The sequence below is a fragment of the Pelecanus crispus genome, chromosome 4, assembly GCF_030463565.1.
Source record: "Pelecanus crispus isolate bPelCri1 chromosome 4, bPelCri1.pri, whole genome shotgun sequence".
In the NCBI taxonomy this organism is placed as follows: domain Eukaryota; kingdom Metazoa; phylum Chordata; class Aves; order Pelecaniformes; family Pelecanidae; genus Pelecanus; species Pelecanus crispus.
Genome location: NC_134646.1, coordinates 16,595,453 through 16,739,631, shown reverse-complemented (window position 1 = coordinate 16,739,631; position 144,179 = coordinate 16,595,453). Strand labels below are relative to the sequence as shown.

At 41.1% G+C, this 144,179-nt stretch overlaps 2 protein-coding genes across 2 annotated transcripts; one reads left to right on the top strand and one right to left on the bottom strand.

The window, feature by feature from the left end:
• Positions 1–29,063: 29,063 nt before the first annotated feature.
• Positions 29,064–109,815, top strand: ZNF827 (zinc finger protein 827). The gene is made up of 15 exons (XM_075709438.1): positions 29,064–29,106; positions 31,306–31,386; positions 31,489–32,499; positions 37,300–37,472; positions 47,603–48,086; positions 60,224–60,457; positions 75,037–75,285; positions 75,992–76,049; positions 80,593–80,696; positions 99,172–99,309; positions 100,846–101,017; positions 102,500–102,666; positions 105,679–105,870; positions 105,964–106,141; positions 109,008–109,815. Exons 1-15 carry the CDS (start codon positions 29,064–29,066, stop codon positions 109,813–109,815), a joined length of 4,092 nt encoding a protein of 1,363 aa, XP_075565553.1.
• Positions 109,816–135,788: 25,973 nt separating this feature from the next.
• On the bottom strand, positions 135,789–142,107 carry MMAA (metabolism of cobalamin associated A). The gene is made up of 6 exons (XM_009493680.2): positions 141,665–142,107; positions 140,431–140,553; positions 138,857–139,027; positions 138,457–138,542; positions 137,706–137,855; positions 135,789–136,137 (listed from the first exon to the last, which is right to left on the bottom strand). The coding sequence occupies exons 1-6, from the start codon at positions 142,083–142,085 to the stop codon at positions 135,850–135,852; spliced, it is 1,239 nt and encodes a 412-aa protein (XP_009491955.2). The 5' UTR covers positions 142,086–142,107; the 3' UTR covers positions 135,789–135,849.
• Between the last annotated feature and the right edge of the window lie 2,072 nt (positions 142,108–144,179).

Sequence of the window (144,179 nt, the reverse complement as noted above, 5' to 3'; positions counted from 1 at the left end):
TTAGGATGGGGTAAAGTTATTGGTTTCAATGCATTTAAATGGAAAATGGTGCAAAAAGATCAGGATTGGAGCAGATACTTATCCTTTTTTATTTCCACATTTGTAGCTGTAATAGCCCTGAGCTAAGTATTCCAGTCCCCAGTTGACTAAACAAATTCTTCTAATCAGTTCAGAAGTTGCTTAGTATTTTATGTTGTAAAATATTAATTTATTTCTTCTATATTTAATCTGTACTGGATAAGATGTTGCTGGCTCAGATTTGGGGGAGAGACTCTGCATTTCAAGTGTCTGTAGACTTAAGTGTAATAGTTGTAGGCTCAAGTGAGTTTTTTTGCAATATGCACTTACAGAAAAGGGGTGTGAAGAGGTGGTAGAGTGAATTACAGAACTGAAAAGCCAACTGCACTTATGGTAAGGTAAGGTAAGAATCACGAGACCTCCTTGCTAAATCTGAAGAAACGTCCCATAGTATTTGAGTAGTAACAAAAAGATGTGGACACTAATGTAATCCCTCTCCGGACCTATAAACACTGTATTTCTGGCCTGCAAAATCTAGGATTATATACCAGCACGGGTTTAAGGCCAGCAGCTTTAAGTATTGAATTTTTTTAATCGAAATTAGGAGCTATATCACCTTTCCTAGGTAGTGTGCTGTACTAACAGCTGTAAAATATAAACACTATGGTTCTTCCAAAGAAGTATTAACGTGTTAAATTTGCATTTCAACTGGAAGCATTGTGTTGAAGTTGTTATAAAATGATTATGGCTAGTTTGTTTGCCAGGATTTAGACAAGATTCTGAGAAAACCAGTCGTGGTTTAGCTGAGAGATGCAGGATATATTGCACTCCTCCTTGATGCCTTTCCACTCTGAGGCTGCAAGATTGTAGTGGAATTCATGAGAATCTTGGTCTCGAAGAATATTCCCAATTCAGTACGTTCTCTGTTCACAAGCATGGCATAGGCAGCTAAAGAGTTGGGAGAGCACTGCCAATGATTTCAAAGGTTGCAAAAAGAGGTCTTGTCTGAGTTGCTGTGATAGTTCACTGACTGTGGCCCTTTCATTTTGCTTTCATTTTAAGAAGGAAGAGGTTAAAAACCTTGGGGAACTAGAACTTGGTTGCCTTTTGCAAAAGCTAAAGCCTGCCTGTCATTTAGGGTCCACTGGTTATGCAACTCCACCTCCCACTTTGTAATTGTTTGTTATCTGTCCCAAGGTAATAATCATCAGATAGTAATGACTTCTGATCATTGTTTATTGGCCTTTGTGAAACTGGTTGGTGGCCTCACCAGTCACTAACTTGTCATTATTTATTATTATTACAAATCCATTACTTAATGTTATTTGTTTACAGAGCATTTGCAAACACAGATGATGGTATCCATGAGCTGTTATCCTATGGATTTGTTCATCCCCTGGTGTTTGCCTCTTAAAAGCTTTAGAGCAAAGAGAAGTTTGAAATAAAATCTTGTTTGCAGGATTGATTCATAGTTGCTGCTGAGTGTAGAAATATTGGTATCAATTAAAATAAAAAAAGAGGAGGAGTTTAGGCCATTGAGGGTATCCCTCCAAGAGGCGTGGGAGAGAGAGGGTAATTTCGATGAAAAACAGCGTGCCTCGTATTACATATTGAAGATACAGAGGCTATATCTTCTGTGTTCAATAGGAAATTAATCTAAAGATAGGAGAACCATTAAAGAGAGCCTGTGGAGCCTGAATAGCTCTCCTGTGCACGCTCAGGGACACACAGCAGACCTGACCATCATTTTGGTAGGCTGTACTTTAAGCAGAGGTGGCCTAACACCATAGTCTGGCTTGGGGCCCAAGAACTGGTTAAAATGGCCCCATTTTTCCACTCAGTATGCTCTTTTAAAAAATCTGAGCCTGGGAACAGAACTCTTTAAAGTTTCAAAGAATAAAGCAAGGATGTCAGCTAATTTTTAAGTTTCTGTTTAGCAACCTTTTTCAAGTATTTGTTACATTGCATAAGAGATAGTTTGGATGCTAGACACCCTGCAAAGGTTTTAAGAATGTTACATCATTTATTACCGTGTAAAATCTTATTTACTCAATTTGTTTAATTTTTCTCATGTGTAAGTGAAGAAAATATTTACTTTTTTCAAAAGTGGTTTCTGAGGCTGAACTTAATTCATATGTGTAACTAGGTTTGGTGTTTGGAAGGTGCCATACAATCATTACTTATTAATAGCAGGACCTGCAGAAGCAATGCATTATTTATATTATGTTATCTGTGGAAGACTTGCAACTATTTTCTGGTGTTTGGACTAGAAATGTTCAAAAGTATGGTCAGCTGACTTCATTCTTTTTCCTACTATACCACCAAACATACAATGGAAGATTATTCTTAAAATGGCATCATGCCCTTAGTCATCTTCCTGAAACGAATATTTAAAAGAATGTATAGTTAGGACTGATGTGTCTTTGATTTGAATGTGATGGCTGGATACAATCTATTGACTAGGACAAGATGTGGAGTAACGCAATTAGGCAAGATAGATACGAAGAACTAAGTTGTTCCCATATAGAGTATTTCCAGGTGTGGTATTAGAAACTCTTCAAAGCTAGAGCATATAAAGTTTCTCCCTGATAATTCATTCAACCACTGGGATTTCTTTCACTACAGAACAGGCTTAAGGCTTGGCCCACTAAACTCTTAGGCAAACTGTTGGGATGACTGTTGAAGCCAAGGTCACCCTCAGAGACATATAGTGTGGCTCTATTGCTTGCCAGTCCCCATGGCCCTTTCAGAGAGCTGTGTTCCTGTAGTGTCTTTGCTGCAGCCACCTCAACTCCCCTAAAGGGGGTTTCAAATGATGGAGGGGGAAAAAAAAAACACTCAGCATATTGTAAATTAATGTTGACAATGTCAACATTAATTTATGCCAGAAGTGCATGAAGAATAGAGGGTGGAAAGAGTGATGATGCAGAACGCAGTATTTCCTACATCCCATACTCCTCGAGCACCTGAAGAAGGGCTGCCACAGCAGCGGTGGATCATAGCACAGAGCCATACTCTTTCCCTTTCTGAAATGGCTACTCTGCGGCCTCCTGTGCAGATAGGATCGTTCGGATGGACAGAAAGCCACTGCTCACAAAGCTGGCTTAGTTCAACACAATTGCTGTTAGAGTGTATTTAAAAAATAATTAAGGGTTTAGCGCTGCAGCTCTTATTAGTGGACAAAGTTCTGTTGCTAGTCCCAGGCATATAAAAATTGAGGTTTGTGAGCAATAGTAAAGAATGCCTCTGATATTTTTGGTTATCTTTACTAATGCTATACAAATCTCCAAAACCAGCACAATCTGGAGAACTGAGGGAAGAGACAGGACCTAAACATTCTGAGGGAATTCTGACTCTAGTACTCCTGATCATGAGTAAGTGTAAGGTAGCTGTTTGGATTTATCTCCACCCGCAAAAATCTCCAGCCCTGTTTCTGTCAGTTATACACTTTGGGTTTTACTTCTGGTTTAAAAATAAGTAAATCTCTCCATGGACGTGAAGTATTTTAGTTGCATGGTGAGATGATAAACCAGCTGAAATCAGAAGTCTGTTTTGTCTCAGGAGAAGCGTGCTCCGTACATATGGTTTTAAAACTCAGAATTGCACGTGCATGCTAGTGAACCTGAGATTCTCATATATATAATCTTTTAAATCTCATTTAGGTTTTCTTCCCTGTAGAAAAGATAATCGTGGCTGTAAAATGGGTGTAATATTATTTGAAACTATTCTAACTTGAGGTGATTAAGCGTTTAAGTTGACTGTTTAACAGATTTAGGCTGCAAATCTGCTGGTTTGTGTTTTCCTAGACAGTTGTTTATTTTTGAAAAAAATAAAAAAGTATTTTGAAGTTAGGATAAAAAATGTGATAAAATGATGAGTCAGGTTGTCAAAAGCAAAAAAAAATTGTTAGGTATATATGCTAGAATAATGCATTTTTTAACTTTTGCAACATCTGACTCATGATTTTGATTATGTATTCTGCCAAGTTCAAAGTTTCCTTACACAAAGAGAGTGCTATATGAAACAACCGTGCTTCAAACAATTTTACTTCAATTGTAGTAACAGGTTTTAGAGTTTAAATCATTAACAACCTCTCTGTGAACTTTTATCCAAATGACTGCAAGTCACAAAGAGAGCACTTCTCTTTCACGAAGTACCTTTTGTGCTTTAGTGAGACCCAATCCCTCTTCTATTTTTTTTTCCCCCACCTTCATGTCTGTCTTTGAAGAAAGCTGTGTGATTTGTGAAGTAATGAAAGTATGTATCAGTTAATGAAAACTGCTATCCTGGCTTCATAATGCACGCTGGAATTGCTTCAGGATAAAGCTTCATATACCTGCATTACGGCAGGAAAAAAAGTAAATTTCAGAAGTCCAGACTGCTGCGTGCACTGTAGGAGTATCATGTAGCAGTTAAATCAACCATTAGGGGTGACCTAATCTTGATTTCCTCCCCCCCGCCCCAAACACACACACACACACTTCTCAAGGAGTTGTGATGTTCATGCTGCTTGCATTCTTTCCACTTTTTAAAACCTGCACTAGAAATTGTCAGAACCTGATACTGGAGCAGCGTCTCCACATACTAACTTGCCCACCTTCCTTTCTTGCTTGGCTTGTACACTTGATTTGGCACGGAGGGAGGCGTATCTACGCACCCTCTCCCCCCCATACTGAAGCTCAGTTCCAATAAGCCCCTCCGGCCCCCGTGCTTTGTGAAGGAATAGCTGAACACATCCAAGAAAAATTCTATGGGATTAGCTTTGCACTAGTACGATTTTTCTTTGCTAACACAGGAAGACAAAGCGTCTTAATTTAAAAAAAAAAAAAAAAAAAAGGTGGGTGTTATTATTTTGCTTCCGACCAGAAATGAGGGAATTAGAGTGCGAATGGTCGAGACCCACAAACACCCCCCCCGCGGCTTTTTTTTTTTTTTTTTTAAAAAAAAAAAAAAAAGAGCGAATTAGGAGCGGGTGCAGGACCGGGGCAGCGCATCCTCCGCCCGAAGCCCGCTGCCGCGCAGCGCCGCGCCGCGCCCGGAGCGCAGCGGGGGAGCGGGGGCACCGGCCCCTTCGCGCTGCCCGGCCGCGCGTGTGTGTGTGTGTGCGTGTGCCCGCCCGCCGGGCTCCGTGTCTGTGTGTGTGTGTGTGTGTGTGTGTGTCCGTGTCCGTGTGTCCCTGCCTGCCTCTCGCTGCCTGCCCGCCCGCCTGCCGCCCGCGGGCGAGCCGTGAGCGCCGCCGCCGCCGCTGCCCTTTGATCCCGGCGTTAGTGTTAGTTAGGGGCCGGGAGGCGCGCGGGGCGCAGCCCTCGGCACCGCCGCGCCAGCCCTCGCCCCGGCACGGCGCCCGCTCGCCCGCCGGGAACACATCCCCGGCCGCTGAGGGATACTGCGACCGGGGACAAGCCAGGTGCACGACCGGGTTGGGGGGGGGGGGGCGGGGGGGAGGAAAAAGAAAGAGAGAGGGGGAGAGGGAGCCCTTCGCGGTGGCTCCGGGAAAACCGGCTTCAGCCCCCTTTCCCCCGGCGAAGAGGGGGGAAAACCCGCCCCGCTTAGCAGCTTCCCCGGGGGCCCCGGCTTTGTGCCGGTCTGTGCCCCCCCCTCCCGGTCTTATTTGATCTCCCGTTAAACCAAGGAGGAGAATGTGAAAAAAGGGGGAAAATGCCCAGGAGGAAGCAGGAGCAGCCCAAGCGCCTCTCTTCACGTAAGTGCCCCCTCTTTTTGCCATTTTCTCCTTCCTCCTCTCCCCGTCTCCTTCCCCTCTGCAGCCGCCTCCGTCGTTTCGTGCATTAGTTTAGGGTTACAGAGGTGAAACTGACAAAGACACAGCCTGGGTTATTCCTCTTTTAGGTCTGAGCTAAGGCAGCCATGTTGGTGATGAACAGCCTTGTGCCCTTTTAATTTTTCCTCTCTCTCTCCTTTCCCCCCTTCTTTCTTCGCGTCTCTCGCCCTTTCCTCCCTCTCCCTCCCCTCGCCCGTGATTGTGCATTTGTGCTGGGGGGGGGGGGGGGGGGGGCGGTGTGGGTTTCTCTTTGGGGCCGGAGGGGAGGGGGGGGGTCTGTTTTATTGGGGTGGGGAGGGGGGCTAGCACCGGAGGGGAGGGCGGCGAGAGGGGAAGCGGCTGCTGGCGTCTTGTGCGGAACCAGCCGAGAGGTCCGTCCCCGGCTAAAGGTTGCGGCGGGGCTGGGCGGCCCGGGAGCGGGGGGGCGGCTGGCAGCGGCCGCCGAGGGGGCCGGCGGCGGCGGCGGGGGCACCCCGCACCGACCCCACGGCCACCCCGCGGGGGGCCCGGGCCGCCGGCGGCGGCGGGGGAGGGGGCGGCGGGGAGGCAGACCGTGGCAGGCGAGGTCCCTGCAGAGCAGGGAGAGGCGGCGGCGGGCTCGGGGCTCCTCCTGGCCGCAGTGAAATGAAGGGTCAGGCGAGACTCGGGCTTCGGCGGCGCTGCCCCAGACGAGAGCAGCAGAGCACAGGGCTAAAGTGCATCCCGATCCTCCGCCTGCGGGCACCCCGTGCGCACGCACACATGCACACACGCACACACGCACACGCACACCCTGACACAGCTCACCCTGCCCTGCTCCTTCTCGCTCCCTCCCCCCTCCCTGCCCATTTTCTCCCCTCTTTGCAAAACAGTTAACTTTTCTCCCGCTCGCTCTCCCCCCCGCCCCCCTCCTTGTATTAAGCGCTCGGCAGCTATAGAGAGGGAGGCGGAGGGGAGGGGAAGGCACCTAAAAATACCCTGCCCCTGCTTGGCCCCGGGGTTGGTTTAAGGAGAGCGGGGGGTGGATGGAGGGGTCATTTGTCAGTCCCCGGCACATGTGCTCGGAGCGTGCCTGCAGCCCCTCTGCGCCGGGCTCGGGGCAGGGCGAGAGCTGAGCCGCCGGTGCCGGAGCCGGGCTCGGTCACCGGGAGTTCACCGGAGCGGCCCCTGCCCCTGCCCGGGGGCCGCCGCTGCGGGCGGAGCGCGGCCCGCCCCCCCCCCCCCCCGCTATGCGGGCGAAGGGGCTGGGGCAGCGCTCGCCCTCCGCCCTTCCAGCACCGGCACACGGGCCGGGGCTAGGGCTGTCGGCGCGGGGGGGACGGGCTGGGGGCCGGGGGGCGGCACTTGCAGCCCCGCAAATATTTCTGTCTCCTTTGCCTTTAGCGCCGGAGTCCAGGGCTTGAGTTGCGGTGGGGTTTGCTGGGGCTGGGGGCGAGTGTTTTCTTTTTTTTTTTCCTCCTTTCCCCTCCGCTCGCCGCTTGCCCCCGCGCAGCCCTTCCGCGCTCCGCCCGCTAGAGGAGCCGAGCCGGCAGCCCCGGCGCTGATCCCCCGCGCAGCGCGGCGGCCGGGGCGGCGGGGGCGGGGGGCGGCGGGAGCGCGGCGCCCGCCTCTGCAGCGCCCCGGCCCCGGCGCGGCGGGCGGGGGCAGGGGCCAAGCCCGGGCGCGCAGGGCCTTGCGTGGCCGTGGAGGGGCGTTTCGGGGGAGCGGGGAGGGGGGCGAGCGCCGCCGCCCCGCTTTGGCAGAAGCCCCGCGGGGAGCGGGGAGGCGAAAAGGGGCTCCCGGGGCGGGAGGAGGCGGCGGGGCGGGCGCTGCGGCCGGCCCGGCGGCTGACCTTGCCCTCGCCCCCGCCCCGGTGCGGCTGCCCTCCGCCTGCCTCCCGGGCTGACATCAAACCTGGGCTCCATTTTAGCTCGCTCGGGCGTGCCGCTCCCGTGCGCGGCGGCGGGGGCTCGGCGGCGGGGGCTCGGCTCCGGCGCCCGGCTCTCGTCTGCCCCTGCCTCCGGGTTGCGCCTGAGGCTCCCCTCGGCCCCGACCTCCCGACCGCCCGCGCCGGGGGAAGTCACGGCTTTTTCTGGGCCGAGGAACAATTGCCTTCATTGTGCAAATCGAGTTGTGCGTGTATTATTTGTTGTTGGGTTTGTTGTGGTGGTTTTTTCTTTTTTTTTTCTTTTTTTTTTCTTTTTTTTTCTTTTTTTTTTCTTTTTTTTTCCTTTTTTTTCCCTTTTTTTTAAAAATGCACGGCCTAATTTGCAGTTCTTTCGGATTTTTTTTTTAGCTTAATTCATGAGAGTTTTTTTTCCCTGATATGTGAAACACACGCATGCTACATGTCCTGCACGAATGCTACTTTTTAATGGGACTTATTTATTTTAATTTCTTTTACAACTAGATTGCATTGGATTAAAAGCCATTATTTGATAATAATAACATATTAGATAATTCAGGAAGACTTGCAGGAATGCTGTTCTAGCCTGCAGTCCTGCAGATCCAGAAAATACCTTGGAATCCATCGCATTCAGTGTGCAAATGCTGTAAATAGTGATATTTTTTTTTTTTTAAGCAACATGTTGCTTTAATGGGTACGTGGTGTAAAATACATTTTTATTCTACAATTTCTGCTGGGTTTAGTAATACATTTCTTAGAGGAACAGTGTGTGTAATTCATTTTGAAGTATTAATGACGGCAGAAGAATGTAAAGTGCACCATGCGCATCTAGAAAGACGATGGCTAATACTGTGTTCAACCTTAACTCAGCCCCATTGTGGGTATCATGCTATGCTTCACTCAGTTATGTTACAGGTTGCTTGCTGGTACGTGAATGCTCTCCAGTGCACCTAAATGATGTAGCATCTTACGGAACCTCTCTGTGATATTTGGGTTCTGTTGCAATTCTTTGGGATATAAACAGTAAGATGTTGATACACAGAATAATTTCCCAGAGTTACAATGTAACTGAGCCAATGTAACTTAGTCTGGCAAGTCCAGTGGACTCTAGTATAGCTTAGGTAGGAAGCTGTGTTCTCAGGATCTCTAGGCCTTAATTAATTTCTTATAAATTGTTATGTACCCTGAAAGGCACCTGAAGAACACTGTCACACTGCTTGAAGTGACAGTATACAGCTGCTGCTGACCAGGACCCTGATTTAATACTTCTGTCCATTGACTGCATTGGACAGCCCTCGTGTATATTTAGAGGTAATTTCACAAGAGAAGACTGCGCTGCTAGAACGCCTGCTATGGTGAAGAAGTTCTCTGTACAAGAGTTTGCTAGAGATGTATCGGACTGTTGCAAGAATTTAATTTAGTTTCAAGAGAGTTGCTAGGTACTGACGCTTCAGTTGTTGGAGGAAAAAAAGGATTGATATTATTAGATGCGATAATGCTGTGTTTTGGTGGCATCTGCTTGAAAGGGCAGAGTTAAGGTTGAGCTTCCAGTCATTGGAGTTGTTCACAACATAATTTAGTTTGGAAGGGTTCTTTGGAGGTTGTCTGGCCTAACCCCCTGCTCAAAGCAGGACGAACCTCAGGGTTCAATCAGGTGGATGGGCCCTTTGAGACCCTGATATTAACATGTATTGTAAGTGGAGTTTCCATGTGTAAGGAAGTCAGGTTTTGGGAACTGTTTAGTCGCAGGTGCCAGCAGAACGTCTGCACTCACTCTGTGAAATACAAGAGAAAGTGTGTCCTCTTTAATTTAAGATACAAGTGAATGAGGAAAGGACTTCAGGAATTCCTGGATAGACAATGGCTTATTCATACCCAAACTAAATACTACAGCAGTGTAGACTCAGTTTATAATGACAGAGTTAGGTCCATAAGTTAAAAATTTTCCCAGTGCACGTGTGTCTTATGATTACTTTTGGATGCGACTAACTCAGACAAGTCAATTCATTTTCACTGGAATGTTTAAAGGAATATTGCTCTTTCCTTAGTGTGTGTGTGTTAGGGTTGGGGTTTTTTTCTCTTTCTCCTTCAGCCACTTCAGCACTTAATTTTTTTTTTTCTCATCTATTCAGTTAGCATCAGAATCTTTAAAAATGTATGTATAAATACATCTTTACTCTGTTTTTCTTCTCCTTGTTGCCTTACTTTCCATTCTACCTCACACTATTCTTTTCTGAGAATTCCTGAAAGTCTGTTTCCTCTGAACTGCACAAATGTGAGTTGGAAGAGTTCAGCCTGGAAAGTAAAAGTTTTGGGAAGTTTTGACGCACTCAAGTAAATGTTTAAGATCTAGACCACTACATTGCCTGAAGTGTAGCAATCGATACTCCTTGGGGTTTGAGTCTGTCTCAGAGGCTTGTAAGCAATGCAGTTTGTGAATGAATGCCACGATACCATTTATGCAAAGCTTGCATTTGTTATAGAGTATCAGGCAGAATTAGATGGCTACATTGAGAAGTTTGGACTATTACTACTTTCTGAAGAATGTGTTTAATGTAGGACAAACTGCAATGGTATTTTCTGTTGGATTTATTTTGTTAAAGAAGGAGATGCAGAATTGATACAATATTAGTTGCAATATCAAAAGCTAGACATGTGGTAATGAGGGGGCATAACTCTTCTTGCTTTCATGGTCAGGTATAGTGTTAGATATTCCAGACACTGTGTTGACATGTTCAGGTGTTTCTATACAGTAAAAAAAAACCTTAAACTCTGCGAAGCTTTTTATTATATTGTTTTTTATTGCTGGATTATATCATCAGAGTGTAAAGAAAATACTGTCAAACAAGTAAATTAACAGTGATTTATTGCTTCCTTCTTTTTTATTTTTGCAGCTTGCTTCATTTGATACTTTCTGATAGCAAGAGAGGATGTGTTGGATGGGTTTTTCAAAAGACTTCCCAATGTCAGAAAAGCCTTTACTATCATCCGGCATTTGAGAGTTGCCTCCAAGACAAAAGGCTTTTGCCAGGAAACAGGAGTCTTTCCCTTTTAATAGAGTTTATTACCTTACTAGCAGACATTGCATGTACAAGGGGAAGCTTTTAACATATTTTCTATTTACTATTTTTAACCTTTTACCGCTGCAGGGATCATGATATAGCTCATTGTTGACAACAGGATCCATGTAGGGAAAATTATTATTCTTAGTACGATTAGGTTAATAATTTCATTGCTCTCATCGTGGTTTTCCTGGTGGTACTGTAATGCACCTCTCAAATGAACAGCAGCCTTTTGGTGGATGGAGTAGCATCCACATTACTCCACCTGAAAACACTGTTCTTATTTCGTCCCCCCTTGTGACAGCGAAGTCGTCATAGACTTCTCGGAAATACCTTCTCCCTTTATGGGGATTCTTCCTGACATGTAAAGTCTCTGTTTCTTTACATTTGTATGCTAATTTTTTTTTTTTTATTATTATATAAACTAAGACACTTGTATAAAATCATTCAATGATCAATGTCTAAAGCCATTCAATGGTAGACTATGTCTTAGTGTTGTCTGATAGTACAAAATATGAATAAATCACACTGGAGTACAAATTGGACTACCAAAGAGTCAGTGTTGTGCTCATTAAGCTATTTAAGTCTTTAGGATCTTATGAATTAGATTTTAGTGGGGGCAGGGGTGCAAAAGATTACAGAACAAAACCACAAACTTTTTAGTTGGCCAAACAGGAAAACCTGCAGGTAGAGCAGTGGAACGGGAAATTTAAGAACATGCAGACAGAATGCATTTTTACTTTTAAATTTTAAAACGGATGAAGAAAGAGTGTGACTTAATCTTTGTAACAGAGTGATTGTTGTCTTTTTCATATGTAAGAAGGCAGGAGTAGGAGGAATTAAGTTTAGGAAAAAAAGAAGAAGAGCCAGGAGGAGCTGGCTGTTCAAAGTGAAGTATTAGTAATTTCCTATAATTTAATCAGACCAGATCCCAGAGCAAGATAATGAGAGCATGACCTACAAAAGAGGACTTTTTGGAAGTTAAAAGGGTTTCTAACATGAAGCTTCACAAGACATGTGATTTGTCATGAAGCACCATATAGAGGACTTTTTTCCTTTCACATTGCAAAGAAATCATAATATAGACATTAGTTCAGATGGTTAGGGAGAGCTATTATGGCTTATGCCTGGAATCCTTCTACTGTTACAGCTGTTAAACTACTCCAGAGTCATGCTTGAAGAGTGTATCTTCTAAATAGTATTTTGTCCTGGTTTCTAGTATACCATTTTTTTGTTGCCTAGTTTGCCAGTCATGGTACATGATTTGTATCATTTGGGTTTTTGTATACAAAACCCTTCAGGATGTACGGAGGCTAAAGTATCATGTGTTTTACAAAAACAATAATATGCAAAAAATCTGGACTACAAAGTAGCTAGCAGTATGTAATAGAATCCAGTTTTCAAGGGGGTAGGGGGAATTCTCTTCCTCTCTCCTTCTGCCTTCCAAAGTAAAACTTTTTATTCCTGTAAAAAAAAAAAAAAAAGTTTTCAATGAAGAATAATAAATTATATGGGCTGGTAGGGGCATGAAGAATAATAGATGATATTGGGCTGAAGGGAAAAAAAAAAAACAACCCCTCAAAAAGGTGGATAATATCCCTTTCCCCAAAGATTTTTTTTTAATGTAATTAAATAATAAAACTCAGACTTGACCCATACTTCAGTTGAAAGAATGCATGCTGCAGGGTACAGTCAGGATTCATTCTGCACATATACACTGCATTGTGGCTACTTTAATGGAGGATTCAGCAACATGTATCCATAAGCTCGCAAGAGCTTGTCTTTTAGTTTTTCTGTTTTACAGACTGATTTAGGGTGACAATTATGGAAGCATTATGCTCCCAAAGACAATTTATCTTTTCCTCACATACCTTCAGTAGCATTTACAGGCTGTGGGATCCTCTTTGGTCTAGACTCCAGAATATTTTGAATGCTCAGTCTGAAACTCTCAGCTTAGTAGTTAGCTTTGTTCCTTAAAGTTTCTCCTGCCTTTCAAGGGATTTCCTGCTTGTGGTGTACTTACAATGAGTAGTAGAATCCCAAGTTAAGCCTAGCACTAAGACAAGCCTGTTCTGTTTTGCAGGCTAAGAATTCATTCAGAATCCAAGTCCGATTAATTTGGAATCATGAAAGATTTATGGGGGATTTTTCTGAGAAACAAGTAGTAAGGAGAGAAAAACTGGGCTGCATAAATAGTCCTTTCCCTCATTCTTTTTGGTAGTTAGGCAGTAGGGATGGTAGCTGGGGGGAAAGAATGACTAGTGCTGATAGTACAGTAGACCGAGAGAGAGAAGTTTTTATGCAAGACTGGTGATTTAGCTGCTGTTGAGAATAAATTGTGTTAAAAATGAAAGGGATACCAAGTGGTAGAGGTCTTGTAATGGATGGTTTAATCAGCAGTTTCAGGAAGCAAAATTAGCTTCCAAACATCTGCAGTGTTTGTTTCTTTTGTTTGGGACGCTCTCTCACTAGGGTAGAAATGAAATTTTTGAAGCAACTCAAAGCAAGCTACTGTCATCATCCCTTTGAATTCTGCGTGGTCCTACCTCTAGGGATTCCCTTCCTCAAGAAGGGTTTAATAGCTCTGCTGGCCCTCAACTGGAGTTTGCTCTTTGGATGTGTTTTTTCCTCTATGTGGGGCTTTCTATGTAGTACAAAGAATTCTTCCCTGCAGGGTCTTAAGTTTTATCTGAAAGTTTCTGTAAGGGGGATTTGACACAAACTTACTTTAAAATTACAGCTTCCTATTTTAAGTGAATGTTTTGGGCATGTCCTGGATCTTGGTGCCTGTTAGAATTTGTAAGATGCTGTATTAGGGCAAAAATGAGAATTCTGGTGAGTTCTTAGAAATAAATGGCAAGTAACTTTTAGGAGAATGCATTAAAAGAATTGGTGGATTTAACAAGTGTGTATTTAGCTCAATGAGTGATCCCCATGTGTGACTTCATTAATGATCACAAATTCTTTGCAAGCTACTTCTAGACTTCACTTTGACATGTGTAGTAGTACATATAATTGCTCATTTAAAAAAAAAAAATCTCAAAAATTAAAATAAGAACAGATCTTCCAAGGCTAGATGCTCATGCAGTGAAAAGTAGGTAAGGAACAGAGAGGGTGGCGGGCAAGTGCGTTTAGATAGCAGCTGGTGGTGTAGCTGTTTGTCTTTGCTTGCTTTCCTGAAGCACAGCCAGAGTTTCTTTCCTTATAGACCACTGTGCCAAATCTAGACCTGGCAACTAGTGACTGAAGACCCATTTCTTTATCTGTGTTTGGAGCAGAACTTCCCCTTATCTACCTCTGTATTTCTAGCACTTTGAGCCCATGAAGAGCCCTTCTCAGGCACCAGTGTAAGCATAACAGCCTAGGGCTGCTCTAATTTCTGCTGCCCCCAGGCTCTCACCCTGCTCCTTGTTCTGGAAGGGAAGGGCTGACATAATCCTTTTGTCAATTCTGCTTTGCCAAAAGGGAGTTCTTTGCACAGCGAATAACTCTGAAGGGGACTCTTCTGCCCACCTTGAGGTACTTTTACATTGCCCATAAGTTCTAAATAGACTTCACCATAATTGTTTATATTGTCTTCCTGCACAGTGCTGTGCCACATTGAGATAACAGAGCAAGCTCTAAATAAGCTACCTTGTGTACGGGAGGCAGTTATCACAGCAGTCTACCCAGGTTAATTCAGCTATAATACTTGTGGGTATACTCAAGCTGGCTCAGATATCACTACATAGCACTGCGTTATTTAGTATAGACATACTCTCATGAGAATCAGAGTTGTTGTCTTTGAAGTCATTTACTGGCCTGCATAAAAAGTGTTGGTAAAGCCCACGGAGTTTTCAGCCAAGAAATGCACTTCGAAAAAATACAATCAAATCCCACTGCCATTGGCACGCTTGTTTGTTTGTTCAGCAGAAAAGCCAGAAATGGAATGGACATGAACAGGAAACTTCCCCTTCGCTTCTAGCTATTCCTCTGCATCTGAATTTTAGGTGGATTTTTAGGCAGAACGTAGAAGCGGGTTGCTGCCATTTATGCTGGGTCTGTGCCCTAAGTAGCCACAGCATTACTTTCTTGTACCAGGAGCTTGGCACAGAATCCTAAATCTCTTTAAAATAAGATAAGGTTTGAGGAATGTCCACTTTTTATTCAGTGCTTGCACATTAATTATGTGACCTCTGACTTTGCTTAAGGTTGAAAGCTGCAGCAGCGCCTTAGTGTGTTTAGGAGTGAGGGGTGCCTATTCCACGTGGAAAGGTCTGCTTCTGTGTTTTTGCCTACCATTACGAGTAGCTTCCTAATCCTCTCTTATTTGGCTTTGCTTGTTAACCCCGAGCAATCCTCTCAGGGACAGAGAAAGCAGCTGTCTTCGGTAGCAAACACAGCGTGACAAAACAAACACTTCTTGAAGCTTCCCTTAGATACGTTACCATAATATCATCCTTGTGGGAGGAATTAGAAACACAGAGAATATAATTTGCCATATTTTAATCTGACTTTGGGAGAGAGGGAAAAATTAAATTATAGGGAACTAGATTCCTGTGACACTTATCGGAAGGAATAATTTCAGTGTCTGAAACCTAAACCTTTTGTTTCTGAACCAGTTGGAAAGCTAATGTGCATGAAGCACCTCAGGTGAGTAATGGGGCAGAGTAAAATGGTAAATCAGGAGTACGTTATTTACCAAATATGGAGCAGGAAAAGCTGTATATAGCAAAAATAAACAGAAACTAGTCAAAACCAAAGGAGATCTTTGTTAAAGCAGGTATGCTGGCCTGATGTCACCTGCTGTGGTTGAATATTGCTATATGTAGGGTTTGTGAGCTCCTCCCTGCACTTTGTGACCCCTTGATAGAGGTTGTAAACACAATAGGTATAATTAAAGGCACTGTAGCAGCTTGATCTGAAGCTTCCCATGTTTAGTTTATTGCAGCCTACATATTAAGGTGACATAGGGATTTCTAGTTCATTTTTTTGTTTCTTTTACTTTAATTATCACTGGAACAACCTTCATAAATGTGTTCTAATGCAACAAATCCATCTATTTTAAAAGTCTTTTTCTAAGAGTTAGTGTTTTGAGTGGTTAGTATGGGGTTTTCTCTTTCTGTATTTTAATAAAAGGGAAAGAAAGTTCACAGTATTTGCTGTCACTACCTTTCCAACTTCAATATTTACAATAATTTAAGATGACTTCACTGAGTTCCACTTAACATTATTTTTAAATTAGGACTTAATATTTATTATCAGCAATGGGCCAGCTTCGCAGCCTTCCTCTGATCTGCTGCTAGGGTGATGCAAATGTTATGGAAGTTGCCTTGGCCTTCTCAGATGGGGATTATCATTGCATGGGGATGTTCCTAGGAGAGAAATAATACTGTTGTTTCATACATCTTCATATCACCACAACTTAGAATAGACTGTGAATCAGAGATGAAGCCACAGCTGGAATGTACTCAGATCTACTTATTCCTAGTTAACAGCCATTTCCAGCTGCTGTTGATAAGCCAGTCTCCAGGCTGAGTGGAGTTAGGTTAGGTTAGAAAACACAAGGGAGAATCGGAGCGCTGTAAAGGCTCATGCTGTGTTCCTCCTTTGCCAAATACTCACATGTCACACAGGAGAGAACCTGGCCCTATGCGTAAACTGAACAGAAGTGTCTGGATTATTGAATATGTAGTGATAGCGATTCTTCCAAATCGAGCGGAATGAACTGCTTTTGCCAGAATGCCACTGGGGCTGTTGCGAAGTTGAGATGTCTTATTCGTGCTCGGAGAAGGAAATAATGAGCTGACCAAAAAAGTCAAAGTAAGCATAGGTCAGAATGTACAACAGTACACCATATCATCAAGGCAGGCAAATGTAACCACTTCTTTGACAGTTTTTCAAACTCTAGTATGTCCTTTATATGAAGAGCAGCCAGCCAGCCTCCTGCAGCAATAAAGAGACTGAGAGAGAGGCTGTGTTCTTCTTCCTTCCTTAGAAGACAGCTGGGTTAACTTTGTGCTCAGGAGATGAAAACCTCCCTTTGGCAAGGAAGAATTTTTCTCTTGCTATTTTACTGGTGCTGTAAGTTATAACTGTGTTCCTTGGAACAGTTTTTGTGTCCAAGAGTTCTAGACTGCAATGATAGAGCTGTTGGGGTTGTATGATGTTTGTGGGGATGTTTGGAGGCTCAGCAGGACAGTTCACAGACATGAAATCTCCAGCTCTTTTGAGTTCTTGTTTTTCCTTTTTTCCTGTGGCTCAACAGGAAGTTCTCTTCAGAGATTCTTTGCACCTATTGGGAGAGCTTCACAGGCAGCTTTTTTTTCAGCTTGAATCCTTGTGTGGTGCTACTACACTGATGAAGACTAGTTTTCTTCCTTTTTCTCTTTCTCCAAAACCACCTGTCATATAATAACTGCTTTTATCACTGATAATGCTTCTCTTTTTTCATCCTTTGCCAGTCAATATTTATGGTAAATTTTCTAGACCAGCTGGAGAAGATTGGTCAGGAAAGGTAGGAAAGTAGAGAAATGCCAATTTTTCATTTTGGTAATATCACTACTTTATCAGTGTCGCTCCCTGAAGACTACTGGCAGTTTCAGAAGTTAATAGAATGAGAAGTTATTTGGAACTGGTTCAAGAGAAGGCACAGCATGCCTTTAATCCATTGGAGAGAAGAGGAAAAGTGAAGGTTGCCATTTGTATTATCCCCGACATTGTTGGCCAGGCTTGGGAAATTAGAGCCAGTAGTCACAGAGAAAGCAGATCAGAAATACCATGTTCTTCTGTAGGACTTCTGATTACTCTTTCAGCTGAGTGTCTGCTGGACTTCTGTTTTCTACAGTAGTGATTAGACGTGAGAAAATGCTCTCAAGTATTTCCTTGTGCATGAGACAGACAAGGAAATATTGTTTCCTTCTCCTTTATTGTTTTTGTATAGTGCATAGGAGTACAAACCAGGGAGTCAGCCTGCTGTCCTAGGCACGTGTGACCCAACAAAAAGATAGTTTCAGCCTGAGAGTGAGCCTGCATTCTAATTAGATGTCCTGTAGGAAAGATGCACTGGGCAGTTTCTCAGGGAAACCAAGGTAACAATGGTTGAGGTCGTGCATCTGTAGAGCAGTTGTGCCTTGGAGGAACAGAGGTAAGTGGGAAGAAGTTGGAAAACATGCTCCTTGAAATGACTAGATATGTTCTGGAAGTTGCGGAATGTTTTTACAGCGCTGCTGAAACCTTCTAAAGAGCTTTCCTCAACTATTGGAGCTATGCTGGGCTTACATTAGTCTGTCCCTGTACAAACCCTGGTGGGAGTTCTCCGCTTCTCAATTCCAAAATTTGACTATGCCTTTGAAGAGATACAGGAAATCAGATCTATTGCACAGTCCTTTCTATGTAGTAACTTCTGTGTGTAGAGGAAGAAGGATGATATATCATTATCCTTTTGGTTTCAGCTTCTGTGTCATTAGTCAGGTATTTTCTGTTCTCCTTTTCTAGAAATCTCTTGCTATTACCAGTGAGAGAGGAAGTACGGAAAGGGAAATTTTACCTGAGATCATGCGCATCTACCTTGCCTTAGATTTAATATTCTGTTTTGAGCCCAAACCAGCTCACTGGCAAGGATGGTGGCCTTCTGTGGTTTTCCCATACTCTCCTGGCACCTGCAAGGATTGGCCTGTTCTTTAGATTCTCACCAGGGGCACTAAAGCATCTCTGCCTTGAAGATTAAGTCAGCAACTGCAGTGCTTCAGTAGTGTTTGCTTGTCTTTACCTTCCTCTGTATGTTAATGATTTCTTCCTGTTTTATAGGGGCACGGGGAGTATGTGGCTTGGGGACGAAGGTGGTTTGGACCTCACAGGAGGAGCGGAGGGGAGACGGGGAACTTCATGCCCTGTCTATATGCTCAACCACGTGGGGGTATCAATGGAAAGACAGCAGGTGCTCTTGCGGTGGCATTCAGGTGGGCTGAGAGAGCACTGAGGGTCATGCACAGAGCAAGAATAAACGTGAGAAGAGAGTGGCCTCAAATAATGACAGCAAGGGAGCTTTATTTTCTGGAGCTATCACTTTGGTGTTTAGAAACCTTTTTTAAATAAGCCTGTTGTAATCTTCTTTATAGTAATTAAGGATTTGCTAGTAATTTAAATAGTTGGTTTTGGCAATGTACAGATTGTCTTCTCATAGGTACTGGTACTGTAAGGATGAAAACATTTACACAAGAATAAAAGTCAAGGAAGCAGGTAATTGACCGATTTATCAACCTTAGCAGACAATTTTTTCTGATACATCATGGTAGCTATGGTAAATTTACTCTGGATTGCTTAAGGGCACGATCCTATATGGTGTGTACAACACACAAGGGCAACTCCTTGAAATGAATGGGTGAAGGAGCAGGTAATCAGCCAGTGTGGTTTTGGTGCCTCGATTAGCCTTTTGGTCAATGGTTTGTCCCCTAGGAAAGTTTGGAAATGCCCTGCACAGCACAGCTCAAGGCACAGGTGATTTATGTCTTTTTCCTGGAGCTTTTAGGTCAATTTTAGTCTTTCAGGTAACATGAAAACTTTTTGTAAACTTATGGCCATTCCCAGGCTGTAATGCTAAATTGCAGTTGTGATCAGGGAGTTATTTGTTTTTGTTGCATACAAACAATTTGCAATGAAGTGGCATGTTTTAACACTTTTCTCACTTTAGTCAGCCCCTTTGCCAGCTGAATTGACACTTGCAACTTCTTATCCACTTCCTTTCCAACCCTAAGGGTGACTAAAATCATGTGGCTGTGGTGACCCTGTCAGTTTTAAATGACTAGCCACACTAAAATGAGTTGCACATATCGAGGGTAAATCAGTGTTACAATAATCTATAGCATAAACAGATCACTTGGCTGCTGTAAATTGTGAGGAATGTGAGGATTCTTATGCCTACTTTTTACTGTTGGGGTTGTGACTGTGCTGAGGCTTGCAGTGCATTTCAGGCATTGAAGATGCATTTTGTCGCAGTAAAGAGTTGAGACAGCTATCACTGCAGCCAGTTCTGGGGAGGTGGGAGGTCAGGTGCAGGCCTTAATTAAGATGTATTGTTAGCTGATGAAGGCACTGAGTAAGAGCAGGCAGTTTATAGCTGTAGCTCAAAACCAGAGAACATAGGTATCCAAATTAGAGTGGACCACCAATTTTATTTGTTACCAAGTTAAATGAAGATTAGAAAGGAAAGCTTTCATGCCTTTTTTGGCACACAGATCATACAAAATGTGATATAAGAAACTGTACTATTCATTCTTAATGCCTTACTTCAGTTTTGCTATGGAGGCTTCTTCTCTTGGGAACTGCTTGCTACATAAAAGTGATGCCATTAAGGGTGTTTCTCCCAATTTTCTTCCGGTGTTTGCCAAAGCTTTGTGGATACCACTAGCAGCCAAGAAGAATATAATCACTTTAAAATGCCTTGAGCCGTCCAGTCAGCAGATAGATTCTCTAAACCATGTCTTATGCTTAGTCTTTGTCTTGGAGACTGATCATCACAGCACCAAAAAGTATTGTAGGGTATGCAGAAAGAAATTCTGCTGGTCTTACTTGAGCTGTTCAAGGCAGAGGCTTACCTCTCTGAAAACGGATAAATCTTTCTCTCTGAGCCTTTTATTCCAGGTCATACGTCAAGTTTTTGTTTAGTTCCATGATCATTCACATGTGCCCACCTCCTTTTTTGAAATCCATTGCCTTTTAAGGGATGAAAGGTATACAGAACTGAGGTTGTTATTCTGCTTTTTTCTTTTAGATATCTTAATAACATAGTATGATCTTTCCATTTTCTCAAGCAGAATTGTCCAAGTGAATGGATCTTGTCTTCCGTAACGCCTAAACAGAACTGTATGATGCTGTCATTTAGAGTGCTGTTACTTCACTGCTTAAGCTCATAGTGATTGTCTAGTCTGACCATGGTTTTCCTTCTTCCTAGCTCTTTTTCTTTTGTAAGTCAGGGATAATTGCAGCCCGAGATCTTGTAAAAAAAAAAAAATTTTGTATTTTGATGTCTTCTACCTCAAATATACAATAGAAGACTATGACCTAGAATCAAACTACTACAAAGCAAGTAGCCACTTGGAAATGAGTAATTAAGCCTCTGGTTTGCAAATAGACTATGTTTAAGATAAGGCAGTTTTGTGTTTCTGCTTAGAATTTCCTAATAGAGACACTAGTTCTGTGTTCTGTAAGCACTTTTCAAAGAAGATTTCATTAATGACCTGCCAAAGGAATTGAATCTCTTCTCATTCGTGGAGTTAATTGTCATTCAAGGATGACTTTAAAATATTATGTCTTCCTATATTGACCATTTGGCATTCATGTGATTATCTCCCACAATAATTTGATGTAGAGTGGAAACGAAGGTCCCTCATTTAGAGATCTTCTGGTTGTAGCTAGCTTTTCCAAATTGCTTTCTAGAATTGTTTGGTGCTTCATTTCTAATGAAGGCCCGTGGTGGGAAATCTTAAAATATTTCCCCTCCCTTATAAAGTAGGCTGAGATGATATATATGCTATGGATAACAGAATATATCTATATGCTAAGGATAACAGAAGTCTTGAGAATAATGTTTAACTCTTCTTTTGGAGGTGCCAGCATCCCTATTACCTTTTGGTATTTGATACTTTCTCACTGCAACAGCTTATAGCCATGGACATCTATCTAGAGCAAAACAAATGAACAAGCAAAGTGAATTTTGGCTAACTAGGAATAATTTTAAGGAGTTGCAGAATTTCTAATCACTGCACTGAACTTAACATGTAAGTGAGCCCACAGTGGTAAATGTGTGCTGATGCAAATAATACACTACCACTCCAGGTGCAGGGAATCTCTCTGGGTAGACTTGTACATGGACAACTTGAACCATCAAAGATTGTTAAAGCTGATTCCCATTTCAAATAGAGCTGTGGGAATAACAGTTGATCTCCCACATATTTAGTTTGTCCTCAAATTTATAATACTCTATCATAGAATCATAGAATGCTTTGGGTTGGGAGGGACCTTTAGAGGTCATCTAGCCCAACCCCCCTGCAGTGAGCAGGGACAGCTTTAACTACATCAGGTTGCTCAGAGCCCCATCCAACCTGACCTTGAATGTTGCCAGGGATGGGGCCTCCACTACCTCTCTGGGCAACCTGTTCCAGTGCTTGACCGCCCTCATTGTAAAAAATTTCTTTTCAGTCTTAATCTGATATCGTAACTGGTTTTAAAAGACCCAGGGAAGCCTGAAATTCCTGATAAGGGGCTTGAATCTGGCTCAGAAGTCACTGCCTAAAAAAGTGTTCAGTTTTATAGCAAATGGTTTATCATATTCTCTGTTTTCATCAGGCAAAAGAGGTGCATTCCTTTGATATGTTAATGCACAGACTTCAGGTTTTCAGTTGGTCATATTCCTCTAGTGTATAAATCAGCCTGATCACTATCTTGTGCTTTATGAAAGGTGGGCCCGAACTCAGCTATAGGTTATTATAGGGTGTTCACGAGGGCCTGTGGAAGAAACTTTCAATAAGGCTGGCTGTGGTATTTTGCTCAGTCTCCATAAAAGTGTTACAAGAAGAACATCAGTACCATAAAGCATGTTTTGTAAGGAACATGATTTTCTATTGTTATACTGACACTTTATGTGCTTTATGAATCTGTCTTGGGGCTACTAGCCAGCCTTCGCAGTGTAAGTTGACTGCAGAAATATTTGTTTCTTCTGAAAACCTCAATCATAAAAATCAGCTGTCTTTGTCTACCTTCTCTCCAGGAGTTCTAGGTATTGGTCAAGTCAGCTGATGAAAGCTTTTTGTGTAGGATGCTCTTTTGTGGTGTACCGCTTGAGAAATGGTCTTGAAAAATATTCCCCTCCTCTAAGGCTGTGCGTGTTCCATTCCGTTTTATGCACACACCTCTAGTACTTCAGCTCACTGAGCCTCAAATAGTGGCAAAATCCAGCTAGAACAAAGTAATTTTAAATTGTAGAGAGACAAATATTATACATATGTTATTATACACATATACTATATATATGTACAAATATATATAATATGGTTATACATATATATTATACTATAAGACATAGTGCTCTGCCCACCTACTTTTCAGGGTTGCTGATTACTGGGCCTCACTGTTAAGATATTATTTCTGGGTCTTGAGGACTTTTCTTCTCCCAGGAAGACACTGTCAACCAATTCCAGAGAAGAGGGTTTTTTAATTAGTATCAGAAGAGTCTATGGTGGCCAACCCAGCTGCAGATGTCCCAGCTAAGGCTTCTAAAGCAGCCTGCTTGATATTGACTGCTGTGGCCATCTTGACTGCATGGGCCAGCTCTTCCATGAGAGGTGTAATACATTGCTGAGGTTTGGAATGGGAGGGAGAATCCTCTGGTGTTTTTCATTGACAAGATGTGATATGCTTTGCACCCCAAAAGACCTCAGGAGATAGGTGGCTCAGATTGTTGACTCCTTCTCCTGCTTCCCCATTCCTGCCTCCTTCGCATCAGTTTTGTTCTGATTTCTTGGCAGAGTGAGAAGTTTTCTGCCAGATTAACAAGTTGAAATTAGCTCACCAAGAAGTCAAACAAACAGCAGAGCAATTGTAAGGGAGGGCACAGAACCACCACCTCTGTTGGTCTTCAGCTTTTGTCACCTTAACAGTGTTTTCTAACTGCACTCTAAGGCAATGCCTGTTCATTTGGTGCCTAAAATCTCTGAGTCCCAGTGGAAGCAACACTCCTCAAACATTGATCCTACAGCTACTGACTATAACCTCTTGCCTGGAACGGAAGAACAGTTGATCTTTCTTGGAGGCAGGACATCAAACATCCATCATACTAGGAGTTATCTTTTGAAGAACTTTTCTGGGGGGAGATCAGACTTGTCACTATCAGGTCGTATCTTGTGGTCTGTCAACAGCCCTGAGAACCTTTATCAAGTAGTGACAGCTGACCTCAGGAGAAACTATGTATTTCTGTCCTCTTCCATGGATACTTAGTAAAAGAAGGATCTTTTTTGGCACATAATGAAACCCACTTGACGCATTTATTCTGGGGCTTGTGGCTGAAAATGAAAGGCCACTGTCTCTGTTTCCCATCTACCACAAAATTCTTCTCCTTCGAGGGAAAGGAAATAAAGGCAATTTTATGTTGTCTGTGACAAGCTTTTTCAGTAATCCATCCTGCTTCCCATCTTCCTCGGAAGAGTCCATCACACCTGGATTTTGCCTTTGAGAGGAAACTGAGGTGCTGTACGTGCATTTTGACCTTCTATGATTGTCTAGCAGTTGGCAAACATGAATGCATGGTACTTCTGCACATTCACATTTGTTTGTGCATGTAGGCAAAGCATCCTTAAGAGTTCCAGTTACTGCAAGGTAATTAACTTTCTCTAATCTTGTTTGTCTTGGAGCCCTTTTTTTAAAAAGCAGCACTAGAGAAATTGCTAGGTAAATATTCTGGGGTTTTCTGTAAGTGGATATTTTCAAAGTCACCTAAAGTTAGTGATTAAAGTAGAGGATATATGCCTTGTCTTTAAAAGCTGTGCCTTTCTTTTCCCCTCTCCTCCTTCCCTCCAGTTAGGAAAATCATTATTTTAGAAGATGTGGAGATGAAATACAGAGTCCTACCTAGGGCTTCTTTTCCTGTCTAATTGTGTGAGTATTTTCACACATCTTAAACACAGGGGAGAAGGACAGAACAGAAGAGCTATGGCTTTTTGGCAGTTCCTTCTTGCAGCTGTGCTGCTCTCTCTAGGTCAGCCTGCGGTAGAGAAATTTGGTTCAAGCACCAGCAACACTGCTAAACCATTTTGTGATGAGGTCAAGAGTTGAATAATCATCCCATTGATGAATGAGTGAGCCAGAAATTCCATTCAAAGAGGACAGTGACTTCCTGTGCTGCTTACCTATTATAGGTCATAGAAATCATGAAGGGAAAATGGGGGACCGAGGGCACGCTAGCACATGACTGTTTGTGTGACTGTGACTTTTAAGCTTTATTTGCTGCTGTTGATATAATAAAAGGAATTAAGGCAGGCCTTTGTGTCTTTATTAAAATCATGATTTTCTTGCAAGCATCCCTGTGGGAAAATCAACATAGCTGCTGCTCTGGATATATAGTCTAATCAGCGTGGCTGTAAGTGCTTTTTGGAGGTGGAGCCTGTGGGGTGTCAGTGCACAGTGTGCCCAGCTTCTCCGAGGTAGTCCTACAGCACACACATCCACATGGTCTGGTGGGTGTGGGAACCCACAAAGGTTGTTCAGCCCAGAGAAATGACATTCACTCTTTTTTGCTTGAAATGCTTAAAAACTAGCCTGAATACAGAAAGAGTAGACTGTAGGCAGTTAGACTGAGCGATTTACATAGGATACCACGGAACAGACTTCCCAGAGATGACTGCCATTTTTAGGCCTGTGCATGCTGCTTTCTGTAGTACCTGGCTGTGAAATCACCAAGGGTTTATGTGAAGCTGACACCCAGAGACAATGTGAATTAGAAAGTGATGTGATATTAGCAAGTGATCTCTTGTAATTATTTTTCACCATTGCTTAAAATGATACACTTACACAGTGTACGTAGTTTACCTAAAGGTTTCTACTGAGTCCTTAGCTCCTTCATTCTTTTCTCCTCTGTATTATCTGGTCTGCATTAAATTCTGATGTGACACTGTTGTGGCTAAGAGTTCTCACCGAATGTGCTGTTTGCAGTTAGGACTTCAAGTTCTTCTTCTCTAATTTCATCCTGAAGCTTCTCCAGTATGGCTTCTGCTTTCCTTGTTCCACTAAAACTGTTCTGCCCAGGGTGGCTAGTAAGCAGCCTCTGGCAAGTTTCAAGGCTTCCATGCCAGTGGTACTTACTGGGTTTGGCTGAAGGAAGTGAGCATCCTTCTGTGTCCCAGTTCTGAAGGGCGTAAGTTAGCTGACTGTCACAGAGCTAAGGTAGAGACATTGTGGGCCTGTGTTCTCTTCTTGAACGTGCAGCCATCATGTGATGGGAAACTCCTCTTATTTGGATATGAGCCTGATAGTAACAGTCATGATGGAACCTGGGTTACAGCACCTGTAAAGAGAGGGTATTCTGAAATAGACTGCCAGGAGAGCAAATTTTGGCCGGTGGCCAAATCCCTAATCCTCGTTTGAGGGTTCTAAGAAAACAGACAGGAGGGAGTAGGACATGGGAAGCCATCCTGGAGGCCACATATGAGCACACCAGTTTACTGGCTGTCTCACTTCTTCCTTGCCCACGACTAAATGCCTTTACAGTTGTGCATGCCTTCTTGGTTGTCAGCTGCTGCTTTTCTTCATTCACTCCCCTTTTCTTTCTATTCTTGATAAAAGTCACATGAGGCTAAGTTCTAGGTTGCTTAGGTGTTGTCTCTGCCTTATTTTTGATGCATCTGCCTATTTACTTGGCCTTAAACTGGTTGCTCATCTGAGTCAGAACTCCTTATGGATGGCTTACTGCTTCATTTAAGTTTAATGCATCCTTTTAAATTCTTTAGATATCTTTGCAGAGCTCCTCAGTTTCATGGTGTAAACCTATCACTTAATCATAGCTCTTCCAGTAGGCCTAGGTATAGTGTTTAGTATAAGATAATACAGAGAATGGTTTATAATAAGTGCTAGAGATGAAGTAAGATAAGCTGTTGGGGCATCAAATTAGGAAGATGACCTGGGTGACAAATAGCCACCAAATGCAATTGTAACTTTATGTAGATTAACACAAACTTGAATGATCATCTCTGAAATCCTTATACAGACCAAGATATTTGATATCAAGATAATAAAAATGAGGTTTGGCTCTCCTATCCCTTTAAATCCTGGTCCTGTAGATTCCCAGATTTTTCCTGAAATGTTACTGCTGAAGTTAGGGCACTCTTACCTAATTTAATTTCATCAGCAATTTTTCTGTGTGTATTTCTTTGAAATTATTTGACTTCTATCTACTTTTATATTTGTTTTAATTTTCGCTCTGTAATCCCATAATTACAATTTCCATATGTTTCATATCACTGTAGCATATGGATTTGCAATGTTAATTCTGTATTGAAGTTCTTTAATTTACTCATTGCACTGAATAATTAAAGTGAAATTTTGTCCCTCTTAGCATGAAAATTCAGTCTCTTTGGGGTGGGTTCCTTAGCTGTAGCCTCTTCTCAGATAATCTCTGGTGGTCCAAATGGTGTTCTTTCAATCATGTTTTCACTGCTGATGTCTGTTGCTCAGTGCCACAACTTGGAGGCTGTTCCCTTTTCTGTGTGCTGCACAGACTGTTTCTAGATCTAGCCTGCTACGTTCATATTTCTCCACTCCAAGTCCTGCAAAGGGGACCTATGGATCATCTCACACTTGCCACTTTCAGGAATGGCATGTGTACATTACGTTGGGTACAGTTAAAGTTTCCAGTATGTGAATTGGGTGGCTCAGTATATAAATCAACAAACCTGCTTGTCTTTTTCAGTTTTCAGATAGAAGTATTTTGGGCAAGTTAATATTTACATTTCTATTGATATCAGGGTCAAATTCTAATCACCACTCTAAGTAAAAGGGCAGATGCTCATGAAGTGAAATAACATACTTTGAGATCAATACGATTTGTCTGTCAAACTGATCTCTTGAAGACGAAACAGAACTTCTCCGTATTTCAAAACAAGCAGATGAGTGGGCGAGTGAGGGAAACTGGCACTTCTTCAAACAGTGCTTCTGCACACATTTGTGGCTTTGCCAGAGATTGTTTGATATTGGGCTACATCAGTGGCAGCAGTTGGCCAGCAGTACTTTGGTGCCTTTTGTCATCGCTGACAGGAGTGGGAAGTACCTGTGTGAGGCTCCTGGGTGCTGTGTGATGGGGTAGTCCTGAAGCATGCAGGACACCTGTAACTTCCACTAGCCTCTGCCAGTGGCAAATGGTTTGGGAAGCAGTTCTCTTTCCAGAACTGCCATGGAAATCAGGAAGAGAGAATCATTGACAGGTCTTGACTCTTGAATCATGTTGAGAAGAGGCAATCTGATGAGCAGTTACTTGGTAAAAGTTGGTGAGATTCCCAGCCAGGTCTTCTACCAAATGAAGTCAGTGAGAATTTGCCTCTAACTCTGAAGTTACCTCTTCTGGCTTTGCAACTTCAATGTTGTTTCTTACCCATGTTTAGCATTTCAGGCTGCAATAGAAATGAAATGCCGGGAGCTTAACGTTCATAAGTAATTCTGTAATAACAAACTATGGTATGTTTATGGTGGAGAGAAGAAATTTAAATGTGGTATTACATTTCTATTCCTAGCTTTCAAGGACTTCTCACTGGAGGTCCTTAGCTGTGTTGCGAGAGAAGGGAAAAACACGTCATGCAGATCTGCTGCCACAGATGTGAAGTTTCTTGACAGACACATGGAGGTTGGCTCCTGTTTCAGACAAACCTGGTCTAGGTGTCCCGTGAACCCTCTGAGTTCTGAGGGAAGGTTTTATTTAGTGTGAAATCATAGGAAAGTTGGTGGATTGGGCTGATTTCTCCTGGAGTTCTCAAGCTTGTTCAAACTCACAGGCTCACAAGTCAATGTGAATTACAATCCTGCCCCAAAGGCCTTGAATGGCAACTTTGCTTAGAAATGAAATTGCCAGGCTTCACTGTTATGCTTCTAAACCAGTTCACTGCTGTTTAAAAGGAGGCTTGACTGAGCTCATGATAAGACACTGATGCTGGCTTTTCCAGTATTAACCTCACAGCCTTAAAATACAGTGGACTTGATACTGCAGCAACTGAGGGAATTACTGAGAGGAGGAAAATTAGAACTGTGTCAGCAGTTAGAGGACTGGTTTCTGGGTACAGAAAGAAACTGCACTGATGGGGAAAAAAAAATCCAGCTGGCTTTTGAGATAGAGATGCTGCAAAGGAAATTCACCCTGTGTTATGGAGACCGCTTGGAGATTTGAGAGTGCTGGAGTGGTTACAGGTAGATTAGCAACAGGAGGGGGAGCTCTCACTGCACTACCCACAGAGGAGGGAAATTCTGGACTTGGTAGCAAGCCTTTAAATGAAGGACTACTGCACTCCTGCTGCTCCCTGTCAATAAAATGTTGGAGGCTGCTCTTCATACAGGCAAGACCAATGGAGAATGTGCATGTCTGGAAAAAGAAAGGCAATCCATGTCCTGTTCCTATCTCTTCTGCTATTGCTACCTTTTTTTTTTTTTTGGTTCCAGGTATAAAGTTTTACTGTCAAAGCAAGCTGTATTGCAGCTGTGCCATAGCAGATGCAGTTCCTTTACCCCCATCCTTACCATCAGCTTCAAATACCAGTGTCCTCTTCCTCATCTACTGAGAGTGCTCCCTGAGATGTCAGCTTTAGAGAGGATGGATAGATAGTGAAAATACATGTGGGACATTACTTTTATGGTTAGAGCAAAAACTGGTGCAGGTGAGAAAGAATAATTCATTTCCAGTGCAAGTTGGATGAACAAGATTGAGAGGTTTTTAAAACAGTGTTATTTAACTGGTATTTTAAAGGCTGGTTGCGACTAGGAAACATATCAACATTAGGAAATTGAAGTACACAGCAAGGAACAGAGAAATTTGGGGGTTTAGTAAGCTGGAGATTTCTCTAAAACAGAAACCCACTTCCTCTTATAACCTCTTACATTTACCTGTCTCTCAAACTGTAATTTTTAGATGACTTTCTGAGTGAAGGGAAATGCAATTCTCCCTCCCTATTTATGGATGGGGAGCAGAGACACAGAGAGAGTCGGGTTTGCAGGGGAGAGGAAGGGTTGTTTTAACACAGACAGAAGTAAGCAGATACATGGATGTAAGTGGTAGGATGCAGGCTAGCTCTGGCTCAGAAGCTGTGTAGTGGTGTCAACTCTAGGCTGTGTCCCAGAGGATGTGCCCTGCTCTTGGTGTATCAGTTCAGGCAAAGAGCCAGTAAGATGCTTTTTTGGCTTCCAATCCAGAACTTGCTTGCATGTGGGATGAGTGGATGCATCTCTCATCTGAGTGCACCCAACTGTACAGACATGCCTCAAGTTACTTTTTAATGTTCACAGGATGAAAAGGGAATGCATTCAGCTCTCCTTTAACCTGCATAAGTGCTGGCTCAACTGATTAGCATCTATCTTCTTTATTTGAATGTGCATGGTATTGGCCTTTATGCACATGTTATTGTTAATCTTGCTGTCTCTGTGATGTTAACTTGGATAATATCAAAATAATTTTAGGTAAGTGCTTTGGGTTTTGCTTGGCTTTTGTTTGTTTTGAATAGGAAAGATGCTAGCCCTCTTCTGCTTGAATTACTAATCTAAGGTAACTGAGTGGTTTTATTGTGGGCTCTTAAAACACTGGTGAATTTTTTTCCAAAGGGTTGTGAGTAAAAGGAACTTACTGTGAGAGACTATTCCTCATATTCTGTATAACACACACAAAAAAAAAATCTTTGCTTTCAGAGTATATGTTGGTATCTCTACGCTCATGATACATTTGGCTGGGTTTTTCCTCCTTAAATTCATTGGGTCAAAGCAATAATATAAATCTTAAGTTTTTATTCATCAACTTCTCTTCAAGTTTTGTAATTTGCTGGAATTAAATAGGGAATCTGGGAATAATATATGATCATAGATACAGTACATATCATGCAGGCTTATTTCCAGAAAGTCAGTGGAGGGTTATATTAAATCCTTTTGTTTTGCTGTAGTATGATTACAAAGATTCTTTTGTAGCTTGGGACGTTGAGTCTTAAAGCGAGAAACGTGAGAGGTATCTGGCAAGAGAAGATAACGTGAATTTAATTCTAGCATTGCTGTTGTTCTTAACTACATTCTGATTGGCCAGCAAGATCTGCAGAAAAAGTCTTGGTCATGTCTGTATGACTTTGAATACCTATCAGGAAGAAGAGCAATCCAGGGTCACAGTGCTTTAAATACTGTCAGTTAGGTCTCAGGAGAGACTGAGATGTGTTGCAGTTACCGGAGAGGAGAAAATGTAACTAACTGCAGAGAGACCCACACCTTTTTTTTTTTTTTTCTTTTTTTTTTCTTTTTTTTTTTTTTTCCTCTTTTCAGCTGAACTAAGTTCAGTTTAGGATGGTCTTTAAAACTTTAACATTAATGAAAAGTGACAAGCAAATGACAAGCAAGTTGTGCCTGTATAAGAAGAAATAAACCCAAAGATTAGTTTTGTGTGTATGATAGTCCTTTCCCAAATAGTTGGAGAGATGACAGCTTTAGCCTGCACTCATGTATTAGTCATTTCAGCTATTCAGGAATGAGTTGTGTATTATTGGTACAAATTTTATTTTATTTTAGATAGGGGTCACTGCAGGATTGGGCTGAGATTTAAAGTCACTGGAAGAAACTACTTTGAGTAGCTACACACCTGATTGGCTTTTGAAGGCGTGCCTGTGCTAGCTGTACAGAGGCACAAGTATCCAGTAATTTCTGGGCCTGTTAAATCCCTGCTTTATACCACAGGGTTCATAATATTTTGCAGGATGTACAGACTATACCAATAATGAAATATTTGCAATGTATGAATATATATTTGTATATTTGCATTGTTGCAGTTTTTGCTGGTTTAGTTATGCTGACCAAAAGATGACAGGCTTGTCATGATTTTGTCTTCAAAGACTTACTCATTTTCAAAAAACTTTTTCCTGGTCACTCAATCCAGGCTGATGCCAAGTCCATGCACTTTAGGGGGATGTTAGGTGACTATTCAGGAGGGTCATGCAGAGGCCAGGCATACTTCATGCTGAGAAGCTATTTTATGCTGATTTGGGAATAATACTGTTGTTCTTGGTTCCACACAGATGGTACCAGACAGGAAGAAGTGGAAGGTGAACTCAGTGAAGAAGAACGCTGGTTTGGAAATTCTTCAGAAACTCATTCAGAAGCGTCATATGGAGAAGTCCAGGAGAACTTTAAGTTGTCTCTTGAGGACAGAATCCAAGAGCAGTCCACTTCCCCAGATACTTCTTTGGGAAGTGCAACTCCTAGCAGCAACACAGCGGAGCTGGGATCCATTGAAAATGAGGCACTAAGAGACACATTACAGAGCAAAGAGCACCTTTCTCCTGATGTGTCATCTCTGTGTGAAGAAGAACCTCCGGGTCCAAATAAGCCACTGAGTAGTAACCTGAGGCGGCTGCTGGAGGCTGGCTCCCTCAAGCTGGATGCTGCTGTTACAGTAAATGGCAGAGTTGAGTCCCCCGTAAATCTTGGCTCAAATCTCTCCTTCTCTCCACCTGCTCATCATGCCCAGCAGCTAAGTGTTCTTGCCAGAAAGCTTGCTGAGAAACAGGAACAAAGTGACCAATACAATGCAAGTAGTCACTTTATATGGAATCAAGGTAAGTGGCTGCCAAACTCAACCACCACCTGTGGTTTGTCCCCTGATTCAGCTATCCTGAAACTGAAAGCTGCAGCCAATGCCGTTCTGCAGGACAAATCTCTTTCAAGGACTGAAGACACTATAAGATTCGAATCCTTTTCCTCACCTTTTAGTTCTCAGTCAGCCAGCTCCACGTTAGCAGCTTTATCTAAGAAAGTGAGTGAAAGAAGCATGACTCCTGGGCAGGAGCACCCGCCTCCGGCTAGTTCTTTCCTTTCTCTGGCTTCCATGACCTCTTCAGCTGCCCTTCTCAAGGAGGTTGCTGCAAGGGCTGCAGGCACCCTGTTGGCTGAGAAGAAGAAAACGCTGGTTGCTGAGGATCCCCTGCAGCTTTCAGAGATGAAGCAAGAGAAAGCAACTCCACCACAGTCTTTGGAATTACTGTTACTGCCAGTCCCTAAGGGAAGAGCATCCAAACCAACTAGTACAGGTATGGATACGGTTTGAGCCACGAAGTAGAATATATTTGGTTTGCTATAGGCTTGTATAACATCTCTTCAACGGGTCTGGATTTGGTTTGATTCCATGTATTATGAGAATAAGAAACAGGTACTTTAGGTAAACAATACAAAAGCTTTTTAAAATACCACTTGAAGACCAAACTGTCACAAATGTTTCCATATTCAAAAGATATGAATGTACAGTTCAGTACTTGTTTGGTTTTTTTTTAATTCCATACAATGGTATTTCCCCCTCTTACCAAGTTCAGAATATGTCCACAAAAAATATTTAATGGAGACGATCAAAGAATCCCTGTTAGGGAGCTCACAGTATCTGTGAGCATGTACAAAACTAGTGCTTTTGAAATATTGGACAAGGGAGAATTCTCCCTCCTGCTGTCTCTGTCACAAATGGACTTTTGTACAATCGCTTACTACCCTGTCCTAATTTACCAGAGTATATTATTATGTTGCCACTTTTCATTAAAATTTTTTGCAGCAGTTTGGTATCTTACAATCCTTTGTCATTTTTAAAAAAAAAAAATAGTGAACTGCATTTCTCTAATTTGCTCAACAAGAACCATTTTACACTTCTGACTTCCCTCCACCAGTTCCAGCTGTCGGCAGCCAAGGAATCAGGCTTATAGGGAATAAGAAGAAACAGTCTTGGTAACAAAAGCTTTCAAGAACTGGCAAGGCATGCAGGGAAATTTAAATGATCCATCTTCAAAATAAAAAAAATAAGGTTTCTTTCATCTCTGTCCATATAAAAGTTCGGATCATGGATTCGTATTTCTAGTAGAACATACAGCTTCAGGTGTCGTCAGTGTTCTCCCTGGAGTGGCGTTCTGCTGCAGAGGGGAAGGAAGCATGTCAGCTACTTTCACAAGATGCACAAAGTGGTTCAGTATATTAGAGCTTTATCAGGCTGAGTTTTTCAGGAATACTAGCTTGACTGTACAGGTGTAGCAAGCCAGTGTACAGACATGAAGCCTGACATGGGAGTTGTATAATTGCACTGTCATCTTTCTGAACTAGCCTTTTTGTTTAGGGATATTATGAGATCTGATCTGTCTCTGTGCAGCTTTTGGTAAAAACTCATAGTGCAGAAGCTACTGGATGGACAGCAATGCTCGTTCCTCCCTTGGAAGAGGAGGGGGAGAGATGCCATGAGGTGCAGTCGGTACCATTTTTTTTGCTCTGAGTTACATGTGTTCTACAAATGCTTTGCTGGTGTGTTTTGCCAAGGCAATTAAAGTGGCAAACTATTCTTGGCATGCGTCTGGCCTAAGGTTTTCATTAGTTTAGATGAAGTCCTTTTTGGAGTAACATAAGCTCAACCAAGAAAAGGTCCTTTCGTGTGGGAATAGGAGTACCCACACTGGCTACACCAGTGTGACTGTGGGCATTAATTTAATGTAATTTTCCCCATGAAGACTGGCCTTCGTGTAAGAAAGGCAGCAATGTATAGAAAAGGGGTGCAGTTAAAATTTATTTGAAGTTATTAGTTTATTTCCTGCTGGCAAAAAAGCTGTTCACATCATAAGTTTTTACTGGGGAAAAGTAAATGCTTGTAGTAAAATCCAGGTTCTCTAACCAGCAAACTGTGGGATTTGTCTGTGCAGCTTATACTAGGGGAGTGCTCTGTACCAGCAGGCAAGTGTGCTGGTAGTACTGGCACTTTATAAACTAGCTCTGATGCAGCAAATTCCTAGCAACCATTCTCGTTGCTGAAGGCCCAAGCATACTGTGCTGCTAAAAGATAACAATGGGGGCTGATTGCCTCAGGTCCTTGGTAACCAAGGAGCAACTATTCATTTTTTATAATATATGGGACTAGTATCCCAAGAGGAAGGGTGTTTCCTTTCAGTTCGTACACGCTGGGCCAATGCCAGTTGGCATCCAAGCAAACTTTATAGTTCAATGTTCATAACAAAAGTTCTTTAAGTCCATTTTCTGATATGCTGTTAAGTTTTTCCTTTCTAAATAATTAACTGACTGAAAATAAAAAGCAAGCTGTTGGTTAGCATATCTGGATGTTGATTATGGACAGCCAGACTCCTTGATTCCTTCAGCCATAGAGGAATGCAGCTTGCAAAAAGAGGTCACTGTTCAGTGACCTTTGATTGAAGACTTCACTTCTGTAAAAGTTGAGTAGGGCAGCTCAGTGTGTATATTTGCCATGAAAATAAATGTCGTGTGTTCCTGATTCCTTTTGCACCTACAACCTTATGGCACTAAAAGCAGAAAATAGTATTTAATTTTATAATGTTTTATCTTTTTGTGTGTGTCTGCTCCTTGAGACATGGGGGTTTTTTGTCTTGTTCCTATGGAGAGATATCTTTTCTCAGTAGGCATAGCTTGAGAGGTGTTTTTTTTCCCCTCTCATACTTTGAACGTTTAAGGCACTGGTGAGTTTGCTTTGTTGTTAAAAATCTGATTCACTTACCCACCAGCAACATCTAGCTTTGGTTATGAGATCAATACTCAGCGAGATTAATTAGATGTCGACAAGTAAGGAACAGCAAAGATGGAGGCTATTTAAAGGGGAATATGTTAATAACAAGAGTATGCCTGCTGCTCTTTTGTCCACCATGTTGAGCTATTCGCTCAGAATTATTACAGGCAAGAAGCTGGAGCCATGGCTAATTGGAACATAGTCACCTCTGAAACTGCACATCAGGTTTGGTGGACCTAATCATTGCTTGCATAGGTCATAGTAAAGTGCTACAGAGAAGACTGTTTTCTATAACTGCGTTAATATTGCCAGTTTTATAAAATGCTCATGTATTTGTGATGAAATTTAAAAGGAAGCCTGGACTCTCTGTGAAAGTTCTGATGTTGTTTTTGAAAGAGTGTCAGTGGCAGACCCTTCCTTTACTGACTGAATGCTTGTCCGGTGTAACTTTTTGCCTGCAATGCTTGCAATTTTGTTCCTGAAGCTTCTTCGGGAAGCACTGGCTGATTCTCTCCTCACTGGAGTCACTCCCTCCAACGAATTGACACCGTGTGACATGAAATAGACATCAATATAAATGAAGGAAAGCTGAAGCCTATGATTTTTTTTTTCTTATGCTGAGGTTTATGTAGTATAGTAAAGAGCTAACATGGTTCAGCTTTGGAGAGCATTGACACAATTCCTGTGTGCCATTAATTGTCACTGTTACTGATGTAAGTCACATGCATTCAGTCCAGTTCTTTGCATATTTTGTAATGTGCTAAATTACAATTGATCTATCTTGTTTGCAGATTTATTTTTAATGGGGTGGAAAACAGGTAATAGCTTGTTACACATTTCTCTTCTGGATCCTTTGTGATGATAACCAGAAGCTGGAGAAAAGATATTATAGAAGGAAGAGAAAAGATGGGTAAAAATGCTACCAGTATATTTTTTTCTGTGGTTTGTCTTTCTGCTGCCTTTTGTGAAGAAGAAAGTAAAGATATTTAAAAACTGAAATACAAGCAATTATAGGATTGGCTTTGGCTTACTCTTTAGAGGTGCAGAGAGGGGAACAATTTGATAGTATGTTGAGCGTGATAGAATATTTCACAGGGAGAATTTCTGAACTTGCAGAAGTGCATGCTTTGACAATATGTCCTTTTTTGTACTTACATAATAACTACCTAATCAGTTGAATTATGGTGTTTTTGTTTCCTACCTAATAGTAAGAATTATATTGTAGGATATGACAAATCTTTCTGGAGGTTTTTATCATTTAGTTCCTCATCAAGGGAATTTGATGTTTGCTATATCCTTATTAGTAGGAAATAACTGATACTAATGAGATTAAATATTCTGAGAGAAATTCCAAATAGCAGGATGCATATTGCTGAGCTCTGGATATTTGAAAATAGTTTGTCTTTTACAGCGAGGAAAAAGGCTTCCAGTTCCACAGTAATACTAGGCCTTTCTTTATAATAAGCAGAGGAAATCATGGTGAGAGGATGAATGGATGGTTGTGTAAAGTCAGCAGCAGGAATTTCTCTTTCCTTCAACCTTGTGATGGTTCCACAGTCAGTAGACTAACCATATTTGCCTGATAAATGCCACCCAATCCTTTTCTTATCTTAGGTGAATTGGGCAGTAAAGCAGAGTGCAAACATTTAGGAAGGGAGTAGATTTAAAGCCCTAGCAACTAAAGGAGCAGAAGGAAACCCATGACCCAAAGACCCCTGATGGCTGAAGTTGCAGCAGCATCTGCTCAAGCCATAACTAAACAAGTTCAACAGCAGGGGTTCTGAAGTCATTCACTTCTGGAGTTAAATATATCTGATATGCAATACCAGCATGCTTTTCCATTCAGTTGTGGATTGTTCTATGCTTTATATCCCGCTCCCCTGCTGGCTGACGATCAGATATGGAAATGGATCATTTTTTAGCAGTTAAGTGTATTTTCCATACCCTACTACAGCTGGCCTTTGACAGGAAATGAAGCTGCAAAGTGATGATTATGAGAGACATCCATCTCAGTTCAGTTAAATTATAAGGAACATTAGGACCAGGTGAGATAGAGTAGCATCCCCTACTGATTAGCCAAAGGATGTTTGGGACATTAACCTTTAAAAATTATGGTGACCTTTCTTAGAGGGAGAATAAGTAGATTAAGGGGAAAAGGGATATGTAGGGGGAGGATCTGAAATTTCTGATACATGCTGTTGTTTAACTGATGTGTCTCTTTGCAGATGAAATTCTAGCATTGAAAAATTGTATCTTGAGTATGTTTATAAGGGGAAAGTATTTGACAAGTGGCTGTAAAGGATCCTCTCTTTTTCTTCCCCCTTCTTCTAAGCCTCAGAAGAAGAAGGAGGAAAACCTTTCCAGTGTCCAATCTGTGGTTTGGTTATCAAGAGGAAGAGTTACTGGAAACGGCACATGGTGATTCATACAGGTTTGAAAAGTCATCAGTGTCCACTCTGTCCGTTTCGCTGTGCGCGCAAGGACAATCTCAAATCACACATGAAGGTAAGGGAAGTGTTTACTGCCAATCAAAACACTTGAATCATCAATCAAACCTATTTCGTTTGCATTTGCAGGAACAAAATTTCCCTAGCTGTACTACTAATGACGCCTTTATTTAAATAAAGAGACCATAAAAAGAGAAAGAAGTAACTTTTTTCCCTTTGCTTGCCTTTCCGTTTTGTGCAATGTGGAAACTGGTTTGGGTTATGTCAACTTGGTGTGGCACAAGCTGTCTGTGACCGATTTAGTTCTGGACCTGGAACCACCAGAAGCAGGGATGTTAGCCGAGATGTGACACCACGCAAACACAGCAGTGCTGCTTTTCAGGATGCCAGCTAGTATCTGTATATGCCATTGTATCACACTAAGTGGGCATACCAACTTGGCCAGCACTAGCAGGGGATCTCCCCATTACTTTCTGTAGGCAGGCCTGCAGTTTTTACTTTTTTCTCGCTGTAGTTTTTAACTGCAGGCATTTCAGGAATGAAGGGTCCAAAATGAAATGAACGACAGATTATACTGTAATGTTTTGTTTTCAAATGTTTCCATTAAGTTTAAAGTGTGCTTTTAACTCAGCCTAAGTTTTAGGCTCAAAAGGAAGATGACCTTTTGAAGGAAGCAACATCTGTGTTGATATGGAAAAATATAAAGATGTAAAGAAACTTTCTGTCTGCTTAGCTGAAGTACTACATGGTTGCAACTACAAAGTGCCTGGTCTTGCAAGCTGTAGAACATGCTCGGTGACATAAAAGTGGTACCTGTCCCATTAGCCTGTGGATGAAGAAGCTGAAGTGCAGAAAGATCCCCTATTAATGCAGCTGAGTTTTATAACAACAGTGAAATGTTTTGTTATAGTTAGTATTTTGTCTGGTTTAGACAAATGTGTGTAACAGAGTACCAGGCTGGTGTGGAGGGGGACAGAAATGCCTGTTCAGCTTTTGTATATGCTATTGCAGAATCTGAGATCACTAGACAGGAGTCTAATCTTGCTTATACCCAAGTAACTATTCACTTCAGTGTAAATGATTTACATGATTCCACTGACCAGTACAGCAGATCTTGCTGTATCTCAGGTCCTTTCTAGGTCTGAAGTCATCCCCTTGAATTCTGAAGGCTCATCCTTAACTCTTCTACTGTGGATCAATGCACTATTCCCAGGCATCCTTGGTGTATGATGCTAATCCTTACCAGGTGCAAGTAGGTTTGGTGTTTATGGCTTTTTCTTTTAGGACTTGGCATTCCATGTTGACTAGAGGGCTCAGATGGCTGTCCAGAGTAGAAGATGAGTAGAAGAAATGGGAACACAGCATGATAAGAAAGGTTTTTTCTTTTCAGCTGTTGACAGCCTGCACAGAAGCATGCATCACCTAAAAGCTTGCTATTCCTTGGCAAAGACCTGTTGTCCCCTGCTTTGTAAAGGATATCCCTATGACTCCCTGCAGAAATTCTTGTTCTCTGCTTTTTTTGCCTTTTTGAAATTATTATTTGCAGGTTGAGGGCCTATCCCTTCCTTTTTGGCATTGTGATTTCCATAAGTGGTCACAGGTGGTATGTTGGAGAAAATTAGGGACTTTTTCACTGTCTCTGTGTGCTATCAAATTGATGGTTATCTGAAGCCCTTGTGCTCTTTTCTGCTCCCTGCCTAACATAAACCCCTTCATTAACTGAGCCCATGTCATCTTAAAACAGACCCCTTGTTCAAACATGTAACATGTAGTGTTATTTATTTGGTAATATAGTAATTATTACTATAATCATTAAGGCCAGAGTCAGGCCCAGAGCTGCTTGACACAATGTAAGAGTTTACAGCCTCCTTTAGCCTTACTGTGGAGATAAGATCTGAAGTCACCTCAGTCAATGCGGTCCAGTTGTACAGGTCATGATGGACCCAGTGGTCTTTGCTGGTAAAACTGCTCCCTATTTAAGATGAAGGCAATTGTCTTAAAAGACTAGATGGCCTGATTTGGTCTTTTGTCCTTGTTATAGTCTTATGGATGGATGTAAAGAATCACAAGTACAAAAGTCTGAAAGATAACGTTTTACCTTAATTTCAGTGTGTTTCGTACACTTTTCTCAATTGAGTAGGCCATTTGTAAAAATATTTTATATTGCATCAAAATTGAGGCAGGTGAATGAGGTAGGGGCATGTTAGTCATGTGTCCAGCAGTGTCAGACATAATTTGAATCCTCTTTGGTGAAAGTATAAATTGATAACAAGGTTAAAAATAAAAAATATCAGATTTCTTTTCTCATTATAAAAAAGTGCTGCTTTTAAATCTGTATGTAAATAAGTATGAGATTATAATAACTGACACATACATAAGCCAACAGTGTTCAAAATGGGATGAATACACATCAGAAATGGTACAGCACATCTGGGAGCTACTTAGGATGCAGCATTCTGGTTATGCCAGTCGGATGTTTCAGTTATCTTCGTTGTCCTAGGATCCTTTGGGAGCTACCTGGCCTTATCTCTTTTCTGGCAGGCAACCCACGAAGATAGAGCTGCCTCTAGCTCTCCGTCCCTCTCTCCCTCCCCACGAGTCAACTGTGGCTGCAGGTGAAGACACATTTTTCAAAACCAAAAAGGCTGCTCAAAATTAGGGTACTAGGCTGGTGTTTGTCATTCATTATAAGCCAATTTTTATTCTAGGATGCTATCACAAGCCAAGTTTTTTTCCTTTATGCTGCTTTTCAGTTTTCAGGTTTCATGTTCTATTGATAAGGATGATGGGCAAAACCTGTTGAGGTGTTTTGTCTAGCTGCAGTCCTCAAAATCTAATAGTGTTGTCTTTGTTTCCTCCTAGGCAGCATAGCCCTGAGCTGAAGCGCGTCCTCTTTTTTTCTAGGTTCTTGTAGGCATTTTCCATTGAAACTGGTCTTTTAGAGATTTAATTTCCATGAGTGGTTTGTGTGTGTGTCTCCATATGGGCCTTCCTCATTGTGTGTATCTTTAGGTTAACAAATAATAACTATATAATATAAACACTGTAATTTTATGGTAATTATGTCAGACTGATTGGCCCAGAATACAATGTTGCCAACATTTTTGGTGTCTTGTCCCCTGCTAGAGAAAATCTTAAGAGAGAGCTGGATTGATTCCAGCCCTGACCGTATTCAGATCTACACATGCTACCCACCATGTTGATGAAGCGTTCTTCCAGAAGGGCACTTTGCCAGGACCAACTCACAACTGGAGGCAAGGAAGTGAAAGGCAAGAAGGGAAGCAGAAGGAAAGTTTCCACACGCACACACAATGAACAAGGGAGGCTGAATAGACTGCCTTTTAAGGCACACAGTCTTATCTGTAATTGTTATATGACATCTAGATTCCACAGTGATAGGCACCTTAGAAAAATCCTAAAATAGACACAGTACAGAATTTTATTAGTCTGTTTTGGAGACAAATTATAGTACATGCATTACCACAAGTTTTGGCCCTTATTTTCAGGAATCTGGGTGTAGCATTACAGGACTTGATTCTGGTATCATAGCATGGTTTCCAGGGGTGCTGAGAATACTGAAAATGAAGCTGGGCAAAATGAATGGGTGACTGAGAGAGGTGTCTTGTCCAAGCAGGCATCAAGGGTTGTGCTTGAGTCCTTCTCTCTGTTTATCTAAACATATATTCAATTGGAATATGTTGTTTTCTTCTTGAGAGAGAGAGTATCTTAGGTACTACTTCTGCAGAAAGCAATGGAAAAGGGTGGTGTAATTCAGCAAGATGTATTCAGGCTTTTCTGTTTTTCCTAGTGGGGAAGTAGGGATTAAATTTACCTCAGAGCAATACCACAAGCATCAGTCAGACTTTGGCCAATTGGTGTCTTTGGATCATGCACATATCTTCCTCAGCAATTGGTGGACGGGTAGGCTGTGAGATCATACAGATATGTTCCAAGAAAGCAACAGGATATTAGCCTGAGCACTTGGAAGGGGGAATGAGGAAGAGGAGCATATGGCCAAAAATAATATCTATAAATGTTCCTTGGGCTGCTATACAGACATAAGGCAGAAATGGGTGAGCCAGCCCTTCTAGCAGTGGAAAAGAAGGTTGGCATTGTGAACATGTGCTGAAGCATAGCGGTATCACAGAAAATGAGGAAAGGGAAGATTGAGCTTAACAGAAAAGTTAGATGCAATGGCAGGCAGTTCATGTGATGCTCAACCATGGAATCTTCCTGCTTCTGTTGCTTATGAAGAGGGACCATGTAGTGAGATCTCAGATTAATATTCCTGTGTAATATGAAGAGGGTTATAATGAGCTTCCTGATTAGGGAGAGGCTATTAATTACATGATGGTGAGAGTAAGGAAAGGTCCTGAAGAATGTAGCCAGGTGCTACCCCTTAGTGATTTGCTTTTCCCTCTTTCCTCCTCAGCTAGGGTCAGACAACTGAATAAGCTTTCCTAATCCATTTTGATGAAGTATAAGACAGGTTATTTTAAAGCATCTTCACCATATTGGGCGAAGGAGGTTGACTGTGTTTTATGGGAGGGTTTTTTGTTTAGTTTGGTTTAAGCTAACCTTAAAGAGCCCTGGGAGGCGCCTGCGATTCCATTACCTCCCCTTAGCCGAGGGGAGGTAATGCAAACTTGCACAGCTTCTCAACAAGTGAAATCTGTGCCCCGAGTCTCAGACATGTGCCACAAGTGACTTCAAATAGCTGCCTTTTAATGTTGTCACTTTTTGCATAGGAGACAAGGATAATACAGGAAATGCATTAATACCTTAAATCTTAAAAGAAAAAAAGAAAAAAAAATTTTTTTTTTTAACACATAGTCCAGTCCAACCCTGGAGAAAGTTTGTTTGTTTGTTTGTTTTTTTCCCCTTTGCTTTCAAGCAAAGCAAGGAAAGAATTTCAAAAAGAAAATACTATATAAATAATATATGTGTCCTGAGGGGAAGGATCATACCAAAACTAGCACCGTAGCATTAAACTTTTGAAAGTCCATTATGTTAAAAATGAGTGGGTACGCAGGTATGGCTAAACAGCCAGGTTGTAGTAGTTGTTGATTGTAGCAGTTGCTTATACAGATGCCCCTTGTGGAAATGTTAATCCACTTGAAAGTTGGTGAGAAAAATAAAACCTATAGTAGGCAAAGAAAAAAGTGGTAATTAGGTCACAAAAAGTAAGTGAAGACTGAGTAGCCAGAAGCAAACATAGCAGTGAATGGATTCAGCATCCCAACCCCCTTATGTTCTGATTTTGCTAAGGGATGAAGGTTCTCAGAAAAAAACATTTCCTTTTATTCTGAGTGTTTAAAAAATAATAACCAAAAAAACCTGGTAAGTCCTACAAAAAAAAGGTGTATGCCGATCCATCCCTTCCTGTGCCTCATAACTAGAAGGGAGAGTCTGTGCAAAGCATTACCCCAACTTTAAGGAAAGGGAAAAGAAAAGATCTACCTCACTAGTACTACAAAATTGCAGGACATGCCTGTGTCACTGTTTCCCTCACCCCTACTCCCCATTGTACCCTGTTAGGTGGGATCACCTGTATTTGTAACTGTAGTACATCTGCATGGGCCAGTGTGTACTTCCCATGACTTAAATTGGCTGGTAAATCAGCAGGGATGTTGCTTTTAAGTATGAAAAGATGATTTAAGAAACTGCTTATGATACCAGAAAAGTTAGTATGTCAACAAAAAATGTAACAGAAAAAAATACAATGATACAAATGACGTGATATGATAGGGACACGTGGTTTCTGTAAAAGAAAATCATGTGTTCTTCTACTAAGATGTTTTGAGCATGTCAGGAAATCACAGACTTAAGAATCAGATGAAATTTATTTGGTCTTTAAAAAAGCCTTTGGCAAAGCTTCTCACTGAGAAGCTGCCAAATAAATTAAGCAATGTGATGTACTATGGCAAATTAGAAATTCACCAAGAGACAGTAAAACAAAGGGTAGGAAGGAATTAGCAATTTTAAGCATGACAAAAGGCTAACAGAAGGGTGTTCCATTACTAAAGAGTGGAATTGTGCATATTTTAGCAAATGTGATCTGCACAAAATCATGACTGTGGGTAAGAGAATTGTAGACGATACAACCTTATGTGCATGAATCAAGATTAGAAAAGGCAAATCTTGAAAGGGAATAAAGAGAGGCTGGCTGACAGATAAACAAGAGGGCAAATGAAGTTATTGTTGACAAATACAAGGTACTGCATCTTGGAAACAAGAGCCTAATCATGCACCTGGCTGTCTGATATAATGAACTGTAACTACTCAGAGAAAATATCTGAGTATCATTGTAGACAGTTCAATGAAAACCTTTTCTTGGCATGTGCAGCAGTTGTTAAAAAGTACAGTAGATATTTCAATGTCTCTAGAATAAAACAGAAATAACACTAAAAATATTACAATGCTATTATTAACATATGGTATGCTGCCACTTACGATATTCATTTCTGGTCACTGCATCAAAAAGAAGTATCAGAAATAGAAGGGATTTGAAAAGCTGGCAATGAAAATGATTAGTGGGATGGCAAGAACTCCCTTTGAAGAAAGAAGCTGAAAAGAATGGGGCTGCTAGGTATAGAAAGGAGGAGGTGTGATCAAAATAATGCATGTGCTAGAGAAGGTAAATTGAACTGCTGCTTTTTTTTTTTTTTCCTCTTGTAATGTGAGAGTGAGGAGGCAGCAAGAGAAACTGAAAGAAACAAACAAACAAAAAATTTGACCAATAGATAATTTGTACCCAAGCCCTCAAACTAGGCCTAAAGTTTATAAAGAATGTATACTGTTGAAAATTATTTTGTACATCATCTCAAGCACAAACTGAAAAAACTGGAGAACGACAAAATACCATTTGAGACTGGGAAGACTGTAGGGTTAAAATAAAGATGATACAAGTACTTTGCACAGTCAAGGAGAATATCCATGGTTAAATGAAATAAACTCAGAAGGTAGAAGTCCTTAAACGTTTCTGACATAAGTCAGTAGTTTTATGGGATTTTGAAAGAACCATTCTCTATGAGCAGGTTGTGCACTGTGGCTTGTTGCAGCGTAATTCAGAGAGATCCAAATCTGGCAGCAGCTGGGCTCAGAGTGGGACTTTGGAGAAAACCTGTCAGCTGCCCTCTTGTCTCCTCCTGCCTGTGGTTCTTGCAGCAACAGCCTAGTTGAGTTTAAAGAGGACATCTGATGGCTTGGGTAGCATTAACACAGTGTAAGAGCCATTCCCTGTCTCATGGAGAGAGAAGGCAGCTTTTTGGACTGCAACACTGTGTGACCTTGGTCTCCCCTGTGGCTTTCTCTGTAGCTCTACAGGGTTTCTTGTTTCTTGTTCTGCAGCAAGTAGTTGCTGCCTTGACTTTTCCCTCTGAATAGCATAGAATGGCAATTCTTTGCTCTTTTAGCTGCTGTCAAATGAGAAAATAAGGAATAGTTTTTCCTTTAAAAGGACTTTATTTCTTAGCTTCTATTTCTAATAGTGTTCAATTTTTTAAATAAATATTATTATTTATTTTTGAGAATTAAAAAAAAAAAAGTCTTGTGATGGGCGTGGACCCAGGACATTGGGAGCTAAATATTGGGCTTGATGTTTCATATGTTGTTTTTGTAGATCTAGAATTCTTCCTTTCAAAACTCTAAATATTTGGGTTTGAATTCTGTCATTCCTTGGCTGCAAGTTAAAAACGTACTTTATTTTATGAGAAATCCATTGGTGATGCTGCTATTGCCTTTGGGCAGGAGAAAATCCAAAGCAGATGAATCAGTCCCCCCTATTCTCAACCATTCTCAAAAGATATTGCAGGGGTGGCAAGCCATGCTCCTGGGAAGAGAAGGTGGGCTCCCACACACTTTGCCACCCGACTGCAGCAGTGACAGTCTTCAGAAGGCATCGTATTGATGATTGTGATAAGGGGCCTCTGGAAGAAGTGGTTAAATATGTAGGCAAGGAAATGTTGATTGAAGGGGATCCTGGAGAGAAACCCTGGCACACAGAATCTCAGTGGGTGTAAGAGATAAAGTTGCCATGGTGAGAGTGCTTGCTACCATTAATACATCTCAGTGCTCTTCGTGAAGAAGAGTGCTTACATACTGCTGTGCTCAGACCATCCTGTTTCTAGTAGGGTAGACAAGCAATCTGGTTGGCATTTCTGTTGTAACCTGTTAATATTTAGAATTTATTGTGCTGCTATTATTCTGCGAGGTTGTTGCTTTAAAACTGTCTTAGGTTAGCATTAGCTTCTAATTTTTTTGTTGTCAGGTGCAATTTTAAGACTCCAGTATTTGTCTGTAAATGTCATGCTTTTACGATACTGAGAGTGTCATTCTGTAAAGTAGCTGGCCAAGAGAAATTCTCTCTTGCTATCTGGTTTTTTTTTAGTACCTAATCTCCAGAGCCCTTGATGAACTACTGAATGAAAAGTTATACAGCGCTAATGAAATGTGTCTTCGCTGAATGCAAAAAGGGCTAAAAGAGGGATGTCTCCCAGCTTCATATTTTAGCAGACCTGAATTCAGGTCCTGTGTATGTAGAGCTGGAAATGCTGGATATGAACTTGTGACTGAATTCCTCTTACTATATAGAAAATGAATCGGGCCAAATCTGCAACCATGGGAAACTCCAACCTGAATTTTGACAGAGCTGTGTTTGGGAAATACTACTGTTACCCCAGACAGAGCTCTGCAGCGTCTGCACCAGGACTCTTGGGATCTCAATCTCAGCTCTGCTGGAAACTGGAAAGCGGTGAAAGCCTTAGCTAAAGCTAGGTTTTGCAGGCTCCCTGGTGTAGAGCTGAGCTTTGATTAGAGCTGGAGCTCTCGGGGCTTTTGGACTCCCAGGCTACAGCAGTGAGCCTTGGATGCCTGGCACAGCTGGCTGCTTCTGAGCCAAGCCCAGGGAGCAGGGGGTAGAGTGCACTCAGCAGGGTAGGGGAGTCTCGCCTTGTTTGCCAAGAGTTCATCAAATCTCTCCATGTTTCAGGTGAAATATTTTGCATTCAAAAAATTGCTATTTTCCAACAAAAATCTGTCTCACTGAAATGTTTCCAACCAACTTGAGTCACAAGTGAAAACGGTTGTGTGGATCTCAGTCTGGTGCCAGTTTGTCCTGATCATATGTTCATCAATTAGTAAGGAAAAAATGTATGTATTTGCCAGTCTTTCTGCGGGGAGTAGCCCAGGGTGCTACTGTCAGGATTTAAAATTCATTTGTGAAACTACAGGGAAAAAACTTCTGAATATACCTGCCACTATTATGCTGGGCTCAATTATTCCTTCCCTTTCATGAGTACTGTGTTAAACAAGAAATTGTATAATTATATGGATATAGTTTATATTAATGAGTGTGTCTGTTCAAATAATATGTAAACCATTACATATGGATGGATGGATAGAGTTCTCTTTAAAAGGTAATCAGGATTGGGCCTGAGGATACTAGGCATTGTAGTCATACTGGAGCATGCAGTCTCTATGAGAAAGAGCCTGCAGTGAAAATATGAGGACAGTAAGATTAACTGTGATCATTAATTGACTGATAAAATAGAATAAATGGCAGGCACCATCTCTCATGTTTGTATTTTATCATAACAGAGCTGTTTATTTTCTGGTAGAATTAATTTGCAGCTGTTTCAATAGTGCCTTGGTATTACCAGGTACTGTGTTTTTACTCTAATGATACATGAACTGATGATGGACATTGCTATGCAGGTTGGTGTTTTGCTGGGTTGCTCTGAACAATTGTTATTTATGAGGTTGCACACAATGGTCATGCTTAGCAGAACGTGCAATAGATGGGGGGCGGGGTGTTTGTTTGTATTTTAATCAAGAAAGCTACTAGTTATAGCTTGGAAGTCTTTTTATGCACTGATAGGTTATCAGGATCCAGTTGTAAGGAATGTTTGATCCAAAGCAGACTTCATCACTTCCATGCTGCAGAAACAGATGTTCCTGATTTTTTTTTTACAGTTGAGTCTGATGTTTATGTTCTTTGACTTATGTGTGAAAGAATCCTACTGTTCTTAGTGCCTGACCTCTTTCCAAGTGCTCAGAATGAAGAGTTCACCCATTAGTTAACTTCTCTTTTTTTTAAAAATGGTGTGAGAAGTGTAGAGTTGAGATTTCTATAATGCTAGTAAACTGTTTTGCTTAATACATGCTTTTATCTTTCACCTCTTGAACCAGGTTCATCAGCACCAAGACAGGGGTGAGACCTTTCAATGCCAGCTATGCCCTTTTACCTCCTCCCGCCACTTCAGCCTGAAACTCCATATGCGTTGCCATCAACATTTCCTCAGGACAGAATCCAAAGTGAAGGAGGAAATGCCAGAAACTGAGGTGAAGGGGTCACCACAGCTAAATAGTGACTCCTGCCCGGGACCACAGAGGGAAGGAGGTGGACCTGACCTTACGGGATCAGCATCTGTATCTAAAACACCTGATGTGGCTGGGCAGCCTAGTGGAGGTATTCCACCTTTACTAGTGAAAGAGGAGCCCAAAGATGACAATGGCATCTCAGCTGCACCTTTTGCTCTTAGCACTGTTGACAGAGCCCCCAACAACACAAAGCTGAAAGACTCCTCTGACTTTGTGGCCAATACAGCATCAGCACTATTCAGCCAAGACATCTCTGTCAAGATGGCATCAGATTTTCTTATGAAGCTGTCAGGTAATTGAGCAGCAAGTGGCAGCATCAGCTGCTTCTTTATGGGCTGAGAAACGCTTTGCCTTGGGTTTCCTAAGTCATGGAATTGCAGGGAGAAAAACATTGCAACTTCTTAACTTATAATTTCTTGTTTCTTTTGATAAGGAGAGGTGCATGATAGCGGGAAGAGGGGAAACGCTGAGAGAAGAGAGGGATTTTGCTGTTTAATTGCTGGGATTGGGAGTGAGAACTTTTTATCCAGGCTTTTGTGTTCATTGACAATTACCTTGGCAAATATAATTTGGTGTGTTTTTCAGGCATGCTGAATACCTGTAGTTCTGGTTTGAAATCACCGAGGGTCACAAGCGCCCAGCATGTTAGAAAGTTCAGCTCTTAAGTTCTCTGCCTTTACCCATCTGTTAAATAGGACCAATAAAGTATTGGTCACCTTCCTTTCAGAGTAATATTTGAGGTCTAACTAGTAAATACATGCGAAGTATGAATGTTACTGCATTTCTTGATTATTGACAGTTTAAAAAAGGTAGTTGTAGAGATTCTAGAACAGCTTTTAAATTTTTTTACTGTTTTAATTGAAATCCATACTAATGCAAGGCATGTGTTTATTGTGTTTTCTTCCACTGTCACTTTATTGATGTAAAAATTATATTCATACGTGAGACTGAAGTGGAGGATGTGTTTAGGGTGAATCTATTATATTTTATGTGCTTTTTTATTGATTTGGCTGAACACTTCAGAATTGTGGACATGCTGGAGGGGGATGTTCTATACTAAATGTTTTCAAAATTGGCCTTCAATTTTTAAAGATAAAGAAGTCAGGAAAAGTGTCACTGAAGAAACTTCTGTTTCACAAGGAGATGGCAGTCCCTATGGCCAGTTTTAGACTTTGGAGATAGAAGATACCCTTTTCAATAGAAAGTAATTGGTCACATTTTTCCTTTAAATGGAATGTAAGTTTCATTTTAGCAAATTCTATTGTCAGGTGAACTAAGGAATTAGTTCTGTCCTAATGCCATTGCTTTGGTGAAACTGCAGCCATTTATTCTGGAAGGGCTTGCTGTCCTCATCTGCCCAGACCTTTATACCTCTGGGATCGCAGTTCTGTGGGGAATCAAGGAGAATGGGTAAACACAAGAAATCAACCCTGAGGCTTCATGGAGCCAACCAGGAAAACGGAAGAGAGCTAAGGACAAGCAGGAGGTTAAATGGGCTGGCACAAATGGTTTGCTGTGTGGGTTAGAAGAAGCCACAGAAACCTCCCCTTTAAAAAAAAACACAATCTGCTGATATAATTTATTATTGACCAACAAAAAATGAGCGAGGATGAGTCTGTTTTGATTTGCGTGAACATTTTTTTTAATTGTACATTTTTTTAATTGAGTTTCAAATTTGGACTCTATATGAAATTAATTTTTTTATGTTGTCTGACAGCTGTCCCATATATGTTGTCATTCTGATGTCTATCTTAAATTTGGATTGCTGCGCACTAAGTGGCTCTACACATCAGCGGTACTGACCTGTAGATGGTAGTGCTCATGATGGCTGCATGTAGCAAGAATGAGAGCAGAAAGCAGGAGCGGGGGGAAGCCTGAAAGCTGAGAAAACATACAACATTTTGATGTGTTGTTTTTCATGTAGCAGTTGATGGGGAGCTGTTTACAGTTTGGCAGACAGTCATGTTTTCAATGTCTGATCTGTTGGCAATCAGAAAAGGGATACAAATGTACATTATTCCTGCAAAAGGCCTATGCAGTTATTTTATGGTGACTTACTAAAGGTCTTGAAACCTGACTTGTATGCACTGTTACCTAGCAACATGTTATAAAGTCACTGGGGGAGCGAGATATATCTGTAATTTTGTATGTGTGCATATTTGGATGGAAATATACTGCCAGTCACCAAGTTTACTACACAAGAAGAGCAATGTTAAAGGAAAGGAATTTCTTTTCTCCTGAGATTTATATTGTGTTATATACATTTAGCTCATGCTTTCCTCCATACAGTGTGCATAAATTTAGAGTAGAAGTAATTCTCTTTTAGCAAGTTGGCTAAGTATTAGGTGCATTTTTTTTGACTGCTTGCTGTGCTGAACCAAGTTCCTTTGAGTGATTCCTTTATTATGACACTCTGTTGTTAGGCCCATCAGAACTTCAATTATTGGCCCTACCTTTTCAATGATATAAATCTTTTGACATCTCAAATTGTATATGCCAATTGTAACAGCCAACTCAGATTTGTCGAGACCAAATTATGTCAAAACGATCTAATTTTCTTCTCTGACAGGCCTTGTGGCTAAGAAAGAAGCAGTAGATAGATATATAGACTTTTAGAATTTGGCATTTATTCTTACTGAATATTGATGGTTTAAATGAACATCTATTTTTGTTTGCCAATGTTTATTGCTCCTCTTCTTCTTGGTTGGTGTCAGTTTGTATGCTCCAGTTTCATGGGGGACCTCAGGGCCTGTTGGTTTTCATTTCTGTGCAGGTTCATCCTCTTCTTTTTCCAAGCGTGTGACTCAGAGGAGTGCCTGTCTCCCTTCAGACCTAAGAGTTGCAGTTTCCAGAAGTTTAACTGGTGCACCTAGGGCGAAAGACAGTACAATATTGGTGTTTATTAACTACTATGAATTTTAAAATTGAATCTTAATAAGCATGTATATAATCGTGACTCTCAGTATTATTTCTGATTGTGCAATGCAGTACCTTTCTAGTTTAGATTAAGTGGATATCAGATGGTTGGAAAACAGTACATTGAAAGTAGTTCACAGTCAGAAGAGTTGCAGTCAAGAGAGTTCTGTAAAAAATGTGCAACTGTTCAACAGACAGTTGCACAAATACAAACGCAGGAACAGCTAGCTAGGTAACAGTTCTGTGGGAAAGGAACAGGAGTTAACAATGTCATACTGGTGCTAAAAAGGCGGTCATTGTACTGGGATGTGCACAGAGAGAAACAGCCTCAAAGAAGGGGGAAAGGGGAAGACAGTCCTGCCCTTCTCAGCCTTGCTTCTCAGTCCAAGGTTGTGGCACTATAGTTTATGAAGAGTGCGGACAGTTGGAAGGACTTCAAAGGAGAGCAGCAGAAATGAGTGGAGGTTTAGAAAACATGTCCAGTGAGGATGGATAAAAGGGAGTGAGGTTGTGAAGCCTATAGAGAAGACTAGGAGAGTCATTAATAAGCGTTTAATGCATTAAAAAGTTTGTTGCAGGGAAAAGGAAATGATCTGTTGGTGATTCATTGTAATTGGGACAAAAAATAACAGGTTAACTGTAGGGTTTAAGTCTGCATTAGGAAAATCTTTCCAAAAGTTGAGGTAGTTAAACCTCTATGAAAATTTGGCTGGAGAGATTGTGGTATCTCTACCACTGGAGAATTTTAAAAACACGTTAGATAACTACCTGTCAGATGTGGTTGATCACATAGGATGGACTAGATCTGTGTATCTCAGCCAGTGAACCATAGGACATCAGAAGCAGTTGCAAGAAATTCAGCTGAACAAAAACAAGCAACAAGCTGTAGAGAGGCAAAGTGGGGAAAAAATTTACAGACGTTCACAGTTAGACCTGATTTCAAGTGGGCCAGAAATGAATTGTGACGACACTGCTCGAAATGGCCTCTGATTTTTTTTTCAGAAAAGCTTAGGGGAGCTTTAGATTTAAAGAGGTTGAGAAATACTGGTGTGGATGACTTTTTGAGATCCCTTCAGCCCTAATTCTGTGCCATTGCTTGCCAGAAAGGTTTTTAGTTACACGTTTTATGAAATAAGACATAACTCAAATCACCAAATGTAAATCTAAAAATAAGAACAAATCTTGAAATTTTTTCCAGATTCTATTCTCTAGGTCCTAGTTTAAGGTAGGAGATGCTTTTAAATTCACAAGAAATTTAAAAGGGTTCTCTGAAATTTTATTTAAATTTGGAAAGGATTATTGTTTGTAAAGACAATTAGCAGATAACATATAAACAGAAGAATATTTAAGTATGGGCATGTTTTTACCTTCAAATCATTCCCCTCTTATTTCAGTAGGGCTGCTTCTGTGCTTTAAGTTGCCCAAGTACTCTGCTGGATCAGTGCTTTGCTAGAATGTTTTCTTCCCCCACTCATTAATTGCACATTGAAACTTTGTAACTGCTTTCATATCTTAATTTGCAGAGTATTTGCTTTTCCTGTTTCAAAGGTTTCAGTGGCAGACGTTATACAACACATCTCTTTAAACACTGATGTCCTTCCACCCACTTCTAAGGCTTGTTTTCTTTTGTAATAAAAAACTGCTTTCACAGTGATCCAAATTACAATGTCCGGTGTACTGTACTGAAGTTATTACTTTGCCTATGTTATGTGCTGCAGTTACTTTTCATAACATTCAAAAATAAATGAATCCCATCAAAATGAATGGGATTCTTGCACTATTGATCTCAAAGGAATTCTGCGTGGAAGCAGTAATTGTAAAGCATACTTCATGGCTGGCCTCTCTCCCACACCTCTCTGTGTTCACCAAGTGCATTACTCTGGAAAGCATGTCTCTTCATCTTGTGATGGTGTGTATTATCAAGTGTGCCCTGCTTCTGCAGTTCTTTTTATGTTCCCCAAGTTACTCGCATGGAAAAACTTTAAAACAGAGAGAAGGAAGGAGAAATAACATGCTGAGGGTTTGGAGCTAGCCTTGTTAAACAAATGAGAAACTATGTTTTCTCCCAGTTTAAATCATATCTGCTGTCACTGTTGCGTGAGGAGTCAAATCTTTATTTTGGAAAACAGTGCCACCGTGGGATTTTGGTGACTGTCCAAAGTACTTGGACTTTGCATTGTCATTTTATTAGCTGATTCCATTAATGGAATAATGAAATAGTAAATCATCAGACAGCTGCATAAAAAATATTAGTGCATAAGCTAAAATCACTTTAGATTATTTGTTCTGTTTGGCTCTTGAAAATTACTGCATTCCTTAAAGGTAACACAAGTAATTTGAAATGTTTTAGCATTTGCCGTTGACAGTACTGAACTGACTGGCTTGAACTCTTCAAATGGCTATTTTTAATAAAATAAAAGCATGTCCAATTAAATTGTCATAATTGATGTATTTGTGTAGCAAGTTCCAAAGAAAAGACCATGCTGCCTATATTTAGGATTCATAGTTTATGCCAGAATGTAAAATTTCAATTAGAATATGTAAGCACACAGGGCTGGCAATTACTGAGCCATATCCTTAATTTAAAAATACTGTGAATTCCATAATGCTGCTGTCAGTGTAAATACCCCTGATGTCATCAAAATCTCTCTTTGAAGTGTCTCTCCAGATTCACATTTTCATAATTTCCATATAGACCTTTAATTTAAAATAAAACTGAAAAAGGGCAATAGCACAGCCAATTAAAACTTGGGCAAATAAAAGTTTGTACTAATCTTTGCCACTGATACATTGCCACCCTTATAATCGCTTTTCAGCAATTGCTAGTCTTACATCCACAATTTCCTGACATCCTTAAAATCATACCCATCATGTTTTACACCTTGAAGGAATGTGTAGAATTTAGCAAGATAAAGCCGTGTAGACTCTGTTCTAATTCAGTCATTTAAAATGCAGGGTAACAAACCACTTTTTTGTGTACTCAGCCCAATACAGCTTAAAAGAAGACATGAATATGAGTCTGGACCAGCTCTGTGCTTACAATTTAGTTTTAATATCTACACAAACTCTTATACTTGGAGTATAAGACTAGACTAGACTGGCTCTTTTGCTTCCCTGATTACACCATCACTCTGGGCAGAAGTCCTAGCTCGTGAGCCTTTCTGTCACATCTATCCAAAATGGGAATTGAAGACATTGTTAGCTCAATCATCACCAATTGTTTGTTTTGGGTTTTGTTTTCTTAAACAAGTATAAAGGTCAGTTTGGTGGTGTTCCTCTCCTTCTCTGTTTCTGTTCCTTTGTAGAGAGAAGAAATTTCCATACTGCCAACAATTCTCTCCTATTGGCAACAAATTTCCCTTTGCTCCTTTCACTCTCCTCCCCCTCTTTTCTCCAGCTTCCCCAGTATTTTGCCTATTCTGATGTTATTTTGTTTTTCACGTGGAAAGGAGAAGGTGGTCTTGGCAGATATTACAACCTTGTTTAGTAGGTGGGGCTTTGGCTGTATGACATTTTGGGGTGTGGAGGGACGTGTGGTCCTACAGGTGCCTTAGCAATTTGCCTAATTCCTCCATTCCACTTCGACCTAGAACATTGTGAAATTTTGAGGGGACAGTAGGAGGACTGGTCATTCTCCAGGGCTGTGTCTCATTTTGAGCTTGAGTACAGCTCCTTAAATGCAAAGCAGCTCTAGAGAAGATCCGGGATATTTAACTGGCCTTTTCTTAACCTCTGCTAACACATTTTTAACATACTTAAGCAAGATGGTTTGGAAGACCTCATATTTTAAGTGGTCCCTGGAAGCCTAGGGGTGCCAAGTCTTGGCCTCATCATACTTCTAATCAGTGTCTATTCTGCCATTCCACCGCTTTGATAAAAAGAAATGTTTTAATGCTGAGCGCCCTTGAGTCAAAAGTAGCTTTTTCATTGATAGTTCCCATCCTCTTCCTTGGAGCCCCATAGGTTAGTTTATTTGGCTGAGGGCAGAATAGAGGGCCTTGGTAATGAGATGTAATCGAGTTAGCACTCCCAGGAGGGTTAGATAACATGAGGTGCTCTGGCATAGATTAATACTCCAGGACAGAAGGCTCTAAAAAGAAATGAGAGACCAGCTAGACTGTCCTGCCAGAAGAACGGTATTTCTCCTTTTGGGCCACTTACAGTATTAGACAGCCTCTATGTTTAATAAGTTGAACATAATTTATCAGCCCAATTGGATTTTAGTCTGGAGATTCTCCAACAGGTTCCAATTGCATAGATTTTTCTTGCAAAGCAATTAGCTCACCAGTGGCTTCTCCTGCAGTGTTTGTACCTCTTACTCAGTTCTTGAATGTCATAAAATATAAGCCATAGCCTCCATGCAGAATGCCAACACCTACCTGCACATTTCAATTACTAGAGCAAAAATAGTAGAAAACTCAAGTCATACCCTTTATTGACCACAGCTGCCTTCAGGACAATGATGCCCAGTGTTGGAGAAATGTGTCTTCCAAATACTGCGGAACTGATCTGTCAAAGGTCCTTTGTTTCTTTTAACTACCACAGCTCACAACTTACCACCTGGAATGGAAGGCTCCCTGTGTCTTTCAGATGCTCTAGCTCCAATAGGACCTGGATAAAACACTGTCCTTTCTTCCTCAGGTAGAAGTCATGCCACGGTTCTCTTGCCGTGGTGGCTCTGAGGGGAATAATAAAGGGAGGTTTTCCTGCAAGATCTCAAGGAGACCAGTTCGATTTGCAGTGCCTTTTGGAATGTGTCCTCACTTTCCCTTTTTCCCTCAGACATGACTGGCCTGCGCTCTCTCATCTTTATAGCTGTATTCAGGCATCACTTGTAAAGTAATATGATGGTGCAGCGGTGTATTGTGGCATTTTCATCACAGTTTCTTTCGACCCAGACTCTGTAGATGCTTTTTCTTGTGGCCTCTTTTGTGACAGCATTTTTTTTTGTGGATTTTTTTTTAACATTCTCATGTTCTTTGCTCAGTCAGATGGAACAGAGACCAACTCCTTGCTGATTGTGACTTGTAACATTGAGCTTGGCTTGAAGTAATCAGCCCATTTTTCCTCTTCAATTATAAACATTTTGAACATTTAGAAATCCTCGTAAGTGGACTGATAGAGTTAGCAGCTTCTATCAGAGTGTTTCAAATTAGTGGCAGATGCCCAAAGCTTTTCTTGTGGCATTGGGCAGTTTGAGGAAAGTGTTATAACTTTCATCACCTACTTCTGCCAAATGGATCAAATGATTCCAGTTTCCAGGAAGATAAAAATCAGCAGTCTGGAATCTTCTTTGATTTGGTTTTTTTTCTGGATATGGAATGGAGTGAATGAAGAATTATCAACCCTACTTGAGAGACTGCTGCCTGTTGGTTTCATTTGTGAGGTGGGTTTGGTTTTTTCCCCACCACTGTATTTCAAAATTAAATTGCTGGATTTTTTGGATTCAGTCTGCAGGCAACACATTGTTCAGTCTGTTCAGTCTGTTCTTTTTGCAGTTCAGGATGAATGTAAGTTAAATACAGATTAAGTATATATATGTGTATCTATTTTTGTATGTAGATAGAAGATGCTATTCCTTCTGGGGAGTAATAATTTTGTAGTTCAAATATACTTAATAGACTTCAACATCATCTTTTTAATCCTTGTCTAGTACTAATTTTTAAAAGATTCCTCAATGGTAGGGTCAACTTTGATTTCCCTTATTTGCAATGATTTTTCTTACATCTGTTTATTGCTCTCCCTAATATGACTAGCTGAAGCATTATAGTTGCTATTTCCCATGTGTTAGCAATTCTGCCCATAATTGTAGATCCAAGATGGGACAGAAGCAAGAGTGGTGGGGATTTTTGTTTGTTTGGGGGTGGTTTATTTTTTGTTTTGGTTTTTGGCGTTTTTTCCCCCCTCTAATTTTAATGTACGGATCTGATAGACTGGACATCCTCCCCCTTTTTTTATTTGTCCTTCTATTTAGGCTTTATTTACGTTGGAATCTGCTTTAGTATATTCCAAGAAAGAGTAAAAGCCCCATTGATTGAAACAATTGGGTCTGATTAATCAGACCCAATAGCTGTCTGATTTTGGTTTTGTTTTCTGGGGAAAGAAAAATGAGGTAAATAACTCTTCTATTTTTGTGATTTGTCTATAATTAAAATGTTTGATTTTTGGAAAGTGTGGTCAGTTCAAGGAATGTGCTGTCACTTAATTAAAGAAATAAAAGCCTACTTCTTTCCTAATTTATTAATTCTACCTTCTGTCCAAAGCAAAGCAGTTAGAGTAGGCAGAACTGGCAACATAGGTAAGAACAACAGTCTGGGTTTCTTTTCCCCTTCATGTAATACTGCAAAATGCATATCTTCAGGACTTCCTCTGGATTATGGTACCCTGACCATGTTTTATATTTCTCATAGGTGATGTCTTGTAGACACACAGGGACAAACTGAGTATACAGAACTCATGAAGAGCTTGTTCAGATTATGGCTGGTGCTGGGCTGGTAGATTTGTGGTCAACATAGTTGACCTGGGTCAACATTGTTATCCTGGGTGGCAGCTCAGAAGTGTGAGGGAGCAGTGGCTTATAGCAGCATGCGCTGTCACAGCAGGAGAGCTAATGTGTGAGGTAGGGAGAGGATGCAAAAGTGAGATGTAGGAAAGGAGGGAAACTTGATGGGTGTCCTGTTCAAGTCATTCTGGGTGTGTCACTATCATGAAACTATTTAAACTCTGATGTGACCTACCTTGAATTTTTGGTTCTCTGAGCTATTAGAACTTGGCTTCATCTCAGCAGAGTTTGAGAATACCCTGGGATGAAGAGGTACCACTTGTCACCTGCCCTTGGATTGGGTCAAATTGGCTGCTGAGTTGTGGCTTGGTGATGAGAGGGTTTAATAAATGTGAATTTCTTCCAAAAGCGCCTCCTTTGATCCTTCTTCTTGTGGTAGGGGAATCCATAAGGCATCTCCACTGCATACTATAGCACCTGACTCTGAAAAAGTTCCTAGTTCAAAGCTGTGATACTATATGAATTCTGTCACAGTGATTCTATTTGTATATGGATGTTTTTACATTGTTATTAACCTGGCTTATAATGGACCACAGTGTATGGTTGCAAACTTATACTGGTCTATGAATGTGAGTTTAATATCACCTCTGTATTTTAAATGGTAAAAGTGTATGCTGACCTGGTCTATAGTGCGTCTTCTACCCAGGTTCTCTGACAGTTCAGGCAGAATACTCTCTATGAGTTGCACTCAGCTCCTGGTGGAGGTATTTTCCATATCAGTAGGAGCTAGAGTGGCATGTTTTAAAAGAGAAGGAATGCAGAAGGTCGTGACTGAGCTAGACAGATGTAGGCCTGGATAAAGAATATAGATGGATTTTTTTTTTTGTAAATACCTTAGTAAAGTTAAGATTGGTTTGAGAGCCTTAACCTGATGGTTTTGATGAATTGAAGCATGCTCTAATGTTTCATATTTCTGCTTTTTTTTTTTTAAAAAGGGAAAAGCAATTCCTAATAGTGGTAAAAGTGCTTATAGGTCATATTAAAAATTACACATATAAAGTAATTTAATTTCTGAAGTAACGAATAGCACCAGTGTGTGTACATGCGGCTTATGTGTATGCTGTTTATACCACTTGCTTTCATCTTGTTCTTTGGTAATGGCTTGCCAACCAATAAGAAAGAAGAAAAATCCAGCAGCCCTGCAATATAAACCAAAAAGATGTGTTGTGTTACAGAGTAATGTAGTGGCTTTAAAAAAAACCCAAACAAACCCAAATGCAAAAAAACCCACAAAACAATGGATTGAGTGAAAATGAATGGAGCTCAAATTAGCAAACAGAAGCGTCTATTTGCGATAAAGATGGCAATTGTACCCCATGTTTTAGGGTTGAGGTCTCTGGGAGATGGTGAGCACTTCACAGTGGGATGCAGGAATTCAGATTCACTAGGAGTCAGATTTTGGGGGAACTGCTGAGAGGGAGAGTATCTGAGGAAATAAGCCAGCAAAGTGGGGAGCTATGGAGTAGGTAAGAAGCAGTGCAGTGGAGGAGAAAGTAGACCAAAGGTTTAAGCAGGTGAATGTTGCCAGCTTTTGTTGGGTTGATTTGAATTGTTAGTACCCTGGCCCTTCAGTTGGCTATTACCATCCCTGTGATATGCCAGTTCCTTGGCTTTTCTTGTTCATGTAATGGGTTTGTAAAACAAACAGCTTTCCGCAGCAGGCAATGCGCGTTGGCTTCTAATGCCCTGCTACAGCCTGTAAAAGGGGTGGTGGGGTACATCCTTCTTATGTGGTCCGAGTGAGATTTGACAGAGCTCATCTGCAAGAGTCATGAGGGTAGGCTGGGGATTGTCATGCAGGAGGAAAATATGTAGGAGAGGTGGTGAGGTAAATGGTGAGAGAGCTTAGAAAGATAACAAAATAGGGATGATGCTCTATCTTTCATATCTGTGGAGACAAAGATTTAGAGATGTGAGAAAGATGTAAACTCATCAAAGTTTGGGGCACTGAAAAAGTCATCTGCTGTGTGTTACTGGGAATTTAAAGTGAAATTTTGACCAAGAAAAAGCCACTAAGAGACAGGGAAGGAAGTATTTCTTAGTGGTCAAACACAAAGAATTATAAGAAGAGCTGCTGAAAAACAGCACTACTTCTTTAGCCTCCTGTTTGTCATGCAGTCTGCCTCTGAATTTATGTTGCTTGGGTTTGGAAGTATTATTTAAGAGGTGTTCTTGGTTTTATCCCTTCAACCAAATGCAGTGTGAAGGATCTACCACTGTCAAGGGGTATCAGAAAGACCATTCAAGAACAGCATTGTTAAGTGGGTGGATTTTAAGCAGCGCCAAGGTTGCTGTACCCTTCTCTGAGGCTGTGCAGCTGCTTACATGGAGTATTTGAAAGGATTATTTTAAACTTGCTCTCTTCCTTTTTTATGGATGTAGAACCTGGAACAGTGCCCTAATAGCATCTTCCAGTGCAGAACTGTATTCTGAAAATCTCTCAGTTCTCTTTCTTAACAAATACCAACTTTTAGGGCCTAAGAATTTGCTGTTTTTTCCCCTTTTACTCCCCTCTCAGGTTTCCTATCTTTCTACTCTTCATCTCTTGCCTCTTTTCCATGCTCTAAGAACTCAATATGTAGTACCCATGGGCTTTGCCAAATTTGCCCTTATGTGAAATGATGTTTTAAACTTCTGTTGAGCCTATAGAAGACCTACAAAGCAATGACCAGGGGAATGCTTTTAGGAGGAGTAGAAGCAAAAAAAGTAAGAGGAGAAGGATGCTTTCTTAAGCTCTGGTATATGCAGGTTTTTTATTTCAAAACCGTCCCTTTGTATAAAAGATGCAGAAGTTGTTTACCTCTTGGAGCATCTTTGAATACTGTTTGACATGCTTGCTTCCAGTACCTGCTCTAGCATTTCTCAGGTTATGGTTTCTTCCTGCTACTAGTTGCTCTATGATTATATATTACATACCTCATTAAGTCTCACTTCTTTCCTTTTCTTGACAGCTGCAAATCAAAAAGAGCCCTTGACTCCTAAATTTAAAGTGAAAGAGGAGCCTAAGGATGAAGAAGCTGCAAGTTCAGCCTTGTCTCAGTCCAGCTATGTGTTCAGCCAGGAATCCGAAGCCTCAGCTCCAAACATCCCTGAGGAGAAACTCAAGCCGCAGGAAGCGCAAGCAAATGTGATGAGGCAGGACATGTCAGTAAAGGCAGCATCTGAGCTTCTCATGAAGCTCTCAGGTAGATATTTAATTTAATAATACTCAACTTCTGAACTTTTTTTTCATGTACGCTAGCAGGGTTACCTTGCAGAAGGAATGTTTAGCTTTAGTAGCAAGTGAAGGAATAATTGAAAAGGTCTGTCTACACCAGTTCATATACATAAGACATCTCAGTTTGGTCTGTTGCCATAGTATCTGTGCTCTGGTTTTCAAATTAATGACTATGGGACAAGTCAAAAGAAATGATGCCTTAAAGCTTTTAGATTTAGTAATTTTAAAAATGTACCAAAACATGTTAATACCATTTTATTCATGTGTCACTTCATTAACATCATAAGAATGTGTGTCTGTACTGAACTATACCTGATACAGCTTTATAAATGATGACTTTTAAAGCCTTTTATTTTTTCTGACAATATCTTGCGCTCAAAATTATAGGATACACTGTTAAAAAAATAGTGTAAACTGAGCCAGCTTTCTGCTGTTTAGAGAGACCACTTGAACTTGGCTACATTGCCTTAGTGATACATCTCCAAAACTGGACAAGGCTTATTTTTTTTAAGTATGCCAAAGTCACGCAAGAGGTGCCAGTGGAAATTTTTACAAGTTCAGTAACTTCTGAAATCCCTGCCAAACCTATCTGAAATTATTTGGCTTGATTGGATACTGTCAACATTGAATTTGAGCTCAAATTTATACCTGAAAGACTTTAACTGACTAGGATATCCCCCATAAATTCTGACAGGTAATTAATTCACTCCTGTTCATACCTGCACACTTTAATTTGCAGAAAATTCGAATAATTGATTTGCAAGCCCTCCGTGTTAATGGTGAAAAAAGTACTTTTGATGTACAACAGTTGATCAGAGCAGAAGTTCCCCAATTTTTCACAGACTCCCAAATACTAAACATTTGGTTATTGATATAATGCACTGTTGCTGCTGGTAACTGGTTCGAGTATGGTGTTCTGGTAACAGAAATTTACAGCCTAATGAATGTTAACCTGTGACTTTATTTCTCTTGGTGGATATAAATTCATATAACTATTTTCATAAAGAGCAAGCTCTGTAACTTAATGATTTCTCACGTACTTCAGAGACACTAGGGTTCTTGATTGTGAATCTTGAATTCACCACTAGCAGGCTGCATTTAAATAGTTTTATTACAGACTATTATATTAGAATATTTGTGCCTTAAATATCTGTTTATATGAGTGAAATCTAGCATGTGTAAAAATCTTGGTCAAATCTTCAGTCACCTCTGTTGGGAGCTCCCAGTCTTCAAAGGTTGTAGTAAGAAATACACTAGTTTAACATTTCTCTTATCTCTTAGCGATTGAGTTTTTGCTGATAGTGGTCTTTTTGGTTAACCTGTAGATGAGAAAGTAAGGAATTACTCCAGGATTTACTCGGTATTGCTGCAGTTGGTATTCCTGAATCAAGCAGTGGGTGGGGTTATACCAAGTTTATCACACACACTGTTTTCAACTTGCACTTTTCTGAATTACCATCTGAGGCAGAACCTATAAAGGAGGAAAACACTAAGATACAGTTTAATGTAGGACAAATATAAGGGGAATATCTAAGATCAATAGCCTCTTTAGTGTTTTTTTTAATGTTTACTTTATCTGGTAGAATACTCTGAGATCACTATTGACTTCCCAGCTTATCTTAAGCAATTCTGCACTCTGTTTTTGGTGATTTAGAACAACTAAGCCACTTCTTCAGAATAAAGTGAAAACAAGAACAAACTTCCTCCTTTTTCCTGGTACTGGAAGGAGCGAAAAAAAAATGGAAAGGAATGAGTAAGTCTGGATGTTCTACTGTCTGTGGGAAATCTTCAGTCAAGTGCCCTTATTAGATTTGATATATATTATATATATATATATAAACCCAAAAGATAATTGGGTTTAAGTCAGGTCCTTCCAGGCTCTATATTCTTGGTAAGGACTGAATGGATTACATCCTTGCTTTGTTATTTTCACTTTCTTCTGTGTAATACTAATTACCAAAACCTGCACTGCATACAAATTCAGCAAGGGATTTCCAACATAACAGTATTTTGCTTTCTGCATTCCTGACATAACACGCTTCTGTTATCCCCTGAGCAATAATATTGCTGATTTTTGCAGCCTCATGGGAGCCTCTTGGGAGTTAGCCATAGACCTTGCTGTCTCCTTTCATGTGAAGGATACACTGGTTTATATTTTTCACTGGGAAATCTCTTTTCCCAAACAGAGATGGTGTGTTGCTAGCTCTTGGCTGAGCTTGTACGGTGTAGTGGAAGGCCTTTCCAGCTCTGGAGTCTGGTTTGGGCTGGTGCATACTATAAGAGAGACTTACTGCAAATCACCAGCCCCTATAACGGAGGGACTTGTCAGCCACTCAGAAACTACTTTAAAGCTAGGAAAAGTTAGAAGAATAAACATATTTTACTCTAGTAGAACATTAACAGAACATTTACAAGTTGTCATTGTAGAGGTAGATGTACAGCAAGGAGAAAATCACATGCTGCTGTCTATTTCAGTTCTACTACACAAGGCACGATCTTCTCTCGTTAAGCCAAAAAGCTGGCAGGACACTTGCATGCTTCTAGCAGTGCACAACCAGTGTTTAAGACCAGGCCCTTACCCTGCATATCACTTTGGTGGAGTTGGACCTTATCTCGAGATGCTATGCCCTTTTATACCAGTTTTTTCTCCACTGTGTTCCACTTGGATTCAGATCTTCTACGTCACAGTTCACAAACCTGATTCCTAGTCACACTTCTTCCAAAGGATTATTCAAGCTAAGAAGGCTAATGTCTTTTGGGCATGTCTAGGCAGAACCCATTTTCATCCAGACGGTCAAAACAAAACCTCCTAACAAGGGGTCTGCTATTTAAAAATAACTGAAACACCCGTTTGGAAGAAATGGTCTTTGGGGGTTAACATGGAAAGTTCAAGCCTCAGTGCAGACTTTCAACCTACATTTTACAGAGTAACATAAAATGACTACCATGATATATATGAATGTACAAAGGTGAGCTGTGAATTCTGTCCATTACTAAGTCTTGACTGAGACTAGATCCAATGATAAGTAAACAGATTTGAGGAGATAGTGGAGTGGGGCAAATCACTCTCATCTCTGTTTGGATGGGTGCCATCCCTGCAAGATTTTAAATTTCTATTAAATGTTGCACAAAATGACTTATAAGAAATGGAAGTAACATATTTCAAATACACCTGAACCAGTTTTTTATGTTCTTACCAGTTCTCTTTTATGGAAAAGCTAATCTATTTCTCAAAATGTTTAATTAAGTGGTGCACCCGGTGATCCCTGGTCAGTTTTATACACTCAGGCTTGTAAATTGAAAGGTAGGTTTCAGAGGAGACTGAAATTTAAAATAAATGTTTGCATTTACATGCTAATGTTTGAGTCTAAAAACTCATTTTCTGTTGACATAGTCATGCTGCTAATATGTTTTGGGCATGTATTATCTTTCAGAAGCATACAGTGTTTTGCCTTCTTGTCCAAAAATGAATGCATAGCTGGAGGTGTATAAAATCTATTCCAGGTACTAGCATTTTCTAAGCAATATTTTACCCTGGTGCCTTGAACTATGACATTAGTATGTCCCTGTCTTTCCTAGAAATGTTGTCTGAATCACATTTGCCTTTATTTGAGCTGTATCGTATTTGTGAAATGTAGTCATTTTGCATTTCAGTAGTAACTCAGGTTGTTTTCCTCCTCTCTCTTTTTTTTCAGTGGATCAATTCCCCATGTATTGCACATATCCTTTTTATCACAACAAAATGCATGACCTTGGTATTATTCAGTTCCTTTGGATTTTTTATACTTCAGTCTTCAGGTTCACACAGTGCTTCTTGTAATTCACCAATTCCCCAGTACCAACAATGTGTCATAATTTTGGGTTATCAGCAGATGCAATTAGTGCATGCATACTTTTTGTGCCAAGGTCATGAAGTAAAATGTTGCGTACAATTGATTCCAAAAGCATTCTTGATCAACTCCATTTATTATCACTTAATTATATGACAATTCCTCTTTCAGCACAACTGGTTATTGCAGGGGTTTGGTGGGTTTTTTCCCTTTTTCAATTAAATCTTTATCCACTTGAAAATGTTTATGCTAATTTCCTATTTTGTGCCTTGTAGTTAATTTTTTTTGACACTATATCTTACATATAACTGAAATGGATTAGAACGTCTATCTAAAAAAAGGAAGAAAAAGGAAAAAGAGTGATAGTACAATTCTAGCATAAGATGAAGGCCAGAACACCTCAATGCTACTCCCATTCAAAAAATGGCACATCATGCTTCAGGGCACAACGAGGTGAAGGACTATATGAGAAGGCTTTAAATTAGCTCATACCAAAACCAGTCCAGTCACAACAGCACAGACTTCCAGAGGAACTAAATAACAGTATCAGTTTAAAAAGTTTGATAACTAGGAGTGCTATCTATGCCTGTGTGGCTGGACAGCTGTGTCAGATTTACCTTATTTTAAGCCTTGGGTGGCTTTATGCTTGGCTGTCATCAGCAATGTGAATTGAGAACAAAAACGAGTCCATGGCTAGTAAGCTATTACTCTTAGCAGTCACAAAATCTTTCCAGGTTTAGTGGGTTGTGTTGGCAGTCTTTTGGTTTATTGTTACTATGGTGAAGAAAAAATACATTACTACATTCTTTGGGTGAGGTGGGGGACAGAGAAACTAACCTTCCTATATATTTCTTTTTCATAACTTCATGGACTGTTCTGGGACGCGCTTGTATGGAGCTAGGGTGCTGTCTTTGGAGGTAGCTGTTGTCAGGACCTCGTAAGAGTCTCTGTACCTAGATTGCAGGGGAGCTGTCAAGAGTGCTTTCACCCCTGCTTAGAGAGCCGTGATAATGGGCAGAGGAGTGAAAATACAGGGAAGTCTTTTGTGTCTTGATCTCTAAATAGCTCATTAGAAAGCTCCGGGCAGCAGCAGGTACTTCTGTAGAAGCCCAGAAAAGTAAGTGGAGAAGTGTATGGCCCAAAATAAGACTTTCTCTTAATGGGAACTAGAGAGATGGCAAGCCATGGCAAGTCACATCACCAGATTAAATCCTGCTACGAGCCAAGTGGGTTTTGTTGTTTTGTTTTTTTTTAACCAACAGAAATGTGAAATAGGTTGTGAATGGTTAGAATGAAGCTGTGTTTTAATTACAGTATAGAAAAAGATACAAGTATCTAGATAGCTAGATTTATTATTGCAATGTGTCAGGTTCCAGATTTTTTTTCAAGACTTGGAGACGCTCCTGCCAATGCAGTACACTACATGAAGTTTGTATCAGGCCATGGTACGTTCATTCCATTTAATAAGCTTTTCCATGATATCTGCATAATAACACACCACCAAAAGAACTCAGCTAGTAATGGATTCTTACCTATTGATGGGTTTTGCCATGTTTCACGACAACATTCATGTCTAAACCCAAAAGCAGGAAAAATGTGGAAAAATACTGCCCACTCACAGAAGTATAGGGTGGCAAGTATGGAAGCCTGCAAAATCTAAGGTTTTTTTTTCCCCCTATAGATCTTAAAAAAACCCACAAAACAACAAAAAATCACAGAAAAACAAGTACCTTATAACAGAGCCTAGCTTTTAGTTCAGTAGATGCTATAGTGTAGCTTTAAGTTACTGCAGTTCATCTTCTTCCTTTTTTCCATGTCAGGGTTTTTAATGAAAACCATGTTTTAAAAGATTAGATAATTTGGTATAGTAAGAAATCATAATGTCTGTGGTTCAAATGTGCTTCTTTTGCTGTTCTGAATTTTATTTTATGTTATTTTATGTTATTTTATTTTATTGGAATTGTCACTAAAGAGTTTAAACAAACCCCCAATCCTTCACTTTATTCTGTTCCATGATGATGTTCAGCCAGGTGGGAGTGGCCACAAAGCTATGGAAAGTGGGCATGTCAGTTTTTTTCAAAGTGTCAGGGGATTGTGTGTGCACAGTATTTGCAGAAGGGCCTCTTGCAGTCCTCCTTGCCTTTGGAGAGTCAGCTTGTAAAGACAGGAGAACTGGAGCCAGGCTCTCTGCAAAGGTACAGCTTGCTGCAGAAATGCTAGAATACAATTTTCTTGAACTGGGAGACTTGCATAGATTGGAGGATGATGTAAAATAACAATTCACTGCACACGTAGACTTTTTATCAAATTCTTGTTGATCTGTGTTTTGAGGGGTTGGCTGTGTTCTGCAAGTAGAGTCTTTCAGGTAAGCACCATAATCCCACCATTTAAATGGAAGGAGCAGCAGATGTGTATCACAACTCAAATTAGTCTATTGCTTTAATTTGCTCCTTTTTTTATTGGCTCGCATTTTTGTGAAACTAAGCCGGTAGTTGCAAAATTCTATAACACGGGAGTTCAGAGGTTCCACTTCAACAAATATGAGCCATTTTATGTTTTTTTTTAATGCAGGATCCTTTTACATTGATTCAAGGCCCATTGACATTGTCTTATACAGAACAGCAGTTTGAAAAAAATACTAGCAAAATAAAGCATCAAGCACAGTGCCCTAGGGAATGTCAGATGTTACTCGTTGTATCTCTGTAGCAGAACCTTCAGGGCTCGCCAACTGTTCCCTACCTCTGAGGTTTTATTTAAGATGTTTTAGGGCATGTTTATTTCTAGCAAATCAGAACAATTAGCATAACAAAATGCCAGATTCTCCATACTGAAAGCTTTTGAAGTCGGTACGAGTTGACCCACTAGTTACCCCTGTCTGCTTGATTGTGAAAACTAGTACATGAGTCCAATTTATGAGACATATGGGAAAGGCTTTCTTTTCTAAGTTGATTCATAAAGTTGATTTGTAAAGCTGATGGGCATTTCAGCAAATATGAGCAACTTAGAATTTTAGTGGCAGGATGAACTTTTAAATAAAATGGTGGGAAGAAGCATGAATGATTTAACAAGGATTCATTTGATTTCAGCAATGGAAAGTCATTGGACAGTTACTGTATCAGCAAAAGCAATATTTACTACATGACTTGTGTTTTTTATTAAATCTGTGCACTTGATTTTGACTTTCATCTCAAAGTGAAAAGCGGACTGTGCTGCAATAGAAGAGCATGTTCAGTGTGTTCCCTCTAGAGCAGGTGAGTGCTGCATAGAATCATAGAATCGTTTGTGTTGGAAGGGACCTTTAAAGGTCATCTAATCCAACCCCCCTGCAATGAGCAGGGACATCTTCAACTAGATCACGTTGCTCAGAGGCCCGTCCAACCTGACCTTGAATGTTTCCAGGGGTGGGGCATCTACCACCTCTTCTGGGCAACCTATTCCAGTGTTTCATTGTAGAAAATGTCTCCCTTATATCTAGTCTAAATCTACCCTCTTTTAGTTTAAAACCATCACCACTTGTCCTATCGCAACAGGCCCTACTAAAAAGTTTGTCCCCATCTTTCTTATAAGCCCCCTTTAAGTATTGAAAGGCTGCAGTAAGGTCTCCTTCAGCCTTCTCTTCCCCAGGCTGAACAACCCCAACTCTCTCAGCCTTTCTTCATAGGAGAGGTGCTCCATCCATCCCTCTGATCATTTTTGTGGCCCTCTTCTGGACCCACTCCAACAGGTCCACGTCTTTCCTGTGCTGAGAACTCCAGAGCTGGACGCAGTGCTCCAGGTGGGGTCTCACCTGAGCAGAATAGAGGGGCAGAATCACATGCTGGCCATGCTTAGCCCAGGATTTGGTTGGCTTGCTGGGCTGTGAGCGCACACTGCCAGCTCATGTCCAGCTTTTCATCCACGGGTACCTCCAAGTCCTTCTCTGCAGGGCTGCTCTTAATGCCTTCATCCCCCAGCCTGTATTGATACTGGGCCTTACCCCAACCCAGGTGCAGGACCTTACACTTGGCCTTGTTGAACCTCAGAAGGTTCACATGGGCCCACTTCTCAAGCTTGTCCAGGTCCCTCTGGATGGCATCCCATCACTCAGGCATGTCAAATCGCACCACTCAGCTTGGTGTCATCTGCAAACTTGCTGAGGGTGCACTCAATCCTGCTGTCTGTGTCACTGATGAAGATATTAAACAGTACTGGTCCCAATATGGACCCCTGAGGGACTCTACTTGTCACTGATCTCCATCTGGACATCGAGCTGTTGGCCACTACCCTCTGGATGCAACCATCCAACCAACCAATACCTCATCCACTGAGCAGTCCACTCATCAAATCCATGTCTCGCCCATTCAGAGAGAAGGATGTTGTGGGGGACCGTGTCAAAGGCCTTACGGAAGTCCAGGTAGGTGACAGCTGTAGCTCTTCCCTTGTCCACTGGTGTAGTCACTCCATCATAGAAGGACACTAGGCTTTTCAGGCAGGACTTGCCCTTGGTGAAGCCATGCTGGCTGTCTCGAATCACCTCTGTGTCCTCCATGTGCCTTAGCATAGCTTCTAGGAGGATCTGTGTCACTATCTTTCCAGGCACAAAAGTGAGGATGACAGGTCAGTAGTTCCCAGGGTCATCCTTTCTACCCTTTTTAAAAATGGGTGCAGTGTTTCCCTTTTTCCAGTCACCAGGGACTTCACCTGACTGCCGTGATTTTTCAAAAGTCATGGAGAGTGGCTTGGCAACTACATCAGCCAATTCCCTCAGGACTCTGGGGTGCATCTCGTCAGGTCCCATAGACTTATGTGTGTTCAGGTGCCTCAGATAGTCATGAACCTGATCTTCTCTTACAGTGGGAGGGACTTTGTTCCCCCACTCCCGAGGGCCGTACCAGGCTAGGCAGTTTCCTAGTGATGCCCTTAACCTGGGCCCCAGGGAGGCAGCAGACTTCCCTGAGAGGAGGGTCTGTAGCTGTATTGGACCCTCTGTTCCCCTCAGAAGGGAGTCACCTACAACTATAACCCATCTTTTCTTCCTTGTGGAGGTCATCGTGACAAGGGGGTAGGCTTTCTGACCTTGGCGACATCTCTCGTGTAGATGGACTGTCATCCACATCATCCATTGACTCATCTTCCACATCCAGAGCCTCACATCTGCTGTACAGAGGCACCTGGGAAGGCGAGATGGGCAAGAAGGGGGTTCACCTGCCGCCCCGAGTGTGGACTTGCCTCTATTTACTCCTTTCTTTCCTTTAAGCTACTGCCTTCAGCCTGGTGGGGGGAGGCTACAGGATCCCCTTGACCTTGTTTTTTTTCTGGTGGCTGTTCCTGTTTCTCAGGGAGGGCAGAGCATGGTTCCACCTGTCTATCACTTTCTCAGATTCCCTGATGCTCCTTAATCATTCTACTTCCTGCATATGGAGTACTGTACCAGTTTTTGGCTCCCCAGTTTAAAAGGGCTGTTGAGAATCAGTAGATGGTCTAGAGGAAGGCAGCAGACCCGATTAAGGGTCTAGGGCTCATGACCTGCGAGGAGGCATTGAGGGAACTGGGCCTGTTCATTCTGGCAAAGGGGGACTAAAGGCAGATCTAATCGCAGCCTGCAGCTACTTGAAGAAAACTTAGAAAAGCAGTGGAGTCAAACTCTTCTCTGTAGTGGCAGATGGTAAAAGAAGGCACAACAGCTACCAGCTGCAGCTTGGAAGGTTCAGAGTGGATATTAAGAAAAATTTCTAGCACAGCACTAGAACAAGTGTTACTGTAGGATGCTGTCGCTTTCCCTTGCTTGGAGGTTTTGAAAATTCTGCTAGATAAACCTGCAGCTGATCTGATCTAGTGCCAGTGATTCATGGAATAATTTAGTTTGGAGGGGACCTCCAGGGTGCATGTAATCCAAACTCTTGCTGAGAGTAGGTCCAACAAGACCAGGCTGCTGAGGGTCTTGTTAAGTTTTGAATGTGTCCAAGGATGGAGAACCCAACCTCTCTCAATAATGTGTGCTGCTATTTCACCATCCTGACAGTGAATTTTTTTTCTGTATATATGAACAGAATTTCCCATGTTCCAGCTTGTCTGTTGACTGTTATGCTGTCACTGTGCATTTCTGAGAGAAGTCTGACTCTAGCTTCTCTATACCCTCCCTTTAAACCTTAGAGAGTTGTCGACAGCAATAAAACGTCCCCTTAGTGTTGTTTTCTTAAGGCTGAACAAACCCAGTTCTCTTAGCTGTTGTCCTTTTATGTCTTGCAGCAGCCCCCTAACTATCTTGGTAGCCTTCTGCTGAACGTGCTCCAGGATGTCAATGTCCATCCTCTACTGGGGAGCCCCAAATGGGGCACAGTGCTCTAAATGTAGTCTCATAAGCACAGAATAGAGGGTAAGAATCTCCTCCCTGTACCTGATGGCTACAGGTTTGATAATACGGCCCAGAATATGGTTGACCTTGGTTGCCACAAGGGCACATTGCTGACTTGTGCACAACTTGAGTTGGATTGTGGCAGTCCCAGCTTTCTGAGAGAAGTAGCTTGAATAAGCTCTTTCTAAAACTTGGCAATCTCTGTCCTAGGCTGTAGAGAGGTGTTGTCTAAAAGTAAATTTCAGAGGCACTCTTACTGCTACACCTTCTTGAGGTGACACTGTCAGGCCTTCAGGGATGAATGCTGTACCCTGAGCTTTTAAGTAGCACGAGTATTGTTCTATGTTCCTGTTGTGTTTGGATTTTTGCAATTCCTTGCACTTGTGAATGCCAGAGAACCTGAAAGCTGTGGAAAAAAATTACTTCCTTCTGGAACAAGCCTGTCCAATATTGCATTTTTCATATCTGATGTGGAAAATTGTCTCACTTAATGTGAATAGGATGAAGTTCATTGAGGCTTTTATAGATAAGCTGATTAAAAGTTATACTGCTCTGTAAGGAAACAGCATCTCTGTGGCTTGATGATAGTGCATCCATGTATGCAATAATTTTCTCTTATTTTGTTAAGCTGTTTCTATATCACAAAGTTAACAGCAGAAAAAGGATTATTAGGTGATTTAGTTCATCTTCTGCCAGATGAGCAATGTTCACTGCTGTGCTGTTGTTCTGAGCTGCATCCAGGTTAGTTTTGAATGAATAGCAGACCATGTTTAGAAGATCATGGTCTTGATACTTTAAAGCTACTTGAGTCTTTACCCCCCACTGATTTTTGCTAGGAATTACATATCTGTACTTTTATAAAAATCTGGCATGGAGAAAATTACTCTCATATACTAACTTTGTATTCTGATACATTGCAGTTTATTTAACCTATCCCATCTACTCAAGGAGAAATGCAAAAGTGGAAAAAAGCCAAAGCTATCATGATTATAATTATTTGAACCAGGAGATCTTTCAGTGTAGCAGTCCTTGACTTGAAAAACTTTAGCTGTGCTATGTCCATGTGAGATACCTGTGTAAGGAAATAAGGGGTATCACCTTACTCCACAAATGAACTGTCTGTAGCACAGAAAGGAAAATAATCTTCAAGAAGTTACAGTTTGACTGCCTGTATGGTGAAATGGGTATGGGCATAACCTTAACGACAGTCTTGCACCAGCACAAGATCTAGCACAGCTGGGTTGTATGCCTGTGATTGCTGCTTATGGGACAGACTGACTGTGTTTCCCTTTCGTTAGCTCTTGTAAAATTACCATAAAGACCCTCCTTCAGTCTTCTCTGTATGTTTGCTTTTGGGAATCGGAGTATGACAGGATTCACATTTGGCAGGGTCATTCTGTCAGATCAAAAGGGTGCAGCTGGGAAGATAAAGGTCAAAGGAAATGATCAAATATGTAAATTTAGTTAGGGCAATTTGAGTGCTAGCTGATTGTGAGGGAGAGAAGGTCATTGGTATTGCTTGACTCTTGCCTTAGTTGGGGTCGTATCAGTTTGTCTGATTTCAAAAGCATTTGCAGGACAGGGAATTAAACTGTGTGGAGCAGGAGCACAAATAGAAAGAATATTTTAAAAGCAGAGAGAGTAGCAAAGGTCAGCTTGACTCTGCACCTAAATTTGGCAGCTGGGTGCAGAGCTCGGTCTGTCAGACATCTGAAGAACTCATTTGTTTGCAGAGTTACCTGAGCTTTTGATTGACAGTGTTACCTGATGCGTTCCTGTGCTGTTCTGTGTTCACTTTCAATGCACAGCATGCTATTTTTACACTTTTCAACACAGATCTAGTGTTCTGTGGTTTTATAATAAGAGGCTAATGGAAGTTTTAAATAAAAAAAAAAGAAAGAAAAATCTGCTTAACAAGACAAAAAAGGCATTATATGGTATTTCTAACTTGTCTTCAGTTGAGAATTCACTATGAAAATTTCTGAAGTCTGGAATGTATCTGGTGGATCGTAGATGGTAAAGACTTTTATCAATGTTTATACATATCTTTTAAAGGTCAAGAAATGTCATAAGAAAAGACTGAAAGCACTTCATGTAAATCGTTCCTGGAACATATCCAAGTGGCTTTTATCTCCTGGCTTCGATCTTCTTTTTTTTTAAAAAAAAAAGCTGTAGGCAGGAAAGCCACTTTTTCTCCACTTAAGAACAACAGGAATGTGGGGAGAGGGAGAAATCAGGGGAACGAAAAAGGACTTGGTGACACCTGTCAGTTTAGTTTTATGTGGAATACATTTGCCTTTATGCTAAAGGGATTCTGTTCGTCTTTGACTAGAGACTACAAGATGACACCAACCAGTTGACTAGCTTGAGGATGTTACCAGGAATGACCAAACCATGTTTTGGTGCCTCTGAGATTCATTGTAATATTGGGTAATTGAAAACAAAAGGCCTGGTGGTGTTCGAAACATTCATGCTTGGAATAAAATATGTGGGGCTGACAAATTCATATGTGAGTTAGAGAGGAGGGGAAAAACAGGGAGTGCAGCAACAGATTAATTTATCAAGTGAAGTTAGTGGATTCAACCCCCGCCCCCCTCCATTTTCTTCTCTCTGACCCAAAGTTAATAGAAAATACTGTTCGTGTTTGGGCTTTTTCTTACAAACTGGTGTTCATTTATTTATTTTTAATATCAGAGCCTTCTAAGTAGTAAAATTTGACAGATGACAGGGAAACTTCCATGTGAGGAAACTCATTGTGCAGAATGCACTAGTTAACGTGCTGGCCCATGATCATAGATCTGATCGTGTCCCCCCAGTCTGGACAAGGGCCAAACTGCTCTCTCAGGTCCTAATCCACTCAGCATCTACGCTCTCTGCTTCTCTGGCTCTGTGTGCTGCAGTGTGCCTGTCCCTACTCTCTACCATGGTCTCTTTTCCTGGGTTCTAGGGTTGCCTTTTCCTCCTTTGGCTCATGCAGTCTGAGCAATTCAAACTCATGCTTTCCCTTGACTCCAGCTGTGAAGGCTACATAGGCAACAATTTAGGGCATGTGCTAATCATGAGTAAACAGAAGCAGATTTTCCTTAAGGTTTTTGGTATCTTGGCTAGTACCAGAAGGGTGTGTACAGGTTTAGGCAAAATGAATAAATCCCATGTACTTTTTTTTTTTTTTTTTTTTTTGGAATGATTCCTTATCTGGATAGCCCTTCTGGTATTTAACTGTGTTCATGTATTTCTTTATTTTCTTGATTCTCCAAGGCATATTGCCTGTCTTAGGCTGCCTGTTTCCAGAGCGTCTGGTCAGCATCCAGCCAACAGAGGCAACACCTGGTTGGGCAGTTCTGCCATGGTACCAGTGTCCTTTCAGGAGCACTCTGAATGAAGATCATTAAAAAAACTCATCATCTTTCTCTGAAACTAAATTGAGAATAAATTCCACAGGCCTTCTACAGGTCTTCAACTTCTCTTTTCACAGCAGAAAGTCTGAATCAAAAGGACTGTATAGGTATTTGGGGGGTGGTAGGCAAATTACCTTGGAGCCTTGATTTTGAGACTTAAGAGCTTTTATTCTGAGGAAAAAAATATCACTTACCTCTCAGCCAAACCAGAGCATTCAGCAGCACCCAGGGAATCTCAAGTGTAGAAAGTGAACTACAAATTGGCTTCTAGACTATGGTTTTGTTTGCTAGACCTAGAACACCAGAGAGGAAGGCAAGGAGGGAAGGATATGGGCTTACGGAAGCTGGTCATTAAGGTTATCAGATCTTGTAATGTCTGAGGGAATATCTATGCTTGTTACAAAATCAGACTGCAGAAGAGTATGGGCCCCAGAATACTGCTTTCATCTTGAAAGCATATGCAGGTATAACAAACTGGTTTTTCACATAGTTGTCTGGAATTTTCCATAAAAGAGAAAGAGAGTGGAAGAGGAGCAGATGAGGTTTCCTCCTCCACCCCTATCCCCATACCAATACTTCTGACTGTCTGCACTGGTACTTTTGCTGATAAGAGTAATTTAGAGTTTGTAAGAGGTCTTCAGTGCCCACCTTTGGACAGCTGGTGTGTAGTTGCAACTTCATTTAATAAATAAAAACAAAGCCTCACTAACTGGTATTCAGAGAAAGTGATATAACTCTCCTATTTACAAATATGCAACTGTTTTCTGCTCTCTAGTTTGAAAAATTATTTTCAAGAGATTGCTTCTATTTATACCCCCAGAAGAATACTGTAGCAGTCAGCTGCTTGCTTCCCTTACTATTTGCAGTGATAGGGTATACAAATTATAACTTTGTAATTGTGATTCCTGCTTTGAGTACTCTGAAAAAGTGTAGCCTAATTAAATAATTGTGGCAGTTGTTTATTTTTTTAAATACATATTTGCAGCTGAGAGTTACAAAGAAACCCAGATGGTAAAGATAAAGGAAGAGCCAATGGAAGTTGACATTCATGATTCGCAGGCTTCAGTGTCACCCAGCCAACCCAGCCAAAATGTTGGCTACAGCACTTTATTAGGGCGAGACATTAGTGAACACATACAGAAGGCACCAGAAGGTCGTGTGGTCCCAGAAAGAAATCTATTCAGCCAAGATATATCAGTGAAGATGGCATCCGAGCTGCTCTTCCAGTTATCAGGTAAAAGCAGTTGAAATAGTCAATAGTTGAATTTAAAGAACAAGAAAAGATTGTGTATAACCATTAAGGTGCTATGGAAGTGTGAGATTGCCGAGGCTGAAAAATAATAGGAGTTAGAGCCCTTCTACCCTCACATTTGAAACACAAAAGCCTTGCCAAATGTCCCCCATAGTTAGCATATGCTTTAGAGCACTGTGACAGTCAGGTCAGGTTCACAATATTTGAACTGAATTGGAAAAGCCGGAGTTCAACTCCTGTATTTTTGAAAGCTAATTAAATAATTTGTGACAACTGGTTGATCCAGGCCTTGGAGTATAGGGGAACCTATAGATGGCAGTTACTGATATAAGTGGCCAGTGGCTGCAGCATGCAGTGCGCTTGGGGCTGTGCTGTCCATTTCTCTTGACAAAGAAGGTGAACCTCAGCTATTACATAAAGGCAATGATATCAGCACTGTTTTTAATGAATGCTCGTATCGCACACTTTGCATGGAGCACTAACACTGAAATATGAAGCCGAAAAAATTTGTTGGGTGTTAGTTTAAATAAAGTCATGCCCATTCTCTAATCATGCTGTAACCATTTACCCTAAATTACTCTGGATTATGCTGTTATCAGAAAGCATTAAAATAGTTCTGCTGAATAAAACCTGATAGGGAAAATATGATGTATGCTAATCACAAAAACCCATGTATGTTCCTCTGCAGAAAAGGTGAGCAAAGAGCACAACCACAATAAAGATAATGCCATCAGAACTACAGCCAGGTAAGTACAGTCCATTGTTAGCTGCAAAGCTGTAGTGTAAATGGCATTGCTTCATTTTGCCTTGTGAACTCAAATGTGTCTGTCTCCTGCAAATGTGACCTGATATTACAAGTGTAAGATATTTTCATGAGTAATGTAACCTATATCTGAAAAATTACACCTATAGATATGATTGCTTAGAGTTCATGAGACAAAAGGCTTTTGGGCCAAAATGACTGTTCTCCTCTGATCAAGTATTCACACGTCATTTTCAGAATTATTTTTTTCTATTTTTTTCTACAAAACCTGAAACATAAAAGAAACTGCATAGTACATGCAGTGCTTGAGGGAAGAACAGGCTGACAACTGGATTTTAAGACATGGACCAATGTAAGAAGAGGTGATTTTGATTCAGTCTTCTGTCAAACTTGGATTTCTTTAATAAAATTTCACTTTAGTACTTCTGTCATCTCAATGCCTTCTAGAGATGAATTTTTAAAAGTCAGACTGTAAGACAATGCTAATGAAACATTTGTTAAAGATTACAGTCACATTAATACAATAAATGAAATTACCCAGGAATTAAAAACATGATCCAATTATAGCATGTGCTGTTAAAGAAATATGCACTTTACAGTATTGTGGCTGGGAACAAGCCCATGAGTTGTTTACATATACATGAGCAGCAAAGTGAGGTGTCCCTATGGGAAAATTCAAAGCTCTTATGTAATAAGTGGTAGCTAGAATTGATAAAAACTTAGGAGCTCATGGTGAGGAGCAGGCAGGAATTGGCAAGGGTACATTTCTTTCCTACCTGAAAGTTTCCTAATCAGGGTGGATGGGTTGGAGACTGAGCACACTGAAGTGACAAAGAGTTCCTTCAAAGATAGAATAAGACCATCTGTACCTCCGCAGCCCCTTCTACAGACGTTCCCGGTGTGTTCAGTGCATGCTAACTAAGGCAACTTTGTCCAGACAGAAATTGAAAAGCATTTCAGTTGCAGAAGAAAAGATCTCTAAAATATGTTGTTCTTAAATTCCTAGGCCTATCCCATTCATCCATGGTAGCTGTAATAAATAAATAATTTGTTTTTAATAAACTGACCAGCTCAGTAAATATGTACAGTAGGGACTTTCTGATGTTACAAGTTGAAAGACAATTAAATTGAGCTTTTAACTTCTGGCTACCATGAATGCTTCCCATATTTGCTAGTTTAGGAATCTGTGGGATATGCAGCCTGCATAGCCTTCCTGTAACTACTTAAAAAGCACAAGCCTGAGAGATACATATGGAGATAAATGCACATATTGTCCAACTACTCATTAACCATCCAGTGTGCATTGCAGGGAGGGGGTGACAAATAGTCAGGTGAAAATAGATTTCACTGTCTCGTGATGTTACCGGCAGAACTGGTGTGAGAATCCAGAGCTACTTTTGGATCTATCAAAGATAACTCAAACTGGAAAGGTTGAGGACAGTTCAAAGATAACTTCCCCTTCTCCTGGCTGCCAACTCTTAAAAGGGTAGCACAGGTGGCTGTTGTCAAACTTGCACTGAGTTTTACTGAGAAGTCCTGATAATGGCTGTTACTCATCAGGGCATGAAATACTGCGTGCCTGATTCAATTCTTCCGGGTGCTTTCTTATCTTGCCTATCTATCAACAGAAGAAGACATGAATGAGAAGAGCTTCTTAAGGGGAAGTGAGTCAGTCTACTAAATTCTGCGAGTTCAAAAAGATTGACTTGAAAGACCTTGCCAAAAAAACCCCACCCAAAACCAAACAAACAGCTGGAAGTCTTTACTGGTAAGGGTATGACGCCTTCTCAAAAATAGAGTGTGATGGAGCAGCCAGTGGAGGATAGAGGCACTCAGACTGCATTAAGAAAATGTGTGGTGTTGCAGTTTGGCTCACCAACCTACATCTGGAGTAATGACAGAAAGGCATTTGCATCACAATTGTTATGTGAAGTTTGCTGACAGCTGCAGAGAGCCAAGGTGAGGTCAGTGTTGTCCACCTGTGAGTAGTTGGGGAGCGGAGAGATTAAGCTGTGTCATTGGTGAGAGTCTTAAATCAGCAAAGCCCAGCAAGATGGGGTACACAAGCACTTTTTGCTGTCTTATTCCATATTAACATTTCTAACTGTCACCTATCTCTTACTGTTCCTCCTGTGAGTATTCCTGGACTTTGCAAGCATATACTTCCATATGACTTTGCTTAAGCAGCCAAAACTGGCAAGGATTCCTCACAGTTCAATGGCTGAGTGAGATGGTAGAGCCTGCCATCTGTGAAATGAAGACAGAAAGTGGAGAAGCAAATGATCTGGAAGTGAGTACGCCAGCGTAAGATGCCAAGATAAGTTTCTTTCATCTAGAGAACTGTGTAGCCATAAAACTGGAAAAGTGCAGAAAAAAAACCTCCTAAAGCTTAATCTTCATCAGAAGGGACTTTGCACAGCGATTGAGAACAATGTATGTAGTTTCTTACTATGAAGCAGGAGCTCCTCCCTCCATACTTTGCACTGGGAATTGGAGGACATGTCTGCTGAAGTAAAAATAATAATAGGGCCAACACTGACGAGACTCAGCTGCCATTCTAGAGGAAGGCAGAAAAGAGGTATCCAAGGATGGTTCTGTAATTCATCGGAGGCCGATGGCGGAGAGGGAGATCCTTGGGACACAACACGATGCAGTCTTCAACAGCAACCTGCTCATGATACATGGCCTAGCCCGAAATAGATAAGCTCTGCATCATCCATTTTGCTTAGAACCAGCAGTGAGCAGTGTCCCAGTGACTGAATCTAAGGCACAAGCAGGCAGGCCAACATGGAAACCTGAGTGGATTACAAGATTTTGAAGAGTTACAACAGTAATAAAACTTTTTTTATTGGTGTTTTTCTTTCAAATCATTATTAAACCAGTGAGAGGAATGTTGCAATAAATGGTGCCATATTTTTATACAGCGTCAGTCTGTTTTATATTATGTCACCCCTGAGTGGGAGTGTGAGTCTTGGAAAAAGTTAAGTTTTGCACATGTGGACTGGAGCTGTTTTGCTTTATCCTGATCACTTGTTTTCTTGAGTATTATGCATTGTTCAGCTATCTGCATACACTGAACTGTTCAGGTTTAGGGCAGCTTCATGCCTTACCCTTCAGCACAACCTAATGTTGACTGTGTTTATGATTATGTTAAAACTTTTGTAGAAATACCAAAATATCCCATTAACTGTCACATATGGAACAGCACAAAATAAATAATGGCCAAAAAACTTAATGAGAAGGTAAATAATGTGATTACTAAAAGTGTTATGTGATCAGGTTAACTAATTATCAACAAGTTTCCCAAAGGCAGAAGAGATCTGACTAAGCATACAAGTGACTCAGTGGAGAACACCCTGGTTCACTCTCTGCAGAAAAACTGTATGAGGGAAAACAACGCAAGTGCTGTTGTTTGGGTTGACACCTTGGGTATCTGGACTGGTAGGGTCAACTTGGTTGGTGCTGCTGGCACATACTTTCTGGGTCTGGACTACCCACTGTGCAAGACTTTGTAAGACCGCACACTATGTTCCTTATCCTGAAAAGGTTCTTGGATTTTATTACTGAATGAGAAAAGGCTGCAGAAATGAGCTGGCCTCCTGTCCTGCACCTTTAAAACACCTACTATACACCAGCCTGTTAAGGATTCTCAATGTAAGAGAGATTTAATGTAATTCTCATTTTGCTTAGAAGAAATTTATAGTTTGTATACTGGTGGAATATACTGCCTTAGAAGACAGTTTTCCAAGAAATACTGTCCTTTTCCATTTTGAATTTTTTGATGTACCTCTTACTGATGTCTGTCTGTACTGTAGACAAGGAATTCCTGTTTCTGTTATGATCTTGAATCAAGCAGAAAACAAAATACTTCGACAGAAATGCCAATTTGCTGTTGAAATTGACTTTTTACTGCCTGCTAATTAAAACCAAAGCATGCTATGCTGGTAATTTTTGTACTTACTACTCTTTGGAAAGTAACCATTCAGTTAGCTTATATGAATTGTTTCCTGTTTTAAAAATTAAACTCATGGAGTTTAATTTATGGAACGCAGTGTCAAAAGAGAACTATTCAGCGTCCTAACCTAAAATTTTACAAGTTTTGTTTTAAAAATAATTACTATATACCTTAGATTATTAAATAATAGTATTTTCCACCTTTCCTGATTGCCATCTCCAGATATGACAGTAAAATACAAATTTTTGGACAGTAGAATACAGATTTTTGAAGCATTAATTTTAATGATCCATGTTGTATTGTGGTATAGCAAATCTGAGATGTTGAAATGTAGTTAAAAGCCTTTTGGGAGGACTTCAGTTTTCACTCTGAGATGCAATTTTACCAAAGCATGCCTCCACTCCTTGCCTCAAGGTCTGGGTATCTTTTAGCATGAATTCTGTAAATAAAACAGGGCATTTAACAAGATGGTATTTGTTATAATATTAAGATGTTAGGGTCAAAAATCATATTTACTTCTTCTGTCAACTGCTATTTTGTTTACAAAAAGACGTCTTATTTTTTCCTGTAGCCCTTTCTTTTCTGAAGACACATTTAGACAATCACCATTCACTTCCAACTCAAAAGATCTCCTGCCTAATGAAAGTACTCTTCATGGAAGGACATCTGCACCAGGTCAGATACCTTTTTCTTTCATCACTTCCAGTTAATATATCTTTTTATAATTTTTCTTACTGTAAACTCCACCACCTGACCAATGCTCTTAAAATGTAGTTTGCTTTGTCAAAAGGCAACTATCTCTCCATCACAATAAGTGCTTATTATTAAGAAGAAAAAGAAAAAAGTTAAATATTGGTGAAGCATTTGTATTAATAGTCTTTAATCTACTATTTCCGTGAATTGTACAAGTCTGTAACAGATTAAACTTGGTAGTATTAACAGAGGTGGGGGGGTTTTGTGTGTGCGTCTCCCATATGTAAAGGAACTTCACTGATGTCGGATTACTGTCTGCTACTCTGTTATTGGCCATGTCCATCTCCATCTCTCAGAGTACAGATTAAATGTTTGCAGTACACGTATCAGAGTGGCTGAGCTTGGCAATACAATTTCCCTGCCTCTAACAGTAATTCAGAAACCTTTTTGGAAGGATGTGGAGTTCTTAAAACATACTCAAAGTATCTGTGGGTACATTCCCACTGATCTCCTGAACTAGTGGACAGGCATTTTATGCCCAGATGTAGCTTGGGTTATACTCTGCATTAAAATGGAAAATACAGGCATGTAACAACACTATTCAAGGTGGCACTGAACACATGCAAAAACTTGATATGTTCCTTTACTGTCCTGTTGGAAAATAACTCGTTTGCTAGTTCACTGCTATCTGTTCTTAAATTAATAGCTCTTGGGTTCTAAAGGTCAGTAATTACACAGCCAGCCGTAGGCGGGGTTATTCACCTTTTCTTAGCAATCAATAAAGTTTTGGGCACATTACTGCTAATTTTCAGCTATAGACTGTCATTTAATTTACAACATAACAGACCCTTCATTTTTTTAAATGCTTGAATAGTCGTTTGACAGCTTGTGAAGTGGCAGATGAGGTTAAGAGCTAGATGTTGTGTAAGGGTAAATATGCATAGCAGGAAAAAGAAGAAAATTTGTAGCATGAAGACAAGGGTCTTCAGGCACTCAGCTGCACTTTTGCAAGGAAGTAGTGGATTTTGTAACTCGGGGTGAGGAGAACCAGATCAGGTGTGGTGCTTTTAAGTATGAAAATGTAAACCAGGTTAGCACTTCAGTCCTGGCTTTTGACCTTGGCATAACATGGAATATTCATATACCCAGATGAAAGACAAGAACTCTTAAGAGTCCTTGGGCAGTGCTCAATACCTCAGAGGACATGGCCTCTAGCAGCAATACTCTTACATCATACCAAGATGAATGTATAAGAATTTTAATTCTCTGTAAGACTTCATTTTAAGTGAGGCCACTAAAACTGTGGATGGGTTTCAGTGGGATGTTTAATCTTCTGCTTAAAAGATGTAAAGTATCCAGTTGGTTAGGACATCTTGGAATGTTAGAATAGCTTCTGAGGAGCTGGGGTTTGTATGTTTATGCTGCCCCATATTCTGCCTTATGGAATATAAGTATTACCTTGATAGGTCTGTGTATTATAATATATATTGCTCTGTGATTATAACACTCTGATATGTAATAGCAGCATGTATACTGAAAATGAAAAATGCCAGTTTCTGCTTCATTTTTGCTTTTGGAACAACCCTATCATTCCAAATATGTTGATTTTTCTCAGCTTCATAATAAGTTCTTGGACCTGAAGTGCAACTTCACAGTAGCACCAGGAATGAGATTTAAATTTTTAATCAATTACAAATGTGATATCCATGTAAAAGAAAAGCAGGATACCCACAGGTAGATTTCTTACTAGTTTCAGCCTTGCAAGAAGAAATAGTCTATGTAGTGGTATGGATAGCTCAGAAGAAACTTTATCCCTGCCAAGAGTAGCATAAAGGAACAGTAACAAACATTTGTAAAGGCCAGCAGGTTGTAACAGAAAATGCTGTGGAAATGTGTATGTGGTGTCCCATGGATAAATGGTATGTATGCCTTCACTTGAGATTTTGTTTTGGGTTACTTCATCCCTGAAGCAGGATAGTAAGAAGTAGAAAAGAACAGCTTAAGAAAATGACAGGAAATTCCCAGTCCAGTGTCATCTTCAAGTCATCAACTAAATTCCAAGCAGATTAACTGCTAACGGCGAAGAATGTTCATTAAGCAGTGCCCATATCCAAAAATGTGACTCTGTGCCACGGTCACGACAGCCTAGACAAGGCTGATGAACAAGCGTGGGGTCTGAGCTGCTGCTCTGTGCTGGCTCTCTGCGACCAGGCTTGACTTAGGCAGGCAGAGTGGCATGAGGAAGCCTTTGCTGCCACTTGGTCTGGGTGGCCTTGGTGGAACCCCGTGCACATAGTGCTTCTTTCTAAGAGAGCACCAATATGGGTGGTTGTATCGCCAGACTCCTGCCAACTTTCTGTCTGCAGACTTCTTGGCACCCTAGCTGCAGAGGAATTGGGAAAAGTGACAGGAACATAGGATAGTAAGATATCTCATGTGTCAAATTCAATTCTTTTCTATAATAGGTAACAACATTATGTAATCTCATTCATTATCAAGATCTATCTTAAACGTGTCTCATTATTTGTACGAGGACACTGTTCCAGAAGCTCACCCCTTTGAAAGGCTGGGACCACTCTCCTTTCAGCCTGAATTTATTCACAAGCACGTTCTACTTTTGTTGTTTCACCAATGCTGTCCTTCAGCTTTGATAATTCTCCCTTGTGATGTTCACCATCTGATGTGCCATCTTACATCCCACTAATCCTGTCTTCATTTTGGAAAAGTAAGCCAGCCAATGTCTTTCAGTCTCTTTTAGTATGATAGGGTTTCCATTTCCTGACTGACATCATAGCCTTTTTCTGCCTTTGTTTATGAAAATTAATTTATGCAAATATGAGTAGTCAGAACTATATATACTATTTTACAGGAGGTCTTACCAATGACTTTTTCAGTGGTATATAATCCTCTATGTGTATATTGGAATTGCCTCTCCTGATTAATCACAGTCTTTGTAACTACAACATGCCAATGACTCTCAGTTCATTTGCTGATCAAATAGTAACATGTTTTTCTTTTCCTTTACAATTTCAGCTGATGATTTCAGCATGCCACAGAAATTCTCGTTCCTACTTTCTAGGCATATGACCTTGTAATTTGAATTGTTCCACTTGTTACTCTAGCTCTCAAGATTATTTCTTTAGTACTCTGAAATTTCTGCATATTGATGATATTGCTTTCATTAATGCAATGCTGGGGTTTTTTTGTGTTGGAGGCTATAAAAGAGGATTTTTAAGTACGGTTGGTCCAAAGTTCAGCCCTTGAGACTTCAGCTTAGTGGCCTCCTCAGTGCAAAACACTTCACTTCTCTTTGTAGCCAGTTTATAAGAAAATTGCAAGATCAGGTATTTAAAAGGAAGAGCACTCTTTGTAGGGCATTGAGTATATAAGATCCTCAAGGAAAAGAGTATGAAATAATTAGGAAAGATGTATCAAAAGAGATGTGAGAGCAATGCACTGATCAGGGCATTTACTGGAGAAAAAAAACCCTTAGTAAATAACAGCATAGTGATGGATTTGGCCTGAAATAAAGGTGAACAGGTAGGAGAAGTGATTCTTATGCAGCAGCTTTTAAGTCTGGTACCCAAGGAAATGACAATGAAATCTCCAACAGCTGTCAGAAGGGGACTCAACAGCCCTGCAGAAGTCATGGTAACACCCTGATAATCTGTGGTGAATTCTTAATATTCTGAGAAGGGAAGAAAGTAGTTTCCTGTAGTACATAGTTCAAAAGTATTGGACAGATTTGGGGAACTACTTCCCTTCCTTTTTAAGGTATTTTGTATGTTAATAACCACACAACGTTAGCTGTAGTTACATTACACTTTTCTGTATTACTATTACTGTCCAAATAAGCTCATTCTTACTCAAAAATGGAAATAAAATAAAATAGTATTGATGTCCACATCGAGCACACTTCGCTCAAAAATTACCATAGTATCAAAGTCATATCTAATACAAAGTCATATCCAAAACAATTCAATAATTTCAGCTTTTCCCTATAAGAATAGCAAAATGACCTTTTTTGGCCTAGCAGAAGGTAGGGAGAAGAAATGAAAATTTTATTTCAAACAGCCGCTTTAAAAGGGCATTTTTATCTTCTGTTTCATAAGACTCTTCTTTTGACAGAACAGAGTTTAGTTTTATGTCAGACTATATAGTTCAGTCCAGATCACTAGATAAATTAAAAACTTGATCTTATGCTGGTGTTCCCGACCCTTAGCCAATCTTTAATGTGTTTTAATCGTTTTCCACTATCTCACTGACTCATTCTGTAAATCAAACCTGCCTTCATGAAATCCAGATGAGTGATATTCACTATTCCTTTTCTGGTCAGTTCATTAATATTGGCAAAGACTCCAGCCATGGGTTTTTGGAAGTATTTTTTCTCTATGTATATCTGCGTGTAGTATAATAATATTTCATTATTTTCTCTCCTATTCACCAAGGACCTGGTATTCTCCTTCATTTACATTGACAGTGCCAAATATTGAAACAGTCTCATCTGTAGAGGGTTAAATTTAGGGGGGGGAAAAAATCCATCTCTTTTGTGAAAATTTACTCCTTCTTGCAAAATTGTAATTTTGATTGTGGTAAGTGAATTTCATATGGCTAAAATAGACTTTTGGAACTGGAGGATGTAGGGTTTGGGGAGTTGTAGTCCATGAATAGCCCTGGCTTTTTTAATTTTGTCCATTGGTGCCAGAGCTAAATTTACTGGTGTTGTTTATTTCAATGAAATAAAACCAATACAGCTTCTGTCCTGAAGTACATTCTTGAAAATGTATCAGAGCTTCTTCTGTCACTGTGTCTCCACACTCTTTACTGACCTGTAAGATGACAGATAGGCCATGCTTCCTCTTTAGAAATGTCCAGAAGCCAATATTGAATCAGTAGTGTGATACTTAGTTTAGTAGAAAATTGGAAACATAGTGCAAAAATTTCTTATTTTGGTACTGTTAGTTGTAGTTCTGTTGATGATGTAATTAGTGGCATTATCCCATATTTATGTTTATTGAACTAAGGTAATATGTGCAACAAAGATTCCCGTATGTTTGGAACTACAGGACTATTCAGGAGATGTACACGTTTCTCCTGTTATTGTTCATACTCACACCCTCCTTCTACATCTTTTCTCTAAAGCAGTAATTCCACTGTAACTTTAATATACTTAAAGGGGAAAATCTGCCTGGGCCTCATGTTTGCACATTCTCTAACACAGCAGTACTAACATTTGTGTGGCCACACTGTAAGGCAGATCCGGGGAAGCAGTGAACTAATCTCCTTTTTTTTCTAATAGTTTGTGGGAAAGTTGGGATGTGAGCAGAGTGAAGGCAAGGCCATATCTTTTGGCTATGTGAAATTTCAGCATTTGTGTGAGACTAACGTGGCTGTGACCACATTTAATCTTGTGCTTTCTTCTGTGACTGAGTTGAAAAATACCTCCTGAGGGTTTAGAGTTTTAACTTGAACATGATAAATAATCAAGCTGTTCATGTTGCACAGATACCACATTCTTTAGTCTAAAGTATTTTGCATGTGTCTTCCTTCCTAATCCCTTTTTAAAGACACTTAAAGGTCAGTATACCTCTTGAGGTTGTAATTTCCTGTAGCTTAAAGGATCTAGAAAGTAGGTAGCAAAAGCTCTTTTGGTCCAACCTGCAGATGTGCTCACTCATACATACTGTTTTCCAGCAGTGTTTGTGCTTCCTTCTGGTCTCCTGTGCTCTGCAGCAAACTAAACTTCTGCAACCATCTACAGCAACCAGCTCTGAATTTTGGGTCATCACTAGGTTAGTTAAGAAAGTCAGGACTTTAATAATTGAATATGAGGTTAGAATGAATCTGACTATAGTTTCCATTTCTTCACAAGTTGCCAGTGACAGTTTTCCTTCTTGATCTCTTTTAGCCTGCTGCCAGATTTCCTACTTTTAACTTACCTCACATTGTCCCCGAGACCACTGTAACTGCACTGCAGAAATGAAGGGACACCTTGAGGGTTTGATTTCTGTGTAGGGGACTGTTGGCACTTCTGTCACCCTGGAAAATGTCCTTAGGCCTTAGGGGACTGTGAAATGCACAAGCCCTGAGGATTTCTGCTAAAGTGATCAGCAATGAAATGTTGGCATTTAAATTGCCCTTGTATAGCTTCCCAGCTATGTACCCATGGAGTTAATTAGAACAATTTGACTTTCATTCTTCATACAAAAAGAATGTCTTTTGGGTACACATTGGCTGCTGTACACTCTCTGTCTTTGCACTCTCTAGAAGGTTAGGGACTGTCAGCCATTGTGGTTGCTCTCTGAAGTCTGATAGCAAAAGACAGATAGCTGGCAAGTTGTGGAAAGTGATTCTAGGAAGGCAAGATAGTTGGACTGCTGTAGAAGTGGGCTGCGCTTGGCATAGTTCTCCAAAGCAAGACAGATTTTGCAGAATTCGTTCAACATAATTCAGCGCTAAACTGTGTGACAGTGGTTCTGGCTCTAGCATGTTTTGTATCTATCACATCCTGTCTTCAGATTCCCATGATCGTCTGCCTGGGTGCAGCCGCCTTTCGCTATGCACCCAGCTGCCTTGACAACCACTTTGCACTACAGTCATCAAGCAGAGGGTTCCAAATTTCTGGTTCATTTAATGGGATCATAACCAACGCGGCTGCAACTGATTACAGCATTACATTTCCCTTGCAGCTTTTTCTGGGGCTGCTGCCAGACAGGTTTGCATTTAGTGCATGTGTGTTGCAGATCTGTGATACAGTAGTAGTGACTATGTCCTGAGCAGCCACACAGTCTTCATAACAAAGTCCCTTTCAGAACTGAAAATATTATGCAGAACAGACCATTTCAAATCAGCGAATCGCCTCTTGCTCAAACACGCACGGTGCATTCTTTGGCTAAAATAGGACAAGTGAAATGTGCAGCATGTGCATAGTTGTGAATGTTTTAATTTTTCTCAGCAACCAGTATTTATTGGCCATTCCCACAGCAACTGAGGGGAATGTGATCAGATCCTTCTGAGGAACACCTGAAACTGCTGGTGAATTGGCCAGTCCCTCTCAATACAACACATGCTAAGTAGCAGGACTTTGCATGAATCATTATGAGGATACAGAGTTCACTTCTTTTCCTTGTGAAGTCACTGCACTAATTATTTTGCCAATTATTTACAGGACCTTCAAGATGAAAGGTGTTAATTAAAACAGACAAACAGAAAGATACACATTCAGGTCCATGTCTAATGGCTGTCTTGAAAGGCACTTGACATCTGTCTGAAAATTTGTGATCCTTGTTTTATTATGGGCTGCCTTTATACAGGGTAACTTTTTTTCCCTTTAATACTGTGCAGTCTTCTCATACAGGCAAAAATATTTATTTTTATTTCATTTCCCTTTTATGTTTGTTCCTCCTAAAGCAGGATCAACCTCATGGTAAAGGACAGAAGAACAAAGTAATTTCACTCAGAACAAATACCTTCTGGTTTTCTTCAGAATAAACCCAAACTAGACCCCATTCATTAAACCCAGCAAACCAAAAGCTGTTAAGAAATATCACCAACATCAAATCCAAAGCAAAATGGCCAAAGGTAACTGTTTCATCCCACTTGGAAAAATAAAACTTAGCAATTGGGTTTTTTACCCTTTCAAATAGGGCAGGTTTTGGCATCTCTTATCATTTTTTGGATATGTTTTCTGAATCTCTAATAGTTATTCAAAAGCAAGTGATTTTTTAAAAAGTAAGATAATTGTCACTATCAATATTTTTAAATAAATATGTAACACAAGTGGAGGTCAAATTTGAGAAGGGCTTCCTGAGCAGCTATGCTCATCCGAAGTACAGAATGAGAAATGTAGGATTTTGCCTACCTTGTCTTCTGCTGACAAGTGAATTTTCAGGACAACACAAGACTGTCCAGCAAGTTCTTGGGACCTGTGTTTTGATGCAGGTGACAGAAGGCAACTTGGTGAAGAATGACCATGAAGTGATAGAATGCGTTTTTTGGGAAAGGAAGAAAGGAAAACAGCAAAACAACAGCAGTTGGCTTCAGGAAGGACAACTGTAACTAACTTGTAGATGTGTATGGAAAGAAACCTAAAAATAATTGTTGCCAGGTCCTTAAAGAAACTTGATCTCTTGAGTTGAGTGAGGCTTTTTGTGCTGCCTTGCACAACATGCTCCTAGTAAGCAGCGAAACCAAGAATAGGTACAACTATAATTAAGTGGTTAAGTGTAGCTGTGAAGCCCCAGGGACCATGTGCAGTTCTGCAAGGGTCTGTGCTTGCTCTGGTATTGATCAGTCCTTTTATTAATGTTGTGGGTGATGGAAGAGAAAGCATGTTTATTAAATGTCCTAGTGACCCCGTGTGTGGAGGTGCCATAAGCACTTCAGAGGACAGAATTAGAGTTCAGTCTTATCTTAAGGAACTGAAGAAAACAGTCTGGAAAATAGTAGCCAAATCAGTGAGGACAAAATTCTGTGCCTGGGGGGAATGACGGAGTGCCACAAAGAAAGGGGAGGGATGAATGCCCAGGCAGTGCAGCTTAAGGGAGGGATGTGGATTAGTCTTGGTCAGACACTGTATGTAGAGCTGACATTGTACACATTGCAGAAAGGGCAAACATCCGGCTGAGATGTTGGGAATGTTGTCTGTAAGGCACATGTGGTAATTCTGCTCTACAGCTGGAGCCCTGAATTCAATTTTGAGCTTTGTAATCCAAGAACAATGTGGACGACAGCGGTGGTCAGAGGTTTAGAAAACATGAGCTGTGCATAAAGGTTGAAGAATTTGTGTTTATTTTGTCTGGAGAAGAAAAGAGGGGAGACATGATAATGGTATTCAAATATGTAAAATGACAGCTTTGAAAGGAAAAAGAATAAACCTTGCCTATGTTCATGTGAGCAGAATAAGGAGTAACAGGCTTAAATGACAGCAGAGGAGATTTAATTAAACACCAAGTAAACTTTCTAGCAGTGGGCTGGTTTTGCACTGGCACAACTGTCACAGGAGGCTGTGGAACATCTGTCACGGGAGGGTTTTTAAAAAAATAAGTTAGACAAGCACCTGTTGGGACTGATGGGTACGTTTGGTGTGTGGCCGCTGTGCCTCTGGGCGAGGGAGAGACAAGATGGCCTCCTGAGGTCCCTTCCAGCTCTAATTCTGTGATATAAATTCAGTAGCAAAGCTATAATGGCGATTAAATAACCTCTTGAAAGAGACTTGATAGATGAGGCTTTTGGTTTATAAATACTCAGCATGCTATGTTTTAGCTTCTGCATCTTACTCAAACCCATCTATAGTTTCATATCCTCTTTTGTCTTTCTTAATATCGGAATCTTTTGTAAAAGTGAACATCAGCATTGAGTCAGACTGTTTCCTGAATATGAAACTTTTCCAAATACAAGCTCAACATGAAATAGGAAGACAGGTTTTAAAACTACTTTTCTCACTCTGCAAAAGGAATTGGAACACATCATTCCTGACATTTCTTTTTAGAGTTACCTTGGGACTCTCCAGTCCTCACCTATCTTATCTCATAACAAGGTTGTCTTCTATAATATTTGTCTGCCTAAGAGTAAATTAAATGCAAAATTCATCAGGCTAGTGGGACAGCTATATATATCTATTAAAAAAAGACTATTGTTTAAAAATAATCTGAGCAAAGCTGAGGAGAAGGTTTTTTTTCTTCTACAGCATGATTTCAATCAGGGTACAAATTTGCCCTACTGGTTGCTGGGTGGTTTAGTTGAGTTTGGGGCAGTCGTGGTGCTGACTAGTGCCCTGCAAATGCAACCCGAGCAGAAGGCAGATGGGAGAGTTGGTGCAGAAGGAAGGAGAGGATGGTTTGCAGGTAGCTGCATGTACTTGTGATAGAGAGCAAGAGGAGAGGTAAATCTCTTGAAAGAGTGAGTTAAGGGCTTCAAGAAAATGGCAGATTCACTGCTTATCACTTGGGGAATCTGCAATAAAAGCAGTACAGCAGCAACCATGTACTGTGAAGGGCGGTGCCTTTCCCTGGAAGCTTGCTGAAACATGGAAAGGGGGATCTAGCCAAATGTTCAGACTTTCTTTCATCTAGTTTTGACTCTTCTGTGTTAATTCAGTCAGCTCAGGAAGGAGGGACTCAGTTGCATTTGGGACTTTGTTTTGCATTCCCCTAACTGAGGTTTCTGGTCACCAGCTTCCATTTTCTCTAGTGCAGCAGCTTTTGCTTCACTAAAAAGGACACAGAAAGCTGAAAAGAAAAACGTAGCCTAAAGGCCAATTTGTCGTTATTTGTATCTGAAATCTGGATGGGGAGTACTAGTGTTAGCCTCTGCAAAGTGCCCTAAATGTGTTTTTACCTTCTCTCGATGAGAGAAAAGCCCCTATTTCAGGTGGACTTGCAAGTAGAAATTGTCACAGTGACAAAAACAAAAACAAAAAAAAAAAAAAGGAAAATTTGCACATACACCAGAATGGTCCTGAATGTGCACAAATGTCTCTGAGTGATTTTTAAAAGGGTTTCTTAGGAAGTGTGTCTTAAGCAGAATTGTAGGAAAGAAATTAAAACGGTAGAAACCTATTGGCATTATGGAAATTAATTAATTGTGGTTTAAAAATAACAATAGGAGCAAATTCTACTTTCGTAAGTTCATATGAACTCAGTGTTGTAGCACCCAAGATAAATGTTACAAGCCATGTAAATGGTTGAGCTAAATGTGAGGGCCACCTGCTTGGGAGTGAATTAGAGTTTATGTAAATTCATTATGGCACATCTTACGGTTATCATGAAGATATTTTCAGGAGGATATTCTGGCATCATATGGAAATAAAATATATTGTGCAAAGGTAACAGAACACGTTATCAGTTTTTTTTCTCTGACGAGAGGTGCAGAATTTAACTTTTATTTACAATAGCTATTATTTCTAAACATGCGAAAAAGTAAAGTTACAATGATGGAGCTCGTTGCTACTGAAAGGACTAATTGTTCTCTTGGCCAACAATGATCAGGTAAGCTTTTAAAAACACTTTTTGGGGAGTGGATTTGTTGGTGCTTCCTGTCCCTTTCTTGCAATGTCTCAACTCCCTCAGTGAAAAAAAGAAACCAGTTTCCATCTGGGCCATATTGCATTACTTCACCTATAGTCATGAAACCAAACTGACCTTCTTCACTGTGATAACTGTGAATGATTGAGGAACTCCCGGAGCCTGTGCAGTGAGCTACAGGGACTCCTCCATGACTGCTTCTTTTTGGCCAGTAAATTCACAGCTCAGGGCCTTTCTTTGCATATGTCAGGAACTTTACATTGTTCTATTCTTTCTTATTGCGTAAGGAATTAAGTCACCACCAAGACAATCCTGTTTATTCTTTATGCTAAAGCAGTACAGTGGATACTACAAGTTTGGAGGAATCAAGGGTGTTGTCCAGTGTTATCCTCAACTTGATGTCATGTGTACCTGTTGTAAAAATAATTTTCAAGAAATGACTGCAACGTTATTGCAGATTTAGGGTTTCTTAAAAATCTGCAACTCCAGCCACCTTGCACAGAACTCACATAGACTGATTTAAGTTTTGAACTGGGGATTTTCTCTCTTCTTGGTTGTTTCTTACATTTTGGGTTTAATACAGACAATAAAAGCGTATCTCAAAGCTGTACAATGCAGATGAAGGTTATCATAAGCCTCACTGTTTACTTAGAAGTCTTCTGTTGTATAAGTGAAGCTAAAATAGGAGTTAGTTTTGATGAAAAGGTAGAAGGTGGGGAGTGGCCTTGTGTTTTGAAGTCAGTGTGTCCCTACCCTGTCTTTCCCCTGACGCAGGTTTTGTTTTTCTCACCCTGCTTCTGACTATCCATTTTTCAGCAACTGGCTCAGTCTTAGCAGAGAAGTGGGCCTCACTGTTTTCCCATGTTCCTCTATGGAGGCATCTTTAAAGTTCATCTTTTATTTGTTTTTATTCTTTTCACAAACCCCAACATCTTTATCACTTCTCAGTGACCTTTTCAAGTGTTGCTGCCTATCATTGCACATTTGGAGTACTTCCGTGCACAATATTAATGTTTCTTTTTTGTGGGTCATGCAAGCTCTTTATTGAAATATTTCCAACTTCCATGGTTGATGTTTTTAGAAAGAGCAACTTAAGCACCATGCTACTGATACATAAAATCACTTGGGTTCTATTTTTTTCCATATCAAGGATTTTAAATTATCATAATGTTACTGCTTTTTACCATACTCTGTAGTAATGTTAGATATTTGCAGAAGCATTTGAGAAAAAAATAGAAGCATTAGTTGGTAAAGTTTTTTTATTTAGCAAGGAGACTTTATCTGCTTCCTCTGTGCAGTTGTTCTGTCATTCAGACTGCCTGATTACCTGCAGTTTTTCAGGACTTATGAAACAAAAAGTACATGTCCCCCTCACAAGTGGAAGTAGGGTTCTTTTATTTGAGCAATGACTTCGTGTTAATTTTTATTTTTTATTATTAGAATATTGTTAAATCCCTCTGAATAACTTCTCATACCTGATGCATGTTGTGACTGAGAGCATGGCTACATAGACCCTTCCTTTGTTCATGCTTCGAACGTGCTAGCTTGCACACATTTTACTTATTTTTATTTTTGTGGGGAATATAGAAAACTTTTATGCCAAAAACGCAGTTGCTTATCTCTGGCTAATAGTGGATGAAGCCACTCACAGTAAAAGATACATCCTAAAGTTAGACCAGACAGGTTGCTGGGATGCTGGTGGTAACAAATGAAGACTGCGGGACCACTCAGGATCACAGATACCTTAGGTAAGTCGCAAGACATATCTTACTCGGGAACTACAGTATCTGGAAGGACTCCACCGTTTATTTTAACTGACTACTAGAAATAAGAATTCTGGTGCTACAAATAAAAATTCTGTGAAAGTAAGTTGGGGAGTAAGATATATAGTATTTGCAGCGCTGCAATTTCATATAGTCAATATATTTTTGAGCTTGTGAGCCTTTCACAGGCTTTCCGCAAACAAGCTTGCAGCAGAGCCTTAATTATGTATTTCACAAAAGGAGTTCTTGATTTTTAAATACAGTGTGCTTACCAGAGGTGATAGATAAACATGTAAGTGGAAGGCTCCAAAGCAATAAAATGTATCTTTGATGATGGGGACACTGCAGAAAGTAGGAAGACATTATAATAACATAGATGAATGCAGACAGAAGAACGAAATAAAATTTCTTTGACCAAATAAATGTTTTTAAAGCAGTGTTTGCATGATTGCCTGGCCCGAATACCTTGTTTCTGAATAAATAATTTCTTGAACTTTTTTTGTCTTTTAGGCGTAACAAAATAGAATTAACCTTACGAATGGCACAACCTTTTGTGACATTCATATAGAGTTGCATACAGTATATTTATCTGTTGGGTAAAAGTGGAGCACTTGAAAGATTGCAAAGGACAGGCTAGCAGCAATCCATTTCAGGCTGGCAGTAACCAAAAGTTGTCTGATGACTGTTTAAGTCTCAGAGCAAAGTGAGGTGCCTTGCTGTGGGATGTCTGCACTACTGGTAGTGTTCATCCTCTTGCCATGAGCTCATAGAAACCTGGTTACTTTGTCTAGCACTGTTTCTCAGTCAGTTTATTCATTTTCTGGTTTGGTGGAATTTTTTAGATGCATTCTCCTATGGGAGCTTCCTTCTGCATCTCGTATTCTTTGCATCAAGTTTTATCCCCTGGAGTATGAGGAGGGAGGTACTGCACACTTCCTTTCCTCTTTTTCTGTATCAGCTATCATGTACCTTCGCCCAGTTCACCTCCTGTTCTGAGTTTGGCCATCTGTCCCTCTTAGCTCTCCGCCTCACCCTGGATGGCTATTCTGTCACCAGATCCTCTAGACATCGAACTTGTTTTCTTCATCGCATTAGGCTTGCAAGCAGGATTGATTGAAAATAGTCTAACCAGCACTCTCTATTTTCTCCCTTCACAGGATTTGTGTTCATTTCATTTTCAAAATTACTTACCCAATTTCTTCTTGACCATCTGTGTGGTGTCAAACTGTCTGAATAACCCAAAGTATAAATATGACATACACTTCCAGAAGGATGGAGAGATAAGAAATTTTGACCTTCCTTGTTAAGACTCATCAGCACCTCTCACTTTTGCCTCTTTAAGGAATACTTATTGCAAAGGACAATCTATTTAATTTGTATCTGTAGGATTCCATGTGACCATAAGGATCTGCCCTTGTGGATTTTGTTGCTTCCGAGGTCTGTGGAGGTGTGAAGATGAAACAGAGAAGCAGCTGTTTAAGTGAGTTATAGGATGTGAGAGCAGACAGTAAACCAGCAAATTTATCTTCTTTGACTGACACTTCAGCATACTTCTTGTTTGTTTGTTTTCTTAGCTTTGTCTTTTTCAGTTAAATAGTGGTTTCAGCTATTAGTATAAAGATATAAAGGTAGGCAGGGCATTGAACAACAGATTAAAACATAACATAGTATAAAACACTGTGAAGCAGTAATTGAAAAATACATAAGTTAGGAAAAGAAAATAAGTAATCAAAGTACCACATACCAGAGTCCAAAGCCAGTCCCTGGGGAACTTTTTGTGCGTGACAGCTACTACCAGTCACAAGGCTGATTTGGTGACTCTAGACAGTTACATATTCAGGTCACGCTTTGTTCTCTTCATCAGTTACAGCTTCAACCAGATATGGCATCCTCTCCCAGCATTTCTTGACAGAAGTCAGGCTAAAGGCTTTTCAGAAGGGGTGGTTAATGCACTCTCTATATTGATATTACCAGTTTGAGGATAAGAGAAAAAAATTAGTCACTAAATGTGAAAACTGAAAATACATAAATGTTCAGAATTATGCCCAACAGCTTAGGAAAGGGGTAAATATTAAACTATCTCAAGCTGCTGGGCTTTGTTTGCCAGAAATTAATCTTCTCGGAGGGGCAAGAAGGGGGACAGAACAATATTACTGCAGTTGATGTCCACCTTATCCTCACCTTGGGAAAAATACAGATGGTGACAGTCCTGGCAGTTTCTGACCCCATCTTGGATGATCAGCTTTACACAGCTATGAAGTTATGAAGTTGACTTGGGGTTAGTAGGGAAATGATACCGGGTGACGCAGAGGGGCAGAAAAGGTGTCCATAAAGATGTATTTCACTAAATTTCATTGAGAATTAAGTTTTACCGTTGCATATAACTTCTAGCTCTCAAGACTTCTATGCAAAACTATTTCAAAATAATTTTATTACTAGCCTGTAAAATAGTCTTAATCTTTCTCTTACTTTCTAATGATGTACTGGAGAACTTGAAGGCCTTCCATTTTACTAAGCATATTTTGTTTTAAACTCCAAAACCCATACAGAAATGCAGTCTGTTACTTAATAATTTCAATATTATTTTGTTATATATGCTTTTCTAACACAGAATTTTTGGAATTTGCTGTGGAGTATTCATTTACTTATATCAAGTCCTCCCCCCCCCCCCCCCCCTCCATTTTAGTATAGGGATGTCATGGTGAAAGATGGATTTCTGTGAGACATCTCTCACAGTGGTGATTTATTATTTAACATTAGTTGGTTGCAGTCCATCTTCTTCCTGGCCACTGTGTAAGTATTCTTAAAGGATGGTGATGCTGACTGTCTTGGTGGAGTGCTTTGAGATACACAGAGAACGCTGTGCACAAGCCAGTATTACGGTCTCAGAGTCACTGGGCTTGTACTCACTTCACAGAAAACACCATTCCCCAGCATTAATGAGAGACAGAGCCCAAGGATTGAATGTGGATGTTGACTCACCTAATTCTTCAGGTCACTGGTGAGGTTGCTGGGTATGTTCTGGGAAGATTTCTGGACCACTGTATGGACACAGAGCTCCAGTTTCCAGGCTGCAGGCAGAGCTGCCCAAAGGATAAGATGGGTGGAAGTAGGTGGTTTCCCCTGGAACTGAGAAATCTTCCATGAAGTGCTGAGGCTCCTGTTGCATCAGAGACCAACTCTGGTTTGCCATGAACAAGCTAAGAAGCTTGCTGAATAGAAAAAGCACTTTGCTACAGAGAGAAGATTCAGTCGAAAGAGAAGAAAGAAGCACTGTAGTTAGGACTCCAGGAATAAATCTTTAAAGTAAATAGAAGTCTATACACCTCCAGTATCCTCTTTTGCATCAATGAAAAATATGCAGCTGCTTTGCAAGGGACTAGCTTTCACCAGCTCAAGATAATCAGAAAGCTGATATTTTACCAGCTTCCCATAAGCTTCCCAGAACTGATAGCTATAAATCCACCATAGGGAAGAGGATATTATATTTCTTCTTCTTAAGAGGTAAAAGAGGGCTGATTACTAATGCTGAAGTGAGTTGTTAAGAGACTTATTTACTTAATTGAGCCTGCTTGTTTGGTATGTGTCCCAATTAATTCATTTTTGTTGTGACCATATTGAAGCAACCTACACCCTTGTGACCTTCTCTTATAATTATTACCATATTCCTCTTTTGAAGCACTGTTTTGATTATGTACTCAAGAAACTCTGCTAAAATATCTGTAGCATTAGTACACAGTCAGATTTTTCCATTGTTTTGAACTCAAGGATAGTGACAAAAAGAATCGTTCTTTATTGAAGTTCTTGGAGGTTATGGGTCCCTTACAGCCCTTAGGGAATGGGGGGGGGGGGTGTCTTCCTTTTTAATTTCACAAAATGACTATTTTGAATAGGCAGAACTTGTTCTCTAGAAATTCTTTTAAGAAAAATGTGTTGTTGGGTAGTAGCGCTCAGAGGTGCCTCAAAATTCCTCTCGTGTGCTGAATACTGTACATATTACAGGGTCACAGGAGAAAGTCACAGCAGCTGAAAAGGGGCTAGTACGTATGGCCATCACTGAACTTGCTGAGATTGCTGTGTGGAAGCTCTGCCCCAAGTGAGGCATTGTTTTTATTATTGCTTAAATTAACTACAGTATTTGACAGCTCTTTGCCTAAACCACAGTGGAGCTGTCTGGGCACCTATCTGTGAAGGAGAGACTCTTTCAGACATGGCAGTCAAATTTGCAATGGTAGGTGACTCTGTCAGTGAGGGGTTGCCACTGACAATAAACAAGGCGGGTGTTTATTCCTCAGTGCTTCATCGGATGAAGATTTTGCTGGTTTGCGCCAACCTCCACAACAGTAACTTGCACTCAGTAGGATGTTTTTGTACTCCTGCCCTCAGCTCCTCTCCTCCTGTTTACCTGAAAATCCCAGCCAAAAGGTTTTCCTCCATCACGCTATGCACACATGCACTGGTGGAGCTAGTTCTGGGCAGCAATCCCGCAGGCGGTGTCAGTTTAGAGAAAGGTGCTCTGCATGTTGCATCTTTCATTCCAGTGGAAATAGAAGGTCTTTTACCAGAAGTAAGTCTTAAACCAAGCCCCCTCGCCACTGGCTGTTGTATTTGGAAAGCTGCTGAGTACCCTTGCAGTTTTGTGCACCTCTTACAACAGCAGTCCCTTCTCCTCAGGCAACAGGACCCTTGTGGAGAGTATTTCTTTGCACAAGAGTTGCTGATACTGTTTCCCTTATTGAGCTGAGTAGTGTCACTGCTATCCCCAGTCTCTATCAGCTCTCTGCTCCCTTCTGTCCAGATCAAAACTGGCCGTGCTTTTAACTTCTTGAAGCACTGTGTACCTTTTTTCCTCTTCCTCATTCCCAGTCCTTTTCTCTCTACTTCCTTACAGAGTGCCTTCATGTCTGTGTTTTATGCTGTGTGGAGTTTCTTTTTTGTGTGGCAGACTCTCTGTTCCTGAAACAATTAAAAACACGTCCTTAAAGATAATGGCTCGCTCTAGGTCTCAGTTTTTCAATGGATAGCCGTCTAAGCTGCTGGGGTTTTGATGCCTGAGGGCAGCAGGTGATGGGTAGAGCTTACTCTGGATGCCACCCACTCAGTGGCATGCTGTGTCCTCTTGGTCTGACGTTTGTCTGAGCAATCCTCTGTTCTCCTTCAATGTAAGACTGCTCATGTAGCAAAAATTCCTGCAAGGGTAGAAAAGAAAAGGTTTTGAAATCTTCCTTCAGCCATGAATAATAATCCAGTGTAAAACAGATCACCGCCTGAGACCAGGCCCTCTTCATGCACCAGGCAAAGGTGGGTGATTGGAAAAGCCAAAGGAGTGGTCTCTCCACAAAAGCAGAATTAGAGGTTAATGCTTTGCCCTGCTCACTCTTGACTTTCTCTCTTTACGTAATCTGGTTTAACTCTTTGACTATGTCTATATCTAGAACACTTTGCCTAAGTGTTCTGCTTTAGAGTACATATGAAAGTTGCTGTATGAAAGATTAATTTCCTTTCCATCACTGGGAGTTTCCTTTTTACATGAACTCATGTGCCAGATCACACAGCATGCAGCCGAGGTGTTGCATTTTATAGGACACCTACAGGACTCTACTGAATGAAATCTGCAAGTCTTCAGAGTTCTTAAAATATGACTTTCTGTTTATGTGTTTTTTGGCATAGAAACAGAAAAGCTGGGGCTGGAGGTGGGAAATGGATTGCCGTCTTGGAAATTTAACGACCAGCTCTTTCCCTGTGACGTGTGTGGAAAAGTGTTTGGTCGACAGCAGACTCTGTCCCGGCATCTCTCGCTGCACACAGGTAAGCCGATGCTTTGCAGTTGGTTGTTACAGCACTGAGGAAATCTGTGTGTTCGTCGTGGTTTGTTTAAGTGGAGGGGGAAGAAGGTAAGCAGAAGAGCGTGTGAGCCATCCTCAGCTCCTTGCACTTAGAGCAGAGCCAAGCGCAGGAACAGGACAGAATGTCAGAGTGGCGTTCAGGGAGTTAACTAACATTTTATTTCTTTACAGCCTACTTGTAATTTATCTTTACAAAATGTGTAAATTCAAGTTTGTCCAGGTTCCAGTAGACCAGCCTGTAGATACCAACTGGTTAACCAAGCCTGTTAATGGAGTTCTGAAGAGAAGGCACAACCTTTCTTACATTCACCTGATGAGCTTTTTAAATGTCACTGAACAACAAAAGATTTGGCCTTGGTGTTTCAGATCTGGTGAAACTGGAAGGATTTCATATCTGTCATTCATCTTTGCTGTCATCATCCAGTTCTGAGAGGAACAGGGGCTGTTCTACCCCATACCAACTTTCTTAAAGTGAATCAGCTTCTAATCAACTGAGACTAGCAGAGTTTTTATGTGGAAGATGCACCTTGTCACCCTGCTGAGGTGCACTGTACAAAATAAGACTTGAAAGCAAGAATTTCTGATGTAGTGCTGAAAAATACTGGTATAATGCCAGTGTACATTGTACCGTCTAGTAGAGCAATGCTAAAAAGGTTCAAATGCTCTGTTCCATGGCGTTGTGGGGTTTTCTTAGTCCTAAGCTGCTCTCTTGACTGCCTTTCCCCTAACACTTGTAGCATTATATTTCAAATTTAGAGCAGCAGCTCCTCAAAAGGAAACGTTGTAAAAGCTGATGTAATGTTTGCTCATTTTAATCAACTCTTTGCAAAATAAAGCCTGGCATGTACAAAAAATGTGCTGCCAGGATTTAGAAATGTTTAATTTAAAATAAAATCATTTTTATTTTAAATTGTTTAAATTGTGAAGCATCAGAAACTCATAATGAATTTGTTTAATTTCTTCAACTGTTCTTTGAGTGAGGGGTTTTTTTGTTAGTTTGTGTTCAGAACTGGCCTAATGATACAGTGTTCCCTTTCCTCCCCACCCTCAGATTTTAATACAAAATCATCAACCATCCACTCTCTGCAAGTGATCACATGGGCAACCTCAAGAATAACTGGACCCAAAAATCAAATAAAACATGCTAGGTAAAGGAAGTAGTTGTAGATTATTGACCTGTTTCTCTACTGGCTCTGCTGCAGCTCTCAGAGCAGCAGTTGCCCCAGTTTTCCAGTTTATAAAGTTTTATATTATCTGACTACACATGGGTAGAGCAAGTTAAAAAAAACTAGCCCTAAACTACCTCCAAATTGTTTTTTTTTTTCTGAGTAATTGCTGTGAACTCCTATAAGTTTCCAAAATGTCAAGCTTCCAAAGTACCTCATTCTGAAAGCTGCTCAGAGAAACCCAAAGGAATGCATTCATGGTTATTGAAGCAAGCTATTTTTAAAGCTGCCAAAATGAAGTATACATTTAAGGGTTTCTGTTTCTTTTTCAGAAGAGAGAAAATACAAATGCCACTTGTGCCCCTATGCTGCTAAGTGCCGTGCTAATCTGAACCAGCACCTGACCGTCCATTCTGTGAAGCTGGTGAGTACAGACACTGAGGACATTGTCAGCGCTGTCACTTCTGAAGGCAGTGATGGAAAGAAGCACCCTTATTACTACAGGTGAGGACCCAGACAAGGGCTGTGCACCAGATGCTGGAATCTGAATGTCTTATCTGCCTGCTAAGGATGTGTAACAGGGCCGCCCTTCTGGTGTTGCAGGGTGGAACTGCGATGAAAGTGTTAGTCTTGCCCATATCTGACTTAGGCTAAGCAGCAAAACCCAGCTGGCTGTCTCATGTTGTTTGACTTGGCTAGCCATTGGGAAAGACTCTGGGGTTTGGTGTGGGGTTGGGTTTTTTTTAAACAGCTTTGTGAGGCAGATGGGCTCTTAGAAGCCTCTTTAACTTTTTATGCAGTGTTTGTTTGTGTTTGGAAACATCCCATCGTGTACACAGATTCACGGCAAATCTAAAGCACTGTGCCTCTGTTCCAGTTGCCTCTGACAGCTCCATTGTTTTCAGCCAAATCTATGAAATCAAACAGTAAAGCGTAATAAGAACTGTTATACTGATATACACATTTCCTCCATTTGCTAGAGGTATATACATTCAGTGACCAACATGATGGAAGAAAGAAAACCTTTAGGAGAATTTGCCTGAAAAATTAAAATTGCCCAGATAAAATAGATATTTGGACATTCTCCTTGTCGTATGCACTGTTGTGCGCTCTCCAAATTGTGATATGCACTCTAGTGGCCAAGCAGATTACCAAATCACTCTTACTTGTAGTCAAAGTGCCAAGAACAGATTTAATTACAAAATTATAGAAGTAAGAAATAAATGAGACCTGCTGGATTAGATTATCTAGTCCATCCCCCCGGGAAAGCAAAATAGTGCCCCAGAGCATACGCCTTTTAAAATGTTTTTGGCTTGTTTTAAATGTTAATGGCCTAATCAAAGCAAAAGGAGGACTCTGCAAAGAAAGTTAAATTAAAGGGTCCTTTCCATTGCCTCTCAATATCACTCTGTTTATGCACTGGCTGTGAAATCTGTATCCCTGCTAATTATTTGCATAGCTGATGACTGCTGTTTCCCAGTCAAGCATAAGAAATGTTTGAACCCATTTTTACTTGCTTACACTGAAACTGCCAGGCAGTTTTGCACAAGATCCCAGTTTGGCATGGGAACCATTCCAGGCCTTGAAAATAACTCCTGGAGTGTGCAGCAAGCTCTCCGTTTGTCAGTGTATCAGCCATACTAAACATCTTGGCAAAGCTGCAATGCCTCTTATTGCCCAAAGGAATCAGCTAGGTGATGCGCAGCATCTGGAATCTGTAGTTTTTAATTAACTTTATGATTATTTAGCGTCATTATAGCATGTACAGGATTGTTGCGTTGTGCCTGCCCTTAATCACGTTGGCATGGCCATCAGTTCAAAGGCAGTTCAGCAGACAAAAGAATTTTGCAGTGAACATTCAACAGTGAGGAAGAGAAGAAATCTGTGCAGCGAGTTTTTTCTTGCAAATTCAGGGAAAGGCAATATGCTTCTGTTTGTGGTTTGTTTTTTAATGTTTCTTACTCTTGAATTCCCTTCTGCCGGCAGCTGTCATGTGTGTGGGTTTGAGACGGAGATGAATGTCCAGTTTGTCAGTCATATGTCCCTCCATGTGGATAAAGAGCAGTGGATGTTCTCCATTTGCTGCACAGCATGCGATTTTGTCACCATGGAAGAGGCAGATATGAAGGCTCATGTCAACAGCAAGCACACAGGTGATGATCCCTCTCTCCCAGCTGCAGTGATCTCTCTCTTCCTTGCTTTTTAAGTGCAACCTTCACACTTCCCATTAGCACTCTACTTTCACTGAAATGCTTGCTAATTAAGGCCTGATCTCTCAAAGTTGAAGTGAATTGGACTCCAGCCAGGCAAATAATCTGGTAGTGCAGATCAATTTTCAAGCTTAGTGAAATAAATGAAGGACTACTTAGCCCTCCTTCTTCCTATTCCCTTTATCCCCCAAATCCCCTCCCCTGTTGAAGTCAGCATACTTCGGGTTTTTTTCTGACTGGTTTACTATTTCATCAAAACTCTGGTTTGACTTCCGTGATGATAACGTGACTTTGAGTGCTAATTGTGCATACCTGGCTGTAAGTTTGAAATACACAGCACGCTGAGCTTCACTCTTCAGTGTGTTTGCCTCCACAGTCTATCAGTTTGGAATGTCACGCTGATGTTTAGTTGACACTGTGATTCAGCAATACCGTAAATCTAACTTTATGTTAAATAACAGAACGAATCATGTGTTCTCTCCCTGGTCCTGTTCATTTAACAGCCAAAGATAAGAGCAATAGCAGTTTTCAAACAAGCTCCATATGCTTAGTCCAACTAATGAAGTCTGGCATAATTTAAGGAGAAGAAAATTAGAATCCTTTTAATTAATTTCTCTTATAACACCAGGCAGAAGCATTTTGCTGCCACAAACTAGTAACAATTGTGTTGACAAAACTGAACCTGAATTGCATCCAGCACAGTTTTCCCACTGCTAAAATGCTTTTCCTGTCCCACCAGGAATAAAATAGGGAAAAGAGGGAGGGGTTGAGAAGGAGAAGGGAGAGAAGAATGCAGTTGTCTGTGCTCACAGATACATAAGTTAAATGTAACTACAGAAATACAAACTACTGGAAAAGCTCTCAAGGGATCTTATGCCACCATAGCTCTCGGCACTACTCCCTGCTATCTGAGGTGTTTGCATCCAAATCTGCTTCATATATAGGAAGTCAAGGCAAGTGAGAAACGCCACCCATAGCCATGTGAAAAGCTTGCATCGGAGCTCAAAACTGAGTTGTACTCTACTGTATCTTCCTGTTGTGGTTAAAAGATTGGAGCTGCTGCTTGTCTTTTAAAGAAAGACAAAAACCCCTGTTTTCTTTCTTCACCCAGTCAAACTGAGCCGTTCAGCTGGCGATTCAGCCAAATGCTTACACATATGGCAAATACAGAGAGTAAAAAATAGAATGGATTTTCTGGGTCGCTTGACTCCAGTCCCTTATCCTGTGATGTTACCAAGTCATAAAAGGCCTGTTTGTAAGGACGTTGGCCTATGTCTTCAAACAAGTATAACTGTTTTAAACCAACTACTTCTACAGACAGGCAGCTGCAGATTTTCCTGCATTAAAGACTACGGACCTTTTTAAAATTTCCAGCGTGTGTCTTACTGGTAATCAGAATACACATATGTTGTTCTTGTGTCAGAACTGTCCTTTATCTGAAACAGCAGTCCACCTCTTGCTCCCTCCTCCTTTCTTCCCTCCTTCCACAGTATTTATTCCCTTACTATATTTATGGAGAACAACCCTCTCCCCTCTAAACGTACATTGAGCCTTTTCTTATATGAAACAGAGTTTTCTCACTGTACCAATCCCTCATTGCATGTGTTCTTGTTTAGAACCCCTGCTCTTGACATATGCAATCACAGCTGTACATGGTGAAATGAAATAAGTAGTGGTGGCAGTGTAAAACAGCAGCAGCTACTGGGAGTAGCTCACACAGTAACATTCTGTGATCATACTTACCTTCCTTGAAGGCTCCCCCACACTGATTGCTCATATTCATCCCATGTTCTGCTCAAATTCTTCTTTTGTTTTCCTTGACCGTTTCCAACTTAAGCACTCCTCATTTGTAGCAAAAATTCTTGTTACTGGCCCTTCAGGTCATAACCTTGTACTCTGTACTATTAAATTTCATTCCATTTCTATTACTCTGTTCCCCAAGGTCAGTGAATCTTTCTATATGATATCCCAGTCATCCTCCCTATTGACAGCTCGGATCATCAAATTTCATTAGTGCATTCCTACATTTTTATCTTAAGACTTAAAGGTGCCGCTCATCAGTTTAAAGCTGGGCATGTAGGTACTGGTGGTTGCAGAGGCCTTGATCAGGGGCCTTTATCACATAGAGAATATGACGGTTTAGTAAAGGCTCTTTTTAACACAGCTCTGATTAAACCAAGACGTAGGTGGGAGGTAATAATTTGCCCACCCTTGCCTCGTTGGCTCACGGCAGTTCTCATATGAGAACTCTTACTTTTGTTCATCTCCAGTGTGTGATAGGGCTTGGGATTTGAACTTCATACATTTATTACACACATAAGGAAACTCTGATGGGCTTCAGCTTTAGATCCAGTTAAATAATTTTTTTTTAATTAATTATCTTCAATAAGAGGTCCTAATAAAACCAGAGAAATCTTGAGACAGTGCTGTTCTCTCTTGCAATCATTACTGAGGATGCTCCTCAGTACAATGAGTGAGATTATTCTCCTTTGCCTTTCCAAATTTACCCATTGGACCCACATAAATGGCAAGGTGGAGGAAGTTTAGCTTGGACCAGTTGGCACTTTTGGTTTCAGTACCCCAAACCTGCAGAAGCTCTGTTTCCTTTCTAAGTGACAAGTTCTTCATTGTTTTTGAACTCTGAGCTAATCAGAGTGTTTTCTTGGGATTTTTTCAGCCTGGTAATGAGGTAGAGTTGCATGCTTCCTTCCCACTAGCATTACAGACAGACTCAATTCGAGGATAAACTGAGAGATGTCCTGTTGTAAATGCTAATAAAAAGGAAGGAGGTGCAACTATGATTTCTTAACAGACCAGTTAATTTCAGACCTGTTTATAAGCGTGTTTGAATTAACTTTAAATATAAATATTTTCCTGAAATTTAAAACAAACAGGATCACTGAGATTCCATCTAATCTGCTGTACTAGTTATTGCTCTTTATTCCTGTTTTTCAGCTGAAGAGAGGAAGACACCCAGTGAATCTAACAGTCCATCTTCATCTTCGCTGTCAGCACTGAGTGACTCCGCCAACAGCAAAGAAGATGCCGATATAACCCCAAAAAACAAAGGTTCGAACAACCTGCTAGTCATTTCTGTAGTGCCTGGTAGTCAGACCTCAGTGAACACTGAAGAGAAGTCAGAGAAAGGTAAAACGCTGTTAAACAAATACAAACTGTCACCTTCTGTGCAGTCAATCCGGCCACAATGTAAGGAATATATTTTCATGTTTTATTTTTCAGGCTTTGAATGTGTTTTCTGTAACTTTGTCTGCAAAACAAAAAATATGTTTGAGCGCCATCTGCAAATCCACCTGATCACACGGATGTTCGAGTGTGATGTGTGCCACAAGTTCATGAAGACACCTGAACAATTACTGGAGCACAAGAAATGCCACACTGTCCCCACCGGTGGGCTCAAGTAAGGAAAGCAAGTACACAAACTTTTACTGTGTTAAGCACCTCTAATACTGTGGGGATAGGACAAAAGGAAGTCAATGAGAAAGGGTTAGTTGAACGTCTGATAATCCAGATTTGGGGCTTCCTTTTATTTAGATGACCCAAGCCCAGTCCTTTAGTGTAGACTTGCATCATTATAGCAGATCAGTAACCTAGCAGCAGATGTAGTGTCCGCTGGTCTTAGAAGAAACTGTGGTCCTTTCCCTTTTCAAGTCAAATAGGAGACAGTAAGTGATGGGTCCTACAGAGAACGAGGCAGCACTACACAGAGGTGTTGGCAAACTAAGAGGGGGTTTTTTTCAAGGCATCAGAGCAAAGGAGAGCACACAGCACAGGCTCTATTCTGCACCTGGCTCAAAGAAACTAAACCCTGTACAGTCTCTGCAACTAGGTATGAAGTTGTAACCTTAAAGGCGATAACCTTTGTAGACTCTAACGCAAAGTCAGTCCTCTCCAAGAATTATTAACTTTGATGCTTTCCGCTTTGGTTTGCATGCCCCAGAATGATCACTGTTGTCTAAATTAATATGTAACGAGTAATATGCTCTGTTAGGAAAAAAAGCCCTTTGGCTAAGGTGGTGTCCTTTAAGGTCAGTTGGTGCAGAGCAGTGTTTCTAGAGAGTGAGCGTGCCCTTATGTCAAAGTTGGACCCCTGCGGGAAGGAGTGACTGCTGGGGCCATATGCTTGCTCTCTGTGGGCGGGCAATGTGACGTTATGCAAGATGCACGTCCCCAGTCTCTCTCTGTTCCAGCTGCTGCAGCAAAAGAGGCTGGAACCACTTTGAGCCCAGCTAGGGTTCAGCACAGGACTCCCTGCTTCTGTTGCCCTTGCGAAACAAACTAATGTTTTCAGTGCACTGTAACTGTCACGTGATGAGCACACCAAGTTTAATGTTACCACAAGTAGCTCTATCAGTTTGCACTGCAGTTTTTGAAAACTGGCTCTGTTTGCCAGGCAGCGTCTGGTCTCCAGCTCAGTAGTTCCATGAACTGGGATCTGTGGTCACTTGAGATGTGATGAGTGAATCTGGGAAGAAGACCAGACTGAGAAACAAGTAGGGTGCCAGAATGACGGGATGTCTGTCTTGGACATACAGACCAGTTGTCTAACGCACTTTGGGTTTAAGCTGCACAGTATCTGTTCTATTTACCAAGGAAAAACCATGACCTATGACTCAGACCTTCCTGACGGAATGGGCTTCTCAGTCTACATAAGTTATTCCTGCCGAACTCAAGTGATAATTAGGTACCTTGAAAGCTGCACCTAAGAAAAAGCTCTGATTTATTTTTTTTTTAAGGCATCCAGAAGAGCCTGAAGAGATCTAAGTAAATTGTATTTTTCTGTCTCCTGTTTGCTGTGGGGGAAGAGAAAAAAACATGATTCCTCCAGCTCCAGGTCAAACTCTGAGATTCTGATCCAGAGAGCACCCAGCCCAGGAGAGGTATGTGTGCATAGACAGCTGAGTCCTCTGTTGCAATAGAGCTAATCATGTTAGCGGCCTCAATGCCAGGCTTCCTCTCTGGATCAGAGTACTTGATGTGCATCAGGAAAAGTGTCCGGATGTTTTAGTATCCGTTCGTCCTCCTGTGTTACTCACTGTGCTCAAAAGTCTCTCGATTAGCGGGTAGATTAATACTAAATCTGTATGTGCGACCAGTTGTAGCAAGGGAGAACACACATGGAGAGAGAGGATCTCAGCTTAGAAATGATCTGAAATGCTAGGACCCAATTGGCAGACCTGCTAAACAGTGAACGCAGCTCAGCAGCAGGTGGAGACGTCTGCAAGACAGTAGCCAGGTGCCTTAGCTGTACGTTTTTATCTAGACTTGCTCTTTTAGCTCACCAGTTAGATCTGGAAGGGAGCACGCTGCGTTTCATTAGCAGAGCTCCCTGGCAGGTAGCTGTCCTCACCAACTTCCTCTCGGCTACATAAAGCAAAGGCGGGCGTGTTTTGGGTTTGTTGGTGTCCAGGCTTGTTCAGCTCAGGCTTCCTTCCAAGCTTTCAAGATTCCCTCCTCCAGCCTTCTCGGCCCTTCCTGGTCCAGGAACCAGGGGTGAGGCCCTTTGCCACGTCCACCCCGGTCCGGACGCTTGCCGCTGTGAGTAAGCGGAGCCCACATCCTGTTCCCACACAGGAACAATTCCTGCCGTGGCAGAGGCGGCTGTAGGCAAACACTGCCAAACACACGCCCCCTTTGAGCATGGCTAGCTCATCTCCCAGAAACGGGAATCCCTACAAATCAACCTAACAGACTGGCTTTCAGCTGCTCCTAGCAGAATACCCAGCAAGCTTATTGTTCAAGGTCACATAAAAGGAATTTCCTAAGCTTTTGCTGTACATGTCGTATTACAAGTTTATTCCATCTTTACTTAAACAGCTGCTTTCATACTCATCTGTAAACACTCACTTTAAACCACTTCTTAATGGAAAAAATGGCCAAGGTGACTTCGTGCAAACACTAGGAATGTCGTTACACAAAGCACCTGTGAATCAGTCACCCACTCTGCACTACCCGGCCTGCTTTGCAGAATCTTCCCCATCAAGGTAAGCCAGAAGATTAAAGGGATGCTCCTTCAGCGTGAATCAGTGTTTTCCTAGGAATGCGTGAGCTCTACTGCCATTAAATGGGCAAACCTCCTCTAAGTAGAGACGTAGCAAGGTGAATCAAGTATTCGAAAGAGGCTTTACAGGGAGAACTAAGTGCCTTTTTCTCCCCTTTAGTAGGTCAGAGAGGGGTTGAGTGACAGGGTTAAACCAGGAATGCAAATCTTCAAGCTGAGTGACTTCTCTTTTCTCTGTCCCTGCCTTTCCTTGCTGTGTTGCCAGGTGCCCATTCTGCATCTACTCCACTAACCGCCCCGCAGCGATGGAGTGCCACCTGAAGACTCACTACAAGATGGAATACAAGTGTCGGATCTGCCAGACAGTGAAAGCCAACCAGCTGGAGCTGGAGATGCACATCCGAGAACACCGCCTTGGCAACCATTACAAGTGCGACCAGTGTGGCTACCTGTCCAAGACTGCCAACAAGCTGATTGAACACGTCCGTGTCCACACCGGTGAGCGCCCTTTTCACTGTGACCAGTGCAGCTACAGCTGCAAACGCAAAGACAATCTCAACTTGCACAAGAAACTGAAGCATGCTCCACGCCAGACTTTCAGCTGCGACGAGTGCCTGTTCAAGACTACCCACCCTTTTGTCTTCAGCCGCCACGTGAAGAAGCACCAGAACGGGGACTGTTCCGAAGAGGAGAAGAAGGGCCAGTATTCAACCTCCAAGGAAGCCAGTCCACTCCTACCAGTGAACAGCTCCAGAAACCTCCTGTCACCCCTCTCAGTTATGTCTGCCTCCCAGGCTCTGCAAACAGTGGCTATGTCAGCTGCCCACGGCAGCGGGGCAGAGCCAAACTTGGCAGTGAAAGCCTTGGCCATCAACGGCACTTCCCTGTGCTTTGATAAATACTGGAACTCAGAGTTTGCCCACCTTATTCCTTTAACAATGTTTTTCCCCAAAAACCACTACGATCTCACATTCCATCCACCCAGACCTCAGACTGCACCAGGAGGTGCCTCTTCACCTAAACACTCCTTCCTTGCCTATCTTGGACTAACAGAAAGGGCAGAAACTGTCTGAGGGCAGTTACGTTCTGTACCAAAAATACCCCAACAAACCCAGCAGGTATACATTGCTGCAAAACGGAGACCGAAGAGGTAACGAACACTTGTACTATATCATTAGTAAGGTTTAGAAAACGGCTCTGTGTGTATACTTATTGCATTGACATGAAAGCTGCTTTATTAAATCTTCAAGAGGTGACCTACTGCATACTTCTACCTTCAGAGGCATGTTCCCAGTACTCTTATCTAAGAAACTATTTTGTCTTGTTAAGCTGAAAAAGAGTGTCCTTAATGGCAATCAGCACTTGTAAGATTACATATTGATGCATTTTATTTTGGGGCTTTGCGTGCGTGCGGGCGCGTGAAAGAGAGTCTGCCTGTAGCATGCCATGACATTGCTTTTGCACATCCCTTGTATTGGCTTATTTAAAGATTATTCTTTTTCCCTTTTCACATACTCGCTCCCTCCCTTCCCTCCGTCTCCCCCTGAACTGTAGAGTTGTGGAAGGAGTAACGCTTGGTTCAGGGTGGATCGGTGTATTATTTCAGTGCTGTTTGCAGCTTTCTTTAGTTGTTTGATGCCTTGTACTCTGTTGTCAAGGTTTGAGGATTTGGGGTAGAACTGATGAGGAAAAAGTTGCTTTCAGCACTGCAGGATGAGAGCCTGACAATGAAAAGCGCGTGTGTACACACACGCGCATATGCAGTGCGTGCAGTCTACACACCCGCACAGCAGGCCCGATTCCTAACTGTTACGCAGGTGTATCAAATGCCTGCGTCTGGGCCATAGCATACATCTTTTGTTTTAAAAGGGCATATAAATATTATATATATATATATATATACACACACACTGTATTATGCAGTGGTTACCTTTTAGTTTGCAGGAACAACTTGTATAACTAGAATTCTGCGGTGGAAAAAAATCCAACAAGGGTGTTAAAAAAAGGGTATGGATAAATTCTGGGTATAAATACTCAGACTAAAAAAAAAAAGGCAGTTTTGCACAGTGCTTTAGTCTTGCACTAGTTTGTTTCTCACTTGCAAAAAGAAGAAAAAAATCTGTGGGCTGAAGGTAAGAAGACTGTTTATTTGAAAAGGTACCAGTAACTTCTTTGAAATATAAAGCTATAAAAAGATGCTGTTTGAACCATACAGTTCTCTTTTATACCCTCAGTATTTCAATTGTACTTGCAAATTCTACAGTCCTATCGATACCCTCCATCTTATGAGTAATACTTTATTCCTTTTTGTTAATGGCGGATAAAGTGTACACTGCTAGGAAGCTAACTTTATACTTATTTAACGCTCCTACTTGTGGTCATTAAAATGACATGTTATATGTAGCACTTTATTGCAGGAAGAAGCAAATGCGGATTGGTTGTATAACCTTTGTTAATCTCAAAATGCCAAGAGTGATCTTCATTTTAAGAGAAGCTAACCGACTGTTAACTGATTTGTGTTTCTTAGACAACTTAATATCCAGGAAGAAAGATCAGGATTAAAAATACTCTGCATTAAAATTGGAAGTATAAAATATGAAACCTTTCAAAATTGTCATGTGACTTACAGGAATGCTTTCTTGCTGGATTATTGTTTTCCATGGCGTCTCTTGGGTTCAGAGCTCGCTGTCCTTCACCAGGTATTAGAAATGTCTGTCCTAGCTTTTGTCAGAGTCCCCTCTCTGTCCCTTGGCCAAGCCACTGTAGGAGGTGCCCTGAGTCACATCTGCCGTGCTCTCCAGCCGCCCTCGTGCTGTCCTGGAGGAACTTTTTCTGCAGGTGGTTGTGGGATGGGGGGATCCGACAGGCCCCTTGGAGCCAACCCCTTGTTCATGACAGAACTAAAGCAACACCCCAGTTCAGGAAGGCATTTCTGGTCCACGAGGGCTCTTAGCCATATGCACGACTAGAAGCGTAACTCAATCTTCATTAGTCCTTAAATGAAGCTTGTGTAGAAATACTTTTTCGATGCAAAACTTGCATCGTTTAGCCTATTTGCAAGGTTCCTACATTTGTTTTGCACTGAGACGGCCAAATATTCTCTACTGTCATGACCAAACTCTTCCTGTTCGGAGAGGACATCCTAATGTGTGCACTCCTGTTAACATACTGGAAGCTATTTACAAGGGGGGAGTATCCAAAATAGTAGCAGGTTATCATTTGGAATTATTAATTAAAGGACAGAGACGTCCCACCATTTTGTTTACATTCCAGCAGACAGTTTTGGTTCTAATGAGCATGTGGCAGTTCTGTCTACACCGTAAAGCAAAGCCATCTGTTCCAAAGTACGTGAATACCTTTGTAAACAACCTGTGTAACTCAGGGCCCTGTTCGCCCCTCTTCACTCCATCAGAACTCCTGGTAACCTCCCCCCCGGCCCTGGAGTACAGGCAAAATAGAAAAAGCTGTATTAGTAAATACTCAAAGCATAAAAAAATAGAGTATCTTGACAGCATGAAATGCTGGAGTACAGGCAAAATAGAAAAAGCTGTATTAGTAAATACTCAAAGCATAAAAAAGTGGAGTATCTCAACAGCATGAAATATGCAGTCTGCATCCAGAAACTATACCAGTTCTTTAAAGTACACTCCATGTGTGTATCTCTGACCCCACCACAGAAGAGCAAACACTTCCAAATCAAAAAGCTTATTTTTCAGACTGACAGGTAAAGTACAGCTGTCTAGGAGGAAGAAGTAGGAATATTAGTAGGACACTTTATGTAAACCAAACGGCAGTTTAAATAGGGCCGGAACTTCCAAGAATGAGCTGTCGGCATGCGAACGCCACGCGTTCGGCAACGTTCCGCTGTACCAGTATCTGACATAATAATGTTTAATGTACCTGGGAAATTTGTTTAGCACTTTGGAAAGGATAAATTGATTCTTTCTGGCAAGTTATAGAAGTTTTCTCTGTAAGGAAAAGTGTGTTAGGAGGTTTTTATTTTTTTAAGAAAAAAAAAATACAGTATTTATCAGAGCTCATGCATATTGAAATAATTGGTTTGCAGTTCAAGGCTAAAGAAAGGAATGTTCTCCAGAGGGTCCCCCTACCGACTAATGACCAACAGTTCTGATAAATTCCCCCCCACCATAAAGGTAATTTCATACTGGTTTTCACTATGCATTCTTTAACGAAAGCTAGCATGTTTTTCCATTCGGTAATTCAGTTAAAGTTCTCAGCACTTTTTTCTTTCTTCTGTCTTTTTTTTTTTTTTTTTACTTGTATTATGTTCAAATATCATTCTGTCAAGGTTTGTGTACATTAATAAAAATTTGTATTGTATAAAGCTTTTTGCATTATAAGGCTGTACAGGGTCATTTTGACAGTAACTGGTATATTCCTTTGCATCTTATGTTGCATTGCCAATTTCTAGTGTATCCAGTTTGGAAGTACAATATACTCTAATTAAAAAGGTTGGCTATATTCTTGTTTCTTTTTGGTCTTCCTTCCTCTCTTTTTTCACCCTTAAATAGATTTAGGCTTGATTTGGAGGGAGGGGGGAAAGGATTCTCCTACAAGACAAGAGGATATGAAGAAAAAAGGTAAGATGTTGCCAACGGTTGAAATTGAAAAGGAAAGCTCTGGTTATTATTACTGATGAAGTGCAGCAAATACTCCTAGGCTGCCCATAGGACTTCTCCCTGCGGGCTGTGTACTTGCGCCAACGTGCCCGCTCAGTTCTGCAAGGGGGATAACGCCTCTTCTGAGGAGCCTGCTCAGCCGTGAGGACGACGGAGCTCGCTGGCCCTACCCTCCTCAGCCCTGCCGTTCGAAAATCAGAGCCTTAAGCAGTAGTTTGGGGAACCTGGCCTTGCTTGGGAGTAGCCCCAATAAAACCAAAACTCTTCCCTTAAAGAGGAGCTACACAGTGAATAAAGGAACATTGCGCATTAAAAGATCATAGTGGAAATCTGGGGGTTTTTATTGTAAAAATACCGTGTATCTGTCTTGTCAACATTTTAGAGAAAGCTATTTTTTTTCACCAAATATTAATGAAATAATTAAAATGCACAGAGGAGGCTACAGAAGGAAACCCTAAGAGCAGACAAATTTCCAAGAAGCAAAGATATTATTGGCTTCACTGAACAAGAAAAGACACTTAACAGTCTAAAAGGAAGTTAGAGTATTTAAACACTAATGAAGGAAGAAAAAAATCTGGGTATTCATTAGATAAAAATTATCCTCAGATAAATTAATGTTAACATTACATACAGGTGGATTGCCCTTTGCCCTCAGTTAGGGCAGTGTTAAGGTCTAATCAACTGAAAAATCTCTCAGGGTTATTTCTACTGGGGTGTGCATACTCATTTTCAGGGCCTCTATCCGTACCTCGTTAGAGTACGCGGTGCTGTTAACAGCTTGCGTGGTGAATCCACTGCTCCGTTTGCTGGTGACTGGTTAGGAGAAGGGAAGGCAGCTCGAGCTCTGACATCAGGTTGGTAAGTCATGTTCAAGAAGAGGTGGTCTTTCTCTCCTCTTGCACTGTAACAGAAAATATACAGTGATACTGTATGTGGGAGTTTTTGCACTAGAGATAAATAGTTACCCTAGCAATTCAAAAATGATAGTGCAAATTCTCTGATTTTGAAAAGTATTTCAGAGATTGAGCTACCAAGCCCTGATTATATCTTGATGGTTTTTAGACCAGACCTCTGCTTGTGCAAATTGCTACAGTTCTGTTGTAAATTATTACAACTGTTCATTTAATTGAGACAGCGGTTTAAGCTGTAGATGCAAATGTTCAGTTAAAACAGGCAGAGAAGGCGCAGGGAGTGAGTCAAAGAGCACCTGGGCTGGCAGAGGAGAGGGGCTGCGGCTGTCTCCGGGAGCCGCATACTCCGCACTCTTTGACAGCGTCTCTAGGAGGGGGCTGAGCAGGACCGACTCACCCCGCCTGCCTAAGCCGTCCGCTAGCTGCTAAGTGCAAGTCCTGCAGTAGCTCCAGCCCTTGAGGCTTACTGTAAACTTCCCTTTAAAAGCGCAGGCCCAATCTCAACCAAAACATTACCTGTCCTCTTGCACTCAGCCTCTCTAGCTTCACCAAAGACCAGACATCTGACAGAAGAGCCCTACGTGCACCCAAATAGAGGCATTAAGTGTCACATGCTGGTGTGATAAAGAGCCACCATCCTTTGCAGCAGGTGGCTATAATGTGCTGGTAGACCTGCACAATTTTAATCCATTACCTCAACTTTCCCTAATCTGTCTTTTCTGATACATACACCAATATACATGTGTGTGGAGAGAAAAACATCTCAGGTTGTGTATTGACCCTCACAGGACTGCAAGAACTGCCCTATTTTCATTCTGCAGCTACGTGTATTTTTAATATGCCATATATGTTAATTAAAAAAAATAATAATTAACTTAAAAGTGGACATTTTTCAGGCAGACTTATTTCTTATACTCCTACATCTGCTATAGTAGACAGATACTGGGGGACATCACCAACTAAAATTTTCTGTTAACACTTGACTGTAGAGGCATTCTTTTGCAGGGGATAGCACCATTTATGCAGAGCCATGTTTTAAAATATATGTCGTGTTAAAAATATATCAGTTGTGCTCCTAACAAACAGACATCTGCATTATATCATCCACCATCATATCTGCTGCTAATTGGCAGCCTTGTTGACAAGTCTCAGCAGCAAGGTTAAGTACTGGCTGTAAAAGCAATCTAGCCTCTTGCCCGAGGGGTCAGAGCTCAGGCAGACCGTGCAGGAGCCTGCACAGCCTCTTCCCTGCTATATGTTTTCTGAGAGCTAATAAAACACTCACGCAATCGTTCCTACCCAGAGGTCTGCCAACCGCTACGGTGTCTGTGGAGCTGCAGTAAGTGGTGTGTCATCTTCTCATCACCGAGGCACTCAAGTAGTCTGCAAGGGAAGAGGCAGCGTCTCTTGCATCAAAGTTTTAGAAACTACCAGTGAAGCACGTCCAGCAGTGACAGCTAACCTTGGCCATGGGGCAGCCAAGACCCCAGTACCCAGCAGGAACCACTGGGAAAGGGATGGGGGTGGGTTTAGTGCCCCAAGTTCAATGCCCCCTGAAAGGCGAGCATCTTCAAGGCGACTCATCTTGACCAAACAAATCCACTAGCTGCTTTTAAAAAAATCTTGGCCTAAACTTGCCGGTGGGAGGTTGCAGGGAGCAGCCTGCTGCCTGTCTCCCCAGGAGCGCGCACCGGCTGGAGTACGGCACTGCTGGCACCGAGCCACTCGGGCCATCTCAGCCGTCACACGTGTCTTGGCAAATCTAGGCTGAGTTAACAGGTTACATCTGAACCAAAGACCAGAATTTTACTTGGCCTGTGGTCTCCTTGCGTAGCTCTTGGGAACATAATGCTATGTATGCTAGGAAGCCATCCAGTTGCTGGATACCAGGCAATACATCAGAAATGCAGCTGTTGTGCTTCCACATGTGCACAACAGCTGTCTTTGACCAACCCGGCAGTGGCTACATTTACATGTATGACTCCCTTAAATACCCACCATTTTAGAAAAGGAAAAAAAAAAAAAAAAAAAAAAAAAAAAAAAGAGGATTTAGAGCTGGAGCTGAGCAGTAGTGGGAGTGGGAGGTGGGAAAATAGAAATGTTTCATTAAGTTAAAAAAACCAAAACCAAAAGAAAAAAGACCAACCCCCTGCCAACCCCCCCAACAACTGTAGAGCAGAAGAGCAGAAGGTGATACTCAGGCGCTTCTTTGCAGCCTTGTGACGCCTCTGTGCCCTACTTCCCTACTTTAAGATGGGGGGGAGGGCATTCCATGCCAGGAGGTGGTTTTGCTTTGTTTTGTTTTGTTTTTTTTTTTTTATTGTTCCATTTCCCTCCCCCTCAACCGTGATTAACATGCAACATATGGCACAACACTGAAAAAAATCCTGAAGAAACAGTTTTTCCAATTTAGGCTATAGTTAATGAAAAAAGACTTTCAGTTCCTGTAGTATCCTCTGTTGTTTGCATGTAGTTCTGCTCTACTTTACTTTTCAAACCTCTACTTTCTATCACATACCCTTTTTTTCCAGCACTTCTCAGACAGCATTTCACTGGAACTGCAAACTTTGGATTGTTACTTTTCTGGGAAGGTGCCTGTTTAAATAAAGAACAGAAAAACACTCTCTATCACGGAGCCCCTAGACCATCATGCCAATGTTCTCAGCACAGCCTAATGTGACCAAAACCAAAAATAGGCCTCGCTTTCCGGCTGGTCAAAAAAATACCAAATACTTTCTTGATTCTTTCCCTGTTATTTAAGACTGGAATGTTCATTCACACGCTAGACTGAAGTAGTTTCTTTTTCACAGATTTAACAGGAAGCCAGTTGGTAGGGTCAAAGCTGTAACTAACGTGCTCACGCATAGTCAGGTAGGACTTTTGAACCTATTTATGCATAACTGCATGAATGAATATGAGCACGTTTTCCCCGGCTTGCTCTCACTGCCTCCTGAAGCATTTTGCCACGGATAACCACACGAGCCTGGTCTAGCCCCTACTCCGAAAAGGCTTGCTGCTCCTCTCTGCCTGGACACCCACAGCAGCAGCACCAACCAGCGCAATGGCCAGCGCTGACTGATTTGCCAAGAAGCCAGACCTAAGGGCTGGAGCCTTTAAAACACTGCCCTGCCCTGCCGGCAGCGCCGGGGCCGGCCTCAGGCACCTCCACGCCGTCGCGCATCTCATGCTGCGTCACTTGAGGAGAAAGCAAAAAGTCATTTGGCTTTCTTGTAGGACTAACTTCTCTAAAACTGTGTGGCTAGGTTAATGCAGAATTTCTTGCTGGAATCAGCAAAATAAATTATGAGAAACTAAACATGTCTTGTATTTCTTGCATTGCAAGGATTAACACTTTCCTGATATCTAGACTTTCCAGTACACTGTGTACAATTGCATTCCATTACAGTTAGAAGCAGTAGTGGTTTCAGCAATAAAATCACAGTATTTTTTTTCCTAAAATTGAGAAAAAAAATGTAAATGGCATAGGAATATAAGTAAAGATAAATAGTTGCAGGAGTGCTCCCTCCATCAGTGTAAATGAAAAGATCTAAATATAAAGTTAATGTGATTTAAAAATATGCACTGCGCCTTTTAAGTTGACATTTCAATTAAAAATAAGTAAGATCCAGTTATATGGTGATACTGTGATAAGATTGCATTTTTACCAGTCAAGTTTCATTCTTATTCAAAGCGACAAGAAGAAAGGTCCTCCAGCCACTCAAACCAGGAAAATATAATTAAGGGTGCACTTAATCACTTCCCAAAACTGGGACATCACATTCTATGGATAAATGTGTTTTGCAATAAACACATTGTTACTTTCCCGTGGCTGGTCTATTAAAGCTAATGATTACATAATAAAATTTAATTCACATCCAATTTTAACAGGAAAACAACGCCATGTACACTGTACAAGGTCATTATACCCATCTACACGTGCGTTCCTAGTGTCTAAAGCTCTGGCAGGTACCTTCTTTAACTCGGCTGCAGCAGCTCTGCTTTACGCCGCCGAGGCATCAGCGCGTAGAGGCTTGGCCGTAGGCAGCTCCAGGCGGACGGGCTCAGCGCGCTCAGCGGCCCCGCACGTCGCCCAATGGCCTAGCGCTCGCTCAGTGCGGGGCTCCAGCCGCTTCACGGGCACGTTGCGGTCACGGTGGTGTGTGTACCTGGAAAGACACCGCCTACTCCACGGCATTCCCAGTATCCTAGCCCAGTTCAACTCCTGTAACAAGGAATTTAACAGGAGAAAAAGAATGCTCTTATGTTTTCTTCTAAGCTCTAATTAACTAAGGTCCCTTTGGTGCTGCCATAGTAAATCCCATCTGAGGTCTTCCTTCCTTCTGCCCAAGACGTACGTACTTCTGATACCAAGGCAGGATTGCCCTGTTGTCACTGAACCTCTCTTTTCTTTAAACCTATTCATATCTCCGGCACCGGGTCGTTCCACAAGTGACACGTAAACCTACTGTGTAAAAAAGTACTTTCTTTGCTGCAGTGATATACTAAATTGGCCCCTCACTACTTGCACTGCAAAAATAGCTCCTGATCAGCCTTCCCCAAGCTATTTTACGGCTGCCTGCTGCAGGCACTTGAGCTGGACAGTCCCACTCTGCTCTCGCCACAAGCAGAGGCCACTTCGTACTTGTGACCATCGCTGTTACCCTCCCCCGGCCCTCTCCACTTACATGGAAAGCTCATTCTGCTCACAGTTCACTTCCATATGTGGTAAAAGGGTTGACCTGACCCTGCTAGATCGGCCCGTTCATTCCTCAGTTCCAGCCAGTATCCGGCTCTCAGGGTAAATGCTACTAACACTTCAGAAGAGAAAAGAATTAAAAAAATCCAGAAATTGGGATTGCTCAGAGGTTTCTTCCAGTGGAATGTTTTGCTGTCAGACAAGTTTTAAAAGACACAGGAATTTCCTGTGGAGCAGAATTTGTGGTTCCTGACGATGAGCTCTACTGGCCATGTTCTGACCAACTGCCTTTGGATCTGGTTCCCAAAATCCTTTACAGAGAGGTTTTTCTGAGCATTCTTTAGAAACTGGATGTTTTCCACCAGGATTTTTGATTCTGTCACTGTAAGAGCCAGTTCCTCAACTTCTATATTTGCCATCGACAGCACAAGTCACATGAGTGCTGTCACTAGTTTTTTGTCACCTAATCAATAGCTTGTCAAGATCCAGGCTCTTCTTTGGTGGTAGAGACTTCAAGAATCCTCCACATTTAGGGAGCCAAAACAAAATGGGCAGAGTGGCTTTCCGTGTAGTTCAGAAAATTTGTTTCCCATGGGACTTTTTTAGCTTCCTGGGCTAGACTAACAGAGGAACCAAGACACCTAACTTTTACTTTTAATGACCAAATAAAAATAAAGTAGATCACCCAAACCTGTTACTGGCAGCCAAAGAGAGGCCAGGACTCTGAAGTCTCTAGTGTGAATATTCCCTCGCTGCCAAAAGCTTGCATGGTTCAAAGCTCACTCTTGGCACTGCCAAATGACCAGGGACTACCTCCTCCCAAGTCATCTGCCAATTCATGACAGGCCAAAAACTCAAAGAAATCCCTTAGCTCTGCAGCTCTTTCTAGAAACCTCAAAAAGAAAGGCTATTTACCTCTAACTCCTCTGTGATCTACTGTCTGTACGCATGTTGACATTGAATTTACTGTGCAAACACTGAAAGCCAGAGAACTTCCACCCCAACAGTACTCACAGAAGTGCACATACCTTGTCTCCTCTTGCTCTGTTCTTGCAGAGGGTGGCCCACTTGTAACAATCTGCAGTGCCATAACAAATTCAAATCAATTATCCTGCTTCTACAGTAAGACTGCTAAGTCCCCCAAATCTTCTCATCACAGGCGCTGTAATACAAGGGGACTTTCTGAAGACTTCTTTCCTGTTAAAAGGAAAAAGCAGCTGCAACACCCAACACTGCAATGAATATTGTCAGTCAAGTGCAATCTGAAATCTTACACCATCCCAAGGAAGCATTCGACTTGAATTCTGATGGTAGCCTTGTTTCTCCTTTCCTTCCCGGCAATAAATAGGACAGCCAACAAAGAAAGCTACCTTCAAGGAAAGATCCCCTCCCACCTATTCAAAGGTCTTTGAAAGATCTCCCGGGAAGGTGGGAGAACACAGAGAAACCTCCCACCCAGGGGCACGGGCCAGAGACAGCTGCTAAGTGCTCTGAAACTGCAGGAAGAAAGGCTCACCCTTTTCGGCTCCAGCCGGCAATCCGGGGCACTGGGCAGAGACAGCCCAAGAGAGGACAGCAGCCTGTCCGCACACCGTCCATTTGCCCATCCTGACATATCTCGTGGTGTTCTTGATAATAAGCACAGTTTTTCTTACTAATGGGCAATCAAGCACGTGCCAGAGCCCATCCAGTCTTCAGGTCATTAATGGGAGGACCTGAGACTCGGGTGGTAACACCTGAGATTGGCAATAAAACTCTCCAGGAATGGAGAGGCAGGAGTTTGAGGCTCTAATCAAAGAGCTGCAGGAAGACCCAAACCCAACACTTTCTCAACAGCAAGCTCAATACGGCTGTGCCCTGACGGAGCCCGCAGGTTATTTTGGACATGAGAAGTGTCAGAAAATAGATTAATGCAGCCTAACGAGGAATAGGGGAATGCATCCACCATGGTTCGCAGGCTGGCCCTGAAGCAAAACAACTGGTTTTTCTTAATTTATAAGGCATGGAAGTTAACCTCGAGGTACTTCCAGTTCAAAATATGGTTCTTTTTTCCTGTTTATGATCAAACAGTACAGCGTAATTCAAACCCACGTCCTGGGAAGGTGAACAGCAGCCAGCCATACCAGCTGCTCAGGGCACCTGCTTCCAATGGTCTACCTCTTCCTTGTACAAATAATGCCAGAAGACGAATACCTTATTTAAGTAATTATCCATCCTCACCCCCTGAGAGCACATCTTTCTTTGTGCTGCCACTGTATCATATGTCCCCTCAACTATACAGGATTTCTTTTTACCAAAAATATGAAATAATGCAAACGCGCTAAATTCCACAGTGCAGTGACTTTTTTTTTTTTAAAAAAAAAAAACACTTTAACAGCAGTATTTTAGCAGTATTTTCTTCTTTTTTTTCCAGGAAGAAACTGCAGAAAACCCATGTCAGCAGCCAAATTAAAACAAACAACTCTTTCTGAACAAAAGGTGCTCTTTCTAGAGACTTAGACTCACTCATTAACTCCAGAGTTAATAGACTGCAGATTCTTCAGCTTTGGGGAAATACAATTTGACAATTTGTAAAGGAAAAGTGATTTCTGTTTATATACATCTATAAATAAAGACTTCACACTGTGACACCAGCCACTCAGATGCATGACAGAAGTTTAGCATCGTTTGAAGAGTAATGGTCAGGATTTTGGGTGAGGGACTGGTGCAGATCCTTTTCTAACTCCAGCTGAAAAATGCATTTTCCCTTATCGCATCTAACACCAGTGAAAAGGGCAGCATCTGTCAGGTGCCTCTTCCTGCCAGGACGGCAAGCGGCCCTCTCAGGCTAGAGAGACGTCCGTCAGCCTTTGCCAAATGAGTCAGAAGACAGTGATGCAAAGATACCTTGTGGAAGGAAACGGAAGAGAGGAGCTTTGCAAAAGTGGGATTTTGCTCTTAGTAATTAAAAGTAGCATGAATTTCACACTGGCTTTAGCAGCTTTCCATCTATGGATAGGAGTAAGGAACACAGGAACAATACGCAGTGCAATTCACTGCCAGAAAGATTGTAGAAATACACCTTCAGGAGAATCTTAAAATATGAGCAGAAGGAAAACTTGAGGGATGGACAGTTTTAGCAAGGCCACATCATGTAAACAAAAGATATCAAGGAAAAATAAGGGGGGGCAGGGGGGAAGGACCCAAATGGTTTTGAATCTGTTGGGGCCGCAGAACCTGGGTTTCCCGACTAATAGCAATACCTTAAACTACTTAACCACAAACAGGCCTCGAAAAAAGTTATGCCCTTAAAGTTATTTACACAACAGCTGGGAGTCTTGATCTTGCCAGGCCTGCATCTTCTCTCCTCCAGCTGCAAAACCTTTTATAACCTCAGTAGTTCCTGCCCATCACAGAACAGTGAAAAAGCCCTGGTCAAAAACAAGTCAGAAATGCAGAACCTGGAAGAAAATGAGACCTGAGGCAATTGAGTTAGGACTCCGCTCACTGCTTTCTTTAGCACATTTTCCCTGGTTCTGAGTAGTCCAATACACTTCTGACACAACAGAGAGCAGTTTGACATATTGAGGAGGGGAAAAAAAAAGATGGTAACAAGTGGTGGTTCCTTTTACCTTGGCTGTAAATCTGAGTACAACACACAGTGCACCGCATCAATTCCAAACAAGTGCAGGCAGATATACAGCGCGCTGCTTTCCCTGACCAAGCCTTAGAGCAGCAGAGAAAAAATAAGGCTCTCTAGCAAGACATAAAAATACTCAAATCTGTTGTAAATAGGAGTCCAGTTTTAAGGAGGTCTAAACTCTCCTAATTCCAGAAAAACATCACTACCACCTAGACAGAGTAAGCCTACCCACAGATGCCAAACAGCCTTATAGCAGATGCAGACCTCAGCTGGTAATGCGAGCATTTTTAAGAAGCAGTGTGGTGCAAGAAGGCTATTCAACAGGATTAAAAAAGAAAAAAACCAAACCACATTCAAATCAGCTCAAATTGAATCTGTGATAGGGGCAACATGGTAGCTATATCTTGGTGTTTTTTTAGGAAGACATAAAGAAATTCTGAGCAAGTACAACTATCCCCACCTGAACCATCCAGGAACCTTAGGGGAGGCGATTGAATCACCAGTGCCATGACTGCTTTTGCTGTAAGTCCAGCAGATCTGGTGATGGATCACAAAATCTATGGGTTGTTTCATGTCATGCTTGGTGCTAAAATACTATATGTTTTGACAGGTTTGTAGGATGAAAGTTGAGGACTGACAGCAACTCCCCTAGCTCTCGGAAAGGATTCATACCAAGAGGAACCACTAAGCCATCTGACGCCAGAAAACACAAACCACACAGACCTTGAAACCTCCCTTTCTGCCCAAACAGCGAGACCAGGAGCATGAACTGAGAGACTCTGAAGAGATTGTTTGTCTCTTTTTTGTAGGATGTCTTACTCAGGTGTCTCTGGAGTTCCCTAGTAGGGAAGACAGATGTACTCAATGCTGAAATTACATAGCCGTCAGCATTTACCATGAATCATTTCACATCAATCACAAGAGATTTTTTTTTTTCCTCTCTCTCTTGCTGAAAGTACACTGTTTTTCCTATGTGGGACTGCTTGACTATGTCTGGTTGACTTGATCACCACAAAAAATGAAAGCAGGATGCTTGATCAAGTACCAAAACATCACTCAAAAACACTGACTAACATTTACAGTTCAATCTGTGAGCAGTTATTTAATCAACTTCAGTTGTGAAAACTCAATTGCAGTTTAAAAAAAAAAAAAACAAAAAACTCAAAAAACCTGAATCCACTTGAAAATAGAGATGGATTAGTAAAAAAAAAAAGCACCGAAACACCACACCACAATTCAGTACAAACAACAAACTAGATAGAGGCAGGGAACATCTACATTGTTTTTTCAAAGTGATAACTATTATGACTGGTACCTCTGAGAATTAAACAGAGCAAGCTCTCCAGTGTTTTGACCTCCAGAAGGTCATGTTCACAAGCCAGTGACCGTAAGAGCCAAGCTGGCATTCCCAATGCCCACAACAATAGATCCAATTACTTCAACCAAGAAGCATTACAAAGCAAATGCAGCACATAAAGCTCCTGTTGCTTTAATTCAATACATGTATCTGCAGATATAAAGATGAGAGAACAGCACCCTTGCCATTTCTGTATGCTATACATGCTCTAGTTTCTTAACTTTCCTTACACATTTTGTTTTCCACTTTTTTTCCCCTGGTGTTTGCCTGTTTGGAAACAGTTCACCCAAACTCAAACCAAAACAGGGCTCAGTAAATGGATTCAATAACTATTTGTTTTGTGAATGTCGTTCTTCCCATCATTATTCACTGAGATTTTTCAGACTTGGCTAAGAGAAAATACCATTTTGTTCTTTCAATTGCAGATGCATAGATCTAGGTGCTCAGTAAAAAAATAAACTCAAGCTTCATACTTACTACTCAGTGACTGTTTTGAATTACCTAGCAGTTCAAATAATTCATTTAGAGGAAAAACAAGAAACAGAGAGCTTCAGTAAGTACACTGCTGAAGCCAGTAAGTTCAAAGGGGATCAACAGCATTTTATAAAAGGCAGATTTAAAAAAAAAAAAAAAAAAAATCTACAATATCCAGCAATACCTACCAGATACCCCAGCCCCGGGGACATTTGAGGAATGGCTGGGACCAAATCTCAATGAAAACCCCTTCACAAGTATTCAGCATCCTCTCCCCCGTCCCACTGGGTGGGGATGGGGTTTGCCTTCCTCCCTGGAAAACCTACAGACCATCACCAAATCTGGCACCTCTGTGGGCTGCCAAGCTTGCACCTCAGCTCCTACGCTGCCCAGGTATGCTAGCGCTGGCTCCGTCTCACACAACACAGGGAAAACGTTGCTACCAAAATCCTGTATAGCCTCTATATTCTCCCCAGGCAGGCAGAGCTCTGCTCAACAGCTTCCAAGTGGCAAAGTGCCCCGGTGCTGCCCGCGGGCCCACAAACACATACCGATTGCAGCAGAGGAGCTGTACTGATCTGAAAGGTGAGCTGAATATGCAGTTTAATACTGTGGCTGTTAATGGGAGGGCTATTTATGCCTACTTTGTAAATGTCCCTATTTACTTTAAATAAAGTTGTGTTAGAAGAGCCAAAACAAAAATACCTATCAAGACTATAGTAGACAAAACTAACTGTGGAAGTGATACTGCCCCAGAAAAATGTGATGCAGCCAATTTTGCAAGGTTGCTAATTATGTATTATTAAGGACATTATACAGTGACCTATTAATACAGCTAGAGCCCTTTGTTGCCCTATTATCAATAACAAACGGGAACCTTCTGTACTATTTTGGGAAATGACCTTTCTCCACAGCATTGTAGTGTAGCAGGAGCCAGGAGCCTCCTGAGCTGTAATTCCAGCTCCACCATTGACTTGCTGCGTGATGAGGGAAAGTCGCTTTAACCTCTCAGGGGCTGTTTCTTTTTCTGTAAAGTTGTAGTGACACTCGCCTACCTCACAGCTCAGTGGAATGCTTTACTCAGTTCAAATATTTGAGCAGAGCTTTGAGGATGCAAAATGCCAGATCAGTGTGACACATTGCTGCTTAAGGATTTTAACGTGGCAGAAATTCAGCTGCAGCTGGAAGAACATATTGAGCAGAGCTACAAGATTCCCTTTTCACAGGTGAGAACTTATAGCCACTAACTTTAGGCTACAAGTCATCGCCTAGTAACATTTAACTTGCCAGTGATTTCACCTACAGAGTTTCTCAACACATAAGAAAGAAAAGCTCAGTACTTGTTCCCACCTACATGCCAGCAGAATTCGAGGTAATGTTAGCAACTCGCATAATGGCAAAGGATACACCTAAAATAACAGCATGCAGAGGCCATAGGATGAAAATTACTGGGACAAGCAGAACGCACAGTGGATACTCAGTTTATGCAGTCTGGTACATTTCAAAGGTCAAAAAAAAAATAGTTGGGTTATAGGAAGTTACAGAGATTAAAAAAATAGAGCAGAAACTGTAACAACACCAGCTCTTTCTCTCTCTCTCTCTCTAAATAAATAAAAGTCATGACTAAATGAAGTCATTCTGAAAACATGAGTTAGTTAATTTGCTTTGGCGGAATATTCCCAGGCTTAACCCCCTCAGATTGTGGTAAAAGGTGGGAAACAATCTGATCCATTTACAAACTACAGGAACGTGCATAAGCACACAGTAAAACTGTAGGAAGGCTATACTCCCAACTTAGAAAAAAACAATCACTTAACTCTCTTCCAAGGGGCAGAGATCAATTTATTTTCAACATCTTACTTCTCTCCTGCCTCGCTACAAAAGAAAAGGCTAGATACGGCTACAGTATTTGAGAGTTGTCTTAATAACTCACTTTCATAATTTCACCAACAGCTTCCAAATAAAACTTACTTCATGGCTTAAGACCCATCCCGCTGGAGGAAATTCCATTCCAACTCCTTTGTAATTGACAGCACAACTCAAGTTCCTAAATCTGCATCCCCAATTCTTCAGAAATAAAGTGAGTTTCACAGCGTGGAAGGTTTAACCTGAAAGCCACAGCACCACACCCATATCTATGTGAGGAAGTTCCCAGGGTGAACACTGTTCTTCCACCACGATGATCCTCAAATGCCCTCAAAAACTCTTCAGCTATGATTTAAAAGCACTTTGTTTTACAGACAGATAGACAGCAATATATTTGACACAGATGTTTAAGCATTACATGATTCAAGTTTTATAAGAATTAAATTACAGCAGTTATTGAAATCCATGTTTGAATTTAATATTTAATACGTCTCTACTGACAGATTGCATTTACTGATCTTAACTAATAGAGCCCGGAGACAGCTTATCCATGATCTCCAGATTGAACTATGACAAAATTTTAGACCTGGGCTATGGATCCACGGATATACGGAAAACAAAGGACAGACACATGCATCACTTAGCAAGCTGTTGGGTATAGCGCTTAGGAAGCAAAGGCGGGGGTGTTTCCTCTCCTGGGCAGAAAGCTTTGACTTGTGTGGGACACCCCGATGGCCACTTTTGCTCCTACAACTTATTCACGCAACATTTTTGAATTAATTTGCTTTTACCCAACAACGTCATGCAAAAAGGTTAGACTTCATCGGTAGCCCAAGATCAGTGGGACAAGAAATGAGGCAGTTGCCCAATTGAATAGGGCAGCTATCTCCAGAGCAACGTTTTCTGAGATGAAAGAGCTGGCAGTGCACCAAACAAGATTATTTTAATTATTGCAGTTTCCCTCTGAAATTTCCTGTCTCATCGCATATGACGTTTGCTACCCCAAAAATGGAAAACGGACTCACCTAATGGGACAAAACCCAGGCGGCCTGCATTCTAGCACCCCTATGCAATTCAGGCAGCCTTTTACCACCTTTTACCTTAAAGCCCACCCTCGGCCGGGGCAAACGCCCCCCTAACGCAGTCTGACCCCGCGGGGCAGCCCCCGCCCGGGAGGCTGCGGAGGCAGCGAGGGCCGAGCGCTGCCCTGCAGCCCCACCTACGGGCTGTCCGTCAGTACTGCAGCCGGGACAGACGGACGGGCTGCCGCCGTTCCCAGCCAGCCTTCCCCCCCCCGCTCCCGTTCACTGCCCTTCCAGCAGCCTCGTCCTAAGAAAACTTCCTAAGCAATTGTTTTCTCTGTCAATCGCTGTCACTGTTTCATCACAAATCCTCTAGAAAATGAAGTTGCTGAGAAGGTGGCCGAGGAATAATTTTCAGAATAAAAAGATTTACCTTTGTCATTGGTAGCAATTTGTTTCTCTCCGTTGCAATTTCTTGGTATGCAAACAAGGTGGCTTACTATAAACACTCTAGATCAAGCACAGGAGGAGAGAAAATGTTACGGCTTTTAGATTTAGAAACTAAAAAACAAGAGTAGCCTTAATTCTATCCAGCCTGTGCAATATTTAAATCTCTATTTCAGCTTTTCAATGCCTTTTTTTAAGTTATACAAGTCTTGTTTGCAAAAAATATTTTCTTTTGGGGTGATTTTGTGATGCACTCTACATGAGGAAATGCCACACTAACCTGAGGATCCACTTAGTCCAGCCTTCATCTCAAGCAGCAGCCAATAAAGAATTATGAAACCAAAGCCATTCAAACTGTCCCACAGAAATGTCCTTGCACTTTAGATGCTCACTAAGGGATACACGTTCAAAATGTTAGATGAGAACTGTCCAGACTAGATTCCTTTACAGGATCTGTGCATGTCTCCAGAGCAATGTTGTCTAAGATGAAAGAGCTGGCAGTGGACCAAACAAGATTATTTTAATTATTCCAGTTTCCCTCTGAAATTTCCTGTCTCATTGCACATGAAATTTGCCACCCCGAAAATGGAAAACTGACTCACCTAATGGGACAAAACTCAGGTGGCTTGCATACTAGGATCCCTATTCCATCACAGTTAGGCAGGTGCTCAAATGCCGTCCTTTCCTGGTGCCAGGGTATGGAGACACAGTAGCATTTCTAATAGGAGCGAGTGCCCACCAAGGAACTGTGTGCAGTGGGGAACGGGTGTGCGGAGCAGTGTCTGCAGCTAAACTGAAAGCCACGTGCATCCTGCAAGACAGCAAAGTGGACTTCCCTATTCTACACATCATAATCCAGAATAACTGATTAATCTTGGTACAGAAATAAAACACTCAGTGGCTTTTAGTTGTGCTAGTGCGGTGGGCATGCCTGCTTGTTGCGGATGTGGAAATGACAGCACTAAAGAGCCTCACAGTAAAGGCACTTTTTCACTTATAAGAGAATGCCACACTCTAATGGATAGCTGAAAGGTGAAAGATAACGATACTTTAATTATCTGAAGTTTGAAACTTTAATTTTCAAAGGTACTCAGGTTCTATTGCCACCGCACACAGAAAGAACCAGTCAGGTATTCTGCATCACACCACTTACAAACAACAAAAAAGTTTTTTGCTTTTACTGAAAGTGTTTTTAAAAGCTTACTGATTTTGACCTATGTTCCCCCCTTCTGTAAACCAGAAGTTAAGAACATGGCTTCAGCTTCTTGTTCTGAATCCTGCAGATATCAATTATTAGCAGCTGTTGTTCACTGCAGACAGACAAATCATATTCACAGCTCAAAAAAATAAATCCTGTTTTGGTGAACAAAATTTGCTCTGTTCAGCAAGCAAGGGCATGGAAAGTCATTCCTCTTAGTCTCAGCAGTCAGGATTTCCAGGTAGATCACTTAGATTAAGATTTGTGCAATTAAAAAAAAAAATAATAGCAATATTTGCAAGGTAATTCACATTCCAGTTTCCTGTTTATTTTATTTGATTGAGCTCTGCCAGATACCATGCACTTGCCATGCTTTTGACATGACATGTAAGACAGAAACCAGTTTCTTGTGTGGCTGCCTTTTCTGGAATGAGTGTCTGCTCTCCATTGTGCAATTACAGCAATATTAGTTCTCTCCATGAATTTTAAGAGACTGGGATAGCTGAACAGCAGAGTTTCTCTTTGAACTTCAGAAGAGAAGGGACACCAGAGCATTACAGGCTTGTGAAACACATGCTGACCTTTTAATATGTTGACCCGTACTGCTGTTAGCAGCTATCAACGAATCCTGACGTGTGGATAGAGGAGAAGTCAGTAGTGGAGGCGAGAGGGGGGAAAGGAGAAAACCAGCAGACCGACAAGGCATTATTTCCCACATGATGTCCACAAGCTTACAGATGTCTCAGGATCATAACATTTTTGGCAGACGTATGCAAATACTTAACTGTTTCTTACTTAGGTCTAGAAGTAAAAGACAAACATCTGAGTAAAAGCTCCTCATCTAAACTTTTGACATCATAAGGCACATTAATTGTTGCAGTTTGTGATGTCACTAAAGATCCTTTGTCCAGTTAGACTAACAATTTACAGTTTAGAAGTAAGGTGAAACAAGCAACTTACTCTTTGCACTTATTTTACAGGCTTTGGCAGTTTTGATCAGATTAAAAAAAAAAGGGGGGGGGGAATTGTCTTTATGTCTATATTCAGTGCAGATCTCTAACCATTTTCATACACATTCAATGCCCCTTCCAGTTCCGTTTGCAAAATCCCTCCCAAAAGATGTAAACTAGGAAATTCTTAGCACCCTGATTTCTATTTCTTCTATGGATTATTTTGCCTACACCAAAATACTGGGAAAGCGTCTCTAAATAAGAACAATCCTTACTGTAGTGGCTGAAGTCTGTTTCTCCTGCCATGAGAGGAGGGTCTGACATCACAGGCTGGGAACCAGCTCAGCTCCTTTTCCCCGTAAGCAGCAGGATACAGCCTAGCACAGTTGGCTTGTCTCTAAACTTCCCATCCTCCACACCTTCCCAGGCTGGTGCCTGTTTTCTTCTAAGACTTGATGAGAGGGAGAAGTAGACTAAAGGGCAAAGGTAGCGAAGGGGTCAAGAAGAGAGAGCTTGCCACAGGTGCCGCTAACAGACACTGCACAACAGTTTCGCACGACTTCAGAAATCCTTGGCTTCTGCTGGTGAGCTCTGTCCAAGCCTGGGTTCACCAAGGTTACAGGAAAAGAAAAGGTTGTACTTTTGTCGATCAATGCTGCTAAGCAACAAGTCATAAAAACTAACATTACTCTTGTCTTCCGCTGGTTGCAATTAGAAAACTACAAACAGGATCTTTGTGTCATAGATTCAGGGCTGAGAGAAACCTTCGGCAGCATGACTTTGTAATGCTACGAGCCACACAGTCAATGAGAGAATCTTCTCGTTGTACGTACGTTACGCATCCCCAGCCATTGCAGTCTGCTACAGTGCAGGTCGGCTCAGTCATCTGAAGTTATAATAGTCTTTAGGTTGTAATAGGTTATAATAGTCACTTTCAATAGGAGAAGCAAAGCAAAAATATTGTTAATCCCCGATTAACTTCACAAATATTTGAGTAATTTAAAAAGGTGTATCGCTAAACCAAAGCTTTTTTACGCTACTCTACCAGTGAAAGAGATCTAAACATAAGAGAAAATGAAGACATAGAAACTAACATACAGGAGGAACTCACTTTGCTATAGTATTTTAAGGAAAAATACAGGAATCCATCATGCATTCTGACAAGTGAAGCTTTTGACTTGTTGCAAGTGAACAACCATTTACTCAAACGACAAGGCAGCTTTTCCCCACTTAGCGCACAATAACAAACAAACCCACCTAGTTCCAAAGGACAAGTGTCTGCATTAGACTAGTCCCCCACAACATACAAATCCAAAAGATAGAAAAGGAATTGAATTTATTATTTTTGTAAACATCACACAGAAAACACTGTGGATCACATCAGTTTCTGCAGTTTGCCAGTGAACTGTCTAAGATAATTCTTATGTTGCCATGGGAGAAAAAGAGAAAAATCGACACTCTTCTTGCTGCTCCGTAACGTATTGTCTCCATAGACTACCATGAATGTCAGCTCCTCTTTTCCTTGTTTGTTCACCAGCTGAACCATACCTTGGTATGGCAGCAGGGAACAGAATACGTCTATCATACTTCCATTCTAAATATGTACTGTAATTGCTTATGAGTTTTTAGGTTTGAAAATTTTATTCTCAATCCACAAATTTTGTTAATGTTCTAACATGGGGTGGGTGGGTTATTTGTAAATAAACTGTAAGGAATATGACCGTGGAATATCCGAACTAGTTTTTGGAAGAGGAATACTGTCGCTAGTCAACCTGTGCACTGTTGAGCATCCAAATCATAAGTTCCAGGGGAACACACTGATTTTTCTTTAAATACATGTTTTATCAGCTTCTGTTCAATCATTCTTCACATTACATCTTTTTAGAATAGGCCAGCAGCAATAGCTACGGAAGCGCTAAGCTCTGTAAAAACGTTTCTCATTTTAACTGATGGATAATGTTACTTGTCAACTGTGCATCCAAGGGGGGACCAATAGAGCACTCTGAGTAAGGAAAAGTAAAGGGGAAATAAGTATGTTTACACCAGTACAGAGCAAGTTAGTAACTGATTCTTGCCACGTTACTTGAAAAAAGAAAACTTTAGGAAGGGAACTGCATCAGGTTAAAAAAAAAAAAGTTCATTTGTATTCTTTAGCTCTGCTCAATCCCCATCCCCAAAATCTCAAGACCCACAAATAGACAGCCAACACTGCAGATTTCACAAATGAAGAAACAACGTATGTGAGGAGAACATAAAGACTGAACAAGCATGTGTAACAGGAAGTAATGCATTTACAAAAGGCGAGGGCAGATTAGGTATCAAGGAAAAGTTTTCTATTACTTAAAGCAGGACATTACAACAGAACAGTAGTCAAGAAGGGGTCACTGGGTCCTGTCACTGGAAACAGAGAGATTAGATGTGAAAGGAATAAGTCACACTAAGAGCATGAACTTGCTAAGAGCATTTTTTCAACCTTAAGTAACGTGGCCATAAATATACATGGGGCTCAGAGTAAAGACTACTGAACTGTAACCCTTATACTCTACTGACCTGTTTCAGAGTCCTGGGAAAATCACTTGATCTCACCACACTTGTTTTTCCAGCTGTGAAACACCACCAACGTCTATTACACAGGGACCTGGGGAAAAGTTTCACACTTACATACAACTGCAAGACTTCATAGGACACGAGTCTGTGTATCTGAAGCGTTTGTTCCTTACCTCCCATACCAATTTGTCTAACAGTTTATCATACCTCCAGCTACAAACTCAATCTTGCTATTATTTTCTCATACTGTTCTGCAGTAGCTGCAGTTTTAAATGTTAACATGAGAGCAACTTAACAACTCTAGAAACTAAGAGTATGTCAACATCCTACTCAACAGATTTGTTTACTATCTTTGTTCAGACGCCTCTTTACTTGAATGAGAATGTTTTAATGCATTTTACCCCACTTAATCCCACAGAGCTAGAAATTATGAGCTGGAAATTCTCTTCCCTATCTTGGGAAACACTGAGTTTTTTTAATAAACTGTAGCCTACCAGCTAAAGCTACGCAGTCCTGAAGACAACGCATTTCCCCAGCCTGTGAGGACATAAACAAAACTGCACAATTAATTGAACAGCAGTTCACTCCAAAACATGTCACAGCAAAATTTTGCAAGCTATAAACCAAACAATTTGATTCTCACATGTGAGGCTCAGTTCATAGTTTGCACAGTACAGCTTTTCAGTTTGGTAGGGGAATCACTGAAAAACAAAGTAGGGACCCCTATCTATCGTGCCATTTCCAAAGACCCTTTTCAGTATAAGAGTATTTCTCTGTTTATTGAAGCATAAGGCACAAATGAACACGTAAAGAAGGCAAATCTAATTTTCATTCAATGCTCTACTTCAAGAAAATGCCGTTGAACGAAAAGTAGAACTTGCTTAAGCCACGGTACTGTCTTCTGCTAAGAGTTCATTAGTAAATTCACCATACTTTAAAAAAAGCAACAAAACGAGAAGATAACAATGGCCAACGGCTTGAGTGGATGGACCGATCTGTGTTCAGAAAACACCCCAAAGAAGTGGTAAAACATATTCTGCTTGAGCAGCTGCCATTTAAACTAAGCTGCAGGTTCTATTTTACTTGCTTGACAGCTCACGTAAAACAGACAAGGAAAACTGCAGCCCCTGACAAAAGTAATGACAATAATAAGGGTTTGATCTAACAGATAAGCACAGATGAGGTCCCCTTAAAAACTGCCACCTGAAACAAATGGACTATCAAAAAGTTGAGAACTCACCAGTTAAAATGCTGTTGCTCTCATCAATTCATTTTCCACCTGACTGTCATTTCTTCTACTAGGTACCATCAAAATACAGTTAATTTTTAAAGCTGAAAGGATAGAAGACATTGCTTTTGATTTCGGGCACTTTCTGTCATATTCAGTAGAGACTGTTTTTAAATAGAAAAGAAACTCTAAGTGCTACATTTCTTTTCACAACTCAGCACAGTCCTAACGAAGTCGCCGTGCTTCTGCCACCCCCTAACATTCCTTCAGCTACTTCTATATAACTGGTTACAGCAATCCCAAATTACTCATTTGGGATGCAAAGTTTAAGAAATAGAAATAAGGGGGTCAGAGCACTGAAGTTCTGACAATTTATTTTGTGGAAACCAGCTACGCTGATGCAAAACTCCTTAACAAAGAAATGCCTCAGCTGTATGTCCCACAAAACACCGCAATGCTCTTTGTTAACATTTCACTGCAAACACACATGGGGATCGTTGCTTTTACTTACAAAGTATCTTTACTTTGCCTTGCAGTTTGCCTTTTACTTTCTGGTCGTGCTTCAGATTTTTAGAGTAAAAATCTATGGACAATTATACAGACACCATCATACAATGGGAAAAATAACTGAAATGCCAGCACCAAGGATGGAGGTTTCTCCTGCATTGTTTAATTTGTGCCTCTTTGACAAACCAAAGGATACAAAACCCTCAGCATTTTCAACAATCATTCATCTTTTCTGATAGTTGCCAAATTATACCTATGCAGGAATCAAAATTCTGAAGCACAGAGGTCTAGCAGGAAAAAGTAAACTTAGTTGGTGGGATGAGGGGAAGAGAAGAGAAAAAAAATCACTCCAGGAAAAAAAACAAAGGAAAGAAGAAAGAGGATCTAAGTAAGCCAATTTATTGCTACCTGGGAATTGTCTCAAAAATTCAGACTCAGGTTGCCAGAACTCAGATGCTATGTGCAACACATACTTCTTAGGAAGCCAAAGGTGAAACTGAGCTAAAATAAAAATTAAAGACACCGTACCTTTTATGTATGTGTCCAGAAAATCAAGACTATAAAAATAATCACTTCTGATGGTTTTTTTTTAAAACAGTTCATGTAAGCATATCACAAAATCTCCTGCTATTTTACTGGTTTTCTGTCAGGTCTCCAAAAATCAGCATTTTTCCACTTTACCCTTCACATTTAGTAGGTACCAGATGAGCGCTGCTTTCTAGATAATGGCTCAGGAAAATGTTTCCTCCAGATTTCTTCTCAAGGGAAATTAAAAAAAAAAAAAAAAAGTACTTTTGATTGTAAGCAGTCATGTCTTCTACAAGAGTGGGGGAAAAACACAAACCCAAATATAACTGGGCATTTTGTTTGAACCCAAAAAACTTAGATCAGAAAACCTCAAACCATTATTTTTAGAGATCAATTATTCTAGTACAAAGACATTTGATATTAAAACATCATGGATGACGTTTGTTCCATTTGACATCAGCATTTAAAAGAAGTCTAACTAAATCTTGCTTTTGTATTAAAACATCTATTTAGAAACTGGGACAGTTAAAATTCCATTCTCTTAGTGTATAATAACTAACTATAGCTTCCAAACAGGGACCAAACACTACTATGCTCTATTTATATGCATACAATTGATTTAAACGAAGACTGTGGTCAGGTGCTGCCAGGTGGTCCAATGTTCTTGCTGTCACTCAAGGTGAGGAAAGAAAAAGCAATCCACACGGGCAACAGCTGTTGCTGTATTAGAATGGAAAGCTGCAGTGTCAACTGCTCTAAGATGGTCCCATAATTGGAATAAAACTGCACCAGCACAAACCTTTCTCTCCCACCCTCCCAAACGCAGTCACATTTTGACACAGGCATACATTTTTGACCAAAAGATCTATGGTGTGTATAAATAGAAGACTTAGAAATGTACTTTTTTCCAATATAGTCTGTAGTAATCTCTGAGTGTTTGATTTGTCATGATCTTCGCATATACAGACTCCTACAGTATTTTTTTGCAGAGTACTGGAGAGGCATTCTGTTAATGTCTGCTGTAGTAAAAATTTTGAATCCACACATAGAAAAACTGTATTTAATGTTCATATTTACATAAAGCACTTCACAAGAACAGAGTAGAATCTACTGCTTAGAGACCATCTTTAAATGCTTTCAGTAGCAGGTCAGCTGCCAGGCCAGGAGACAAGACACCACTAAGAACTTTTTCTTCTAGAAGTGGAATCTTATCTTTGACTGCCAAGTGACTCCGGAAATGTTCCAACATATTTTCTTGGATGAGATTCCACATCCACACTTTCTGCTGTTTCCGTCGTTTGGCAATCAACTCGCCACTTGTGAGCATGAGGTCACGAAATTCTGTCATTTTATCCCACATATCTGAGATACCTTCTCCGGTTTTGGCAGAGATGCGCATTACCTGTTGGATTCAGAAGAATTTTTAAAGCCAAGTAACTACTGGGCTTGAGGGTTCAATTACTGCATCAGGCAGATTGCATGAAAATTAAGAAATGCGTAAGGCAAGCTTACTTCAATACACTCAATTCATGAACCTCTAAGCAGTTTTGTGCTGCTTACTTTTTTTTTTAAAAGATGATCTAAAAATTGGGATTCTATCAACTATAACCGGACCTCGAGATCCATAGTATTTGGGACAAACAGGCTGTGTCCAACTGCTTGTATAATGAGCGAGAGTCGTTCTTAATGAGTCCTTTAGCTAAAAGGCACAGTGTCGCCGTTTTACTTAAACATAGAGTTAATTACATATTCTGGTAAATATACTCCGCTAGCTACTGTTCTGCACTTAAAATATTCCAGAAAGGAGGTATCTCGACAATTTTTTGCATTTGCTTTCCAGACTAGGAATTCATTTTGCCAAAAATATTTCAGGCATCCAACATGATCTTTTAAATGGAACAGGTGTTTCTGGTTTGTTTTGTTTTTTTAAAAAAATCTGTCTCTCTCTTTCCCCAATCTAATGGATAGGATACAGCCCCCATCAATATTTTCTTTCTTCCAGTTGTCAGACACTGCCATCACTGACAGACAGACAGATATTTGATAACGTGTTTAATCCACTGGTCTCAAACAGTTCTTCTGGGTCACATTTATCAGATGTGACCTCTCATCAGATCTAGAAACAAAAATTACAAAATGATGGCTAAGCCTCAAGCAGCCCAGCTGATTTAAACTTAATTCAATGGGTCAATTTTAATGCCAGGCCAGAGCAAGCCTCCTTTATATATACACGTATATAAACAAAGGGAGTGACAATATGTGCATGTGCGCTTATTTTGTATACTCATATTAAAAATTAGTACTGAATCTTTTCCTTAATAATTTACCCTAATCTTTTAATAGATGGAATACTGCATTAAAACTAAAGGCCCACACAGTAAGAATTCCACTAATCTAGACGTTGCATACACAAATAGATGAGGTTCTTGCCCAAGAACTTTTACTATGTGAGAAATTAAAAAAAGTAAAGCAATAAAGGAAACACATGAACAAGTGAAAGAACAAAGATAATCATAGGCTTCCAAGTTATAAAAGAGGGAGAAATAGCTTATAGGACATTTTAAGATGTGCACAGTTTACAAAAAGCAAGACAAGTTTGTACCACTACTGTTAGTAACAGGTCTGCTACTGCTGAGATTGCAGCTCAGGACAGAAATCACGGGGAGCAGGACTGGCTTTGCACAGTGTTTCATGTGGCACACCCCGAGATCAGAGGTGAAACAGAAACAGCTGCAATCAACTCTCTAGCACAGTGTAAAACTAAACAACAGAACTGAAATTTTTGTTGAAGAGCCCAGGGAGACTAGTATTGCTAGATGAGATGGTAACAATCCTAACCCATTCAGCACTTTTTGGGGGCAGGGTGGGGTGGGGGATGACACCCAAAACCCAAACACACCAACAAAACCCAAACAAAACAAAAAAATACCCACACACACCCACAACCAAACCATAGTGAAGTACACAAACCTTTGGTCTCCAAACCTTTGAACGTTTGCGAAGCAGCTTCATAGCACTAACATATTCAGCTTGTATTCTCCGTGCAGGCACAACTAAATCACCATCAGCTTTATTTATAGCAACTAGATCTGCCATCTCAATTATACCCCGTTTGATACCCTAAATGGAACATGGAGAGAAATCATGAATACCCAGAAGGACTATGACACGCTGATTTACCACAAAAAACAGGTCAAAATGCTTTGTTAGTTTCTGGTGGCTCTTGCTGACTTTTTTGTGTGTGCATCTGTGTGTATGTGCTAGTCATGCAAGAGTAGTACCAATGGCCTCTGTCATTACTAGTTATTATTCTACTTTGACGTGAGAAAACTAAATACGGATATCAGAGTTTACACGACAACCTATTTCATGTGTAGAGACTTAAGTTTAATGAAAACATGACCAAGTTTGTAAGCCTATTTATATTGGTTTCTTCCTGTAATACACAGCCACTCCTCCAAATCACATATAACTAGTAAAAAGGCCAAAGTCAGTCAGAGTATAAAAATTTTATGTCCTAATACTTCCAAAATCAGGGGGGATGACAGCAGGTCCTAACTGTGCAATAAATTGGTAAGACACTAAAAAGACTTCAGTAGTAGCAGTGTAATTTAGAAAACCCTACTGATATGGACTTTCTGCATAGACAGATACTGTATCTTGGATTTAAGTTTCTCTTTCTAGTCCTAGGTAATACTTAATAAGAGAAACTGAAAAATACCTGTAATTCATCTCCACCTGCAGGTGGTAGCAGTAATATAAACATATCAACCATATCAGCCACAGCAAATTCTGATTGTCCCACACCTAAAAAATTAAATCCACAGTTCACCATTTATTGCAACCTTTCAGTCACATTAATGACAGCAATTATGACAGATCCCAGCATTGCACCATGAACAAATCCGACTAACAAAGACAACACAAAACACAACCGTTTTTACAAAACAGTGTTTTTACAAAATGTACCGGACTAGCAAATTAACAGAACAGGCATTAATTTTCAACCAGTAACCATGTACAAAAGCGTGAGCAAAATCAAGGATGAAAGTATGCAATTAGTAACACCCCTTATTTAGATATCACAACTGGATAATTAAAAGAACACCCTAAGCACATACCTACTGTTTCCACAAGAACAACATTGTAGCCTCCTCCTTCACACAGCAGAATGGCTTCGTTTGTGGTCCTTGTTACACCTCCCAGTGTCCCTCTGGTTGGAGACGGTCTGATGTATGCATTCATGTCTCTTGACAACTCAGTCATCCGTGTTTTATCACCCAATAGAGAACCTTAGACATTTCACGTCAAATTATTTCAAAAGTGCAAAACAGCCAAACTTCCCCCTCTCCCCCCTCAATAAATGAGAAAAGACAGATTGCTTGGACGAAGTCAGTCAAATAAGAATATCCCAATAATAGTTGCTCAAGACTTTGCTGAGGCCTAGGAAGTTACTGCCTGGTTCTTCTGCCTATCAGAAGCTGGAGGCCTGATAAGGAGACCTTACTGCTACCAAATATGAAGAATTTGTTCTAGGTCAGAATGAATTCTGCAATTCCTGAATAGCTTTTTGAGGCCTATACACACCAGGCCACACAATTAAATCTTCGCTGTTTCTGTCCAAAGGGACAAATCTCTGCCTTATGATTCTGGTATTTGTTGATGGTTGATTTTTTGTTTTAAGAAAGCTGACATGCATCCCTGCCTTCCGTCTACTCATACAAACTTTAAATTGGATTCAGTGAGATCTACGTGCACAATGCACCTTCCAAAAGACGAGAGACGCTCAATACTTTTAACTGATGCAGTCTTGCTACCATATTTTGCTATCCTGTTGATGCGTCTTGAATGCATGCATTCAAGAATATAGTCTTTCTTAGCTCCGGGTCACTGCGATGCTGAAGATTTTTTTCTTTTTAAATAGTTACACATTGCAACATCTTCTCCGACAGTGTAGAAGCTAGAAAAAGGAATGATGTTCCCTAGCAGCTGCCTATTAGAAAAAGATCAAAACCAACGTTCTGTTATTTATGTCAGATACCATTAGTCAAGCACGATCAGCCTATAATTTCCCTACAATTTTTGATTTGAGAGTGACAGATTACAGCCACACAACTTTAAAGAATTTCAAATTTAGAAAAAAAAAAAAAATCAATCATGCTACAAGTCAGAGAAACGGTCAATGATACTGCATCAGGAGACCTTAAAACCAGTATAGTCAACAGAAATAAAAAAATTCCTATTGAGAAGAACTAATGAATGTTCTAAAACCCAACCTGATCTACATGTTCGGACTGCAGCATCCTCTAAATAGTTTTAAATTAGCATGTCCTTCCTGCACAGTGACCAGCATTACCGATGCTGAAATTTAAGCAGAAACGAATGCCCTTCTACTCCTTCATTCACAGGGAAATCAATAAATAAATACAACTAGAGAGAGAAAAATGCAGCTATCTGAAGTTTCAGACAAAAAAGTTGTAAAGCAACATTCGAACACTGGAAAAGAGAAAACCTGACAAAATTAGGACACTCACACATATTTCCCAACTTGATATCACATGGGGAAAAAAATGAAAACTTAATACAGCATTTATTTTTAATATTTTACTTTTATAGGCCCCCAAATTTTCCTCCATTTGACCCAAACAGATACTCCTGTGGTTGACAAGGTATTAGAAACCTGATTCAAACTCACCACCACTTGTACTCGAGGAAGGGTCTACAGCCAACACAGACACTTTGTATTTCCTTTCTGTAAGCATTTTCCCAAAGCATTCTATGAAAGTCGATTTCCCAGCACCAGGAGGACCAGACAACCCTAAATAATTGTATTAGGAAGAAAAAAACATTTTGTTAACCAAATAAATAACACATCAGTGAACACTGTCAACATCTAAGTTGATAATAATTCACACTTTAGCGCAATATCACAACAAAGGTAAATGAAAGCTATGCCACAACTGATCCACCCAACTAAGCAGCTGTAACTGACTTGAAGCACACTACCTTGGTTCACCCAACACAGCAGCGCTCAACTTCACCACCCTTCATCCTACCCATACCAATGTAACATTGGGTTTATCCAGCCTTATTTCCTTTCCTCCAAATAAATTTATCTATGCTGACTTATAATTCAGAACTTTAAAAATATCATATCCTAAATCTGTGGGGTTTGGGTTTACTATTTATGACACACATGCCAAAAGCAAAAGCCCTTACCTTGAAGAGCTGTTATTTCAAAAAAACTGGGTGATTTACTTACATGTCAAAGCATGCATACTAAGATTAGCTTGTTAACCTCCACCAAATATTTCTCACCTCCATGCCCAAGTTCTTGTTCTTACTACCTTTGTATACACACATGAAAGGAACAGCTGGACATGACACACTTCAGTAGTCCGTCTCTCCACAAGGGAAAAATATTTTATAGTTTCTAAAATAACCAGGTTCAATTCTCCTCAGCTGAAAAATGGGCTGCTTTATAGTAAGGCCATCAAACAGGAAGGTACATATTTTTCCTTTTATGGATTAATGAAGGGATTCAGGAAGTATTCAAGGAAACACCTTCTTTGGGAAAAGAACAGGTCTACTTAACTACATCCTTCCCTATGCAAGTGTAGATAATAGCGGTATCAATCTACAAACTACCTAACTTTTCACCTTATAAGAGTTATCTTCAAAAAACCCAAATAACTGCCCCCCTGCACACCCAAGAAGCAAGAATTATTTCTAGAGCTTTTCAAAAAGCATTTTCCAGCTCAAGCCATAATTCTGTTGGACGACAGAAGTGATCTAGATTGGTTACAAACCACAAGACACCAATGATCCAAGACTACAGACCATGATGTTCAAAGAACAACAGTGATAATGAAAGGTAAGGACTGTTAATTCCTTCAAAAGAACTACTGGACAGACATAAAAGGACTAACCCACTCTAAAGGCAAGTGGCTTTCCTTGATTTAACTTTTCTTGTTCCCTGTGGTAGGATAATACCTTCTGAAGGAGCACCTGGGCTATTTTCTTCTTCCTACTCTGAGTTGATTCTACAAGTGTAATGGCTTCTGCTAAACAGGCTCTATGACCCTGGATTAATCCATTGTAAAGTCTGTCTATGAGTCTCTGCTCTCTGTCAGAAAGTCCCTCTATTTGCTGGTCGGGGGCCACTCGTTGACACAGCTCTCTCCTCTGACCATTTGATGAACATATCCATTTGGTGCGATAGTGGTGCACTGGCATAAGAGACTCCATGCACTGGAAATCTGCTCTGGAAGTGATATGAAAGTTTGTGAAGTAAGTTCTTCTAGAGAAATAACAACGAGGGAATCTCAGCAGCAAAGAGGGGATCTTCATCTTGTTTGGCGGTATCAGTTCACTTCTATTTGCAGACACCCTGAAGAGAAAGAAAAACATTTTTATGTCCTTCAAAGCACTTGTAAGGACTCAAATGAAACCTACGTACACAGGCAATCATCAGCTTTTTTTTTAACCATACCTACTGTTTTAAACAAAAAAAGGTAGTTCCCTCTTCCCATTGCAAAACCAGAACAAAAAGAAGCTATAGACTCTTCAATAGCATAGCATCTCTTTATTATCATGTTTAATAAACAAAAATGTTATTTCTATAAATAAACAAATGAAAAGCACTTGTAAAAATAAAACAGCCTCTAAGAGCACACACGGTACCCTAAAAATCCAGGAACAAACCAATCCTTGTATTTACTGAATCTGCTGTATATTCTACTTTGACGGCTGCAGAATTTTTTAAAAGTTATTCAGGATGAGTTTTTTGCACCTTATTTCCAAGGCGGGGGGGGGTGGGGGGGGGTGGGTGGATGACGAAAGCGGTCAAGACACAAGGCCAATTAGAAATAAACTCAAGGAGCTGAAACCTCCCAGAGTGCCGACACAAAGCAGCAGCAGGCACGACCACCACGCTCGCTCTGGGCCTGCTCTGACGCACCTCAGCACCGCTAAAAGCGTAAAAGATCGACCTACGTAGAGGTCCTCCAAGGCTCCGGTAGGCCTCTCCTTCACAAAAGCCGCCCTTGCAGCTACCCGGGGGACAGGGCGCGGGTCTGGAAGGGTGCACACCCGCACCGCCCGCCGCTACCGGCACCCCGGACAGCCCCAGCCCCGCACCCGCTCAATCTCCTCAGCCCGGGGGCGACCGTAGGAGGGAGGGAAGCACCGTCGCGCACTAGCCACGCCGTGGATCACCCACCGGGACCGGCGCCGTTCCCCACCCGCCCCGACACCCACCGTCCCGCCTCCCCGCCGCTGGGAAGTGACGCCCTCACGCTGAGCCGGAACCCGCCCGGACACGGGGCGAGGGGCCCGGCCCGGCTGAGGCCTGCGCTGAGGCAGCGCCGCGCATGCGCCGCCAACCCCCGCCCACCCTCTCGCGAGGGGTAAGTTGCGGCCGTTGACGGCGGCCGTTGACCGCAGCCGTTGCCGCCGCTGCCGCCTCACAGGATCAGAAGGGCGCCGGGGCAGGCAGGGGAATGGGCAAGGAGGATGGCGGTGGCTCCGATCGGAGCCACCGCCATCCTCCTTGCCCTTCGAGTGATGGCATCCCGAGAGACTCCAGAGCCTTCGCCCTCCCTGCCTCACTGACATAAACCGCACCTCAAGAGAGGGATGCGCGCCTTACTCTCCATGGGGAGAGGAGGCCCGACACCCCGTGAACATGCCCTAAGCAGGTCCTTCCACATCAAGCTCGGTTAAAACCTCAGCCTAGTCTCAAAAAGTCGCCTTAAACTCTAATCCAACATCCCGGCGATCTCAGAAACCAACTTGTGAACCCAGTCAGTGCAAAAACAAATAATAAAGACTTCTAAACTGTTTGAGATGAATGAAATGCACTATAGCACACAACACAACAGTGGCAACCAAATCCCATTTCAAGTCCTCACTTTGGAGAGAGCCTCAAGACTAATTCCTGTCTTTTCATGAGCACACAGTCTTCCACGTTGATGTAATAACAGCTTCTTTGCCCCATCCTTCTAAGGATGGATGCTGCAAATCATCATTTCTCTCGGTGTCTGAAATCTTTAAAATGTCCAGTTTGAATTTGTGCACAACAATCTACCATTCCCTGATTTCATTTCAGATACCAGGAAGGGAGAAGAAATGCTTAACCCCCCCCAAATGTGTTTATTAAATCATAAATTTTTTTCAGTCTTCATTGTGCTAAGTTAAACAAACCTGATTTTTAAAATTTCCTCTGAGGGAATGTTGGTTTGTTGTGGGCTTTTTTTGTTGTTTTCGGGTTTTTTTTTTTAATTGTTAGTATTTCTCTAGTCATTTTACCATCCCTTTTCTGCACCTCTTCTTGTTAAAGTACATACATTTATTTCCAATAAACAGAAGTGCACACAATCCGCTGGCAGAGCTGTTACTAGTGCCTTACAATGGTATTAGCACTTTTCTAGAATGCATTAGATG

Bases quoted from the DNA above. Each gene is read 5' to 3' on its own strand.
- ZNF827 (XM_075709438.1), top strand. From the start codon at position 29,064: ATGTGGGACATTACTTTTATGGTTAGAGCAAAAACTGGTGCAG. The intron at 31,387-31,488 runs GTGACTATTCAG...GGTTCCACACAG, and splicing joins GCACTTTAGGGGGATGTTAG to ATGGTACCAGACAGGAAGAA. The intron at 32,500-37,299 runs GTATGGATACGG...CCTTCTTCTAAG, and splicing joins ATCCAAACCAACTAGTACAG to CCTCAGAAGAAGAAGGAGGA.
- MMAA (XM_009493680.2), bottom strand. From the start codon at position 142,085: ATGAAGATCCCCTCTTTGCTGCTGAGATTCCCTCGTTGTTATTTCTCT. The intron at 139,028-140,430 runs GTGAGTTTGAAT...GAAATGTCTAAG, and splicing joins TTCCTCGAGTACAAGTGGTG to GTTCTCTATTGGGTGATAAA. The intron at 138,543-138,856 runs GTATGTGCTTAG...TTAATTTTTTAG, and splicing joins TGTTCTTGTGGAAACAGTAG to GTGTGGGACAATCAGAATTT.